We start from the raw sequence: 144,179 nt of genomic DNA, 5'->3' as shown, positions 1-144,179 counted from the left end.
TCATATCAGATTTGAGACCAGCACTCTCAAATTATGTAAGAACAATTGTTTTTGTAGATGCAACCAAAATTTTCTTCCCCAGTGCAATGTATTCTGCATACAATGTGATCATATTTTAGTGTATAAAAATAAAGCTATATTAGGCATTGGTAAAGATGCCCAGCTCTGAATGCCAAAAAAACTGACCTCTCTCTCTTGTTGCTATTGAGGTCCTCTTTATGCTGAAACCCTAAATCACACCTTATAGAAGGATCCTGAAAGCCAGTTTTTCTGCCAGCTTTCCTGCCCTGGGACAGCCTGCTAAGTTGCTGGAAGGAGCTCAGGAGCTCAAAATTTCTGTGTACTGTGAAGCCAGCGAACCAGTGGTAAGCCTGAGAGCACCTTCCAAAAATGACTTTTTATGGTCCAAAATTTTTCTTTCTTTAGCAATTTTTGGTACAACTTCAGGACATCCAAAATCTTTTTGGGCACCTAGAAATCAGGTACCCAAGTACCAAACTCTGTGGTAGCAAGCTTTGAGGCAAAGGTCTCAGGTGTTACTACCACCACATGATAGATGTAAAAAACAGGCTCTAATGCTGCATACCTGCCCCTCTATGGACTGCCTTGGGGCTTCAGCAACAGGACAATGTTATGTCCATGGGGTTTAAATTTAAATTTATTGTACTGTCCCTGCTATTGCTCATCCTGGGTGCTTCGATGTGGAAACTGCTAGTGCTCCTAAAGTGCCAGAGTTGAAACATTTTGCTTTTTGCCCTGCAGCAGGGCAGCCGCTCCCCCTGGGCATGCCACTCTTTTATCACAGGTTCCTCCACAGCAGCTCTACAACCAGGAGAGGACTAGACTGTTATTTAAAATAAGTGGTTATTTTACAAACTACAAGCCCTGGCAAAGGAGAGTACAGTCAAAACTCTTCCATTTTTTGCATTCACCTCTAAAGTGAAGACAGTCTTCCTAGCTGGTAGCAGCCAAACCAAATGCATTCTACAGACACTTGGATATGAGGGACCAATCACGCTCAGAGTTCTTTTCATGCAGCCCACCACACAGTAAAGGTGAGCTGACACAATGGCCCTCTATATCCCTCAGCATCAATACATAAAGTCCCACTGGACCATAATAAATACTCAAGACATGTAGTGCAGAGAAATAGAGGGCCTCAGTCTAGGCAAAGAAATGGAGACTGGAAGAGAGTGGGGTATTTTGTAAAAAATAGAGAAAGAAATTAGCCAATCAATTTCAAAAAAAAAAAAAAAAGAGGTGGGGACCCAATTCAGAGCCAGATGTCAAGAGCTGATCAACAGTTGCTGGTTGAAACAGTCACAGGAAAAAAAAAAGAGGCCTGAAAAAACTTCTCTTTGCAATTCTTGGGTCTATTTGATTCCCCTTATTATCTTTCTGGTTTGGTGTGCACTATCAGTTACAGCTTAGGTTTAATAGTTGTACCATTCTTTTTCTGCTCATTAGCAGTGATTTTTTTGGAAATGAGGCAGAGGTTTTAATTTCACATCAAAAAAATTAATCCCCTATTTAAGCATGTGGATTTAGGAGGCTGGCTATGAATTCTTCCAAAATGGACTAAGTCTGTAAAAAAACTTTCTTCTATAATCATATTAGGAAATAATAAATTGTGATTTAGAGTAGGTAGATAACAGTAGCTGAACCAAAAAGTACCTTTAAGCTTTAACCTAATCTATCACTTTACCTCAATAGACTTTTCATATTCAAGAATAATAAAAAACCTTTTATAATTTATATACCTGACCTTCAACTGGTGGAAAATTCTGAGAAAAAATGAAATTACAAGTTAACTAGTATATAAAAAGAATTGACATGTATAATTTTTCTAGACAGTAGCCCATTACCTAAGGAGAGTTATTAATAAATACTTAAATTTCGAAGCTTGTGCCAATATTGTTGTTACTACTCAAGTTATTGTATAACCGTACTTAGAATAGCTTATCATCTAACTTATTTATATCTTATAAAAATAACAATTAAAGGGAGAAACAATATTTTTTTTAGTTTCTGTTGCATGAGGTTTTAGGACTTTTTTTTATATAACTCTGCATCGCCAATTTCAAATCTTAAATCAGTTTTTTAGTGCGTGTTCTAGTTTTTATAAAATTTTATTATTTTGATACAGTTAGTGGCATGCATTGGTTTCTAATTGGAGTTAAAAAACAGTGACTGTTGCATTAAACATAACCACACAGCAATTAATAATTTACAAACATCACTTTTACAAAATTTCAGATGTTTTTAAATGTCAAAAATTATTGTCATATAAATACACCCTTTTGTTCTAATTTAATATTGAATCATGGATTTTTTGTGTAGGTGTAAATGTAAGAATAGACCTGACACCTCTTATTATATATGGGGCTTTTACCCACTTCAAAGGTGCAATATTTTATTATTTGTGACATTGCATATATTGCCTATTTTGAGCAGTTCCAATTAGTTATTCAATTCATCTGAGAGAAGATTATAAAAACAAAAAAAATTTTCTCGATGTTATAAAGTATGGGGAGCATAAGTGAATTATTTTCTGGATCTCAAAATAGTAAATTGTTTTATAAGACCACAAAGAGGTTTCACGAAGTATCCTTGCTTTCTGTGTTTCTGAAACAGCTGAGCTCATGAGAAACACTAGACACAGAGAGAGTGGCAAAAACATGAAACTCTGAAAGTAGAAACTCAAAATATTGTGAATGTACTTGTAGTGAAAGGAGACAGAAAATTTTTTTCACACTTTACATTCAACTTGTCTTAATAAAGCAGTTTGTTCTGGATTTGAAAAAAAAGTGAATGCTTTTTACATATCTTTTTGCTTTTTTTACTTTTCTTTTGAGATGATAAGAGCAGGTGTATTTAAAAGATCTTAAAATCAAATTCTCATACATGATGAAAAATTTGCCAGAAAGATGAATGAGAAAAAGGAACAGTATGGCAAATTTTAGTAGTAGTTATAAAGAAATTTGTTGGCAACAAAGAAGAAGGAAACTACAAACTTATGTTTCAAAGATTGCTGTTGGATTTCCACGATATTATGTATAAAATGAGCATTAAGATTCACTTCCTGAACAGTCACCATGTTCAATTTCCCAAAAATTTTGGAGATGTTAGATATTAGCAGACTACTGCTGGAAAATCAAACAAAATTTTCCTCAACAAGGATACAAACACAAGATGAACAAATGCAAATCTTTTCCTGAATAAAATTGATATAATTTTAAGCGTTTTATGATTAAAATAAGTGTTTCAATATGTTTTTTTTTTCAAAATTATAGACAAATTCTGATTCAGTTATATTTTTAATGTATTAGTATATTACTGCCTTATATAAATTATTACCTGATAACATAAATGATGCCCAAAAAGACATTTTACTTTGTTATGTTAAACAGAATGTTGAAAATTTTACAATAAAATGAACATCTAAAATCCTGAAAAGCAAAAAACCAGTAGCTCCATGGAAGATAAATATCAGATTTGAGATCAGCACACTCAAACTAAGTAAGAACAAGTCTTTTTGTGAAGGCAACCAAAATTTTGTTCCCCAGTGCAATGTATTCTGCATATAATGTGATTGTAACTTAGTGTATAAAAATAAAGTTATACTAGCCATTGGTAGAGATACCTGGCTGTGAATCCCAAAATATTGGGCTCTCACACTTGTTTCTAGCTAAAACCTATTCTCCTTGAGGGAATCCTGAATCACTCCTTGGGTCTAGACCCTGACAGCTAGTCTTCCTTCCAACTGCCCAGCCCTTGCATAGCCTGCCATGTTGCTGGATGAAGCTCTGGTTGTGTATTCTCTATGGCAACAGCAGAGCCAGCGAACAAGAGGTAAGCCTAAGTTTGATGGCCAACAATGTCATTTCATGGTCCATATTTGTTCTTTCTTTCAGTAATTCTTTGTAGAACTTCAGGAAACCAAAACCTTTGTGGGACCCTATGAATTGGGATCCTGAGTAGCAGATGCAGTGGTATCAGGCTTCTGGGCAGTGATTTTCTGTGTTACTACCACCACATGATAAATGTCAAACACAGACTTTGATGCTGCAAACAATTCCTCCTTCAGGCTTCCTTGGGGCTTCAGCAGCAGAACAGTATTTTGCCCGTGAGTTTTAAATTTAAACTCACTGCTCCTTCCCTGCCTTTGCTCATCCTGTGTGCTGCCATGTTAAAACTGCTAGCACCCCCATGTGAACAGAAATGACTTATTTTCCTGTTTGCTGCTGCAGCACTGCCAGCCTGCCTTGGCTGGCCACGCTTCTTTCAGCACTGTTGCCACAGTCGCTCTGATACAAAAAGGGCTAGAGTGTGATTTAAAAGAAGTGGTAACTAAACAAACATACAAATGACTTGCCCTGCCTAAGGAGAGCACAGCTGAAAGTCTTCTTTTTTCACAGTCCCCTCTTAAGTAAAGGCAGTCTTTTTAACTGGCAGCAACCAACCCAGGGTTCTACAGTCACATGGATATGAGGAACCAATCACGCATAGAGTTTTCTTTATAAGATCTGCCTCACAGATGAGGTGTCCTGTCACAATGGCCCTCCATGACCCTAAGCATTACTTTATAAAGACATACTGGACCATAAAATGTACTTCAACAGACAGGAGAGAAAAAGAGGTCTTCAGTCTTGGCAGAGAATTGAGATTGGATAAAGAATGGGGTGTTTTGTAAAGAAGAGAGAAAGAAACTTGCCCATCAAGAGTGTAAAAGAATAAGGGGTGTTGAAGCAAGTCAGAGCCAGATGTCAAAAGATGATCAATAGTTGCTAGTTGATAAGGTCACAAGGAAGAAAGAGAGTCGCAAAAAACTTCTCTCTTACCTTCTTGGGTCTATTTGATTCCCCTTCTTTTTCTGTTAGGTGTGTGTGTGCTATCACTTACAGCCCAAGTTTAATAATTGCACCACCATACTTTATCTGCAGATTCGCAGTGATATCTTTGGAAATGAGGCAGAGGTTATAAATACACATAAAAGAAAATAAACCCTTTATGTTGGCTTGTGGACATAAGAGGCAGGCTATAGTTTCCCTCAAAATGAACTAATCTGTGAAAAAAATTTTATCTTATAATCATATTAGGAAATAATAAATTATGATTTAGAATAGGTAGAAAATAGTAGCTAAACACAAAAGCAATTTCAGCCTTTACCTAATCCATCACTTTACCTAAATGGCCATTTCATATTCTAGAAAAATTTAAAAAAAAATCTATTCCTTTTACATACATGACCTTCAGCTAGTGGAACACATTGAGAAAAATAAAGTTACAACTTAACTAGTATATCAAAAGAGATGACAACTATAATTTTTCTAGACAATAGCCAATTAGTGAAGGTATAGTTATTAATAAATACTTAAATTTAGAAGCTTGCGCCAATATTGTTGTTGCTACTCAAGTTATTGTATAACTGTACTTAAAATATTTTTTCACCTGACTCATACCTTATAGAAATGTACTGATCTTATTCTGGAATTTTTACATATCAAAGCAAAAACAACAATTAAAACTGAGAAACAATTTTTTTTTATTTTTTTGTTGCAAGATGATTTAGAGTGGTTTCTACATTACTCTGCATCACTGATTCCAAATCTGAATTCAATTTTTTTTTTTTGTATTTTTCTGAAGCTGGAAATGGGGAGAGACAGTCAGACAGACTCCCGCATGCGCCCAACCGGGATCCACCCGGCACGCCCATCAGGGGCGACGCTCTGCCCACCAGGGGGCAATGCTCTGCCCCTCCGGGGCGTTGCTCTGCCACGACCAGAGCCACTCTAGCGCCTGGGGCAGAGGCCAAGGAGCCATCCCCAGTGCCTGGGCCATCTTTTGCTCCAATGGAGCCTTGGCTGCAGGAGGGGAAGAGAGAGACAGAGAGGAAGGAGGGGGGGCGGGGGTGGAGAAGCAAATGGGCGCTTCTCCTATGTGCCCGGGCCAGGAATCAAACCCGGGTCCCCCGCACGCCAGTCCGATGCTCTACCGCTGAGCCAACCGGCCAGGGCCTGAATTCAATTTTTTAATGTTTGCTTTAGTTTTTATGCATGTATTAATTTATTTTTCATGTAGTTAATGGCATGCATTGGTTTATAAATTGAAGTTTCAAAACGACTGTTGGATTAAACATAAACACAAGGCAAATAATAATTTACAAACATCACTTTTACATAATTGCAGTTGTTTTTAAATGTAAAACAGTATTGTCATATAAAAACATTCTCTTCTTTTGATTTAAGATTGAATCATAGGATTCTTGTGTAGTTGTAAAAGTAAGAATACTTCTGACACCTTCTGTTATATATGGCTGTACACACCTCAACTTCAAAGGTGCAATATTTCATCATTTGTGACAAGTGCATATATTGCCTATTTTTAGTGGTTTCAACTTGTTATTTGACTTATCTGAGAGAAAATTATAAAGACATTAAAATTGTGCTCGATGTTCTAAATTATTAGGAGCATAATTAAATCATTATCTCAAAATAATGAATTCCTTTTTTAGGAGCACAAAGAGGTTTCACAAAGTATCCTTTCTTTCTGTGCTTGTGAGACACCCGAGTTTATGAGAAACACTGGACAAAGAAGGAGTTGGAAAATGTGAAGCTCTGAAAGTAGGGATGGAAAATAATGTAAATGTACCAGTAGTTAAATGAGACATGAACATTTTTTTCACACTTCTCATTCTATGTGTCTTATTGAAGCAGGTTGTTCAGGCTTTAAATAGAGAAAGTGAATGCTTTCAACACATTTTTTTTTTTTTTGCTTTTCTGCCTTGTGTTTTAAGGAGATAAAAGCAGGTGTATTCTATAGACTTTAAAATCTAATTCTCATACATGATGAAGAATTTCCCAGGAAGATGTATGAGGGAAAGAACTGCATGCATATTTTTGAGGCAGTTACAAAAAACTTCCTTGGCAACAAAGAAAAAGGAAACTATAATCTTATGGTTAAAAATGCTGTTGGTTTTCTGCAACATTAAAAGTAATAATAGCATTAAGATTCACTTTCTGAACTGTCACCATATTTAATTTATTTAAAATTTTGGATTTTAGATATTAGAGACCACAGCTGGAGTATCAAACAAAATAGTCCTGAGCAAGTACACAAATGGTAGAAGTTCAAACACAAAATTTTTTTCTGGATAAAATTTATATATGATTATATAATAATTTATATAAGTCAGTAATACAGTAATACACTAAAAGATGAATGAATGAATATGATTGAAACAGAATTTGTCTAAAATTACTATATTTAACATATTAAAACATTTTTTAAATCATAAAATTTGCTGTAAACTTATATAAATTTTATTCATGAAAAAATTTGCGTTTGTACCTGTTGCTTTTGTGTACTTCTTGAGGACAGTCTCATTTCATGCTCCAGCAGTAGTCTGATAATATATAAAATCTTCAAATTTTCTGCAAACTGAACAAGGTGACCATTCAGGAAGTGAATCTTAACGCTAATGTTACATTTAATGTCACGGAAAGCCACCAGTATTCTTTGAACCAAAAGTTTATTGTTTTCTTCCTCCTTGTTGCCAAAGATGTTCTTTGTAACTGCCACTAAAACCTGCCATGCTGTTTCAACTCTTATTGATCTTCCAGGCAATTTTTTTAATCATATATGAGATTTTGATTTAGATGTCCATTGAATACACCTACTTTTATCTTCTTGAAAGACAAGGCAGGAAATTAAAAAAATATGTTAAAAGCATTCACTTTCTTTATTTAAAGCCTGAACAAACAACTTCATTTAACAAAGCTGAACTTGAAGTTTGAAAAAAAAATTTCTGTCTCATTTAACCACAAGTACATTTACAATATTTTGCATCTCAACTTTCAAAACTTCACGTTTTTGCCACATTTTCTATGTCCAGTGTTTCTCACGAGCTTGTCAGTTTTACAAGCACAGAAAGCAAGAATAATTTGTGAAACCTCTTTGAAGTCCTAGAAAAACTTTACTGATTTGAGATCCAGAAAAATGATTTACTTATGCTCCTCATACTTTAGAGTTGAGACAAATTTTAATGTTTTTGTAATCTTTTATCAGATGAGTTGAATAACCAACTGGAACCACTGAATATAGGCAATATATGCACTTGTCACAAATGTTGAAATATTGCGTTTTTGAAATGAAAGTGTGTAATAGCCACATATATAACAGAAAGTTTCAGAAATATTCTTAAGTTTACCCCTACAAGAAGAACCCATGATTTAATCTTAAATTTAAAAAAGTGGGTGTTTTTATACAACAATAACGTTCACATTTAAAACAACTACAATTATGTAAAAGTAATATTTGTAAATCATTAATTTTCTTGTGGTTATGTTTAATCCACAGTCATTTTTAACTTCAATTTAAAAATAAAAGCTTGCCTATAAGTTTATCAAATTAAATTATATTTGCATAAACAATAAGGTATGCATTATAAAACTGATTTCAGAATTAAAATCAGTGATGCAGTGTTATGTAGAGACATATCCTCATGCAAAGAGAAAATAAAACAAATATTGTTCCTCAGTCTTAATTGTTGTTTTTGCTTCAATATGGGTAAATATTCCAGGAAAATATCAGTACATTTCTATAAGCTATAAATCAGGTAATAAGCCATTCTATTTATGGTTATACAGTAACTTGAGTAGCAAGAACAATATTTGTGCAAGCTTCTTAATGTCAGTATTTATTAATACCTCTATGTTACCAAATGGACAGTTTTTTAGAAAATTATATTTTTCTACTCTTTTTATATACTAGCTAAGTTGTAACTTTAATTTTCTCATAGAGTTCTACCAGCTGAAGGTCAGATATGTAAAGAAAACAAAAACTTTTTTAAAAATATCAAAAGGCTATTTAGGTAAAGTGATGATCTAGGTAAAGTCTCAAAGGTGTTTTTGTGTTTAGCTACTGTTTTCTACCAAATTAAATCACAATCTATTATTTCCTAATATGATTATTGGAGAAAATGTTTTCATGGACTTAGTCCATTTGAAAGGATCACATAGCCAGCTTTTTATGTTCACTGGCCTAAATAGGGGGTTTCTTTTCTTTTATGAGCATTTACACACTCTGAATCATTTGCAGAAAAGTTACTGTGAATCTGCAGAAAAAGCGTGATGAAACTATTAACCCTGGGGTGTAAGTGATAGCACCCACACATCCAGAAAAAGAAAATGGGAAATCAAATAGATCAAAGAAGTTAGGAGAGAAGTGTTTTTTATCCTCTCATTCTTTCCTGTGACTGTGTCAACCAGCAACTCTTGACTGACTATTGACATCTGGCTCTTATTTGGATCCTCACACTTATTATTTTTTGGTCCTGACAGGCCAGTTTTTTTCTCTTTTCAACCAAATACTCCATTATCTTCTCCCTCTCCATGTCTCAGCATAGACAAAGGCACTTTATTTCTTTGCTCAGCCTGTCTTGAGTATGTTTTATGGTCCAGTGGGACTTTATTAATTGATGCTGAAGACCATGGAGGACGATTGCGACAGCAGACCTTCACTGTGAGGTGGGCAACTTGGAGAGAACTCTTAGTGTGATTGGTCCCTGGTATCCAAGTGACCATAGAATTCGTTTTTGTTGTGTGATGCCAGCTAGGAAGACTTTCTTCAATTTTGAGGCAGTTGGGAAAAAAGGAGGAGCTTTGGCTGTGCTCTCATTGGCCACTGTGTGTAGTTTATAACATTGTCTAATTACCACTTTTTTTAAATCAAAGTCTACTCTTCTTTTGGTAGCAGAGTGACTGTTGCAGCAGCTTTGGGGGGAGATGTGGCTTTCCTTGGCTGGCCTGCTTCTTTGCTGCAGGGAAAAGAGGAAAAGCTGTCATCCCAGGCTATTTAGGGTTCTTAGCAGTTTCCACATTGCAGTAGCCTGGACGAGCTAAGGCAGGAAAATGGCAGTGAGTTTATATTTAAACCCATGGTCAAAACACTGTCCTGCTGCTGAAGGCCAAAAGCAGCCCAAAGGGAAGCTGGAATGAAGCATCAGAGCCTCTTTGACATCTCTCAGGAGCCTAGTAATAACATCAAAGTCTGCTGCCTCAAAGCCTGTTACCACAAAACCCGCTACATGTGAGCCCAATTTTTAGGGGCCCACAGATAATTTGGATGTCCTGAAGTTATACCAAAAATTGCTAAAGAAAGAACAATGCTAGACCATAAAAAGATATTATTGTCAGGAACTCTTGGGCTTATGTCTGGTTCTCTGGATTTGCGGTTCCCATAGAGTGTGCACTTTCTGAGCTCCTTTCAGCAAAGTAGTTGGCAGTCCCAGGGCTGGGCAGAGGCAGTAAGACTAGTCACACCCCAGGGTGTGATTCACAGTTTTCTCAGAAAAACAGGGCCTCAGCAAGAAACAAATTAGAGAGCCCAATTTTATAGCATTCACAGCCAGGCACCACTACCAATGGCTGTATAACTTTATTTTTATACACTAATTTACAAGCACATTGTATGAAGAATATACTGCACTGAGAAACAAAATTTTAGTGGCATCCACAAAAACACTTGTTCTTACAAAATTCGAGTGTGCTGATTCAAATCTGATATTAATTTTTTTCTGGAGCTACAGATTTTTTCCTACTCACGATTTCAGCTTTTAATTTTATTGTAAAATTAACATTTGGTTTAACATAACAAAGAACAATGTCTTTTGGGGCACCATTTTTGTGATCATACAACAATATCTATAAGGAAGTAATACACTAATACTCTAAAAGATATAACTGAATCAGAATTTGTTTACATTTTTGAAAAGAAAATATTAAAACACTTATTTTAGTCAAAATTGTGCAAAACTTATATAAATTTTATTCAGAAAAAGTTTGTATTTGTACCACTTGCATTTCTGTACTTGTTTTGGACAATCTCATTTGATACTCTAGCAGTAGTCTGGTAATATCTAACAGCTCCAAAATTTTCGAGAAACTGAACAAAATGACTGTTCAAGAAGTGAATCTTAATGCTGTTATATTTAAAGTCACAGGAATCAGGCCCTGGCTGGTTGGCTCAGCGGTAGAGCATCGGCCTGGCGTGTGGGGGACCCAGGTTCGATTCCCGGCCAGGGCACACAGGAGAAGCGCCCATTTGCTTCTCCACCCCCACCCCCTCCTTCCTCTCTGTCTCTCTCTTCCCCTCCCACAGCCAAGGCTCCATTGGAGCAAGGATGGCCCGGGCGCTGGGAATGGCTCCTTGGCCTCTGCCCCAGGCACTAGAGTAGCTCTGGTCGCCGCAGAGCCACACCCCGGAGGGGCAGAGCATCGCCCCCTGGTGGGCAGAGCATCACCCCTGGTGAGCGTGCCGGGTGGATCCTGGTCGGGCGCATGCGGGAGTCTGTCTGACTGTCTCTCCCCGTTTCCAGCTTCAGAAAAAAAAAAAAATTTAAAGTCACAGGAATCAAACAGCATCCTTTGAAGCAAAAGTTCATAGTTGCTTCTTCTTTGGGCCAGTGAAGTTCCTTGTAACTGCCACTAAAATCTGCCATGCTCTTTTTTCTCCTCATTCAACTTTCTGGCAATATCTTTGTCATGTATGAGAATTTGATTTTAAGGTCTATCAAATAAACTTGCTTTTATCTTCTCAAAAAACAAGGCAGAAAATGCAAAAATAATATGTTAAAAGCTTTCACTTTCTTTATTTAAAGCCTAAACAAACTGCTTAATTAATCCAAGTTGAACATGAAGTTTGAAAAAAAAATTTTGTCTCATTTAACTACAGGTATCTTCACAATATTTTGTGTTCCTACTTTCAGAGCTTCATGTTTTTGGCCTTTTTCTGTGTGCAGTGTTTTTCATGAGCTCAGCTGAACCACAAGAAGAGAAAGCAAAAATACTTTGTGAAAACTTTTTGAGGTCCTAAAAAAATTTATTATTTTGAAATATAAGAAATGAGTTTCTTATGCTCCTCATAACTAGAACATTGAGGACAAATTTAATGTCTTTATAATCTTCTATCCGATGAGTTGAATAACCAATTGGAACTGCTGAAAATAGGTAATATATGTACTTGTCACAAATAATAAAATATTACGCCTTTGAAGTTGAAGTTTGTAACAGCCTCATATATAACAGAAGGTGTCAGGACTATTTTTACATTTACACCTTCATAAAGAACCCTTGATTCAGTCTTAAATCAAAACAAAAGATGTTTTTATATGACAATAAATTTTCACATTTAAAATATTAATTATGTAAAAGTTATGTTTGTAAATCATTAATTGCCTGGTGGTTATGTTTAATTTAACAGTAGTTGTTTTTTTAAATTTAATTTAAAACTAATGCCTGCCATTAAATATATCAAAAAGAAATTAAATTTGCATAATAACTAGAGCATGCATTATAAAACTGATTTCTGATTTGGAATCAGCAATGCAGAATTATGTAAAAAAAAGTTCTATAACCTGGCCCTGGCCGAATGGCTCAGCGGTAGAGCGTTGGCCTGGCGTGCGGGGGACTAGGGTTTGATTCCTGGCCAGGGCACAAAGGAGAGGCGCCCATTTGCCTCTCCACCCCCCCTCCTTCCTCTCTGTCTCTCTCTTCCCCTCCCACAGCCAAGGCTCCGTTGGAGCAAAGATGGCCCGGGTGCTGGGGATGGCTCCTTGGCCTCTGCCCCAGGCACTAGAGTGGCTCTGGTCGTGGCAGAGCGATGCCCCAGAGGGGTAGAGCATCGCCCCCTGGTGGGCAGAGCATTGCCCCTGGTGGGCGTGCCGGGTGGATCCCAGTCAGGTGCATGCGGGAGTCTGACTGACTGTCTCTCCCCGTTTCCAGCTTAAAAAACTTAAAAAAAAAAAAGTTCTAAAACCTAAAGCAAAGGAAAAAAAAATTTTAGTCTTAATTATTGTTTTTGCTTCAATAAGAGTAAAAGTTCCAGGAAAAAATTAGAACATTTCTATAAGATATGAATCAGTACATAAACCGTTCTAAGTAGGGTTATACAATAACTTGATTAGCAACATCAGTATTGGTGCAAGCTTGTAGATGTAAGTATTTATTAATAACTCTAAATTACCTGAAGGGCTGTTGTCTAAAAATATAATAGTTGTCTACTCTTTTCATATACTAGTGAAGTTGTAACTTTATTTTTTTAGAGTGTTACACCAGCTGTAGGTCAGATATATAAAAGAACAAAAATCTCCAAAATTTTGGGGAAACTAAATAAGATGACTCTTCAGGAAGTAAATCTTAAAGCTAATGTTACATTTAATGTCAAAGAAATCAAACAGTATTCTTTGAACCAAAAGTTCATAGTTTTCTTCTTTTCTTTTGACAAGAAAGTTCTTTAAAATGCCTTGCTGTTCATTTTTACTATTGATGTTCCTGGCAAATTCTTCATCTTGTATGAGAATTTGATTTAAAGGTCCATGAAATACACCAGATATTTTTCTTCCCAAAATACAAGGCAGAAAAAGCTAAAAAAAATGTTTTGAAAGCATTTACTTTTTTATTTAATGCCTGAACAACCTGCTTTATTAAGCAAAATTGAATGTAAAATTTGGAATAAATTTTCCTGTTTCATTTTACTACATGTACATTCACAAAATTTTGTGCCCCTACTTTCAGAGGTTCATGTTTCTGACACTCTTTCTATGTCCTTTTTGATGAGCTCAGCTGTTTTACAAGCACAGAAAGCAAGGATACTTCGTGAAATCTTTTTGTGGTCCTAAAAAATTTACCATTTTAAGATTCAAAAAATGATTTACTTATGCTCCTTATACTTTAAAATGTAGAGGACAATTTTACTATTTATAATCTTTTTTCAGATGTGTTAAATAACCAATTGAAACTGCTGAAAATAAAAAAAATATGTACACCTGTAACAAATAATGAAATATTGCACCTTTGAAGTTGAAGTTTGTAACATCCACATATATAACAGAAGGTATCACGACTATTCTTATGTTTACACCTACATAAAGAACACATGATTCAATCTTAAATCAAAACAACAGCCCTGGCTGGTTGGCTCAGTGGTAGAGCATCAGCCTGGCATGCAGGAGTCCTGGGTTAGATTCCTGGCCAGGGCACACAGGAGAAGCACTCATCTGCTTCTCCACCCTTCCCCCTCTCCTTCCTCTCTATCTCACTCTTCCCCTCCCGCAGCCAAGGCTCCATTGGAGCAAAGTTGGCCCGGGTGCTAAGGATGGCTCTATGGCCTCTGCCTCAGGTGCTAGAATGACTTTGGTTGCAATAGAGCGACAACCCAGATAGGCAGAGCATCGCCCCCTGGTGGGCATGCTGGGTGGATCCTGGTCAGGCGCATGCAGGAGTCTGTTTGACTGCCTCCCCATTTCCAGCTTCAGAAAAATACAAAAACAAAACAAAACAAAAAAAACAACAACAGGGTGTTTATATACGACAATAATTTTAGACATTTAAAAACAACTAAAATTATGTAAAAGTGATGTTTGTTAATCATTAGTTGCCTTCTGGATAAGTTTAATCCAAGAGTCATTGTTTTTTAACTCAAACTTAAAAAGCAGTGCATGTTATTAACTGTGTCAAAAAAATTTAATTTGCATAAAAACTAGAGCATGCATTAAAGAACTGATTTCAGATTTAGAATCAGCGATGCAGAGTTATGTAGAAACAATTCTAAATCCTCATGCAGCAAAAAATGAAAAAAAAATATTGTTCCTCAGTCGTAATTTTTTTTTACTTCAATATGGTTTAAAATTCCAGAAAAAGATTAGTACATTTCTGTGAGTTATAAATCCGGTAGTAAGTCATTCTAAGTACTGTTATACAATAATTTTAGTAGAAACAACAATATTGGTGCAAGCTTTTAATTGTCAGTATTTATTAATAACCTTACCTTACCTTAAAGGCTAATTTCTAAAAAATTATACTTGTCTACTCTTATTTTTTTTAACAGGGACAGGGATAGAAAGGGACAGAGAGATGAGAAGCATCAATCATTAGTTTTTCATTGTGCATTGCAACACCTTAGTTGTTCATTGATTGCTTTCTCATATGTGCCTTGACCATTGGGCCTTCAGCAGACTGAGTAACCCCTTGCTCAAGCCAGCGACTTTGTGTCCAAGCTGGTGAGCTTTTGCTCAAACAAGATGAGCCCAAGCTCAAGCTGGCAACCTCGGAGTCTCGAACCTGGGTTCTTGGTATCCCAGTCCAATGCTCTATCCACTGCACCACTGCCTGGTCAGGCTCTACTCTTTTTTTATACAAGTGAATTTGTAACTTTATTTTCCTTAGAGTGTTTCACCAGCTGAGGGTCATGTTTGTAAAAGAACAAAAGGTTTTCTATTTTTCTTGAATACAAAAAGACTGTTGAGGTAAAGTGGTGGATTAGGTACAGGCTAAAAGGTGTTTTGTGTTTAATTTCTGTTTTTTAACTATTCTAAATCACAGTCTATTATTTCCTAATATGATTATAGGAGAAAGTTTTTTCACAGAGTTAGTCCATTTTAGAAATATTATAGGTAGCCCACAGTCTCCATGGGCCTAAATAGTGGGTATATTTTTTATGTGAATTCACACAGTCTGCCTCAATTGCAGAGAAATCAGTGTGATTCAGCAGAAAAAGCAGGGAGCAACTATTAACTCTGGGCTGTAAGTGATAGCACACACACACATCCTTCAAAAAGAAGGGGAATCAAATAGACCCTAGAAGTTGGAGAGAAGTGTTTTTGCGTCTCTTCTTCTTTTTTATGACTTTGTCAACCAGACACAGTTGATTGGCTTTTGACATCTGACTTTGATTTCTGTCCACACACTTATTTTTTTGTATTGATTGGCCAGTTTTTTTCTCTCTTTTCTACTGAACACCTAGTTTACATTTCTCAGCCCAGTCGGAGGCCCTTTATTTCTCTACCCAGTTTGTCTTGGGTACTTTTTATGGTCCTGTGGGACTTTATAAATTTATGCTGATGGGCATTGAGGGCCATTGTGACAGCGCACCTTCACAGTGATGCGGGCCCCTGAACAGAATTATAAGCATGATTGGTCCCTCATATCCAAGTGACCATAGAATGCGTTTGGATTGGCTGTTGCCAGCTAGAAAGACTTCTTTCACTTTAGAAGTGGCTGCGGAAAATGGATAAACTCGGTGGTGTTTTCCTTAACTATGGAGTGTAGTTTGTAATTTTTTGTAGTTACCACTTCTTTTGAATCACATAGTAGCCCTCTTTTGGTTGAAGAGTGGCTGCAGCAGCAGCTTGAGAGAGGGTTGGCCAGTAGGCAGGCTGGTAACCCTGATGCAGGATAAACAGCAAAAGGTGTCATCCCCACCTCTTAGGGGAGCTAGAAGTTTCCCCTTTGAAGCACCTGGAACTTGAAAAGGCTTGGACAGGGTTGTGATTTTAAATTTAAACCCCATGGGCAAAACACTGTCCTGATTCAAAAGCCACAAGGTAGCCCAGAGGGAGGCCAGTGTGCAGCACCACAGCCTGAGTTTAATATCTATCATGTCGTTGTAGTAACACCTAGAACCACGGAATTAAATCTTGCTACCATGAAGTTCACCACTTGGGAAACCGATTCCTAAAAGTCCACAAAAATTTTCAATGTCTGAAGTTCTACCAAAATTTCTAAAAGGCAGAAAAATGCTGGACATTAAAAAGATATTATTGGCAGGTGCTCACAGACTTACCTCTGATTTGGAGACTTCTCAGTCCCCGTAAATTGTGAACCTTCTGAGCCCCTTTCAGAAATGTAGCAGGCTGTCCCAGGCTGGGCAGCAGACAGACAGACTGCTTTCTGGAGTCTAGATCGAGTGTGTGATTCAGGGTTCCCACAGGAAAAATGGCCTCAGTTAGAAACAAGTGAGAGAGCCCAATACTTTGGCATTCACAGCCAGGCATCAATACCAATGGCTAGTATAGCTTAGTTTTTATTCACTAAAATACAATCATGTTACATGCAGAATATATTGCACTGGGGAACAAAATTTTGGTTGCATCCAAAAAAACACTTGTTTTTACATAATTTGACAGTGCTGATCTTAAATCTGATATTAATTGTTCTCTGAAGCTACAGATTTTTTGCTTTTAATCATTTAAATGTTTAGTTTATTGTAAAATTTTCAACATTTTGTTTAACATAATGAAGTAGAATGTCTATTTGAACATCATTTATGTTATCATATAGTAATTTATATAATTCAGTAATAAACTAATGCACTAAAATATATAACTGATTCTGAATTGGTCTACAATTTCAAAATAGAACATATTAAAACACTTATTTTAATCATAAAACTTGCTCAAAACATACATAAATTTGCCCTGGCCAGTTGACTCAGTGATAGAGCATCGGCCTGGCATGCAGTAGTCCCGGGTTTGATTCCCGGCCAGGGCACATGGGAGAAGCGCTCATCTGCTTCTCCACCCCTCCCCCTCTCCTTCCTCTCTGTCTCTCTCTTCCCCTCGCGCAGCCAAGGCTCCAGTGGAGCAAAGTTGGCCCGGGTGCTGAGGATGGCTCCATGGCCTCTGCCTCAGGCGCTAGAATGGCCCAGGTTGCAACAAGCAATGCTCCAGATGGGCAGAGCATCGCCCCCTGGTGGGCATGCCGAGTGGATCCCAGTCAGGTGCATGTGGGAGTCTGTCTGACTGCCTCCCTGTTTCCAACTTCAGAAAAGTACAAAAAAAAAAAACACATAAATTTTATTCAGGTTAAAAATTTGCGTTCGAACTTCTTACATTTGTGTACTTGTTGAGGACATTCTTGTTTGATGCTTCAGAAGTAGTCTGCTAATATCTGAAAGCTACAAAATTTTTAGAAAACTGAACATTGTGACTGTGCAGGAAGTGAATCTTTTTTTTAATATAAATAAATTTTTATTTTAATGGGGTGACATCAATAAATCAGGGTACATATATTCAAAGAAAACATTTCCAGGTTATCTTGTCATTTAGTTCTGTTGCATACCCATCACCCAAAGAGAGATCGTCCTCTGTCACCCTCTATCCAGTTTTCTTTGTACCCCTCTCCCTCCCCTCTCCCTCCTCCCCTCCCCCCACCCCACTCCCCGTAACCACCCCACTCCTGTCCATGTCTCTTAGTCTCGTTTTTATGTCCCACCAATGTATGGAATACTGCAGTTCTTGTTTTTTTCTGATTCACTTATTTCACTCTGCATAATGTTATCAAGATTCCACCATTCTGCTGTAAGTGATCCGATGTCATCATTTCTTCTAGCTGAATAGTATACCATGGTGTATATGTGCCCCATCTTCTTTATCCAGTCTTCTATTTTTTTTACAGTGATTAAAAGCCTTTAAGCAAACTCTTGGCCAATATAGCAAGAATCCATAAAAGAATAGTGTCCTTAACATGTTCACCAAGTCCAAGTTGGCCCCATCATCATGCCAAATCCCTGAAAAATGCAACCCAACCACAGTTCAGTCTGTTAGGAGCTGTCACAGGGAGCAGGAGTCCAGGAAAAGACCACATCCAGGAAAAGTCCTCATGGCACTGGAATTGTTATCACCATTCTATACTTTGCAGCTCACACCAAAGTCCCAATGACCGCTGCTTCTAGCTGGTACTGATTCTGGTAGACTGAAAAAACCATTTGCAGCATGCGTGGATATGGAGCTTCTGTTCTCCTCTGCCTGGAGAGATGAGACCAAGTTGCTTTTCCCTGGAGCTCTGTGACTGTGGCATGGTAAAGAGAACCTTGGGATACACTAAACTGGGTGGCAAAGGTAGATTCATAATAGAAGTTGGCAAAAGAGGGAAAAAGAGCTCTAAATTAGGAGTAGGTCCCAGCCTGAATTATGAATGGGACATTGAGGTAGGAGGGATAAAGGAAACACTATATATTAAGCAAAGCAGCAGAAAATAGGACTATCAACACCCACAACAGAGATCTTTGAGGGAAGAATAAAAAACCTGACTACTCAGGCGAAACATAGTTACGTGGCCCTTGTGCAAATGAGATCAGTTTACCTGCTTCTTGGAAGAAATACCCTAGGCTCATCCACAGTGTCGTAGGTGGGGCCGATGGCCCTGGGCACCTTCAGCCTTCAGTGGCAAACCCCAGCATTCTGGGCAAGGTTAGGTCATAGGTGGCTAAAGCAGGGCTGAAGAGACTGAACCCTCCCTTAGAGGAGCAAGGGGGAAGCCTACCTTCCAGTGTCCCTGTTTCCTCACAGCAGAGGCATGTAAGCCTGGCAGGCTTTTGCTCAATGACCTTCCTTTCCACTATTGAAGCAGGACCCAGATGGCATCCTATGAGACCCCTTTGGGGCGTTGGAGCCTTTAAGGGTGTATCCTAAAAGCTGGCAGTTCCCCTGATCTGTATTGGGCTTTTTCTGCCTCTAGGTATCTTAAAAGCCATGCTCAGAAGATCTTGCTGAGGGGTTTGAAGATCCCCATCTGCCTATATAAATCTTATCCATATATCTGGAGCTATTTGGAAAAAAACAAAACAGTGTTATTAGCTGGATCTAATAAAGAAGGTAGTAGTTTGCAGGCGAAAAAGATTTGGTGTCTCCTGTTCATCAGCATTCAAAAGAAATGTACATTTTTTGTTTAAGTAAGAAGCATGATATGGTAGACCCGTAGGAGTTCCAGGATATGACTACACCCTTTTAATTTTTTTTTTAAATTGACCTGAAAATGTTTGCTGAGTACACTTTTATAATACCTTAGCTTTAAAGATTGTAAGCATGACAAAATACAGTAAATGCTCCATATGCAGGAGCATTTTCAGTTTAGCCAGTTTAGGAAATCCAATAATAGAACAATGCATACAGACAATGAGCTATAACATGCTTAGCAGCCTCTCCTATTCTGACAGAGGTTACTATAGATCCGGAATATATATCCACAGTAATGTGGACATACGACTGTTTGCCAAATGAAGGTATATGAGTAACATCCATCTGCCAAAGTTGTCCTGGTAGGGGTCCTTGAGGGTTAACTCCAAATGAAGGGGCAGTATAGGACCCCTTGGACAGGATTTCTCAATCTGCCGTGCTGCTTCCTGAGAAAGTTGAAACTGTTTACACCGGGCTGCAGGGTTCTGGTGATGAATAGTATGAGACTTACTTCCTCGGTCTGTCATGGTTGCTCCATATAATTTTCTTTGGGGTAGCCTGATCAACAAGGGCATTCCTAGGCCCTGGCCAGTTGGCTCAGTGGTAGAGCATTGGCCTGGTGTGCAGGATTCCTGGGTTCGACTCCCAGCCAGAGCACACAGAAGAAGCACCCATCTACTTCTCCACCCCTCCCCCTCTCCTTCCTCTCCGTCTCTTTCTTCCCCTTCTGCAGCCAAGGCTCCACCAGAGCAAAGCCACCCCGGGCACTAAGGATAGCCCCATGGCCTCTGCCTCAGGCACTAGAATGGCTCTGGTTGCAACAGAGCAACACCCCAGATGGGCAGAGCATTCCCCTCCCCCCCCCCCGGTAGGCATGCCAGGCGGATCCCGGCCAGGCGCATGCGAGAGTCTGTTTGACTGCCTCCACATTTCCATCTTCAGAAAAATACAAAAAATAAATAAATAAAAGAAAAAATACAACAACAACAAAAAAAAAAAAGAAAGAAAAGAGAGAGAGAAAAAGGGGCATTCCCTTGTGCTAAAGCTCCAGGGAGCATGGAGTGAGCTTGAGTATGTCCTATGAAACATGGAGCTCTATGTTGACATATAAGTTTTTGAAGAAGGAGAAACTGCTGAAATAGTTCATCAGCATTTGTTCCTAAGACAGCAATCTTTATAGTGAAAACACCATAAGTAAATATTTGCTGTCTGTCTATAGATTAAGGGGGGAATATGGCAAATGTTGAAAAGCCATGATCTTTGTGCCCCTCCTCTCCCCCAACCCCTTCGCTCTCCTCCCCCCACCCTGTAATCCCAACATTGTTGTCCATGTCTCTGAGTCTCATCTTTATGTCCCCCCTATGTATGGAATCATATAGTTCTTAGTTTTTTCTGATTTACTTCTTTCGCTCAGTATAATGTTATCAAGGCCCATCCATGTTGTTGTAAAAGATCCTATGTCATCATTTCTTATGGCTGAGTAGTATTCCATAGTATATATATACCCAAGCTTTTTAATCCACTCGTCCTCTGATGGACACTTGGGCTGTTTCCAGATCTTTGCTATTGTGAACAATGCTGCCATAAACATGGGGGTGCATTTCTTCTTTTCAAACAGTGCTATGGTGTTCTTGGGGTATATTCCTAACAGTGGGTCAAAAGGCAGTTCGATTTTTAATTTCTTGAGGAATCTCCATACTGTTTTCCACAGTGGCTGCACCAGTCTGCATTCCCATCAGCAGTGCAGGAGGGTTCCCTTTTCTCCACATCCTCGCCAGCACTTATTCTGTGTTGTTTTATTGATGAGTGCCATTCTGACTGGTGTGAGGTGATATCTCATTGTGGTTTTAATTTGCATTTCTCTAATCATTGGTGATGTTGAACATTTTTTCATATGCCTATTGGACATCTGTGTGTCCTCTTTGGAGAAGTGTCTATTCATATCTTTTGCCCATTTTTGGATTGGATTGTTTGTCTTCCTGGTATTAAGTTTTACAAGTTCTTTATAAATTTTGGTTATTAACCCCTTATCAGACGTATTGTCAAATATTTTCTCCCATTGTGTAGTTTGTCTTTTTATTCTGTTCTTATTGTCTTTAGCTGTGCAGAAGCTTTTTAGTTTGATAAAGTCCCATTTGTTTATCCTGTCTTTTATTTCACTTGCCTGTGGAGCCAAATCAGCAAATATATTGCTACGAGAGATGTCAGAGAGCTTACTGCCTATGTTTTCTTCTAAGATACTTATGGTTTCACGCCTTACATTTAAGTCTTTTATCCATTTTGAGTTTATTTTTGTGAGTGGTATAAGTTGTTGGTCTAGTTTCATTTTTTGCAGGTAGCTGTCCAATTTTCCCAACACCATTTGTTGAAGAGGCTTTCTTTACTCCAGTTTATTTTCTTACCTCCTTTGTCAAATATCAGTTGTCCATAGAGCTGTGCGTTGATTTCTGGGTTCTCTGTTCTGTTCCATTGATCTATGTGCCTGTTCTTATGCCAGTACCATGCTGTTTTGAGTACAATGGCCTTATAATATAACTTGATATCCGGAAGTGTGATACCTCCTGCTTTATTCTTCCTTTTCAAGATTGCTGAGGCTATTCGTGTTCTCTTTTGGTTCCATATAAATTTTTGGAATATGTGTTCTATATCTTTGAAGTAAGTCATTGATATTTTAATCGGTATTGCATTGAATTTATAGATTGCTTTGGGCAATATAGACATTTTAATGATGTTTATTCTTCCTAACCATGAGCACGGTATATGCCTCCACTTATTCGTATCTTCCCTGATTTCTTTTATCAATGTTTTATAATTTTCCGAGTACAAGTCTTTAATCTCCTTGGTTAGATTTATTCCTAGGTACTTTATTTTTTTGGTTGCACTGGCAAAGGGGATTGATTCCTTGATTTGTCTTTCTGACAGATCATTATTAATGTATAAAAATGCCTCTGATTTCTGAATATTGATTTTATATCCTGCCACCTTGCCGAATTCATTTATGAGATCTAGTAGTTTTCTGACTTAGACTTTAGGGTTTTCTATATACAATATCATATCATCTGCAAATAATGATAGTTTTACTTCTTCTTTTCCAATTCTAATGCCTTTTTTTTTTCTTGTCTGATTGCTGTGGCTAGGACTTCCAGAACTATGTTGAATAAGAGTGGTGAAAGGGCACACCCCTGCCTTGTTCCTGATCTTAAGGGGATTGCTTTTAATTTTTGCCCATTGAGTATGATGTTGGCTGTGGATTTGTCATAGATGGCCTTTATCATGTTGAGGTATGTTCCCTGTATTCCCACTTTGCTGAGAGTTTTGATCATGAATGGGTACTGGATTTTATCAAATGCTTCTTCTGCATCTATTGAAATTATCATGTGGTTTTTCTCCTTTCTGTTGTTTATGTGATGAATCACATTGATTGATTTGCGAATATTGTACCAGCCTTGCCTCCCAAAAATAAATCCCACTTGATCATGGTATATGATTTTTTTGTCATATATTGCTGGATCCAGTTTGCTAATATTTTGTTGAGGATTTTTGCATCTAAGTTCATCAGGGATATTGGCCTATAATTTTCTTTTTTTGTGTTGTCTTTGCCTGGTTTTGGAATTAGAATTATGCTCACCCCATAAAAGGAGTTTGGAAGTCTTCCTTCCTCTTGAATTTTTTGAAATAACTTGAGAAGGATAGGAGTTAGTTCTTTGTTGAATATTTGGTAGAATTCACTTGTGAAGCCATCAGGCCCAGGACTTTTCTTTTTTGGGAGTTTTTTGATAGCTGTTTCAATCTCATTTATTGTAATTGGTCTGTTTCAGTTTTCTGATTCTTCCAGATTGATTTTTGGAAGATTATATGATTCAAGGAATTTGTCCATTTCATCTAGGTTGTCTAGTTTTTTGGTGTACAGTTCTTCATAATATTTTCTTTCAATATTTTGTATTTCTGTTATGTCAGTTGTTATTTCTCCACTCTCGCTTCTAATTTTATTTATTTTAGTCCTCTCTCTTTTTTTCTTGGTGAGTGTCATTAAAGGTTCATTGATCTTGTTTACCTTTTCAAAGAACCAGCTCCTGGTTTCATTGATCCTCTGTATTGTTTCTTTAGCCTCTATGTCATTTATTTCTGCTCTGATCTTTATTATTTTCTTCCTTCTACTAGCTCTGGGCTTTACTTGCTGTTCTTTCTTTAGTTCTTTTAGATGCAGGGTTAAGTTGTTTATTTGAGCTTTTTCTAGCTTCTTGAGGTATTCCTGTAATGTTATAAACTTCCCTCTCAGGACTGCTTTTGCTGTGTCCCATAAATTTTGATTTGATGTATGCTCATTATCGTTTGTTTCTAGGAATTTTTTAATTTCTTCTTTGATCTCAATGTTAACCCATTTGTTATTTAATAATGTTCTATTTAGTTTCCAAGTGTTTCAATGTTTTTCAATTTTTCTATTGTGGTTGATTGTCGGGAGCCGATCAACAACTGCTGGCTGACAAGGTCACAGCAGAAGAAGATCAAAACTGCTGATTGACAAAGTCACAGCAGAGAAGACCAATGGCTGCGGGTTGACGAAGTCACCCAAAGGAGAGACACAACGATACTTCCCCCTTTGACTTTTTGAATTAATCTGGCCTTATATCCCCCCTTTTCTGGATGTGTGCTATTATTTATGGCACAGGGATAATAGTACCGTGCTTTCCCTGTAGATTCGTAGTAATTTCTTTGGAAATGAGACAGAGGATGTGAGTTCCACAGAAAATCCTGTAAGCCCCTTGAACTGGGCTCATAGACATAACAGTCTGGCTATGATATCCCTCGTAAAGGGTTAAGTTTGTAGGAGAATTTCTTCTTAATCATATTAGAAAGAATAGATTGTGACTTATGAATGGGAAGGAGGCAGTGGCTGTGCACAGAGCACCTTTCGGCCTTCACTTAATTCAACATTTTTCCTCCCTAGCCTTTTCATGTGCTGAATGTAGAGAAACATTCCTTTCTTCTTGCTTATTTGATCTGCAGATAGTGGTACACTCTGAGAAGAATAGAGTTAGAACTTAACTAGTGTTTAAATATAATAAATAAGTAATATTTGACTAGACAATAGTATCTTAGGTAAGGTATAGTAGAATGGCCCATTGTGTGGCCTAGGATGAGAGCGCAGTCGGCAAGAAAATAATGTTTTACTAAGAGAATTGTCTTTTGACTAAAGGCAGTTACTGGGCTTTCTCAGTGAGATGTTCGCATGAGTAAATACTTCCCAAGATTTTTTGATAATGAAAGGAATGTAGGGAAATCCATAGAAGTAATAACAGTTCATGTCTTCTGAAATTATGTTGCTACTAGGCTATCTTGCAAGTGCACTCTGTATATCTTTAGGTGAAAGCTACTCTTAATGTTATGTCAATTTCTTTATAGGCAAGCCTTTTAGAATCTTGTGAGAAAAAGTAGGACACTGCATAAACTCAAAGCCATTTACCTAAGCAAGCGGTGGTCCATCGTTAGTCCTTAATGATTTCGTCTGCTAATCTCTCTCTGCCCCTTAACTCACAACAGCAGTAAAGTTAGTTAACTATTAGTACTAGTACTTTAAAAGCTTTTACCGATGTTGTTATCGCTATTCAAGTTATTTTGTACTTTGAATGATTTGCTACCTGGTTTGTAATTTATAGATATAAATTAACTGTTATCTGGAAACATGTAAACATAGTGAAACAGAAGCAATGATTAACACCATGTAATTGTAACTCAGTATGTGTGTATAAAAAGGGAGCTATACTAGCATTTAGCAGAGATGCCTGGCAGTAAATGCTAACCAGAGAATAAAGAGAAAAAAAAGAATTCGGCTCTCTCACTTGATTTCGCTGACGCCGTCTCCTCCTGTGGGACCCCTGGATCCCCCCCAGGGCTTGACCCCGGCAGTTGATTTCTAGTTTAATGCCATTGTGATCAGAGAAAGTGCTCGATATGATTTCAATCTTCTTAAATTTGTTGAGACCACTTTTGTGCCCTAACATGTGGTCTATTCTAGAGAATGTACCATGAGCACTTGAAAAGAATGTATATTCTGCTGTTTTAGGGTGAAAGGTTCTGAAGATATCTATTAAATCAAGTTGATCTAATATGTCCTTTAAGTCTGCTGTTTCTTTGTTAATTTTCTTTCTTGAGGATCTACCTAATGATGTTAATGGGGTATTGAAATCCCCTACTATTATAGTATTGCTGTTGATCTCGCCCTTTAAGTCCATCAAAGTCTGCTTTATATATTTAGTTGCTCCTATATTAGGTGAGTAGATATTTATAATGGTTATATCTTCCTTTAGATTGCTCCCTTTATCATTATGTAGTGACCTTCTTTATCTCTAATTATGGTCTTTGTTTTAAAGTCCATTTTGTCTGATATAAGTATTGCTACCCCAGCTTTTTTTTCATTTTCATTTGCATGAAATATTTTTTTCCATCCTTTTATCTTCAGTCTGTGTGCATCTTTTGATTTAAGGTGTGTCTCTTGTAGACAGCATATGTATGGGTCCTGTTTCTTTATCCACACAGCTACCCTATGTCTCTTGATTGGATCATTTAATCCATTAACATTTAAGGTTATTACTGATATGTAATTGTTTATTGCCATTTTTTTCTTTAAAACTGTATTCCTCTTTTGCTATATTCTTTTTTTTCTTTGATCTGTTTACAACAGGTCCCTTAGCATTTCTTGCAGCCTTGGTTTGGTTGCAGTGAATTCCTTGAGTTTCTTTTTGTCTGTAAAGCTTTTTATTTCTCCTTCAATTTTAAATGATAGCCTTGCTGGATAAAGTAGTCTTGGTTGTAGGTTCTTGTTCTGCATTACTTTGAATATTTCTTGCCATTCCCTTCTGGCCTCAAGTGTTTCTGTTGAGAAGTCAGAAGTCATCCTTATGGGAGCTCCTTTGTAGGTGATAGTCTTTTTTTCTCTAGCAGCTTTTAATATTTTCTCTTTATCATTTAGCTTTGGTATTTTAATTATGATGTGTCTTGGTGTTGGTTTCTTTGTGTTTCTCCTTAATGGAGTTCTCTGTGCTTCCTCAACATGTAAAATGTTTTCCTGCCTTAATTGGGGGAAGTTTTCCTCTATGATATATTTGAACAAAGTCTCTATCCCTTGTTCTTTCTCTTCTTCTTCAGGAACCCCTATGATGCGGATGTTTTTTCTCTTCATGTTGTCACAGAACTCTCTTAGAGTTTCCTCAGACTTTTTGAGTCTCTTTTCTTTTTTCTTCTCTGCTTCTGTGCCTTTATTTATTGTGTTCTCTAACTCACTGATTCAAGTCTCTGCTTCATCCATCCTGCTTTTAATTTTTTCCATTGTATTCTTCATTTCAAATATTGTATTTGTCATTTCTGACTGATTCTTTTTTATTATTTCAATGTCCTTTTTTATATTTGTTATCTCTTTATTTAGGTTTTCGTAATGGCCATCTATGGTTGTTCTAATATCTTTGAGCATCCTAACAATCATTATTTTAAACTCTGCATCTGGTAATTTGGTTATATCTGATTCACTTAGGTCCTTTTCTGGGGATTTCTCTTGGTTTATTTGTGTTGTATTTCTCTGCCTCCGCATTTTCTCTTCATGGGTGTGGCTGTGATCACGCGCTTGGGTGAACAAGCATTGGTGGCCTTGGCCTTTGCCCCGCCCCCATGTGTGACGTTATGCTCTGTCCTGAGGGCACTGGCGAGCAGCTTTGCTCAGCTGTGGGTCTCTGCCTGTTTCCGGGCTTTCACCCTGCCCTTGCAGGAGGATCCCACTTGACAAATGGTTGCTAGCCTTGGCTCTACCGCCGGGCAGGACTGCGTGCCCAAGCTCAGCTAAGTAGCAGACCTCTGCCTTTTCTGAGCTTTTGGCTGCACCCCCAGGAGAGGAGCCGGCTCCCAAGTCAGACTGCAAGCCTGGGTTGCACGGGCGGGGCAAGGCTTTGCTGCTGCGCCCTTGCCCAGGGGCTGGTCTCCACCCTTTTGGGGGTTCCCGCCCTTCTCCTGCAGGCTGGATTATATAGGCTGCTGGCAGTTGAGCTTGACCGCTTTTGCAGGCTCCCTTCTCCCCAGACGGGCAAGATTGAGCTCTCACATGAGCCCAGTGGTGGCCAGCTGGTTTCCGCCCCTGTCAGCAGAACCGTGCCCTTGTCTCCTGCTGCCGCCCGCCCTCCGGCGAGCCCTCAGCTGCGTGGGTGGGGGCGTTGCAGGTTGGACCCTAAGACTCACTACTGTAGACCCAAAAGCTCCCTCCTTCTATGCGACTCTGCTCTGAGTGCCACAGGGGAGCTTGTTTTGCTGCTCTCCTGCTTCCCCTTGCTGGTATTGCTGTTTCCGGGGGAAATATTCACTTCAGCTTTGGGGAGTGACTCGTCCCAGGGGTTAGGGTGGCTATCTCCCAAAATGTTTCTCCCTGTGCCTCCTAGATTATACTCTCTTCCTGTTACTGTGGTTCTCTCCACTCTCCCTCCGTCTCCAGGAGCCCTGGGTGAGTGTTTGTGAGAGAGATGTTCTGCGTGGTCCCTTTAAGAAGGATCCTGGGTCTGAGAAATCAGACTCTTTCTCACAAACAGTATCCTGACTTGTTTGTAGCTAAATACTGTCCTTGGCCCTGGCCGGTTGGCTCAGCGGTAGAGCGTCGGCCTAGCGTGCGGAGGACCCGGGTTCGATTCCCGGCCAGGGCACACAGGAGAAGCGCCCATTTGCTTCTCCACCCCTCCGCCGCGCTTTCCTCTCTTTCTCTCTGTTCCCCTCCTGCAGCCAAGGCTCCATTGGAGCAAAGATGGCCCGGGCGCTGGGGATGGCTCTGTGGCCTCTGCCTCAGGCGCTAGAGTGGCTCTGGTCGCAATATGGCGACGCCCAGGATGGGCAGAGCATTGCCCCCCCTGGTGGGCAGAGCGTCGCCCCTGGTGGGTGTGCCGGGTGGATCCCGGTCGGGCGCATGCGGGAGTCTGTCTGACTGTCTCTCCCTGTTTCCAGCTTCAGAAAAAAAAAATAATAAAAATAAATAAATAAATAAATAAAAATAAATACTGTCCTTGTGCCTCTTCTGGGCTCTGGGGCTGCAGGCTGGGTCTTTGTTCTTGGGTCTCAGGACCCTTCCCCCTCTGCTAAACTCACTTCCCGCCACGTGAGACTCTCCCTGTTGCCGTTCGCTCCAGGGAGCTGGGCAGCCATCTCCGCGTTTCTGCTTTTCCTACCAGTCTCGATGTGGCTTCTTCAGTGTTCCTTGGTTGAAGAGTCCTCTTAGTTTAGTCCAAAAAACTGCAGTTTATTTTATTTTATATGAATTCACACCCTCTGCCTCATTTTCATAGGAGTCACAATGAATCTGCATAAAAAGCAAGGTGCCACTATTAACCCTGGGATCTAAGTGATATCGCTCACATTCACCAAATGCCTCATTCTTTTCATTCTTTATTTCTTAACCCAGATTGAGGCTCTCTATTAATCTTCCCTGACTTACTTGGGTACTTTTATGGTTTAGTTGGACTATATGAATTGATGCTGAGGTGTATAAAGTGCTATTGTGACAATGCATCTTTATTGTAAAGAGAGTTGCCTTAAGAAAACTTTGAGCATGATTGTTCCCTCATATCCACATGATCATAGAACATGTTTGGGTTCACTGCTGCCAGCTTCGAAGACTTCTTTAATTCAGAGTAGCTGCACAAAATGGAGGAGATTCAGCTGTGCTCTCCTTGGCCAGATCATATAGTTTGTAAGTTTGTCTAGTTACCTTTTCTTTTAAATTACTGTCTAGCACTCTCCTGGTTGCAGAGCTGCTACAGCAGCAGCTGTAAAAAAGGTGTAACCTGCCCAGGTGGGTGGCAACCCTGATAAAGGGCAAACTGGAAAAGGTGTCATTGTATGGTTTTTAGGGTTTCTAGCTGTTTCCACATCCCAGCACATAGGCCTAGCAAAGGCAGGGACAAAGCAGTGAGTTTAAATTTAAACCCCATGGGCAAAACACTGTCCTGCTGCTGAAGCTCCAAGGCAGCTTAAAGTGGGGCCAGTATGCAGCATCAGAGCCTGAGTTTGACATTTATTAGGAGGTGGTAGTAACACTTCAGACCACTGTTTCAAAGCCTGCTACCATGGAGTCCACTACCAAGAAACCCATTTCCAAAAATCCCACAGAGTTATTCAATGTTTTGATGTTCTACCAAGAATTGCTAAAGAACAAAACAACCCTAAACCTTATAAAGATACTGTTGGCAGGTGCTCTCTGACTTATTTCTGGTATCTGGCTTTGTGTTTCTTCTAGAGTGCGCATGTCCTGAGGTTTTTCAATTACTTTTCAGTTTGTTCCAGGGCTGGGCAGTTGGCTGGAAGACTGGCTGTTATGGTCCAGCCCATAGTGTGATTCAGAATTACTGCAGGAAGAAAAGGCCCCAGCTATAAATAATTGAGAGAGCACAATTTCTGGCATTCACAACCAGGCATCTCTACCAATAGCTAGTATAGCTTTATTTTTATACACTATGTTACATTGCACTGGAGAACAATATTTTTGTTGCATCCACAAAAATACTTGTTCCTACATAATTTGAGTGTACTGTTCTCAAATCTGATATTAATTTTTCTTTTGAGCCACAGATTTTTTGCTTTTCACGATTTTAGGTTTTTAGTATAATTTAAAATTCTCAACATTTTCTTTAACATAATGAAGTAGAATGTCTTTTTGGACATCATATATGTTCTCATATAATAATTAATATAAGGCAGTAATACACTAATAAATATAACTGAATTAGAATTTGTCTAAAATTTTGAAATAGAACATATTATAACACTTATTTTAATCATAAAACTTTCTCAAAACTTATATAAATTTGATTCAGGAAAAAATTTGCACTGTACCTCTTACATTTGTGTGCTTGTTGAGAAAAATCTCATTTGATGCTCCAGCTCTAGTCTGCTAATATCAAACAGCTTCATGGTTTTCGGGAAACTGAACAATGTGACTGTTTAGGAAGTGAATCTTAATGCTAATGTTAAATTTATTGTCACAGAAAGCCAACAACATCTTTTCAATTAGAAGTTCATAGTTTCTTTCTTCATTGCCAGCAAAGTTCTTTGTAACTGACACTAAAATCCACCATGCTGTTTTTTCTCCTTATTTATCTTTCTAAAAAATTCTTCATCTATAAGAATTTGAATTTAAGGTTCATCTAATACACCTGCATTTTTCTTCCTGAAAGGCAAGGCAGAAAAAGCAAAAAAAAATATGTAGAAATCATTCCCTTTCTCTACTCAAAGCCAGAACAAACTGCTCCATTAAAACAAGTTGAATGTAAAGTTTGAAAAAAAATTTCTGTCTATTTAACTACAGGTACATTCACAATATTTTGTATCCCTCCTTTCAGAGATTAATGTTTTTACCACTCCTTCTGTGTCCAATGTTTCTTATGAGCACTGCTCTCCCACAAGCACAGAAAGAAAGTATACTTCGAGAAAAGTCTTTGTGCTCCTAAAAAACATTTACCATTTTGAGATCCAAAATATGATTCACTTATGCTCCTTATACTTTAGAACATCGAGGAATTTTTTTAATGTCTTTATGACCTCTCTCAGATGAGTTGAATAACCATTTGGATCTGCTGAAAATAGGCAATATATGCACTTGTTACAAATAAAATATCGCGCCTTTGAATTTGAAGTGCGGAACAGGCACATACATTACAAAAGGTGTCAGTAGTATTTTTAGTTTACACCTAAAAGAAGGACACATGATTTAATCTTAAATCAAAGCAAGAGATTTTTTTTATACAATAATTTTTCACATTTAAAGAAATTACAATTATATAAAAGTGATATTTGTAAATCAATAATTGCTTTTTGGTTATCTTTAATTCAGCAGTGGTTTTATTTTAATTCCAATTAAAAAATTCAATGCATACCATTTACTATATTAAAAGGAATTAGATTTGTATAACCTGGAGCACACATTAAGAAAACTGATTTCAGATTTGGAATCACCAATACAGAGTTATGTACAAACAGTTCTAAATCCTCATGCAACAGAAAATAAAAGAAACATTGATTCTCAGTCTTAACTGTTGTTTTTGCTTAACTATGAATAAAAATTCTGAGAAAAGATCAGTACATTTTATTAGCTATAAATCAGGTGGCAAACCTATCTAAGTACTTTCATACAATAACTTGAGTAGCAAGAACAATATCAACACAAGCTTCTAAATGTCAGTATTTCTTAATAAATCTACATTACCTAATGGGCTATTATCTTTAAAAATTATAGTTTGCTACACTTTTCATATACTAGTTAAGTTATAACTTTATTTTCCCAAGAGTGTTTCACCAGCTGAAGGTTAGGTATGTAAAAGGAACAAAATTTTTTTTATTATTTTTGTAGAATATAAAAGGGCTATTGAGGTAAAGTAATGGATTAGGTAAAGGCTGAAAAGATGCTTTGTTTTTAGCTACTCTTTTCTACCTGTTCTAAGACAAAATGTATTATAATCTAATATAATTATAGAAAAAAGGTTTTTTTACAGACTTTGTCTGTTTTGAATGATCTCATAGCTAGCCTCCTATTTCCATGGGTGTACATAGGGGGGTTTATTTTCTTTTATGTGAATTCACACTCTCTACCCAATTTCCAGAAAAATCACTGCAAATATGCAGTGAACGCATGGTAAAATATACCCTAGGCTGAAAGTGATAGCACACACACACCTAGAGAAGAAAGAGATATTAAATAAACCCAAAAAGTTAGGAGAGAAGTGTTTTTGCATCTCTCCTTTTTTCTTTTGACTGTGTCAACCATCAATTGTTGATCTGCTTCTGACATTTGGATTTGACTTACATCCCACCCCTTATTCTTCTTAGGTCTTGACTGACCATTTTTTTTCTCTTTTCTAAGAAACACCCCATTCTGTCCTCAGTCTTCATTTCTCAGCCAAGACTGAGGATGTCAATTTCTCTCACCTGCCTCTCACAGGTAATTTTATGGTCCAGTGGGAATTTATAAATTAATGCTGGAGTTCATAGAGGGCCATTATGATAGCACACCTTCACTGTGAGGTTGGTCAGATGAAGAGAACTCTGAGCTTGATTAGTTCTTTTTATCCAAGTGACCATGGAACGTGTTTAGGTTGGCTGCTGCCAGCTAGGAAAACTGCCTTTCCTTTAGAGGCAGGTGATGAAAATGGAAAAGCTTTGGCTGTGCTCTTCTTAGCCAAGACATGTAGTTTATAAGTTTGTCTAGTTACAACATTTTTAAACAACAGTCTAGCCCTCTCCTGGTAGCAGAGTGTCTGTCCAGCAGCTTTGAGAGAGGTTTGGCTTTCCAAGATGGGCTGGTGTACATGCTGCATGGCAAACAGCAAAAGTGTGATCCCTGGCTACTTAGGGTCACTAGCAATTGCCACATTGCAGCAACAAGGATGAGCAAAATCAGGGACAGGGCAGTGAGTTTAAATTTAAACCTCATGGACAGAAGACTGTTCTGCTGCTGAAGCCCCAAGTCAGCCTGAAAAGGGGCCGATATGCAGCATTATAGCCTGAGTTTGATATATATCAGCTGTTGATAGTAACACCTAAACCTGCTGATTCAAAACTTGCCACCAAACAGTCCTATAACCTGGAGCTAGATTCCTAGGAGCCCACAGAGATTTTTAATATCCTGAAATTTTACCAAGAATTGCTATAAAACAGAACAATGCTTGAGTATAAAAAGACACTGTTGGCAGGCATTCTCGTGCTTACCTCTGATTCACTGGCTTCTCAATCCATGTAGATTGTGCACCTCCTAAGCTTCTTCCAGAGATATAGCAGGCTGTTCCAGGGCTGGGAAGCTGGCAGGGAGACTGGCTGCCCTGGTTTAACCCAAGGCTGTGATTCAGAGTTTCCACAATAAGAGACAGTCTTATTTAGAAACAAGTGAGAGAGCCTAATACTTTGGCATTCACAACCAGGCATCCCTACCAATAGCTAGTATATCTTTATCTTTATACTCTAAATTAAAATCACATTGTATGCAGAATATATTGCACTGAGGAACAAAATTTTGATTGCATCCACAAAAATACTTATTCTTACATAATTCGAGTTTGCTGATCTCAAATTTGATATTAATTTTTTTCTGAAGCTACAGATTTTTGGCTTTGCAAGATTTTAGATTTTTATTTTGTTGTAAAATTTTCAACATTTTGTTTAACATAATGAAGTAGAATGTCGTTATGGGTATCATCTATGTGATCACAAAATGTTTTATATAAGGCAATAATACATCAATACATTAAAAGATCTAACCGAATCAGCATTTGTCTAGAGTTTCAAAATAGAACATATTAACACACTTATTTTAATCATAGAACTGGCTGATAACATGTAAATTTTATTCAGGAAAAAATTTGTGGTTATACATGTTGTGCTTGTGTACTTATGAGGACAATCTCATTTGATGCTCCAGTAGTAGTCTGCTAATATCTAGAGCTCCAAAATTAAAAAAAAAAATGACTCTTCATAAAGTGAATCTTAAGGCTACTGTCACATTTAATGTCACAGTAAGACAACAGCATTCTTCGAAACAGAAGGTAGTAGTTTTCATCTTCTTTGTTGACAAGAAAGTTTTTGAAACTGCCTTACAATATGCCATGCTGTTTCTTCTCCTCATTCATCTTCCTGGAAAATTCATTGACATGTATGAGAATTTGTTTTTAAGGTCCATTGAATACACCTACTTTTATCTTCTTGAAAGAGAATTCAGGAAAAGCCAAAAAATTTGTTGAAAGCATTATCTTTCTCTACTCAAAGCCTGAACAAATTCCTTCATTAAGCCTAGTTGAATGTGAAGTGTGAAAATTTTTTGTCTCATTTAATTACAAGTACATTCACAATATATTGCATTCCTATGTTCAGAGCTTCATGTTTTTTTTTACTCTTTCTGTGTCCAGTTTTTCTCATGAGCTCAGCTGTACCACAAGCACAGAAAGCAAGGATACTTCCTAAATTCTCTTTGTGGTCTTAAAAAAATTTATAATTTTAATATCCAAAAATATGATTCACTTATGCTCCTCATAATTTTGAATGTCATGGTCAACTATTATGTTTTTATAATCTTCTACAAGATGAGTTGAATAACCAATTAAAACCACAAAAAAATAGGCAATATATGCACTTTGTCACAAATGATGAAATATTGCACCTTTGAAGTTAAAGAGTATAACAGCCAAATGTATAACAGAAGGTGTCAGGACTATTCTTACTTTTACACCTACACGAAGAACCCATGACTCAATCTTATATCAAAACAAGAGGGTGTTTTTATATGACAATAATATTTCACATTTAAAAACAACTACATTTATGTAAGAGTGATGTTGGTAAATTGTAAATTGCCTTGTGATTATGTGTAATCCAAAAGTAGTTTTTTAACTCTAATTAAAAAACTAAAGCATGTTATTAACTGTATCAAAAAGAAATTAAATTTGTGTAAAAGCTAAAGCATGCATTAAAGAACTGATTTCAGATTTGGAATGCACGAATGCAGAGTTATGTAGAAACAATTCTAAAACCTCATGCAAAAAAAAAAAAAAGAAAAAAAATATTGTTTTTCAGTCTTAATTGTTTTTGCTTCAATATGGGTAAAAAGTCCAGGAAGAGATCAATATATTTCTATAAGCCATAAATCAGGTGTTAAGCCATTCTAAGTACAAATATAGAATAACTTGAGTAGCATCAACAATATTGGTGCAAGCTTCTAAATGTCAGTATTTATTAATAACTCTACCTTACCTAATGAGCTATTGTCTAGAAAAACTTTAGTTGTCTAATCTTTCAATATACTAGTTAATTTGTAACTTTATTTTTCTCACAGTGTTCCACCAATTTAGGTAAGGTATGTAAAAAAATGGAAAGATTTTCTGTATTTCTAAAATATTAAAAGGCTATTTAGGTAAAGTGATCAATTAAGTAAAGCCTGAAATGTGATTTTGTGTTTAGATTGTTTTCTACCTATTCTAAATTACAATCTATTATATTCTAATATGACTATAGGAGAAAGTTTTTTTACAGACTTAGTCCTTTTTGGGGAATTTCATAGCCAGCCTCCTATGACCACAGGCTAGAATATTGGGTTTATTTTTTATGTGAATTCACCGTCTCCTCATTTCCAGAGTAAACACTAGTAATTTTCAAAAAAAGCACAGTACTACTATTAACCCTGGGCTGTAAGTGATAGCAGAAACACACACATAGAAAAAAAAAAGAAGGAAAGTCAAATAGACCCAAAAGTTGAAAAAAAAGTTTTTTGCGCCTCTCTTTTTTTCTGTAACTGTGTCAATCAGCAACTGTTGATTGGCTTTTGACATCTTGCTGTGACTTGTTTCTGACCTCTTTACTCTTTATCTGTCCTGACTGGCCAGTTTCTTTCTCTCATTTTTACCAAACACCTCATACTCTTTTTAGTCTCCATTTCTCAGCCCAAAATGAGGCCCCTATTTTTTTCCCAGACTGGTTTGTATACTTTTTATGAATTGATGCTGAGGGTCATGGAGGGCCATTCGGACACTGCACCGTCAATGTGAGGCAGTCAGCTTGGAGAGAAATCTGAGCGTTATTGGTACCTCATATCCAAGTGACCATAGAATGAGTTTGGGTTGACTGCCGCCAGCTAGAAAGACTTTCTTCACTTTAGAGGAGGCCGCGGAAAATGAAGAAGCTTTGGCTGTATTTTTTTTTTTGACCAGGGCATGTAGTTTGTAAGTTTTTCTAGTTACCACTTCTTTTATCACAGTCTAGCCCTCTCTTGGTAACAGAGCATTTGCTGCATTGGCTCTGAGATAGGTGTGGCCTACCTAGGCAAGTTTTCAGCCTTGCTTCAGGGCAAATAACTAAAGGTGTCATCCCTGGTATTGTAGTGGCAATAGCAGCTCCCACATCAGTGATGTAGAGTTACGTAGAAACAGTTCTAAAACCTCATGCAACAGAATATGAAAAAAATATTGTTCCTAAGTCTTATTGTTTTCTTAAATATGGGTAAAAATTCCAGGAAAAGATTAGTACATTCCTATAAGCTATAAATCAAGTGGTAGGCCGTTATAAGTATGGTTATACAATAACTTGAGTGTTAAGCCTAATCCAGAGGGACCCGAAAAATTGAAGACGAACAAAGTCCGTCGATTACACATCAAAGCTTTATTGTCTAGCTTGGCCAAGTGGCGGTAACTCCGACAGAGGTCTGAGGGATAGTGCGCCGGCCCTTTGTTCTATTTAGCTTTTATAGTTTTGTAAGTGGGAAGTACAAAAGCAAAAATTGTAATTAGGAGCCCCTTACCCCTATTGGTTATAGTCATATGTCCTTTAACATGATAGAACCATGTTCAATTTGCAAGCCATACATTATTTTGGAGAAAACAAAATTTACAAGTCAACACAAAGGTAGAAAGATGTCTTTTTACATATTAAAAGGCATTCCTATATTATCTAGTGTTTATCTGCCATCTCTCTGTCCAGAGTCACACGTGTTAATTATACACATTTACATAGGAGAGGTAGTTTCTGTGGGGACAAATGCCTGCAAATGGTTCACTGCTATAAGAAAAGGTTTATTTTGGCTTTTCTCTCCCTGTACCTGGCTAGCCATTCACTTCATTCCCCACAGACTTGGTGGAATGTCTGGGAATCCGTTTTCCTCCCCTTTGCATTTACAATACAATGCCAAGGGCCATCCTGGTCATGCCAATTACACAGTACAGGGACTATTTCTCACAATTTCTCTGCACACCTTAACCCAAATTAATAAAATGTTCTTCAAGCCTCCCAAAACATTAATATTAATTCTGTAGCTTTTGGTACTTTACAACACCTGTGGGTGAGGTGGCACAATGGCTCCTCATTGAGTAACAACAACAATATTGGTGCAAGCTTCCAAAAGTCAGTATTTATTAATAAATTTACCTTACCAAATGGGCTATTGTCTAGAAAAATTATAGTTGTCTACTCTTTTCATATACTAACTTTATTTTTTTCAGTGTTCCACCAGCTGAAGCTTAGATATGTAAAAAACAAAACAAAACAAAACCCAGAAATATTTCTGTTTTTCTACAGTATGAAAAGCTATTGAGGTAAAGTGATTAATTAGGTAAAGGCTGAAAGGTGCTTTTCTGTTTAGCTACTGTTTTCTACCTATTCTAAATCACATTATTATTTCTTAATATGATTATAGAGAAAAGTTTTTTCACAGACTTAGTTGTTTTGGGTGAGCTTATAGCCAGTCTCCTATATCTACGAACCTAGATAGAGATTTTATTTTCTTCTATGTGAATTCACACACCCTGCCTCATTTTCATAGAAATTACTGCAAATCTGTAAAAAAAAAAGGCACAGTTCAAGTATTAACCCTGGTTTGTAACTGATAGCACACACATACCCTTAAAAAGAAGAAAAATCAAATAAATGCAAAATGTTGGCAGAGAAGTGATTTTGTGCCTTTTTTCTTTCTTGTAATTGTTTCACCCAGCAACTGTTGATCAGCTTTTGACATCTGGCTCTGACTTTCATCCTCACCCCTTATTCTTTTTTGCTCAGGGACTGGCCAGTTTTTTTTCTCTTTTCTACCAAACGCCCCATTCTTTATCTAATCTCCATTTCTCAGCCAGATTGAGGCCCTCTATTTCTTTGCCTTGTCTGTCTCAGGTACTTTTTATGGTCCAGTATGACTTTATGAAGTAATGCTGAGGGGCATGGTGGGCCATTGTGACAGCCCATTTTAACTGTGGGGCAATTCCATGGAGAGAATGTTTAAAGTGATTGGTTCCTCATATCCAAGTGACTTTAAAACTTGTTTGGGTTAGTTGCTGCCAGCTAGAAATACTGCTTTTAATTTTGAGAGGGCTGCAGAAAATGGAAGATCTTTGTCTCTGCTCTTTTTGGCCAGGGCATGTAGTTTGTAATTTTGTCTTGTTACCACTTCGTTTAAAACACAGTTTAGCCCTTTTCTGGTAGCAGTATGGCTGCAGCAGCAGCAGCATTGAAAGAAATGTGGCCAGCCAAGGCATGCTGGCGGCTCTGCTGAAAAGATGTCATCCCTGGCCATATAGGGCACTTGAAGTTTCCACATGGCAGCACAGAGGAGGAGCAAAGGCAAGGAAAAGGCAGTGAGTTTAAATTTAAAACTCATGGGCAAAACAATGTTTTGCAGCTAAAGACCCAAGGCTGCCCGAAGAGGGGCATGTATGCAGCATCAGAGCCTGTGTTTGACATCTATCATGTGTTGGTAGTAACTCAGAACACCACTGCCTATAAGCCTGTTGCCATGGAGTCTGCTACCCAGGAGCCCAATTCCTAGGGACCCACAGAGTTTTTGATGTCCTGAAGTCCTACCAAGAATTGCTAAAAGAAATAACAATGTTGGACCATAAAAAGAAATTGTTGTCCAGCACACATTTGCTTAACTCTTATTTGCTGGCTTTGTAGCCACATAGATTGTGCACCAGCATAACTTCTTCTAGCAACATAGCAGGCTGTACCAGGGTGGGCATTTGAGAGAATGACAGAGTGCTGGGGTTCAGCCCCAAGGTTTTATTTAGGGTTCCCTCAAAGAAAATAGGTCTCAGCTAGAAACAAATTTGAGAGTACAATTTTTTGGAATTCACAGACAGGCATCTCGAACAATTGCTAGCATAGCTCTATTTTTATACACTAAGTTACAATCACATTGTATGCAGTATACATTGCACTGGGGAACAAAATTTTGGTTGAATTCACAAAAATGCTTTTTCTTACATAATTCAAGTGTGCTGATCTCTAATCTGATATTAATTTTTCTTTGGAACTACAGATTTTTTGCTTCTCACAAATTTAGATTTTAATTTTATTGTGAAATTTTCAACATTCTGGGTTTTTTTTGTTTTTTTTTTTGTTTTTTATTGTTTTCTTTTTGTATTTTTCTGAAGCTGGAAACGGGGAGAGACAGTCAGACAGACTCCTGCATGCGCCCGACCGGGATCCACCCGGCACGCCCACCAGGGGCAACGCTCTGCCCACCAGGGGGCAATGCTCTGCCCCTCCGGGGTGTCGCTCTGCCGCGACCAGAGCCACTCTAGCGCCTGGGGCAGAGGCCAAGGAGACATCCCCAGCGCCCGGGCCATCCTTGCTCCAATGGAGCCTTGGCTGCGGGAGGGGAAGAGAGAGACAGAGAAGAAGGAGTGGGGGGTGAAGAAGCAAATGGGCGCTTCTCCTGTGTGCCCTGGCCGGGAATTGAACCCAGGTCCCCTGCACGCCAGGCCAACGCTCTACTGTTGAGCCAACCGGCCAGGGCTCAACATTCTGTTTAACAAAACAAGGTAGAATGTTTTATTGGACATCATCTATGTGATCATAAAATAATTTATGTAAAACTGTAATACACTAATACACTAAAAGATATAACTGAATTTGAATTGGTTTACAATTTCAAAATAAAACATATTAAAACACTTATTTCAATCAGGAAACTTGCTCTAAACTTATATAAATTTTATTCAGGAAAAAATTTGCATTTGTACATCTTATGTTTGCATCTTTATTGAGGATAATTTTTTTGATTGTCTAGCAGTATTCTGCTAATATCTAACATCTCCAAAGTTTTGGGGAAATTGAATGAGGAGAGTGTTCAGGTTGTGAATCTTAATGTTACATTTAATGTCCAGAAAGCCAACAGCATCCTTTGAACCAGAACTGCATAGTTTCCTTCTCCTTTGTTGCCAAGAAATTTTTATGTAACTGCCACTACAATCTGCCATACTACTTTTTCTTTTCATTCATCTTCATGGCAAATTCTTTGTAATGTAAGAGAATTTGATTTTAAGGTCCATCGAATACATCTGCATTTATCATCTCAAAAGACAAGACAGGAGAAGCAAAAAGATATGTTAAAAGTATTCACTTTTTTAATTCAAATCTTGAATTAAGTCAAGTTAAATGTGAAATATTGAAAAAAAATTTCTATCTCATTTAACTACAAGTACATTCACAATATTTTGCATCCCTACTTTCAGAGCTTCATGTTTTTGCCACACTTTCTTTGTCCACTGTTTTTCATGAGCCTGGCTGTCCCACAAACATAGAAAGTAGAAATATTCGTGAAACCTCTTTGTAGTATTAGAAAAAATTTAACATTTTGAGATCCAAAAAATAATTCGCTTATGTTTCTCATACTTTAAAATGTTGAAAAAAAATTTAATTTTTTATAATCTCTCAGATGAGTTGAATAACCAATTAGAACTGCTGATAATAAGTAATATATGCACTTGACACAAATGATGAAATATTGAGTCTTTGACTTGAGTAGAAGCCCCGTATATAACTGAAGGCCTATTCATACATTTACACAAAACAAAGAATCCATGACTCAATCTTAAATCAAAACAGGAGGGTGTATTTATATGACAATAATTTTGACATTTAAAAACAACTGGAATTTTGTAAAAGTGATGTTTGTAAATCGTTAAATGCCTTGTGGTTATGTTTAATGCTACAGTCATTTTTTAACTTCAATTTAAAAACAATTCATGTAATTAACTGTATCAAAAAAATTAAATTTTCATAAAAACTTGATCACACATTAAAAAACTGATTTATGATTTGAAATAAGTGATGCAGAGTTATGTAGAAAAACTCCTAAAATTTCATGCAACAGAAAATGAAAAAAAATTGTTCCTTTGTCTTTATTGTTGTTTTCCTTCAATATGGGTAAAAATTCCATGAAAAGTTCAGTATATTTTTATAAGCTGTAAATTAGGTGGTAAGCAATTCTAAGTACATTTATACAATAACTTGAGCAGCAAGAACAATATTGGTGCAAGTTTTTAAATTTCAGTATCTATTAATAACTCTTATTAGGTAATGGGCTATTGTCTAGAAGAATTATTACAAGTCAACTCTTTTCATATACTAGTTAAGTTCTAATTTTATTTTTCCCAGAGTGTTCCACCAGTTGAAGGTCAGGTATATAAAAAACAGATTTTTTTAATTAATCTAAAATATGAAAAATCTGTTGAGGTAAAGTGATGGATTAGGTTAAAGCTGAAAGGTACTTTTTTGTTCACCTACTCTTTTCTACCTATTCTAAATTACAATCTATTATTTTCTAATATAATTGTAGGAGAAAGTTTTTTCACAGACTTAGTCTGTTTTGGAGATCTCATCTTCAGCCTCCTATGTCCACATGCCTAAATATGGGATTTATTTTCTTTTATGTAAATTTACATTCTCTGCTCTGTTTCCAAAAAATCCCTGCTAATATTCAGAAAAAACCTATTAACACTGGGCTGTAAGTGATAGCACACAGACACCCCAAAAAATATAAGGGGAATAAAATAGACCCAAGAATTTGCGCCTCTCCTTCTTTCCTGTGACTGTGTCAACCAGCAAATTTTGGTCAGCTCTTGACCTCTGGCTCTGACTTGGTTTCCCACTCCTTATTTTTTAAAAAACTAAATGGCCAGTTTCTTTCTCTATTTTCTGTGAAATGCCCCATTCTCTCCCAGTCTCCAATTCTCAGCCCAGACTGAGGCCCTTTATTTCTCTGCCCTGCTGTCTTGGATACTTATTACAGTCCAGTGGGTTTTTATAAATTAATGCTGAGAGGAATGGAGGGCCATTCTGACAGCTCACCTTCACTCTGAGGCAAGCTGCATAGTAAGAACTCTTAGCGTGATTGGTCCCTCATATCCAAGTGACTGTAGTACGTGTTTGGGTTGGCAGCTGCCAAATAGAAAGACTGTCTTAAATTTAGAGGCACCTGTAAAAAATGGAGGAGCTTTGGCTGTGCTCTCCATGGCCATGGAGTGTAGTTTGTAAGTTTGTCTAGTTACCACTACTTTTAAATCACAGTCTAGCTCTCTCCTATTAGTAGAGTGGTTGCCACAGCAACTCTGAAAAAGTTGTGGCCTGCACATGTAGGACAGTGAACCTGATGAAGTGCAAACAGTAAAAGGTGTCATCCTTGGCCACATAGGGGCACAAGCAGTTTCTACATTAGAGCACACAAGACGAGAAAAACAGAAACAGGAAAGTGAGTTTAAATTTAAACCTTATGGGCAAAATACCATCCTGCAGTTGAAGCCCCGAGGCAGCCAGAAGGGAGGCTGGTATGCAGCATCAGAGCCTAAGTTTGATATCTATCATGTTGTAGTAGTTACGCCTAAAACATCTACCTTTAATCTTGCTCCCACAGAGTCTGCTACACAGGATACCAATTCCTAGAAGCCTGCAATAACTTTTGAAGTCCTTAAGTTCTACCAAGAACTGATAAAAAACAGAACAACATGGACAACAAAAAGACATTGTTGTCAGGCACTAGAGCTTACCTTTGTTTCACTGGCTTCATGGAACCTGTACTGTGAGCACCTCCTGAGGTTTTTCAAGAGATGTAGCTTTCACAGGGCTTGGCAGCTGGCAAGAAGACTGGCTTCTAAAACCAAATCTTGGGGTGTGGTTCAGGGATCCCTCAGAAATAGATGACCTCAGCTAGAAACAAGTGACAGAACCTAATTCTTTGGAATTCACAGACAGGCACTTCTACCAATGGCTAGTATAGATTTATTTTTATACTCTAAGTTACAATCACATGGTATGCAGAATATATTGCACTGGGGAACTAATTTTTGGGTGCACCCACAAAAACACTTGTTCTTACATAATTTGAATGTGATTATCTCAAATTTGATATTAATTTTTACTCTGGAGCTATAAATTTTATACTATTAATGACTTTAGATTTTTATTATATTGTAAAATTTTTAACATTTTGTTTAACATAACAAGTAGAATATATTCTTGGGCATCATCTATGTGATCATATAATAATTTATATAAGGCAAAAATACACTAATACACTAAAAACATAATTGAATCAAAATTAGTCTACAATTTTGAAATAGAACATATTAAGAAACTTATTTTAATCATAAAAGTTGCTCAAAATGTTTATAAATTTTATTCAAAAAATTTGCATTTGTACCTCTTGCTTTTGTGTACTTGAGGATAATTTTGTTCAGTACTCCAGCACTGCTAATACCTAACAGCTCCAAAGTTTTCGAGAATCTGAACAATTTGACTTTTCAGGAAGTGGATATTAATGCTAATGTTATATTTAATGTCTCAGAAAGCCAACAGCATCTTTTAAAAAAATTCAGTTTCCTTCTTCTTTGTTGCCAAAGGAGTTTTTTGTAACTGTCACTACAATCTGCCATGCTATTACTTCTCCTCATTCATCTTTCTTGCAAAAATTTCGTTATTTATGAGTATTTGAATTTAAAGTCCATTGAATACACTTTTTTAATATCCTCAAAATACATGGCAGAAAAATAAAAAATATATATTTTGAAAGCATTTACTTTCTATATTCAAAGCCTGAACAAACTGCTTTATTTAGCCAAGTTGAAAGTAAGTGTGAAAAAAAATTTTCTGTCTCTTTTTACTACAGGTATATTTACAATATATTTGTTCCTCTTTTTAGAGCTTTTGATTTTTGCCACTCCTTCTGTGTCCATTGCTTCTTACGAGCTCGGCTATCTCGCAAGCACAGAAAGGAAGGATACTTTTTGAAACCTCTCTGTGCTCCTAAAATTTTTTTCATTTTGAGGTAAAAAAAAATGATTCACTTATGCTCCTCATATTTTAGAACATTGAGGACAATTTTAATGTTTTTATAATCTTCTTTTAGATAAGTAGAATAACCAGTTAAAACCACTGAAAATAGGCAATATATGCCCTTGTCACAAATAATAAAATATTGCACCTTTGAAGTTGAGGTGTGTAACAGCCACGTGTATCATATAACAGAAGGTGTCAAGAGTATTTTTACTTTTACACCTACATAAAGATACCATGATTCAATCTTAAATTAAAAGAAGAGTACATATTTATACAACAATAATTTTTCACATTTAAAAACAACTACCATTATGTAAAAGTGATGTATTTAAATTGTTAATTGCCTTGTTGTTATGTTTAATCCAACTGTCTTTGTGTTTTAATTTTAATTTAAAAACCAATGCATGCCATTAACAGTATCGAAAATAATTTAAATTTGCATAAAAACTAAAGCACACATTAAAAACATTTCCTATTTGTAGTCAGTAATGCAGAGTTATGTAGAAACAGTTCTAAAACCTCATGCAACAGAAAATAAAAAAAAATTGTTTCTCAGTCTTAATTGTTGTTATGCTTCAATATTGTCTTAATTGTTGTTATGCTTCAATATTGTAAAATTCCAGAAAAAGATCACTATATTTATATAACCTATAAATCAGGTGGTAAGCCATTCTAAGTAAAGTTATAAAATAACAAGGAGCAACAACAATATTGGCACAAGCTTTTAAATGTCAGTATTTATTAATAACTTTATCTTACCTAATGAGCTATTTTCAAAAACATTATAGTTGTCTACTCTTCTTATATACTAGTTAAGTTGTAACTCTATTTTTTCTCAGAGTGTTCCACCAGCTGAAGGTTAGGTATGTAAAATAACAGAAGATTTCTATTTTTCTTGAATAGGAATTGGCTATTGAAGTAAATTGATTGATTAGGGAAAAGTTGAAAAGTTTTTTTTGTGTTTAGCTATTTTTTTTTCTATTGTAAATCACAATTTATTATTTTTTAATATGATTATAGGAGAAAGTTTTTTCACAAGTTAGTCTGCTTTGAGGGACCTTATAGACAGATTTCTATGTCCATGGGCCTCAATAAGGGGTTTATTTTTTTATGTGTATTCACACCTTCTGTCTCATTTTCAGAGATAACACTGCAAATTGGATGAAAAAGCATGGTGCAACTATTAACCCTGGGCTGTAAGTGATAGTATACCCACACCCAGAAAAAGAAGTAGGAGAATCAAATAGACCTAAGAAGTTAGGAGCAAAGTGTTTTTGCACCTCTCTTTCTTTTCTGTGACTTTGTCAACCAGCAACTGTTGATCAGCTTTTGGAATCTGGCTCTGACTTGCTCCTCACCCTTTATTTTATTTTTTGGTCTTAACTGGCCAGTTTCTTTGTCTCTTTTCTTCCAAACACCCCATTCTCTCTCCAGTCTCCATTTCTCAGCCCAGACTGAGACCCTCTTTTCTCTGCCCAGGACAAGCAGAGAGAGGGATAGAGCAATAATTTTAAATTTAAACCCCATGAGCAAAACATTTTCCTGTTGCGGAGGCCCTAAGGCAGTGTGAAGAGGAGCCAGTATACAGCATCAGAGCCTGTGTTTGACATCTGTAATGTGGAGGTAGTAAAAGTAACACCATTACATCAAAGCCTTCTCCCATGGTGTTCGATACCACAGGGCCTGAATCCTAGGTGCCAATAGAGATTTTTTATTTCCTGAAGTTCTACCAAAAATTGCTAAAGGACTGAACAACACTAGACCATAAAAAGATATTCATGGGAGGCACTCTCGGGCTATCCTCTGGTTCACTGGCTTTGCAATACCCACAAAGTGCATACCTCCTAAGCTCCATCCAGTAGCATAGAAGGCTGTCCCAGGGCAGGGCATCTGGCAGGAATGCTGGCTTCCAGGGTTCTGCCTCAGGGTGTGATTTGTAATTTCAGCAGAAAAGAGGGCCTAGAAAAAAGACAAAGAGACCAATTCTTCTGCACTATCAGCCAGCCATCTCTACCAATGGCTAGTATAGCTTTATTTTTGTACACTAAGTTACAAACACATTGTATGCAGAATACATTGCACTGGGAAACAAAATTTTGGTTTCATCCACAAAAACACTTGATCTTACATAATTCTAGTGTGCTGATCTCAAATCTGATATTAATTTTTCTATGGAGCTAAAGATTTTTTGTTTTTCATGATTATAAATTTTCATTATATTGTAAAATATTTAACATTTTATTTAACATAACAAAATATAATGTCATTTTGGGCATCATCTATGTCATCATATAATAATTAATATGTATCAGTACTGCTCTAAAATATATTACTAAATTAGAATTTGTCTACAATTTTTAAATGTAACATATTAAAATACTTTTTAATCATAAAATTTGATAAAAATATTTATAAATTTTATTAAGAAAAAATACCTCTTGCATTTGTGTAATTGTTGAGGATAATGTTGTTTGATATTTCATAAGTAGTCTGCTAATATATAACAGCTTCAAAATTTTCTAGAAACAGACAAGGTGACTATTCAGCATTTGCATATTAATACTAATTTTACACTTAAAGTCACAGAAAGCCAACAGCATCCTTTGAACCAAAAGTTTATACTTTCCCTCTTCTTTGTTGCCAAGGAATTTCTTTGTAACTGTCATTAAAATCTGCATTGCTGTTTGTTCTCCTCATTCATCTTCCTGGAATATTTTTTAACATGTATAAAAATTTGATTTTAAGGTCCATTGAGTACACCTGCTTTTATCTTCTTAAAAGACAAGGCCTAAAAAAATGTAAAAAATATGTTTAAATCATTCTTTTTTTTATTCAAAGCCTGAACAAACTGCTTCATTAAGATAAGTTGAGTGTGAAGTGTAGAAAAAATTTTTCTGTCTCGTTTAACTTTAGGTACATTAACAATACTTTGTGTCTTTATTTTAGAACCTTATGTTTTTGCCACTATTTTGTGTACAGTGTTTCTCACGACTTTGGCTTTCCCACAAGTGCAGAATGCAAGGATACTTTGTGAAACCTCTTTTTGGTCTTATAAGAATTCACAATTTTGAGCTAAAAGTATAATTCAGTTATTATCTTCATACTTTAGAAAGTTGAAGATTTTTTAATGTCTTTAAAATCTTCTCTAAGATGAGTTGGATAACCCATTAGAACTGTTGAAAATAGGCAATGTTTGCACTTGTCACAAATGATGAAATATTGTGGTGCTGAAGTTAAAGTGTGTAATAGTCACATATATAACAGATGGTGTCAGTTTTATTACTTTTACACTTACACAAAAAAATCCATGATTTACTCTTAAAAAAAAAGGGGGTGTTTTTATAGGACAATATTTTTTGATATTTAAAAACAACTATAATTATGTAAAATTGATGTTTTAAATTATTAATTGCAGTGTGGTTATGTGTAATTCAACACTCATTGTTCTTTAACTCCAATTTAAAAACCAAGGCATGTTATAAACAGTATCAAAAATAAATTAAATTTGCATAAAAACTGGACCATGCATTAAAAAACTGATTTCAGATTTGGAATTACTGATGCGGTGTTATGTAGAAAGATTTCTAAAATCTAATGCAACAAAAAATAAAAAAATTAGCTATAAATCTAGTAAGCCATTCTAGGTATGGCTATACAATAACTTGAGTTGCTACAACAATATTGGCACAAGCTTCTAAATGTCAGTATTAATTCATAACTCTACCTTACCTAATATGCTATCGTCTTGAAAAATTATAGTTTTTTACCCTTTTTACATACTACTTAAGTTGTAACTTTATTTTTCTCAGAGTGTTCTACCAGTTGAAGGTCAGGTATGTTAAAACAAATTGGAAAGTTTTTCTATTTTTCTATAATATAAAAGGGTATTGAGGTAAAGTGATTGATTAGGTAAAGGCTGAAAGGTGCTTTTGTCTTTAGCTACTGTTTTTTACCTATTCTAAATCACAATTAATTATTTCTCAGTATGATTATAGAAAAAAATTTTGTCACAGACTAATTCCATTTTCCAGAATTTCATAGCCAGCCACCTATGTCCATAAAACTATATAGGGGGTTTATTTTTCTCTATGTGAATTCACACCCTCTGCCTTATTTCTAGAGAAATCACTGTGAATCTGCAGAAAAAGGACAGTGCAAGTATTAATTCTAGGTTGTCCGTGAAAGAGCAACATGCCCAAAATAAGAAGAAGGAGAATCAAATACTCTCAAGAAGTTAGGAGAGAAGTTTATTTGTGCCTCTTTTTTTTTTGTGACTATGTCAACCAGCAACTGTTAATCAGCTTTTGACATCTGGCTATGACTTGCGTTTCCACCACTTATTCTTTTTCAGTCTTGCCTGGACAGTTTCTTCTCTCTTTTCTACCAAATGACCCATTCTCTTTCCAGTTTCCATTTCTCAGCCCAGACTGAGGCCTTTATTTCTCAACCTGCTGTCTCAGGTACTTTTTATGAACCAATGAGACTTTATAAATTGATGCTGAGGGGTATGAAATGCCATTGTGACAGAGCACCTTCACTGTGAGACAGTCCTCATTTAAAGAACACTAAGAGTGATTGGTACCTCGTATCCAAGTGATCTTAGAATGCATTTGGGTTGGTTGCTGCCAGCTAGAAAGACTGCATTTACATTAGAGATGGATGCACAAAATGGAGGAGCTTTGGCAGTGGTCTTTTTGGCCAGGGTGTGTAGTTTGTAAGTTTGTCTAGTTACCACTTTTATAAATCACAGTATAAACCTCTCCTATTAGCAGAGTGGCTGTGGCAGTTATTGTGGGAGAGCTGTGGCCTACCCAGGTAGTTCGACTGCCCTACTGCATGACAAACAGCAAAAGATGTCATCCCCAGATCCTTAAAAGCACTAGCAATTTTTACCTCGCAGCACACAGAAGGGGCAAAGACAGGGACAGGACAGTGAATTTAAATTTAAGCCCCATGGGCAAAACACTATTCTGCAGCTAAAGCTCCCAGGCTGCCCATAGGGGTGCTGGTATGCAGTGTCAGAGGCTGAGTTTCACATCTATCAAGTTGTGGTAGTAACACATAAGACCACTGCCTCAAAGACTGCTACCACATAGTTTGCTCCCAGAAATTCTAATTTCTAGGGGCCCACAGGGATTATCAATCAGTATATTTCTATATGCTATAAATCAGATGGTAAGCCAATCTAAGTACGGTTATACAATAACTTGAGTAGCAACAATATTGATACAAGCTTCTAAATGTCTGTATTTTTTAATAACTCTACCTTTCCTAGTGATCTATTGTCTAGAAAAAATATAGTTGTCTACTCTTTTCATATTAACTTTATTTTTCTCAGACAGTTCCACCAGCTGAAGGTCAGGTATGTAAATAGAATGGAAAGTTTTTATATTTTTCTAGAATATGAAAAGGCTATTGAGGTAAAGTGATGGATTAGGTAACAGCTGAAAGGTGCTTTTGTGTTTAGCTACTGTTCTTTATCTATTATAAATCACAATCTATTATTTCCTAATATGATTATAAGAGAAAGTGTTTTTTTTTTTTTACAGAATTAGTCCTTTTTTTGGGATCTCATAGCCAGCTTCCTAGTCTACAGACTTAGATAGGGGGTTTATTTTCTTTTATATGAATTCAAATCCTTTACCTCATTTTTAGAAAAATCACTGCAAATTTGCAGAAAAAGCGGGTTGAACTATTAACCCTGGGCTTTAAGTGATAGCACAAACAAACTCAGAAAAATAAGAAGGGGAATCAAATAGACCCAAAAAGTTACAAGAGAAGGGTTTTTGCTCATCTTTTTTTTTCCTGTGACTGTTGCAACCAGCAAGTGTTGATAGGCTTTTGCAATCTGGCTCTGACTTGCATCCTCACCCTTTACTTATTTTTATTTTTTGGTCTTGACTGGACAGTTTTTTTCTCTCTTTTCTACCAAATGCTCAATTCTTTCCCCAGGCTTCATATCTCAACCTAGACTGATGCCCTCTATTTCTCTGCTCTGCTATCTTGGTTACTTTTAAGTACCAGTGAGACTTTATAAATTTATGTTGAGGGGCAAAAAAGGCCATTGTGAAAGTGCACCTTCACTTTGAGGCAGGCAGCATTAAAAGAATTCTGAGCATGTTTGATCCCTTGTATTCAAGTGACTGTAGAATCATTCTGTTTGGCTGCTGCCAGCTAGAAAGACTGTCTTTACTTTAGAGGCAACTGCGAAAAATGGAGGAGCTTTGGCTGTGCTCTCCTTGGACAAGGCATGTAGTTTCGAAGTTTGTCTAGTTACCACTTTTTTAAATCACAGTCTAGACTTTTTCTGTTAGCAGAGCAGCTGAGGCATGTGCTGTGGGAGAGGTGTGGCCTACCCAAGCTGTCTGGCAACCCTGCTGCAGGGAAAAAAGCAAAAGGTGTCATCCTTTGCTTCATACAGGCACTAGCAGTTTATACAATGCAGCACTTAGGATGAGCAAAGGCAGAAACAGGGAAGTGAGTTAAATTTATACCCCATAAAAAATACTGTCCTGAGTTTAAGCACCAAGCAGCCCGAAGAAAGGCCAGTATGCAGCATCAGAGCCTGAGTTTGACATCTATCAGGTGTGGTAGTAACACCTAAAACTGCTGCATCAAAGCCTGCTACAGCAAAGTCCGCTACCCAAGAGCCCAAATCCTAGGGGCCCACAGAGATTTTCAATGCGAAATGACAGAAGAACACTGGACTATAAAACAACATCGTTCGCAGGTTCTCTCAGGCTTACTTCTGGTTTGGTGGCATTTTAATCTCGGTAGAGTGCACACCTCCTGAACTCATTCCAGTGACATAGCAGGCTGTTCAAGGCTGGGAAGTTTGCAGGAAGATTTGCTGCCAGCATCAAGCTAATGGGTTTGATTCTGGGTTTTCACAGAAACAGAAAAACTCAGCTATAAACATGTGAGAGAGCAAAATTCTTTGGCATCCACAGCCATGCATTTCTAACAATGACTAGTATAGCTTTATTTTTATACATTAATTTATGATCACATTATATGCAAAATATATTGAACTGGGAAACAAAAATTTGTTTGCAGCCACAAAAACACTTGTTGTTAAATAATTTGAGTGTGCTGATTACAAATCTTATATTAATTTTTTTCTGAAGCTACAGATTTTTTGCTTTTCATGATTTTAGATTTTTACTTTATAGTAAAATCTAAAATTTTTTTAACATAATGAAGAAAACATCTTCTTAGGCATCATATATGTGATCATATAATAATTTATATAAGGAAGTAATAACTAAAAGATATAATTGAATAAGAATTTCTCTACAATTTTAAAATAAAACAAATTAAAACACATATTTTAATCATAAAACTTGCTCTAAACTTATATAATTTTATTTCAAAAAAAATGTTTTATACCTCTTGTGTTTGTGTACTTCTTTTTTTTTTTTTTTTTTTTTTTTTTTTGCATTTTTCTGAAGCTGGAAACAGGGAGAAACAGTCAGACAGACTCCTGGGCATCGCCATGTTGCGACCAGAGCCACTCTAGCGCCTGAGGCAGAGGCCACAGAGCCATCCCCAGCGCCTGGGCCATCTTTGCTCCAATGGAGCCTTGGCTGCGGGAGGGGAAGAGAGAGACAGAGAGGAAGGTGTGGTGGAGGGGTGGAGAAGCAAATGGGCACTTCTCCTGTGTGCCCTGGCCGGGAATCGAAACCGGGTCCTCTGCACGCTAGGCCGATGCTCTACCTCTGAGCCAACCGGCCAGGGCCTGTGTACTTCTTGAGAACAATTTTGTTTTATGCTCCAGCAGTAGTCTGCTTTTATCTGACAGCTCAATAGTTTTTGGAAAACTGAACAAGGTGACTGTTCAGGAAGTGAATCTTATCACTAATTTTACATTTAATGTTGGAGAGAGCTAATAGCATTCTTTGAACTAGAAGTTTATAGTTTTGTTCCTCTTTGTTGCCAAGGAAGTTCTTTGTAACTGCCATTATATTCTGACAAGCTCTTCATTCTCCTAATTCATCTTTAGCACAAATTTTTTGTTGTGTATTTGAATTTGATTTTAAGTGTCAACAAATACATCTGCTTTTATCTTCTCAAAAAACAAGGCAGGAAAAAATATGTTGAAAGCATTCACTTTCTCTATTCAAAACCTGAACATACTGCTTCATTAAGCCAAGTTGTATGTAAAGTGTGGAGAAAATTTTTCTGTCTCATTTAACTAAAGATACATTTACAGTACTTTGTGTCAATACTTTTATAACTTCAGGTTTATGCCACTTTTTTGTGTCCTGTGTTTCTCAAGAGCTCGGCTGTCCAACACGCACAGAAAGCAAAAATAATTCGTAAAACCTCTTTGTTCTCCTAGAAAAAATTTACCATTTTAGAATCCTAAAAATGATTCAGTTAGGCTCCTAATACTTTACAATATTGAGGAAAATTTTAATGTCTTTAAAACCTTCTCTAAAGAAGAAAGAGAATCAAAAATTTAAAAAAATGAGATAGCCCTACAAGAATAATCTGACTCCATCAGAAAGAATAACATAAGAATAATAGGTATATCAGAGGGAGAAGAGAGAGAAAATGGAATGGAGAACATACTCAAACAAATAAAAGATGAGAACTTCCCAAGCCTGTGGAAAGAACTAAAGCCTCAAGTTCAAGAAGCAAACAGAACTCCGAGTTTTCTTAACCCCAACAAACCTACTCCAAGGCATATCATAATGAAATTGACACAAACCAACAGCAAAGAAAAAATTCTCAAGGCAGCCAGGGAAAAGAAGAATACAACATATAAAGGAAGGCCCATTAGATTATCATCAGATTTCTCAGCAGAAACTCTACAAGCTAGAAGAGAGTGGACCCCAAAATTTAAAGTCCTGAAAGACAGGAACTTTCGGCCACGAATACTATACCCATCAAAGCTATCCTTCAAATATGAAGGAGAAATAAAAACATTCACAGATACAGAAAAGAAGAGGGAATTTATCATCAGAAAACCCCCACTCCAGGAATTACTAAAGGGGGTTCTCCAATCAGATACAAAGAACAAAAAAAAAACAGAGCCACAAGTAAAAGCTCCAAGAAGAACACAATAAAACCAAATTTAAACTGTGACAACAACAAAAAGAAAGGGGGGGAGAAGATGGAGATTAAGAGTAGCAAAGGACGATGGAGTGCAAAAGTACTCACAAAATAGTTCGCTACAATGAACAGGGTAGGGACCCTTTTCATTACTCAAAGGTAACCAGCATTGAAAAAACCACCACAGAAGCACATGAGATAAAAAAGATAGCAACAGAGGAAAGATGTATGGAACACAACCAAATAAAAACAAAAGATAGAAAAACAAAAGAGAAGGATCAAACAAGACACAAAACTAACAGAAAGCAAGATATAAAATGGCAATAGGGAACTCACAAGTATCAATAATTACACTAAATGTAAACGGATTAAACTCACCAATAAAAAGGCACAGAGTAGCAGAATGGATTAAAAAAGAAAATCCAACTGTATGCTGCCTACAGGAAACTCATCTAAGTAACAAGGATAAAAACAAATTCAGAGTGAAAGGCTTGAAAACAATACTCCAAGCAAATAACATCCAAAAAAAAGCAGGTGTAGCAATACTCATATTGGATAATGCTGACTACAAGACAGGAAAAGTACTCAGAGACAAAAATGGCCATTTCATAATGGCTAAGGGGACAATGAATCAAGAAGACATAACAATTCTTAATATATATGCACCAAACCAAGGAGCACCAAAATATATAAGACAGCTACTTATTGATCTTAAAACAAAAACTGACAAAAACACAATCATACTTGGAGACCTCAATACACCGCTGATGGCTCTAGATCGGTCATCCAAACAGAGAATCAACAAAGATATAGTGGCCTTAAACAAAACACTAGAGCACCTGGATATGATAGACATCTACAGGACATTACATCCCAAAGTGACTGAGTATACATTTTTCTCCAGTGTACATGGATCATTCTCAAGAACTGACCATATGTTGGGCCACAAAAACAACATCAGCAAATTCAGAAAAATTGAAGTTGTACCAAGCATATTTTCTGATCATAAAGCCTTGAAACTAGAATTCAACTGCAAAAAAGAAGAAAATAATCCCACAAAACTGTGGAAACTAAACAACATACTTTTAAAAAATGAATGGGTCAAAGAAGAAATAAGTGCAGAGATCAAAAGACATATACAGACTAATGAAAATGACAATACGACATATCAGAATCTATGGGATGCAGCAAAAGCAGTGATAAGAGCAAAGTTCATATCACTTCAGGCATATATGAACAAACAAGAGAGAGCCCAAGTGAACCACTTAACTTCCCACCTTAAGGAACTAGAAAAAGAAGAACAAAGACAACCCAAAACCAGCCAAAGAAAGGAGATAATAAAAATCAGAGCAGAAATAAATGAATTAGAGAACAGAAAAACTATAGAAAAAATTAATAGAACAAGGAGCTGGTTCTTTGAAAAGATGAACAAAATTGACAAACCCTTGGCAAGACTTACCAAGGAAAAAAGAGAAAGAACTCATATAAACAAAATGCACAATGAAAGAGGAGAAATCACCACGGACACCATAGATATACAAAGAATTATTGTAGAATACTAGGAAAACTTTATGCCACTAAATTCAACAACCTAGAAGAAATGGATAAATTCCTAGAACAATACAACCTTCCTAGACTGAGTCAAGAAGAAGCAGAAAGCCTAAACAGACCTATCAGTAGAGAAGAAATAGAAAATAACAATAAAAACCTCCCCAAAAATAAAAGTCCAGGCCCTGACGGCTATACCAGCGAATTTTACCAAACAGTCAAAGAAGACTTTGTTCCTATTCTACTCAGTCTTCCAAAAAATTGAAGAAGAAGCAATACTTCCAAACACATTTTACGAGGCCAACATAACCCTCATACCAAAACCAGGCAAGGATGGCACAAAAAAAGAAAACTACAGACCAATATCTCTAATGAATACAGATGCTAAAATACTAAACAAAATACTAGCAAATCGAATACAACAACATATTAAAAAAATAATACATCATGATCAAGAGGGATTCATCTCAGAATCTCAAGGATGGTTCAACATACGTAAAACGGTTAACGTAATACACCATATCAACAAAACAAAGAACAAAAACCACATGATCTTATCAATAGATGCAGAAAAGGCTTTTGATAAAATACAACACAATTTTATGTTTAAGACTCTCAACAAAATGGGTATAGAAGGAAAATATCTCAACATGATAAAGGCCATATATGATAAACCATCAGCTAACATCATATTAAATGGCACTAAACTGAAGGCTTTCCCCCTTACATCAGGAACAAGACAGGGTTGTCCACTCTCTCCACTCTTATTTAATGTGGTACTAGAGGTTCTAGCCAGAGCAATCAGACAAGACAAAGAAATAAAAGGCATCCATATCGGAAAAGAAGAAGTAAAGGTATCACTTTTTGCAGATGATATGTTCCTATACATCAAAAACCCCAAAGAATCCACAAAAACACTACTAGAAACAATAAGCCAATACAGTAAGGTCGCAGGATACAAAATTAACATACAGAAGTCAATAGCCTTTCTATATGCCAACAATGAAACATTTGAGAATGAACTCAAAAGAATAATCCCCTTCACGATTGCAACAAAAAAAATAAAATACTTAGGAATAAACATAACAAAGAATGTAAAGGACTTATATAATGAAAACTATAAACCATTGTTAAGGGAAATCGAAAAAGATATAATGAGATGGAAGAATATACCTTGTTCTTGGCTAGGAAGAATAAATATAATCAAGATGGCTATATTACCCAAAGCAATATACAAATTTAATGCAATTCCCATCAAACTTCCAATGACGTTTTTGAAAGAAATAGAGCAAAAAATCATCAGATTTATATGGAACTATAAAAAACCCCAAATAGCCAAAGCAATCCAAAAGAAAAAGAATGAAGCTGGGGGCATTACAATACCTGGCTTCAAACTATATTATAGGGCCACGACAATCAAAACAGCATGGTATTGGCAGAAAAATAGACACTCAGACCAATGGAACAGAATAGAAAGTCCAGACATAAAACCACATATATATAGTCAAATAATTTTTGATAAAGGGGCCAACAACACACAATGGAGAAAAGAAAGCCTCTTCAATAAATGGTGCTGGGAAAACTGGAAAGCCACATGCAAAAGAATGAAACTGGACTACAGTCTCTCCCCCTGTACAAAAATTAACTCAAAATGGATCAAAGATTTAAACATAAGACCTGAAACAACTAAGTACATAGAAGAAGACATAGGTACTCAACTCATGGACCTGGGTTTTAAAGAGCATTTTATGAATTTGACTCCACAGGCAAGAGAAGTGAAGGCAAAAATTAATGAATGGGACTACATCAGACTAAGAAGTTTTTGCTCAGCAAGAGAAACTGATAACAAAATAAACAGAAAGCCAACTAAATGGGAAATGATATTTTCAAACAACAGCTCAGATAAGGGCCTAATATCCAAAATATACAAAGAACTCATAAAACTCAACAACAAACAAACAAACAATCCAATAAAAAAATGGGAAGAGGATATGAACAGACACTTCTCCCAGGAAGAAATACAAATGGCCAACAGATATATGAAAAGATGCTCATCTTCTTTAGCTATTAGAGAAATGCCTACCAAAACGGCAATGAGATACCACCTCACACCTGTTCGATTAGCTGTTATTAGCAAGACAGGTAATAGCAAATGTTGGAGAGGCTGTGGAGAAAAAGGAACCCTCATACACTGTTGGTGGGAATGTAAAGTAGTACAACCATTATGGAAGAAAGTATGGTGGTTCCTCAAAAAACTGAAAATAGAACTACCTTATGACCCAGCAATCCCTCTACTGGGTATATATCCCAAAACTCAGAAACATTGATACGTAAAGACACATGCAGTCCCATGTTTATTGCAGCATTGTTCACAGTGGCCAGGACATGGAAACAACCAAAAAGCCCATCAATAGATGACTGGATAAAGAAGATGTGGCACATATACACTATGGAATACTACTCAGCCATAAGAAATGATGACATCAGAACATTTACAGCAAAATGGTGGGATCTTGATAACATTATACGAAGCGAAATAAGTAAATCAGAAAAAACCAGGAACTATATTATTCCATACATAGATGGGACATAATAGTGAAACTAAGAGACATTGATAAGAGTGTGGTGGTTACAGGGGGGAGGGGGGAATGTGAGAGGGAAAGGGGGTGGGGAGGGGCACAAAGAAAACAAGATAGAAGGTGACAGAGGACAATCAGACTTTGGGTGGTGGGTATGCAACATAATTGAACGACAAGATAACTGGACTTGTTATCTTTGAATATATGTATCCTGATTTATTGATGTCACCCCATTAAAAAAATAAAATTATAAAAAAAAAAACCTTCTCTCACATGAGTTAAATAACCATTTGAAACCACTGATAAGAGCACTAAATGAACTTGTCAAAAATGATGAAATATTGCACCTTTGAAGTTGAAGTGTGTAACAGCCACATATATAGCAGAAGGTGTCAGGAGTATTCTTATGTTTACCTAAACAAAGAAACCATGATTCAATATTAATTAAAAAAAAATATTTTTATATGACATTATTTTTTACATTTAAAAACAAATACTATTATGTAAAAGTAATGTTTATAAATCCTTTATTGCCTTGTGGTTATGTTTATTGCAACAGTCATTTTATTTTAACTCTAGATTAAAAACTAATGCATTCAATTAACAGTATCAAAAATAAATATATTTGCATAAAAACTAAAGCATGCATTAAAAAACAATTTTCAGATTTGGAAATAGTGATGCAGATTTATGTAGAAACAGTTCTAAAACCTTATGCAACAGAAAGTAAAAAAAATATTGTTCTTTAGTCTTAATTGTTGGTTTTGTTTTAATATGGGTAAATATTTTAGGAAATAGATCAGTACATTTCTATAAGATAAAAATCAGGTAGTAAATTATTTTACATATGGTTTTACAATAACTTAAATAGCAAAAACAATATTGGCGCAAGCTTCTAAATGTCAGTATTTATTAATAACTCTACCTTACCTAATGGGCTATTGTCTAGAAAAATAATAGTTGACTACCCTTTTTATATACTTATTAAGTTTTTTTATGATTTTAATTTTTGAATGGGGTGACATCAATAAATCAGGATAAATATATTCAAAGATAACATGTCCAGGTAATCTTGTCGTTCCCATCAGCCAAAGTCAGATTGTGCTCTGTCACCTTCTATCTAGTTTTCTTTGTGGCCCTCCCTCCCCCTTTCCCTCTTCCTCTCCCCCCTCCCTCCATAACCACCACACTATTATCAATGTCTCTTAGTCTCACTTTTATGCCCCACTTACGTATGGAATAATGCAGTTCCTGATTTTTTCTGATTTACTTATTTCACTTCGTATAATGTTATCAAGGTCCCACCATTTTGCTGTAAATGATCCGATGTCATCATTTCTTATGGCTGAGTAGTATTTCATAGTGTATATGTGCCACATCTTTATCCAGTCATCTATAGATGGGCTTTTTGGTTGTTTCCATGTCCTGGCCACTGTGAACAATGCTGCAATGAACATAGGGCTGCATGTGTCTTTACATATCAATGTTTCTGAGTTTTGGGAGTACATACCCAGTAGAGGGATTGCTGAGTCATAAGGTAGTTCTATTTTCAGATTTTGAGGAACAACCATACTTTCTTCCATAATGGTTGTACTACTTTACATTCCCACCAACAGTGTATGAGGGTTCCTTTTTCTCCACAGCCTCTCCAACATTTGTTATTACCTGTCTTGTAAATAATAGCTAATCTAACAGGTGTGAGGTGGTATTTCATTGCAGTTTTGATTTGCATTTCTCTAATAACTAAAGAAGATAAGCATCTTTTCATATATCTGTTGGCCATTTGTATTTTTTCGTGGGAGAAGTATCTGTTCATGTCCTCTTCCCATTTTTTTTATTGGATTGTTTGTTTGTTTGTTTGTTGTTGAGTTTTATGAGTTCTTTGTATATTTTGGATAGTAGGCCTTTATCTGAGCTGTTGTTTGAAAATATCATTTCCCATTTAGTTGGCTGTCTGTTCATTTTGTTATCAGTTTCTCTTGCTGAGCAAAAACTTCTTATTCTGATGTAGTTCCATTCATTAATTTTTGCCTTCACTTCTCTTGCCTGTGGAGTCAAATTCATAAAATGCTCCTTAAAACCCAGGTCCATGAGTTGAGTACCTATGTCTTCTTTTATGTACTTTATTGTTGCAGGTCTTATGTTTAGATCTTTGATCCATTTTGTGTTAATTTAGTACAAGGGAACGAACTGTAGTCCAGTTTCATTCTTTTGCATGTGGCTTTCCAGTTTTCCCAGCACCATTTATTGAAGAGGCTTTCTTTTCTCCATTGTGTGTTGTTGGCCCCTTTATCAAAAATTATTTGACTATATATGTGTGGTTTTATTTCTGGGTTTTCTATTCTGATCCATTGGTCTGAGTGTCTAATTTTCTGCCAATACCATGCTGTTTTGATTGTCATGGCACTATAACATAGTTTGAAATCAGGTATTGTAATGCCCCCAGCTTCCTTCTTTTTCTTTAGGATTGTTTTGGCTATTTGGGGTTTTTTTATAGTTCCATATAAATCTGATGATTTTTTGCTTTATTTCTTTAAAAAATGTCATTGGAATTTTGATGGGAATTGCATTAAATTTGTATATTACTTTTGGTAATATGGCCATCTTGATCATATTTACTCTTCCTAACCAAGAACAAGGAATATTCTTCCATCTCATTATATCTTTTTCGATTTCCCTTAACAATGGTTTATAGTTTTCATTATATAAGTCCTTTTCATTCTTTGTTATGTTTATTTCTAGGTATTTTATTTTTTTTTGTTGCAATCGTGAAGGGGATTATTCTTTTGAGTTCATTCTCAAATGTTTCATTGTTGGCATATAGAAAGGCTATTGACTTCTGTATGTTAATTTTGTATCCTGCGACCTTACTGTATTGGCTTATTGTTTCTAGTAGTGTTTTTGTGGATTCTTTGGGGTTTTCGATGTATAAGATCATATCATCTGCAAAAAGTGATACCTTTACTTCTTCTTTTCCGATATGGATGCCTTTTATTTCTTTGTCTTGTCTGATTGCTCTGGCTAGAACCTCTAGTACCACATTAAATAAGAGTGGAGAGAGTGGACAACCCTGTCTTGTTCCTGATGTAAGGGGGAAAGCCTTCAGTTTAGTGCCATTTAATATGATGTTAGCTGATGGTTTATCATATATGGCCTTTATCATGTTGAGATATTTTCCTTCTATACCCATTTTGTTGAGAGTCTTAAACATAAAATTGTGTTGTATTTTATCAAAAGCCTTTTCTGCATCTATTGATAAGATCATGTGGTTTTTGTTCTTTGTTTTGTTGATATGGTGTATTACGTTAACTGTTTTACGTATGTTGAACCATCCTTGAGCTTCTGGGATGAACCCCACTTGATCATGATGTATTATTTTTTTAATATGTTGTTCTATTTGATTTGCTAGTATTTTTTTTAGTATTTTAGCATCTGTATTCATTAGAGATATTGGTCTGTAGTTTTCTTTTTTTGTGCCATCCTTGCCTGGTTTTGGTATGAGGTTTATGTTGGCCTCATAATATGTGTTTGGAAGCATTGCTTCTTCTTCAATTTTTTGGAAGACTTTCAGTAGAATAAGAACCAAGTCTTCTTTGAATGTTTGATCAAATTCACTGGTATAGCGGTCTGGGCCTGGACTTTTATTTTTGGGGAGGTTTTTAATGTTTTTCTTTATTTCTTCTCTACTGATAGGTCTGTTTAGGCTTTCTGCTTCTTCTTTCCTCAGTCTGGGAAGGTTGTATTGTTCTAGGAATTTATCCATTTCTTCTTGGTTGTTGAATTTAGTGGCATAAAGTTTTTCATAGTATTCTACAATAATTCTTTGTATATCTATGATGTCCGTGGTGATTTCTCCTCTTTCATTGTGCATTTTGTTTATATGAGTTCTTTCTCTTTTTTCTTTGGTAAGTCTTGCCAAGGGTTTGTCAAATTTGTTGATCTTTTCAAAGAACCAGCTCCTTGTTCTATTAATTTTTTCTATAGTTTTTCTGTTCTCTAATTCATTTATTTCTGCTCTGATTTTTATTATCTCTTTTCTTCTGCTGGTTTTGGGTTGTCTTTGTTCTTTTTTTTCCAGTTCCTTAAGGTGTGAAGTTAAGTGGTTCACTTGGGTTTTCTCTTGTTTGTTCATATATGCCTGAAGTGATATGAACTTCCGTCTTATCACTGCTTTTGCTGCATCCCACAGAAACTGTTATGTCGTATTGTCATTTTCATTTGTCAGTATATATCTTTTGATCTCTGCTCTTATTTCTTCTTTGACCCATTCATTTTTTAAAAGTATGTTGTTTAGTTTCCACATTTTTGTGGGATTTTTTTCCTTTTTTTTGCAGTTGAATTCTAGTTTCAAGGCTTTATGATCAGAAAATATGCTTGGTACAAGTTTGATTTTTCTGAATTTGCTGATGTTGTTTTTGTGGCCAACATATGGTCAATTTTTGAGAATGTTCCATGTACACTGTAGAAAAATGTATACTCAGTCACTTTGGGATGAAATGTCCTGTAGATGTCTATCATATCCAGGTGCTCTAGTGTTTTGTTTAAGGCCACTATGTCTTTGTTGATTCTCTGTTTGGATGACCGTTCTAGAGCCATCAGTGGTGTATTGAGGTCTCCAAGTATGACTGTATTTTTGTCAGTTTTTGTTTTAAGGTCAATAAGTAGCTATCTTATATATTTTGGTGCTCCTTGGTTTGGTGCATATATATTAAGAATTGTATGTCTTCATGATTCAGTGTCCCCTTAGCCATTATGAAATGCCCATTTTTGTCTCTGAGTACTTTTGCTGTCTTGTAGTCAGCATTATCAGATATGAGTATTGCTATGCCTGCTTTTTTTTGGATGTTATTTGATTCGAGTATTGTTTTCAAGCCTTTCACTTTGAATTTCTTTTTATCCTTGTTGCTTAGATAAGTTTCTTGCAGGTAGCATACAGTTTAATTTTCTTTTTTAATCCATTCTACTACTCTGTGCCTTTTTATTGGTGAGTTTAATCCGTTTACATTTAGTGTAATTATTGACACTTTTGAGTTCCCTATTGCCATTTTATAGATTGCTTTCTGTTAGTTTTGTGTCTTGTTTGATCCTTCTCTTTCATTTTTCTATCTTTTGTTTTTATTTGGTTGTATTCCATACATCTTTTCTCTGTTGCTGTCTTTTTTAAATCATGTGCTTTTGTGGTGGTTTTTTCAATGGTGGTTACCATTAATTTATGTAAAGTGTTCTTACCCTGTTCATTGTAGTGCACTATCTTGTGAGTACTTTTGCACTCCAACATCCTTTTCTACTGTTAATCTCCGTCCTCTCTCCCCCCCTTTCTTTTTGTTTTTGTCACAGTTTAAATTTGTTTTTTTTGTGTGTGTGTTCTTCTTGGAGCTTTTACTTGAGGTTTTTTTTTGGTTGTTGTTCTTTGTATCTGGTTGGAGAACCCCCTTTAGTAATTCATGGAATGGGGGTTTTCTGATGATACATTTTCTCATCTCTTCTGTATCTGAATGTTTTTATTTCTCCTTCATATTTGAAGGATAGCTTTGATGGGTATAGTATTCATGGCTGAAAGTTTCTCTCTTTCAGGACTTTAAATATTCGGTCCACTCTCTTCTAGCTTGTAGAGTTTTTGTTGAGAAATCTGATGATAATCTAATGGGCCTTCCTTTATATGTTGTATTCTTTTCCCTGGCTGCCTTGAGAATTTATTCTTTGCTGTTGGTTTGTGTCAATTTCATTATGATATGCCTTGGAGTAGGTTTGTTGGGGTTAAGAAAATTCAGAGTTCTGTTTGCTTCTTGAACTTGAGGCTTTAGTTCTTTCCACAGGCTTGGGAAGTTCTCATCTATTATTTGTTTGAGTATGTTCTCCATTCCATTTTCTCTCTCTTCTCCCTCTGATATACCTATTATTCTTATGTTATTCTTTTTGATGGAATCAGATAATTCCTGTAGGGCTATCTCATTTTTTAAAATTTTTGAGTCTCTTTCTTCTCTCTTTTGTGACCCAAGTTTTTTGTCTTCTATTTCTCTAATCCTCTCTTTTATCTGGCCTGTTCTATTAGCTAAGCTTGTTACCTGGTTTTCAGCTCATGAATTGAGTTTTTCATCTCTGTTTGATTTGTTTTTATAGTTTCAATTTGTTTGGAAATATATTCTTTGTGTTCATTGAGTTGTTTTCTTAGCTTCCTAAATTGCCTTTCTAAGTTTTCTTGTATATCTCTGAGTATTTTAGGATTTTATTTTAAATTCTCTGTCATTTAACTCCAGGGTTTCCAATATATTAAATTTTTTCTCCATAGATTTTTGTCTCATCTTTTTGTTACCTCTCTTTCTTTTGTATCCATGACAATCAATTTTCTTTTTTTTAATAGCATCTGAGGGTGGTTTTGTTGATAGTATTAATGAGATTTGATAAAGAATAAAAAGTTAAAAAATAAAAATAGAAAAGAGCCTTTTTAAAAAAATTAAAAATTAAAAAATAAAATTAAATTAAAAAAAGAAAATTATTCCCCTCCTCCTCGTTTCCTCTCCTTTTTTCTCTCCTCTTTCTTGAGAAAATCTTGTGGTGAACTGTGAATTATATTGTACTAAATAGAACAAACAATGCCTGTAATGGAGGGCCTGAATTTGGGAGAAGTAATAAAGGGGCAAATATTGGGGTATGGACCCACAAAAAGCAAATAAGAAAAAAATTTGGATCAAGAATAAAATGATTTGCTTTTAGGTGTTGGTTGACCAAGAGATATAATGAGAGGAAAAAGAAGGAAACAGGAAAATGGGGGAGAAAATTAAAACGTTACTATTGTATTTAGTGGAACAAGAACTAGATAAAATGGAGAGCAGGAATGGGAGCACTGCTAGTGAGTTAAAAAAGTGAAGTAAAAACTCCCCAAAATGCCACAAACATAAGTTTGAGTCCCAGATAAGATAATTCGTTCATTATTGAGGATTGAATGAGAGGTGACATAAAGGAGAAAGGAAGAAACTAATATAGAGGGAGAAAAGAAAGAGAGAGAGCAAAAAAGAGGGAACCACTAAAGGAAGAAAAAAGAAAAAAGAGGAGAGAGAGAGAGAGTGTTAAGGGTTTTAGCGTGCAACCCTCATAGAGAGAAAGGAAGAGGAAAGAAAAGATAACGGGAGATGCAACTCTTATGGGTAGTGTAGTTCAAAGAGAGGAAAGAGTAAGACTGGCAGAGAATTAAATGACCAAATTGGAGGAGGAAAAAAAAATCAAGAATGAAGATAAGAGAAACAAATGAACTAATATAATAAAATGGGATAGGTTATAAAGTCTGTGGATTATTCTTGATATTGAGAGGTTATCTTCTTGCTTTTTCTTTTCTCTTCCTCTTCCTGGTTGGTGACTCTGTACCCCGGGTTCTGCCCTTGTGGCACACTCAGGTAGATGTCTGCAGTTGATAAATCTCTATGGCGATGTTATGTATTGTGCTTCAGTCTCGTTGGCAGTTGAGGCTCATTAGCATTTGTAGGCTCTGACATTGAGAGAGTCCATATTCCTGGAGCCTCTCTCCTTGTCTTTCTTTCCTCAATTAGTAGCCTGATAATCCAGCTATGGGATTGCTGCTGCCTCTGCCTGGACAGTAAGAGGCTCAAAGAGCTGGCAACTCTCCACTCTATTCCCACTCAGCACAGGGCTCTGGGTAAGGCTCAGTCAGTCAGAGCTGCTAGCATAATCAGGCGGGGCTTCCACCCACACACAAAACCCTTGCTCTGCCACTCTGTCCAGTAAGATGGGCGGGCAGGCGCCCACTCCCAGGGTGCACAGAGGAATCTCTCACTCACTATCTGTGCTCACAGACAAGGATATCAGGCTGTCAGTCTCACCCTCTGAGTGAAACCCCTGCCTGCAACGAAAAGCTCCCGTGTTGGAATTAGCTCTCGTTCCCTCCTTGTGTGCGGCTTTTTCAGGGCGCTGGGGCGGCCCGAGATTCCGCTTTTGGCCCACACAAAGGCCCCTGACTCTGCCTTTCTGGGGTAACATGGGTGTCCACTGCTGGGGTGGTCAGAGGGATCTCTTGCTCACTCTCCGTGTGTGTCGACCAGGATATCAGGTTGGCTGCTTCACACTTTGAGTGAAACACCTGCCCACATGAAAGAGTTCCAGTGTTTTAATTGTCTCTCACTCCCTCATTATACGTGGCTTTTTCAGGGCACTGGGGCAGCCCGAGATTCCGCTTTTAGCCCACACGAAGGCCCCTGACTCAGTCCCTCTGTGGGATAACATGGTCACCCATTCCTGAGGCACTCGGAAGAATCTCTTGCTCACTCTCCGTGTGCGCTGACCAGGATATCAGGCCGACTGCCTCACACTTTTAGTGAAACCCCCGCCACATGGAAAAGTTCCAGCATTGGAATTGGCTCTCGCTCCCTCCCCATGTGCAGCTTTTTCAGGTCACTGGGGCGGCCTGGAGATTCTGCTTTCAGTCCACACAAAGGCCTCTGACTTGCCTCTCTGTGGGATAACACGGGCTCCCTCTCCCTGGGCTTTCGGAGGAATCTCTTGCCCACTATCTGCGCGTGCCGACCAGGAGATTGAGGCAAATGGCTGCCCCAGTTGTCTTTCTTTATCTGGGTTTGGCGCAAATGTTAGCTTGTATTGCCTGGGTTGCCACAGTCAGTTTTTCCTCGGCTTGGATCTTCGTGCCAAAGCCTGGTTCAGCCGTTTTTGCTGCTGCCTGGATCTATTCACCCCCTTTGCCTGCCTCAGTTTCTATGCTCTCAGTTCCCAGTGAAAGCAGCCCTATTTGGGTTAGTGAGGAAGGCACAGCATTTCTTACTCCCTATTTCCTTCAGGGTTTGATTATATATTTAGCCAATTTTTCACTCGACCATACCTTCAGGTGTATTGTAGAACATCTGGAGGCTCCAAGGATAGATTTTTCTGTTTCTGGTTGAAGATCTTGTTGAGTTTTGGGGGAGATTTATCGGTATCGCTTCCTACTGCACCATTACTCTGACATCATCGATGGTTTGTCTAATTAAGTTTTATTTTTATTTTTCTTAGAGTGTTCTACAAGCTGAAGGTCATGTATATATAAAAAAGAAAAGTATTTTATTTTTCTAGAATATGAAAAGGCTATTGAGGTCATGTAATTGATCAGGTCAAGGCTGAAAGCTGCTTTTGTGTTTAGCTACTCTTTTTTATCTTTTCAAAATAACAATCTAGTATTTTATATTATAATTATATGAGAATGTGTTTTTCAGACTTAGTCAGTTTTGAAGTATCTCATAACTAGCCACCTATGTCTACAGGCCTAGATAAGGGGTTTATTTTCTTTTATGTGAATTCATACCCTCTGCCGCTTTTCCAGAAAAATCACTGTGAATCTGCAGAGAAAGAATGGTGTAAATATTAACCTTGGACTGTAAGTGCTAGCACAAACACATACCCAGAAATAAAGAAAAGGGAATGAAATAGAACAAGAAGTTAGGAGAGATTTGTTTTTGTTCATCTCCTTTTTTCATGTGACTGTGTCAACCAGCAACTGTTGATCGATTTTTGAAATCTGTCTCTGTCTTTCTCTTCCACCCCTTATTCTTTATCAGTCTTGACTTGCCAGATTCTTTCTCTTTTTTCTATCAAAGGCCCCATTCTCTTTCCAGTCTCCATTTTTCATCCCAGACTGAGGCCCTATAGTTCTCTGGCCTGCCTGTCTTGGGTACTTTTTATGGTCCAGTGAAACTTTATGAATTGATGCAGAAGTGCATGGAAGGCTATTTTTAAAGTGCACATTCACTGTGAGGCAGGCCACATCAAAAGAACTATGAGCGTAATTAGCCCCTTGTATCCAAGTGACCCAAATTGAACCATTTGGGTTATGTGCTGCCAGCTAGAAAGACTGCTTTCACTTTAGAGGCCACTGCATAAATTTGAGATTTGGCTGTGCTCTTTTTAGTCAGGGCATGTAATTTCTAAGTTTTTCTATTTGCCACCTCTTTAAAATCACATTCTATCACTTTTCTGGTAGCAGAGATGCTGTGGCATCAGTTGTGGGAGAGGTGTGGCCTGCCCAGGCGAAACTGTGGCCCTGCTTCAGTGCAAATGCTAAAGGTGTCATCCTTGGTTACTTAGGGGTGCTAGAAGTTTCCACATATTAGCACTCTTTTTTTTAAAGATTTTATTTATTCATTAAAGAGAGAGAGAGAGAGAGAGAGAGAAGGGGGAGAAGCAGAAAGCATCAACTCCCATATGTGCCTTGACCAGGCAAGCCCAGGGTTTTTAACCGGCAACCTCAGTATTTCCAGGTTGACGCTTTATCTACTGCGCAACCACAGGTCAGGCCAATATCAGCACTCTTGATGAGCAAATGTAGGGGGGAAAGGAAAGTGAGTTTAAATTTAAGCCCCATGGGAAAAACATTGTGCTGAGCTGAAGCCCCTAGGCAGCCCATAGGGGGGACAGTATGCAGCATCAGAACCAGTGTTTGACATCTATCAGGTGGTGGTAAAAACCCCTAAAACCACTATATCAAAGCCTGCTACTACAAAGTTCACTAATTGGGAACCCAATTTTTAGGAACCCACAGAGTTTATCTATGTACTAAAGTTCTACCAAGAATTGCTAAAAGACAGAACAATGCTGGACTATAAAAACACATTGTTGTTAGACACTCTCAGGCTTTCTTTTGGCTGTCTGGCTTTGCAATCTCGGTAGAGTGTGCACCTCCTGAACTCCTTCCAGCGACTTAGCCAGCTGTTTCAGACAGGGCAGTTAGCAGGAAGACTGGCTGCCTGGGTTCAGCCCAGGGTGTGACTCAGCTAAAAAAAATGATAGAGCACAATTCTTTGGCATCCACAACCAGGAACGTCTACCAATGGCTAGTATAGCTTTATTTTTATACACTAAGTTATGATCACATTGTTTGCAGAATACAATGAACTGGGGAAAAAATTTTGGTTGTAGCCACAAAAACAATTGTTCTTAAATAATTCAAGTTTCTGATCTCAAATCAGATATTAATGTTTTTTGGAGCTACAGAATTTTTGCTTTTCACAATTTTAGATTTTTATTTTATTTTAAAATTTTCAACATTTTATTTAACATAACAAAGAAGGATGTCTTCTTGGGTATCATCTATGTTATCATATAATAATTTATATAATACAGTAATACACTAAAAGATATAATTGAATCAGAACTTGTCTACAATTTAAATAGAACATATTAATCACATTTTTAATCATAAAACTTGTTTTAAACTTATATAATTTTATTTCAAAAAAATTTGCGTTTGTACCTCTTGCATTTGTGTACATGTTGAGAACAATCTTGTTTGATACTCTAGCAGTAGTCTGTTAATATTTAACAGCTTCAAAATTTTTAGGAAACAGAACAAAGAGACTCTTCAGGAAGTTAATCTTCTCACTAATGTTACATATAAATTTGCAGAAAGCCAGCAGCATTTTTTGAACCTGAAGTTCATAGTTTTTTTCTTCTTTGCTGCCAAGAAAGTTTGTTGTAATAAAATCTTCCATGCTGTTACTTTTTTTCATTCATCTTTCTAGCAATTCTTCATCATGTATGTGAATTTGATTTTAAGGTCCATCAAATACACATGCTTTTATATCTCAAAAGAGAAGGCTGGAAAATAAAAAAAAAAGATTATTTGAAAGCATTTACTTTCTCTAATCAAAGGCTTAACAAACTGCTTTATTAAGCCAAGTGGATATAAAGTGTGAAATAAAATTTCCTGTTTCATTTAACTACAGGTATATTCAGAACATTTTGTTTCCCTACTTTTAGAGCTTCACGTTTTGCCATCCTTTGTTTCCAGTGTTTCTCATGACCTCTGCTGTCCCACAAGCTTAGAAAGGAAAGATACTTCATGAAACATCTTTGTGCTCCTAGAAAAGAATTACCATTTTTAGGTCCAAAGAATGATTCATTTATGCTCTTCATACTTTACAATGTTGACATTTTTAATGTCTTTATAATCTTTTCTTAGATAAGTTGAATAACATATTGGAACTACTGAAATAGGCAATATATTCACATGTCACAAATTATGAAATATTGCACCTTTAAAGATGATATATGTAACAGCCACATATATAAAAAAGGTGTTAAATCTATTTTTACATTTACACCTTCACGAAAAAACCCATAATTTAATTCAATATTAAATCAAAACAAGAGGGTATATTTATAGAAGAATATTTTTTTACATTTAAAACATCTACCTTTATGTAAAAGTGAAGTTTGTAAATAATTAATTGCTTTGTGGTTATGTTTAATTTAACAATCATATTTTAACTCCAATTTAAAATCAAATGCATGTCATTATCTGTATCAAAAAATAATAAATTTGCATAAAACTAGAGCATGCTTTAAAAAACTGATTTCAGATTTGGAATGAGTGATGCAGAGTTATGTAGAAACATTTCTAAAACCTCATGCAACAGAAAAGAAAAAAAATTGTTCCTCAGTCTTAATTGTTTTTTTGCTTTAATATGGGTAATAATTTCAGGAAGAGATCAGTAAATTTGTATAAGCTGTAAATCAGGTGGTAAGCCATTCTAAGTACAGTTATACAATAACTTGAGTAGCAACAATATTTGTGCAAGCTTCTAAATGTCAGAATTTATTTATAACTTTACGTAACTAATGGGTTATTGTGTAGAAAAATTATAGTTCTCTACATTTTTTATATACTAGTTAAGTAGTAACTTTATTTTTCTCAGGAGTTCCACAAAGCTGAAGGTCAGGTATGTAAAAGGAACAAAAACTTTTTATTTTTCTAGAATAAGAAAAGGTTATTAAGGTAAAGTGATGTATTAGGTAAAGGCTGAAAGGTGCTTTTGTGTTTAGCTACTGTTTTCTACCTATTCTAAATCACAATCTATTATTTTTAATATGATTATAGGAAAAAGTTTTTATACAAACTTAGTATGTTTTGGGGATCTCATAACTAGCCTCCTTGTCTACAAGCTTGATAGAGGATTTATTTTCTTTTATGTAAATTCATACCCTCTCTCTCATTTGCAGAGAAATCACTGAAAATCTGATAAGTAAACATGGTGCAACTATTAACCCTGGGCTGTAAGTGATAGCACACACACACCCAGAAAAAAATAAAGGGAATCAAATAAACCCAAAAATATAGTAGAGAAGTGTTTTTGCGCCTCTCCTTTTTTTTAGTGACTATGTCAACTCTCAACTCTTGATCAGCTATTGACATCTGGCTCTGATTTGTGTCCCCACCTGCATTATTTTTGGTCTTGATTGGCCAGTTTTTTTTTTCTTTTTCTACCAAATGCCCCATTATCTTCCCAGTCTCTATTTCTCAGCTGAGGGTGAGGCCCTTTATTTCTCTGCCCAACCTGTTTCTGGTATGCTTTACATTTCAGGGGACTTAATGAATTGATGCTGAAGGGCCTGGAGGGCCATTTTGACAGTGCACCTTCACTGTGAGGTGGTTTCTATGAAGATAACTCTGAGTGTGATTGGTCTCTCATATCCTAGTTACCTTAGAACACATTTGTGTTGGCTGCTGCCAGGTAGATAGACTTTCTCCACTTTAGAGGCACCTGCAGAAAGTGGAAAAAATTGGCTGTGCTCTCTTTGGCCAGGACATGTAGTTTGTAAGTTTATCTAGGTACCACTTCTTTAAAATCACAGTGTAGTTTTCTCCTAGTTGCAGAGCCACTGCTGCAGGAGCTGTGTTAGTAGTGTGGCATATCCAGGTAGGCCAGAGGCCTTGCTGCATGGCAAACTCCAAAGGTGTCATTCCTGTCTCTTAGAAGCACTAGGAGTTTACACATTGCAGCACTTGGGACTAGAAAAGGCAGAGACAGTGCAGTGAGTTTAAATTTATACCCCATGGGTAAAATACTGTTTTGTAGAGAAAACCACAAGGAACCTTGAAGGGGAGCCTGTATGCAGCATCAGAGCCTGAATTTGATATCTATCAGTTGGTGGTAGTAACACCTAAGACTTCTCCACCAAAGCCTGCTATGACAGAGTTTGATAATTGGGGTCTCAATTCCAAAGGGCCAACAGAGATTTTAAATGTCATAAAGTTTTACCAATAATTGCTAAAAGAAAGAACAACACTGGACCTCAAAAAGACATTGCTGGCAGGTGCTCTCGGGCTTACATCTGGTAAACTGCTTCATGGTCTCCGTAGAGTGTGCACCTCCAGAGTTCCTTTCAGCTACATTGCAGGTAGTCTCACGGCTGGGCAAATAGCAGAAAGACTGACTTCCCATGTCCAACCCCTGGGTGTGATTCAGGGTTCCCATAGGAAAGAGGGCCTCAGTTAGAAACAAGTGAGGGAGCCAAATTTTTTGGCATTAACAGCCAGGCATCTCTAATAATGGCTAGTATAGCTTTATTTTTATACACTAATTTACAATCAAATTCTATGCAGAATACACTGCACTGGGGAACAAAATTTTGGTTTTGTCCACAATAATACTTGTTTTTACATAATTCAAGTGTGCTGATCTCAAATCTGATGTTAATTTTACTCTGAAGATATAGATTTTTTGCTATCTACAATTTTAGGTTTTTATTTTATTGTAAAATTTTTAACATTTTGTTTAACATAATGAAGTAGAATGTTTGGGCATCATCTATGTGATCATAGAATAATATTTATACACTAAAAGATGTAACCAAATCAGCATTTGTCTACAGTTTCAAAATAAAACATATTAACACACTTATTTTAATCATAAAACTTGCTCTTAAAATATAAATTCTTTTCAGGTAAAAATTGGCATTTATTTCTCTTGCATTTGTGTACTTTTGAGGATAATCTCATTCGATGCTCCAGTAGTAGTCTGCTAATATCTAACAACTCCAAATTTTGGGGAAACAATACAAGATGACTGTTCAGGAAGTGAATCTTAAGTTTACTGTTACATTTAATGTTGCAGAAAAGCAACAGCACTTTTTGAAAAAGTAGTTAATAGTTTTCTTCTTCTTAGTTGCCTAGAAAGTTTTTTTTAACTTCCACTAAAATTGGCCATGTTGTTCCTTCTCCTCATTCATCTTACTGACAAATTCTTTGTCATGTATGAGAATTTGTTTTTATGGTTTATTGAATATACCTGCTTTTATCTTCTGGAAAGACAAGGCAGGAAAAGGTAAAAAAAAATTTAAGAGCATTCACTTTTTCCATTCAAAGTTTGAACAAACTGCTTGATTAAGTCAAGTTAAATGTGAAGTGTAGAAATATATTTCTGTCTTGTTTAACTACAGGTACATTTGCAATACTTTGTGTATTTACTTTGAGAACTTCACGTATGTGCTTCTTCTTCTGAGTCAAATGTTTCTCATGAGTTCGGCTGTCCCACAAGCACAGAAAGCAAGATACTTTGTGAACCTCCTTGTGGTCCAAAATAATTTTTTTTCCATTTTCAGATCCAAGAAATGATTCACTTATGCTTTTTATACTTTAGAATGTTGAGGATAATTTTAATTTTTTTATAATCTTCTCTCAGATGAGTTGAATATCCAGTTAAAATTGCTGAAAATAGGCAATATATTTACTTGTCACAAATGATGAAATATTGTGCCTATAAGTTTAAGTATGTTACAGCCACATATATAACAGAAGGTGTCTGAACTATTTTTAATTTTACAACATCACCAAGAACCCATTATTCAATCTTAAATCAAATCAAGAGGGTGTTTTTATATGACAATAATTTTGCTCTTTTAAAAACAATTGCAATTATGTAAAAGTGATGTTTATAATCATTAATTGCCTTGTGCTTATGTTTAATTTAACTACAATTTAAAAACAACTGCATGCCAATAACTATATGAAAAAGAAATTTATACATGCATAAAAACTGGAGCACACATAAAAAACTGAATTCAGATTTGGAATCGGTGATACAGTTATTTAGAAACAGTTCTAAGACCTCTTTAAAATAAATAAAAAAATTTTTTTCTCACTCTTAATTGTTGTTTTTGTTTCAATATGGTAAAAATTCCAGGAAAAGATTAGTACATTTCATTAAGGTATAAGTCAGGTGGTAAGCCATTCTATGTATGGTTATACAATAACTTGAGTAGGAACAACAATATTGGCGAAAATTTCTAAATGTCAGTATTGATTAATAACTGTACCTTACTTAATGAACTATTGTTTAGAAAAAATTATAGTTGTTTTATCTTTTCATATACTAGTTAAGTTGTAACATTATTTTTCTCATAGTGTTCCACTAGCTGAAGTTCAGGTATGTAAAATAAATCAAGTTTGTTTTTTTTTCTACAATATGAAAAGGTTATTGAAGTAAAGTGATGAATTAGGTGAAGACTGAAAGTGCTTTTGTGTTTAGCTACTGTTTTCTACCTATTTTAAATCTGAATTTATTATTTCTTAATATGATTATATGATAATTTTTTTCACAGATTAGTTTGTTTTGAGGGAAATTGTAGACTGCCTCCTATGTCCACAACCCTAAATAAGGGGTTTATTTTCTTTTATCTGTATTCACACACTCTGCCTCATTTTCAATAATATCACTGTGAGTCTGCAGAAAATGTTTGGTGCAACCATTAACCCTGGGCTGTAAATGATAGCCCCCCCACACACACAGAAAAAAATAAAAGGAGAATCAAGTTAGACCCAAGTTGTTAAGAGAGAAGTCTTTTCTGTGCCTCTCTTTCTTTTCTTTGACTGTGTCAACCAGCAACTGTTGATCAGCTTTTGACATCTGGCTGTGACTTTCATCCTCACCCCTTATTCTTTTTCAGTCTTGATTCGCGGAAAAGAGAATTTCTTCTCTCTTTTCAAAAAACACCCCTTTCTTTCCCCAGGTGCTTCCCCAGGTGTATTTCACCTAATACTGAGGCCCTCTATTTCTCTGCCTAGTCTCTCTGAGGTATGATTTACTGTCCAGTGGGACACAATGGATTGATGCTGAGGGCCATGGAGGGCCATTGTAACAGTGCACCTTTACTTGAGACGGGACCCATAGAGAGAACTCTGAGTGTTATTTATCCCTTGTATTTAAGTGACTGTAGAACGTGTTTCTACACGTTCAGCCTAGATGGCTGTTGCCAGCTAGAAAAACTGCCTTCAAATTAGAGGTGGTGGCCCTGGCCAGTTGGCTCAGCGGTTGAGCGTCAGCCTAGCATGCGGAGGACCCGGGTTCGATTCCCGGCCAGGGCACACAGGAGAAGTGCCCATTTGCTTCTCCACCCCTCCACCGCGCTTTCCTCTCTGTCTCTCTCTTCCCCTTCCGCAGCCAAGGCTCCATTGGAGCAAAAATGGCCCAGGCGCTGGGGATGGCTCTGTGGCCTCTGCCTCAGGCGCTAGAGTGGCTCTGGTTGCAACATGGCGACGCCCAGGATGGGCAGAGCATCGCCCCCTGGTGGGCAGAGCATCGCCCCTTGGTGGGCATGCCGGGTGGATCCCGGTCGGGCGCATGCGGGTGTCTGTCTGACTGTCTCTCCCTGTTTCCAGCTTCAGAAAAGTGAAAAAAAAAAAAAAATTAGAGGTGGCTCTGGAAAATGGAGGAGTTTGGCTGTGATCTCCTTGGCCAGGGCATAAAGTTTGTTAAGTTTACACCTTTTTTTAATCAGAGTCTAGCTCTCTCCTGATAGCATAGCTTCTGCAGCAGTTGCTGTGGAAGAGGTGTGGCCTGCTCAAGCGTGCAGGCAGTTTTGCTGCAAGGGAAACAGACAAAGTTGTTCTCTCTGGCTCCTTAAGTGCTTTATCAATTTCCAAATCACAGCACCTTGGACAAGCAAAGGCAAAAACAGGGCAGTGAGTTTAAATTTAAACCCCATGGGCAAAATACTGTCCCGGTTATAATGCCTCAAGGCTGCCTGAAAAGGTGTGGGTATGCAGCATCAGAGCCTGAGTTTGACATTTATCAGGTGGTGGTAGTGACACCAAATATTGATGACTTAATGCCTGCTACCACTGAGTCTGCAATCCAGGAGCCCTATTCCTAGGGGCATACAGATATTTTCGATATTCTGAAGTTAATCCAAGAGTTACTAAAACACAGAAAAACACTGGATCATAAAAAGACATGTTGGCAGGTGCTTTCTGGCTTATCTCTGTTTTGCTGGCTTTATGGTCCTTGTAAAGTTCACACCTTCTGTGCTCCTTTCAGGAAGGTAGGAGGAGTCACAGGGCTGTGCAACTGGCAGGAAGACTGAATATCGAGGTCCAGCATCAAAGTGTAATTTTGGGTTTCTGCAGAAGAGACAGCCTCAGCTAGAAACAAGTGGGTGAGCCTAATACTTTGTCTTTCACAGCCAGGCATCTCTACCAATGGCTAGTATAGCTTTATTTATATACAGTAAGTTACAATCACATTGTATGCAGAATGCATTGCATTACTGAACAAAATGTTTGTTGCACTCACAAAAACACTTGAACTTACATAACTCTAGGGTTCTGATCTCAAATCTTATATTAATTTTTCTCTGGAGCTACAGCTTTTTTGCTTTTTATGATTTTAGCTTTTAATTTTATTGTAATATTTTCAACATTTTTTAACATAACACAGCACAATGTCTTTTTGGGCATCAGCTATGTGACCATATAATAATTTATATAATGCAGTATTACACTAATACACTAAAAGAGGTAACAGATTTAGAATTTGTCTAGAGTTTCTAAAACGAACATAATAAAAACACTTATTATAATCATAAAACTTGCTCAAAACGTATATAAATTTTATTCAAAAAAATTTCTGTCAATACCTTTTGTGTTTGTGTAATTGTTAAGGAAAATATAGTTTGATGCCCCAGCAGTAGTTTGCTAATATCTAATAGCTCCAAAATTTTTGAAAAAATAAACAAGGTGACTGTTCATGAATTGAATCTTAAGACTAATGTTACATTTAATATTGGAGAAAGCCAACAGCATCCTTTAAAGTAAAAGTTCATAGTTTCCTTCTTCTCTGTTGCCAAGGATGTTTCTTTTAACTTGCCACTAAAATCTACCATGCTGTTCCTTCTTTTTATTCATCACCCTGGCAATTACTTTATCATGCATAAGATTTTGATTTTAAGGTCTCTCAAATACACCTGCTTTTATATTCTCAAAAGACAAGGCAGGAAAAGCAATAAAAAGATGTTGAAAGCATTCACTTTCTCTATTTAAAGCCTAAACAAATTTCTTCATTAAACTAATTTGAATGTGAAGTGTGTATTAAATTTTCTGTCTTGTTTAACTACTGGTACATTTACATTATTTTCCATCCCTACTTTCAGAGCTTCACATTTTCCAACTCCTTCTTTGTCCAGTGTTTCTCATAAACTCGGGTGTCTCACAAGCACAGAAAGCAAAAATAATTTGTGAAACCTCTTTGTTGTCCTAAAAAAATTTATCATTTTGCGATCCAAAAAATGATTCACCTATGCTCTTCATATTTGGAAACATCAAAAACAATTTTACTGTTTGTATAATCTTCTCTCAGATGAGTTGAATAACCAATTGGGACCACTGAAAATACTCAATATATGCACTTGTCACTAATGATTAAATATTGTGCCTTTGATGTTGAAGTGTGTAACAGCCACATATATAACAGAAGGTGTCAGGATTCTTCTTATGTTTACACCTACACAAAGAATCCATGATTCAATCTTAAAGCAAAACCAAAGCATGTTTTTATATGATATTAATTTTCACATTTAAAAACAAGTAGCGTTATGTAAAAGTGATGTTTATAAATCGTTAATAGCTTTTTGGTTATGAGTAATCCAACAGTTGTTGCTTTTTACTTCCAATATAAAAACCAATGCATGCTATTTACTGTATGAAAATAAATTAAATTTGCATAAAAATTAAAACACACATTAAAAAACTAATTTTAGCTTTGGAATCAGTGATACAGAGTTATGTAGAAACAGTTCTAAAACCTCATGCAACAGAAAATGAAGTAAATATTATTCTTCAGTCTTCATTGTTTTTCATTCAATATGGGTAAAAATTACAGGAAAAGATCAGTACATTTTAATTAGCTATAAATCATGTTGTAAGCCATTCTAAATATGATTATACAATAACTTGAGTATCAACAGCAATATTGGCTCAAGTTTCTAAACGTCAGTATTTATTAACTCTACCTTACCTAATGGGCTATTATCTAAAAATATATATATTTGTTTTCTCTTTTCATATACTAGTTAAGTTGTTACTTTATTTTTCTCAGAGTGTTCTACCTGGTGAAAGTGAAGTATGTAAAATAACAGAAAGATTTCTATTTTTCTAGAACATAAAATGGCTATTGAGGTAAATTAATTAGGTAATAGCTGAAATGTTCTTTTGTGTTTAGCTACTTTTTTCTTTCTATTCTAAATCACAATTTATTATTTTTTATAATATTATAGAAGAAAGTTTATTTACAGACTTAGTTGTTTTGGGGGATCTAATAGATAGCCTCCTAGGTCCATGGGCATAGATAAAGAGTTTATTTTCTTTTATGTGTATTTACACCTGCTGCTTCATTTTTAGAGAAATCACTATGAATCTGCAGAAAAGCACAGTGCAACTATTAACCCTGTGCTGTATGTGATAGCACACACACACCTCAATAAAGATGAAGGGGAATCAAATAGACTCAAAAAGTTAGAGAAAAGATTTTTGCACCTCTCCATTTTTTATGTGATTCTGTCAACCAACAACTGTTGATCAACTTTTGAAATCTGGCTTTTACTAGAGCCCCCACATTTTTTTTCAGTCATGATTTACCAGTTTTTTCTCTCTTTTTTACCAAACACCACATTTTCTCCCCAATTTTTATTTTGCAGCCCATACTATGGCCCTCTATTTCTCTGCACAGCCTGTCTCGGGTACTTTTTAGGGTCCAGTGGGACTTTATGAATTGATACTGAGAGGCAAGGAGGACCATTGTGACAGCACACCTTCACTGTAAGGTGGGCCCCGTAGACAGAACTTGGAGCGTTATTTGTCCCTCATATACATAGAATGCGTTTTGGTTAGCTGCTGCCAGCTAGGAAGACTGCCTTCACTTTAGAGGCAGCTATGGAATACGGAGAAACTTCAACTGTAATCTTTCTGGCCATTGCTTGTAGTTTGTAAGTTTGTCTAGTTACCACTTCTTTAAATCACAATTTAAACCCCTTTTGGTAACAGTGGCTTTGGCAGAGGCTGTGGGAGAGGTGTGGCCTGCATGAGCAGGCCTGTACCCCTGCTGCATAGCAAACAGTAAAACGTGTCATTTCAGCCTCTTATGGACACTAGCAGTTATCATATCACAGCACCCACAACTAAAAAATGCAGATAAATGGCAGTGAGTTTAAATTTAAACCCCATGGTCAAAACATGTCCTGCTGCTGAAGCTCCTAGGCATCCCAAAAGGGGGCCGGTATGGAGCATCAGAGACTGAGTTTGACATCTATCAGGTGGTTGTAATAAGAGCAAAGACCACTGCATTAAAGCCTACTACCACAGAATCTATTACAGTGGAGACTGGTTCTTAGGGACCCACAGAGTTTTTTGATGTACTAAAGTTCTACCAAGTATTGTTAAAAGAAAGAAATACACTGGACAATAAAAAAGACATTATTGGCAGGTGCTCTCAGCTTAACTCTTTTTCAAAGGTTTTCTGGTCCCTGTAGAATGTGCACCTTTTGAGTCCTTCCAGCAATGTAGCAGGCTGTACCAATGCTGGGCAGTTGACAGGAAGACTAGCTTCTGGGTTTTAGAAACGGGTTGTGATTTGGGGTTCCTGCGGAAAAATCAGCCTTAGCTAAAAACAAGTCAGACAGCCCAATTCTTTGACATTCACAGCCAGACATTTCTAGCAATGGCTAGTATAGCTTTATTTTTATTCACTAAATTACAATTCCATTGTAAGCAGACATAATTGCATTGGGGAACAAAATTTTGGTTGATTCCACAAAAAAACTTCTTACATAATTTGAGTGTGCTGATCTCAAATCTAATATTAATTTTTCTCTGGAGCTTCAAATTTTTTAATTTTTAGGATTATATATTTTTATTTTATTGTAAAATTGTCAACATATTGTTTAACATAACAAAGTAGAATGTCTTTTTGGTCATCATCCATGTGATCATATATAATATATATAAGGCAGTAATACACTAATACAGTAAAAGTTATAACTGAATCAGATTTTGTCTACAGATTCAAAAATGAACATATCAAAACACTTATTTTATTCATAAAACTTGCTCAAAACATATAAATTTTATTAATGAAATAATTTGCATTTGTACCTCTTGCTTTTGTGTACTTTATGAGGACAATCTGATTTTATGCTTCAGCAGTAGTCGGTTAATATCTAACAGCTCTATAATTTTCAGAAAACTGAACAAGGTGACTGTTCAGGACGTGAATCTTAAGGCTAAAGTTATATTTAATGTCGCAAAAAGTCAACAAAATTTTTTGAGTCAGAAGTTCATCGTTGTTTTCTTCTTTATTGCCAAGAAAGTTCTTTGTAACTGCCACTACAATTTTCCATGCTGTTTCTTCTCCTCATTCGTCTTTCTGGCAAATTCTTCAACATGTATAAGAATTTGTTTTTAAGGTTCATTAAACAAAACTGTTTTTATCTTCTCAAAAGACAAGGCAAAAAAGAAAAAAGATATGCTATAAGCATTCACTTTCTGTATTCAAAGCCAAAAGAAACTGCTTCATTAAGCCAAGTTGAATGAGAACTGTGAAAAAATTTTCTGTCTTGTTTAACTGCAGGTACATTTAATATATTTTGTGTCCCTACTTTAAGAGCTTCACATTTTTGCCACTCCTTCTGTGTCCAGTGTTGTTACACTTGAGCTCGGCTATCCAACAGAAAGAGAAACAAGGATTCTTCATGAAACCATTTTTGGTCAGAGAAAAAAATTACCATTTTGAAATTCAAAAAAATGATTTACTTATGCTCCTTATACTTTAGAACATTGAGAACAATTTTAATATCTTTAAATTCTTCTCTCAGATGAGTTAAATAACCAAATGCATCTGATGACAATAGGCAATATATACACTTGTCACAAATAATGAAATATTGTACCTTTGAAATTAAAGTGTGTAACAGCCATATAGATAACAGAAGGTGTCAGGACTATTCTTCTGTTTACACCTACACAAAGAACTCATGATTCAATTGCAAATCCAAACAAGAGGTTGTTTTTATACAACAATAATTTTTCAGATTTAAAAACAAATACATTTATGAAAAGTGATGATTGTAAATTGTTAATGGCTTTGTGGTTATGTTTAACGTAAAAGTCATTTTTTAAAATCCAGTTTAAAAACAAATGCATGCCATGAACTGTATCAAAAAGGAATTTAATTTATATAAAAACTGGTTTTAGATTTGAAATGAGCCATGCTGACTTATGCACAAACAGTTCTAAAACCTCATGCAACAGAAATTTAAAAAAATATTTTTTCTCAGTCTTAATTGTTGTTTTTTTTTCAATATGGGTAAAAATTCCAGAAAAATATCTGTACATTTTTATAAGTTATAAATCAGGTGGTAAGCCATTCTAAAAAAAGTTATACAATAACTTGAGTAGCAAAAACAATATTGGCGCAAGCTTCTAAACATCAGTATTTATTAATAACTCTACCTTACCTAATGTGCTATTGTCTAGAAAAATTATAGTTTTCTATTTTTTTCATATAATAATTAATTTATAACTTTTTTTCTGAGAGTGTTCCACCAGCTGAAGGTCAGGTATGTAAATGTACTGAATGCTTTTTTATATTTCTAGAATCTGAAAAGGCTATTGAAATATAGTTTTGAATTAGGTACAGGCTGAAAGGTGCTTTTGTGTTTAGCTACTGTTTTCTACGTATTCTAAATCACAATTAATTATTTCCTAATATGATTATAGAAGAAAGTTTTTTCACACTTAGTTTGTTTTGGAAAATCTTATAACCAGCCTTTTATGTTAATGGGCATAGATGGAGGGTATATTTTTTTATGTAAATTCACACCCTCTGCCACATTTCCAGAAAAATTACTGCAACTCTGCAGAAAAAAGCATGGTGCAAATATTTATCCTATGGCAGGGGTCCCCAAACTACGGCCCGCGGGCCACATGTGGCCCGCTGAGGCCATTTATCCAGCCCCCACCGCACTTCTGAAAGGGGCACCTCTTTCATTGGTGGTCAGTGAGAGGAGCACATTGACCATCATTAGCCAAAAGCAGGCCCATAGTTCCCATTGAAATACTGGTCAGTTAGTTGATTTAAATTTACTTGTTCTTTATTTTAAATATTGTATTTGTTCCCATTTTTTTTTTTTTTTTACTTTAAAATAAGATATGTGCAGTGTGCATAGGGATTTGTTCATAGTTTTTGTTATAGTCTGGCCCTCCAACGGTCTGAGGGACAGTAAAATGGCCCCCTGTGTAAAAAGTTTGGGAACCCCTGTCCTATGGTGGAATTGATAGCACACACACACACAGAAAATAAAGAAGAGAAATCAAATACACTTAAGAAGATAGAGAATTAGCCTTGGCAGGTTGGCTCAGTGGTAGAGCGTCGGCCTGGCGTGCGGGGGTCCCAGGTTCGATTCCCGGCCAGGGCACACAGGAGGGGCGCCCATCTGCTTCTCCACCCCTCCCCCTCTCCTTCCTCTCTGTCTCTCTCTTCCCCTCCTGCAGCTGAGGCTCCATTGGAGCGGAGATGGCCCAGGCGCTGGGGATGGCTTCTTGGCCTCTGCCCCAGGCGCTAGAGTGGCTCTGGTCGCAACAGAGCGACACCCCAGAGGGACAGAGCATCGCCCCCTGGTGGGCAGAGCGTCCCCCCCTGGTGGGCGTGCCGGGTGGATCCTGGTCGGGCGCATGCGGGAGTCTGTCTGACTGTCTCTCCCCGTTTCTAGCTTCAGAAAAAAAAAAAAAAGAAGATAGAGAATTGTTTTTGTGCCTCTCTTTCTGTCCTGTGACTGTGTCAACCAGCAACTGTTGATCAGCTTTTGACATCTGGCTCTGACTTTTGTTTGCAATTCTTAATCTTTTTCAGTCTTGACTGGACAGTTTTATTCTCTCTCTCTTTTTTTTTTTTTTTATCAAATGCCCCATTTTATCCCCAGTCTTCATTTTTCTGCTTAGACTGAGGACTTTTATTTCTATACTCTACCTGTCTTGGGTACTTCTTATGGTCCTGTGGGACTTTATGTATTGATGCTGAGGGACATGGAGGGCCAATGTGACAGTACACATTCACTGTGAGGTGGGTTGCCTAAAGAGAATTCTAAGCATGATTGGTCCCTAATATCAAAGTGATCATAGATTGCATTTGAGTTGACGGCTGCCACCTGTTAAAAGGGCTTTAGCTTTAGAAGTGGCTGTGGAGAATGGAGGAGCTTTGGCTGTGCTCTCCTTGGCCAGGGCATGTAGTTTGTAAGTTTTTCTATTTACACCTTTTTTTAAATCACAGTCTAGCCATCTATTGGTAGCAAAATGTCTGCGGCAGCAGAAATGGGAGAGGTGTGGCCAACCAGGTTGGATTGAAATCCTTGCTGAAGGGCAAATAGCAAAAAATATAATCTCTGTCTTTTTATGGGTGCTAGCATTTTCCATATTAAAGCATCAGCAAGAGCAAAGGCAAAATCAGGGCAGAGAGTTTAAATTTCAACCCCATTGTCAAAACACTGTTTTGATGCTGAAGCTTCAAGTCAGCCCAAAAGGGAGCCAGTATGTAGTATCAGAGCCTGAGTTTGACATTTATCAGGTGGTGGTACTTAATACCTAAGACCAATGCCTCAAAGCCTTCTACCACAAAGTCCACTACACAGGAGCTCAATTCTTAGGAACCCACAGAGACTTTCAATATGCTGAAGTTCTACCAAGAATTACTAAAAGACACAACAGTGCTAGACCATAAAAAGACATTGTAGGCAGGCACTTTTGGGCTTACCTGGTTTTGGTTCACTGGTTTCATAATCCCCATAGAGTTTGCACCTCCTGAGATCCTTCTAGCAAAGTAGCAGATATTTCAGGGCTGGGCACCTGGAAGGAAGACTGGCTGATGGAGTACAACCAGGGGTGTGATTTTGAGATCCTGCAGAAAAAGATGACCTCAACTAGAAACAAGTGAGAGAGCCCAATACTTTGGCATTTGCAGCCAGGCATCTCTACCAATGACTAGCATACCTTTATTTTATACATTAAGTTACAATTATATTGTATGCAGAAACATTGCACTGGGGAACAAAATTTTGGTTGCATTCTCAAAAGCACTTGTTCTTACATAATTTGTGTGTGTTGATCTCATATCTGATATTAATTTATCTCTGGAGCTACTAAATACTTGCTTTCCACAGTTTTAAATTTTCATTTTATTGTAAAATTTCTAACAATTTTTTAACATAACAAAGTACAATGTCTTCATGGGCATCATCTATGTGATCATATAATTATATAAGACAGTAATACACTAAAAGATATAACTGAATTAGAATTTTTCTACAATTTCCAAATAGAACATATTAAAACATGTATTTTAATCATAAATCTTGCTCATAACATGTGAATCTTATTCCAGAAAAATTTTGAACTTGTTCCTCTTGCGTTTGTGTACTTTTTGAGGATGATCTCGTATAATGCTTCAGCAGTAGTCTGCTAATATCTAACAGCTTCAAAATATTATGGAAACTGAATCAGGTGACTGTTCAAGAAGTGAATTTTAATGCTAATTAAAACTTAATGTTGCAGAAAGCCAACAGCATCTTTTGAACCAGAAGTTCATAGTTTCCTTCATCTTTGTTGCCAGGAAAGTTTTTTTGTAACTGCTATTAAAGTCTTCCATGCTGTTCTTTCTCCACATTTATTATTCTGACAAATTCTTTGTCATGTATGAAAATTTGATTTTAAAGTCCATCGAATATACCCATGTTAATTTTCTCAAAAGACAAGGCAGAAAAAGTAAATTAAAATATATTAAAGCTTTCATTTTCTCTATTTATAGCCTAAAGAACAAACTGATTCGTTAAGAGAAGTTGAATGTAATGTGTAGAAAAAAAATTTTTGTCTTGTTTAACTACAGGTACATTCACAATATTTTGTGGCCCTTTTTTTAGAGCTTCACGTTACTGCCACTCCTTATGTGCCCAGTGTTTCTCATGAGCTCAGCTGTTCCACAAACACAAAAAGCAAAAATATTTTTCAAAACCTATTTGTACTCCTAAAAAATTTAGCATTTTGAGATCAGATAAATGATTAACTTATGCTCCTCATACTTTAGAATGTCAAGGACTATTTTAATGTCTTTATAATCTTCTCCCAGATGAGTTAAATAACAAATTAGAACCGCTAATATTAGGCAATATATGCACTTTTCACATGTGATTAAATATTGCACGTTTGAAGTTAAAGTGTTTAACAGCCACATATATAACGGATGGTGTCAGGAATATTCTTATGTTTACACCTACACAAAAAACATATGTTTTAATCTTAAATCAAAACAAGAGGGTATGTTTATATGATGATAATTTTTCACATTTAAAATCAACTTCAATTATGTAAAAGTAATGTTTGTAACTCAACAATTGCCTCATGGTTATGTTTATCCAACATTAATTGTTTTAAAATTTTATTTTAAAAATAAATACATGCCATTAACTATATCAAAAAGACATTTTAATTTGCATAAAAACTGGAGATGGCATAAAATACTAAGTTCAGATTTGGAATCAGTGATGCAGAGTTATGTAGAAACAGTTCTAAATTTTCATGCAACTGAAAATAAAAAAAAATATTGTTTCTCAGTTGTTGTTTTTGCTTCAATATGGGTAAAAATTCCAGGAATGATCAGTACATTTCTAAAAGATACAAATCAGTGGTAAGCTATTTTATGTATAGTTATACAATAACTTGAGTAGCAACAACAAAATTGTTGCAAGATTCTAGATATCAGTGTTTATTAACAATTCTACCTTACATAATGGGCTACTGTCTAGAAAAGTTATAGTTGTCTACTTTTTTTAATATACTAGTCAAGTTGTAACTTTATTTTTCTAAGAGTGTTACACCAGCTGCAGATCAAATATGTAAAAGAAACAAAAATTTATTTTATTTTTCTAAAATATGAAAAGGCTATTGAGGTAAAGTGATAGATTAGGTAAAGGCTGAATGGTTCTTTTGTGTCTAGCTACTTTTTTCTACCTATTCTAAATTACAATCTATTATTTCCTAATATGATTATAGGATTAAGTTTTTCCACAGAATTAGATAGTTTTGGGGGATCTCCTAGCCAGCCTCTTATGTCCATGAGCCTTTATTTTTTATGTGAATTCTCACTCTCTGTCTTATTTCCAGATGAATCAGTGTGAATCTGCAAGAAAAGCACAGTTTAACTATTAACCCTGGGCTGTAAGAGATAGCACACACTCACCTCCCCAAAAAAGAAGAAGGAAAATCAAATTGACTCAAGAAGTAAGGAGAGAAATGTTTTTGCACCTCTCCTTTTTTGTGACTGTGTCGACCAGCAACTGTTGATCGTCTTTTGTCTTCGAGCTCTGACTTTTGTCCCCACCCAATTTTTTTTTTTTTTTGGTCTTTTCTGACCAGGTTCTTTCTCTATTTTCTACCAAACACCCCATTATTTTCTCAGTCTATAATTCTCAACCCAGACTGAGTTTCTCTATTTTTCTGACCTCCCTGTCTTTGTACTTTTTACAGTCCAGTGGGACTTTATGAATTGATGCTGATAGGCATGGAGTTCCATTGTGACAGTGCATCTTTATTGTGAAGTGGGCCATATTAAAGAACTCTGAGCATGATTGGTCCTTCATATTCAAGTGACCATAGAATGCTTTTGGGTTGGCTGCTGCCAGCTAGAAATACTGCCTTCACTTTAGAATCAGCTGTGGTAAATAGAGGAGCTGCATCTGTGTTCTCCTTTGCCAGGGTGTGTAGTTTGTAAGTTTGTGTAGTTTCACTTCATTTAAATCACATTTCAGCCCTCTCTTGATACCAGAGCTGCTGCAGCAGCTTTGGAAGAGGTGTGGCTGCCCTGGTGGATTGGAGGTTCTGCTGCAGGTCAAACAGCAAAAGGTTTCATTCCCTGATTCTTAGGGGCATTAGCAGTTTCCATATTGCAGCTCCCAGGACTAGTAAAGGCAGAGACAGGGCAGTGAGTTGACATTTAAACCCCATAAGGAAAACACTGTCCTGCTGCTGAACTCTCAAGACAGACTTAATGGGGTCAGTATGCAGCATCAGAGTATGTGTTTAACATCTATCAGTTGGTGGTAGTAGCACCTAAATACTTCCTCAAAGACTAATACCACTGAAACTGCTTCCCAGAAGCCCATTTCCTAAGGGTACACAGAGATATTTGATGTTCTGAAGTTCTATCAATAATTGCTAAAAGATATAACAATGCTGGACCATGAAAAGACATTTTTGGCAGGTGCTTTCGGGGTTCCTCTAGTTTGTTGGCTTTACATTCCCCATAGAGTGCATACCTCCTGAGCTCCTTCCAGAAAGTAGCAAGCTGTCCCAGGGATGAAAAGATGGCTGAAATACTGGCTGATGGGGTCCAGACTCGAAGTGTGATTTAGGGTTACTGAAGAAAGAGACAGCCTCAGCTAGGAACAAGTGAGATATCAATTTCATTGGCATTTACAACCAGGCATCTCTAAAAATGTCCAGTGTAGCTTTATTTTTATCCACTATGTTAAAATCACATAGTATGTAGAATTTATTGCACTGGGGAATAATATTTAAGTTGCATCCAAAAAAACACTGTTTTTACATAATTTGAGTGTGCTGATCTCAAGTCTTATATTAATTGTTTTCTGGATCTACAGATTTTTTGCTTTTCACAATATTAGATTGTCATTTTATTTTAAAATTTAAACATTTTGTTTATCATAACAAATTAGAAGGTCTTTTTTGGCATCAACTATGTGATCATATAATAGATTAGATAAGGCAGTAATATACTAATACAATAAAAATATAATTGATCCAAATTTGTATATAATTTTGAAATAGAACATATTAAAACAAGTATTTTAATTAAAAAGCTCTCTCAAAGCATATATAAATTTTATTCAGAAAAAAATTTTTGTGTTTGTACCTCTTGCATTTGTGTACTTATTGAGGAAAATCTTGATTGATGCATCAGCAGTAATCTGCTAATATATAACAACTGCAAAATTTGGGGGGAACTGAAAAACATCACTGTTCAGGAAGTGAATCTTGACACTAATGTTACATTTAATGTCGCAGAGAGCCAACAGCATATTTTGAAACATAAGTTTATAGTTTCCTTTCTCTTTGTTACTAAGGAAGTTCTTTTAACTGTTACTTAAATCTGCCATGCTGTTCCTTCTCCTCATTCATCTTCCAACAAATTCTTTGTCATGTATGAGAATTTGATTTTAAGGTCCATTGAATACAACTGCTTTTATCTTCTCAAAAAAATAAAGGCAGGAATAGAAAAAAACATTAAAGCATTCACTTTTTAATTTAAAGCCTGAACAAATTTGTTGATTAAGCCAAGTTAAATGTAAAGTGTGAAAAAATATTTATATCATTTAACTACAGGTACATTTAAGATATTTTACATCCTGTCCTTCAGAGCTTCACGTTATTGCCACTCCTTCTGTGTCCAGTGATTCTTATGAGTTTGGCTGTCCCATAAGCACAAAAAGCAAGAATATTTTGTGAAACCTTTTTGTGGTCCTAAAAATTTTTCTACCATTTTGAGTTCCAAAAAATGATTCACTTATGCTCTTCATACCTTAGAACATCAAGGACAATTTTAATTTCTTTATAATTTTTCCCAGATGAGTTGAATAACCAATTGAAACCAATGAGAAAGGCAATATATGCATTTGTCACAAATAATAAAATATTGCGCCTCTGAAATTAAAGTGTGTACAGCCCAATATATATAATAGAAGGTGTTATGACTATTCTTACATTTACACTCCAACAAAGATCCAATAATTCAATCTTAAATCAAAACAAGAGGGTGTTTTTATATATGAGAATAATTTTTGACATTTAGAAACAACTACAATTATGTAAAAGTGATGCTTGTAAATATTTTTTGCCTTGTGGGTATTTTTAATCCTACAGTCATTGTTTTTTAACTCCAATTAAAAAAATGCATGCCATTTACTGTATCAAAAAGAAATTAAATTTGCATAAAAACTAGAGCACGCATTAAAAACTGATTTTAGATTTGGTATCAGTGATGCAGAGTTATGAAAAACAACAGTTCTGAAATCCCATGCAAAAGAAAATAAAAAAATTTGTTCCTCAGTCTTAATTGTTGTTTTTGCTTCAATATTGGTAAAAATTTCAGAGAAATTCAGTACATTTCTATAAGCTATAAATCAGGTGGTAAGCCATTCTAAATACGGTTACAGAATAACTTGAGTAGCAACAACAACATTGGTGCAAGTTTCTAAATGTCAGTGTTTATTAAGAACTCTGCCTTACCTAAGGGACTATTGCCTAGAAAAATTATAGTTGTCAACTCTTTTCATATACTAATTAAGTTGTAACTTAATTTTTTTCAGAGTGTTTCACCAGGTAAAAGTCAGGTATGTAAAAGAACAAATTTTTTTCTATATTTTTTAAAATAGAAAAAGGCTACTGAGGTAAAATGATAGATTAGGTAAATGGTGAAAGGTGTTTTTGCATTTAGTACTGTTTTCTGCCTATTCTAAATCACAATCTATTATTTCTTAATATGAATATAGGAGACAGTTTTTTCACAGACTTAGTCCATTTTAAAGGATCGCATAGGCAGCCTCCTATGTCCACAAACCTTGATAAGGGGGTTTGTAGGCTTTTCTGTGAAATTAAATAGTCTGCCTCATTTTCAGAGAAATCACTGCGAATTTGCAGGAAAAGCACGGTGCTACTATTAACGCTGGGCCTTATGTGATAGCACACTCACATCTAGAAGTAGAAGAAAGGGAATCAAATAAACCCAAGAAGTTAGAAGTGAATTGCTTTACATTTCACTTTCTTTTTTGTGACTATGTCAACCAGAAACTAATGGTTGGCTTTTTACATCTGGCTCTGACTTGCGTCCCCACCACTTATATTCTTTTTCAGGCTTGACTGTCCAGGTTCTTTCTATCTTTTCTACCAAGTGTGTCATTCTCTTCCCAATCTCCATCTCTCAGCCCAAACTGTGTCCCTTTATTTCTCTGCTGCTCCTGTCTTGGATACTTATTACAATACTGTGGGGCTTTATGAATTGATGCTAAGGGATATGGAGGGCCATAGTGACAGTGCACCATCACTGTGTGGCAAGCTGAGTAAAGAGAACTCTGAGGGTGATTGGTTTCTCATATTCAAGTAATCTTAGAATGTGTTTGGGTGGGCTGCTGCAGACTAAAAAGATTGCCTTCACTTCAACCAGCCTTCTATGTCACCAGCCTAGATAGGAGGTTTATTTTATTTTATGTGAATTCACACCCTGGGCCTCATTTCCAGAAAAGTCACTGCAAATCTGCAGGAAAAGCATGATTCAACTCTTAACTCTGGGCTGTAAGTGATAGCACACACACACCCAGAAAAAAAAGAAAGGAAATCAAATAGACCCAAAAGTTAGAAGAGAAGTGTTTTTTGCCTCTCCTTTCCTGTGACTGTGTCAATGAGCAACTCTTGATTGGATTTTGACATCTGGCTCTGATATGTGTTCCCACCCCTTATTCTTTTTCAGTCTTGCTTGGCAAGTTTCTTTCTTTTTTAAAAATAAATGCACCATTCTCTCTCCAGTGTCCATCTCTCAGTCCATACACAGGCCTTCTATTTCTCTGCCCTGCCTTTCTCAGGTACTTTTTATGGTCCAGTGGGACATTATAAATTGATGCTGAGATGCACAGAGGGGCATTATGACAGCACACCTTCACTATTAAATGGGACGGATAGAGAGAACTCTGAGCATGATTTGTTCTTGGTATCCAAGTCACTGTGGAAATTGTTTGGGTTGACTGCTGCCAGCTAGGAAAACTGCCTTCACATTAGATTTGGCAGATAAAAATGGAGAAGCTTTGGCTGTGCTTTCCTTGGCCAGAGAATGTAGTTTATAAGTTTGTCTAGTTACCACATTTTTAAATAACAGTCTAGCCCTCTTTTGGTAGCAGAGTGTCTGAAGCAGCAGCTTTGGAAGAGGTGTGACCTTTAAGGCAGGCCTAAGTACCTGGTTCAGGGTAAACAGCAAAAGGTGTCATCCCGAGAATTTTATGCTCACTAGCAATTTCCACATTGCAGCAACCAGGACAAGCAAAAGCAGGGAAAGGGCAGTGAGTTTAAATTTAAACACTATGGGCAAAACACTGTGCTTCGCTGAATCTCCAAGACAGCCCAAAGGGGGGCTCATATGCATTATATCCTGAGTTTGATATCTATGAGGTGGTGTAGTAACACATAAACCTGACTCTTCAAAGCCTGCTACCTCAGAGTCCAGTAACATGGAGCTAGATTCCTAGGAACCCACAGAGATTTTCAATATCTTGAAGTTTTACCAAAAACTGCTATAAGACAGAGCAACGCTGGAGCATAAAATGGCATAGTTGGTAGGTGTACTCCTACCTACTTCTGGTTCGCTGGCTTCACAGTTTTTGTAGATTGCGTACATCCTGAGCTTCTTTCAGCAAAATAGCAGTCTGTCCCAGGGCTGGACAGCTGACAGGAAGACTGGCTGCTGGAGTCTAGCCCCGGGCTGTGAGTAAGGGTCCCCACAGAAAGAGACAACCTTAGCTAGAAACAAGTGAGAGAGCCCAATAATTTGGGATTCACAGCCAGGCATCTCTAACAATGGCTAGTATATCTTTACATTTATACTATAAATTACAATCACATTGTATGCAAAATACATTGCACTGGAAAACAAAACATAATTCGAGTGTGCTGATATCAAATCTGATAATTTTTTTTCTGAATCTAAGATTTTTTGCTTTTCATAATTTTAGGTTTCCATTTTATTGTAAAATTTTCAAGATTTTGTTTATGTAACAAAGTAGAATGTCTTTCTGGGCATCATCTATGTTATCATATAATAATTTATATTAGGCAGTAATACAGTAATACACCAAAGGTATAACTGAATCAGAATTTGTATTGTTCCAAAATAGAACATATTAAAACACTTATTTTAATCATAAAACTTACTCAAAACATATAAATTTTATTTAGGAAAGAATTTTCATTTCCACTTTTTCTGCTTATGTACTTATTGAGGAAAATCTCATTTGATGCTTCAGCAGTAGTTTTCTAATATTTGAAAGCTCCAAAATTTGTGAAAATCAAACATGGTGACTGTTCAGGAAGTAATTCTAAATGCTAATGTTATATTTAATGTCGCAGATAGGCAACAGCATCCTTTGAACCAGAAGATTATACCTTCTACTTTGTTGCCAAGAAAGTTCTTTGTAATTGCCACTAAAATCAGCCATGCTGTTGCTTCTTTTCAGTTTTTTTTTCTGGCAAATATTTTTTCATATGTGAGAACTTGATTTTAAGATCCAATGAATACACCTACATTTATATTCTTAAAAATTAAGGTAAGAAAAGCAAAGAAAAAATTTTTGAACGCATTTACTTTCTCTATTCCAAGCCTGAAAAACTGCATCATTAAGCCAGGTTGAATGTAAAGTAAAAAAAATTTTTCTTCCTCGTTTAAATACAGGAACAATCACAGATTTTTTTGCATCCTTACTTTCAGAGATTCACATTTTTGCCAGTATTTCTGTGTCCAGTATTTATCAAGAGCTCGGCTGTACCACAAGTGTAGAAAGCAAAAATATTTTGTGAAACCTTTTTGTGGTCCTAAAAAAAATGTACCATTTTGAAATCCAAATCATAATTTAGATATGCTCCTTATACTTTAGAATATTGAGGAAATTTTTAATGTCTTTATACTCTTCTATCAGATGTGTTAAATAACCAATTAGAACAGCTTATACTAGGCAATATATATAAACACTTGTCACAAATGATGAAATACTACGTGTTTGAAATTGAAGTGTGTAGGAGTGACGTCACAGAAATGGCGCCGTGAGCAGCGCGTCCGACAGATCTCCCCAAAATCTCAACAAATTTGTCAACTAGAAGCAGAAAAATTTATCCTCGGAGCATCCACACTGAAAGCAGAGGGACTGTTGCCCAGGAGGGAATACGCCTGGGGTGAGTTAACCCACACGTGCAGCTGCCCCCGCCGGTCCCGGGGAGTGCCGGCAACCACCGGCGTGCTCTGAAAAGCCCGGCCCGGCGCGCGCGCTCGCGCCCCAAGCCGCGTCCCAGCGCCCCGAGCCGCGTCCCAGCGCCCCGAGCCACGTCCCAGGGAGTGCCGGCAACCACCGGTGTGCTCTGTGCTCTGAGGAGCCGTAGGCGCGCCCCATCCACGTCCCAGGGAGTGCCGGCAACCACCGGCGTGCTCTGTGCTCTGAGAAGCCGCGCGCGCGCCCCGACCCACGTCCCAGGGAGTGCCGGCAACCACCAGAGTGCTCTGAGAGGCCGCGCGCCCGCGCCCCGAGCCGCGTCCCGGGGAGTGCCAGCAACCAACGGCGTGCTCTGAGAAGCCGCGCGCCCGCGCGCCCCGGGGAGTGCCAGCAACCACCGGCGTGCTCGGAGAAGCCGCGTGCTAGCGCCCCGAGCCGCATCCGGGGGAGTGCCGGCCACCACCAGCGTGCTCTGGGAAGCCGCGCGCTCGCGCGCCCTGAGCCGCGTCCCGGGGAGTGCCGACAACCACCGGCTTGCTCTGAGAAGCCGCGTGCGCGAGCCCCGCTTCCCCAGGAGTGCCGGCCACCACTGGCGTGTTCTGAGAAGCCGTGTGCGCGCGCGCCCCGTGACGCAGTCCAGGAGGGGCGCCAAACCTGTCTTTCCTAGTCAGGAGATTCTCTCCGTGGACGGGGCACCTCACCCAGCCATTCGAGCTAACAATCAAGCGTTGGGGGAGGGGTGCGCAGGCAGCCTGAAATACTCTCTGGAGCACAGCTGCGGATCCAATCACTGAAATTAGCTAAACCCACAAAATCTACGCACCCACGGGGCTCTAATTGATAAGATCTCTCCCAGTTCAGCGATCCAAGACAAGAGGCATAATATTTTTCAGTGCCTTTCGCTAAAGGGGCGGGGGCAACTTCTGATTGACAGAGCCTCCATATTCAGGGATATACCTAACAAGAGGGACTTGGCAGATATTAAGATCTATATAGCAAGCAGCGAATAGTGCATCTTCTTTCCAGCCAAAACAGGCTACCAAGTGTGGAAAGCCTGGGTTGAGTGGTCCAACTGAATGAAGGCGCTGAACAGTCACCTTGACAACAATTGACTCCCAGCCCCGCCTGATTACGCTGGAGGCTCTGACTGCCAGAGCCTTACCCAGAGCCTTGCGCTGAGTGAGGATAGAGTGGGGATTTCCCAGCTCTTTGAGCCTCTTACTCCCCAGACAGAAGCAGTGGCAGCCTCATAGCTGGATCACCAGGCTGCTAATTCAGGAAGGGGAGACTAGGGGAGAGACTCCAGGAAAGCAAACTCTCTCTCATTGTTGGACTCTACAAACGCCAACAAGCCTTGACTACCAGTGAGACTAAAGCCAATTATATGACATTGCCATAGAATCCCATCAACTGCAAATCTCTACCTAAGCGTGACACAGGGGCAGAACCTGGGGTACAGAGTCACCGACCAGGAAGAGGGAGAGAAAAGAAAAAGGAAGAAGTTAACCTCTCAAAATCAAGAAAAATCCACAGACTTTATAACTTGTTTCACTAATTCTTTGTTGTTGTTGTTTCTCTCTTCTTTCTTATTGTCTTTATTTGTATTTCCTCCACCTCGGTCCTTTTATTCTCTGCCCATCTTATGCTACCCTTTTCTTGAACTACACTACCCATAAGTGTTACATTTTATTTCTTTTCTTCATCCTTACTCTCCCTTAGGGTTACACTCCAAAACCCTTAACTCTCACTCTCTCCCCTTTTGTTTTCTTTTTGTTTTTTTTCCCTTTCCTTTTTTTCTTCCTTTGTTTCTCTCTTTTTCTTATTTTTTCCTTTCTATTCGTTCCTTCTTTTCTCCTTTTACTTTTCCTCTCATTTAATCCTCAATTACGAACAAATTATTTAATTTGGGACTAAAGTTTTTTTTGTTTTTGTTGTTTGTTCTTTTTTTTTTTTTTTTTTTTTCTTTTCTGCTTTTGTTCTTGGTTTTCCTTTATTTGTTTGTTTTTGTGGCATTTTGGGTACTTTTTACATTGCTTTTTAACTCACAAGCATTCCTCCCAACCCAAAGTCTCCATTGTATTTAGTCTTCACTCCACTTAATACAACAGATTTTTACTTATTTTTATTTTTTTCTTCTTTAAATATTATTTTTTCTCTCCTTTTTTCTGTTTCCCTCTTATCCCTCTCATTATATCTTTTAGTCGACCATCACTTACAAGCAAATCATTTGATGCTTGTCTAAGATATCCTCCTTTTTTTTTTTTTTTTTTTTTGCATTTAGTAGGTCCCTACTCCCTTTTTAGCACCTTGAACTCTTCACCCCAAATCAGGCCCTCCGTTATAGGCAATTTTTGTTCCATTTAGCATAATATAATTCACAGGTCATCACGATATTTACCTAAAGAGGTGAGAGGAGGGAAGGAGAAGAAAGAAAAAAGGGGGAAATAATAAATCATTACTTTTTTTGTGTGTGGAGTGTTTTTTTTTTTTTTCTTTTTTTTTCCCTTTTTATTCTTTATTAATTTTAATTAAGAATATCAACAAGACCACCTTCAGATGCCAATAAGAAAAAGGAAATCGAATATTATGGATACAAAAGATAGAGAGGTAACACAAATAGATGTGGAAAAATCTATGGAGAAAATATTTAGCATACTGGAAGCCTTGGAGCCAAATGACAGAGAATTTAAAATAGAAATCTTAAAAATACTCAGAGATATACAAGAAAACACAGAAAGGCAATTTAGGGAAATCAGAAAACAACTCAACGATCACAAAGAATATATTACCAAGGAAATTGAAACTATAAAAACAAATCAAACAGAAATGAAAAACTCAATTCACGAACTGAAAAACGAGATAACAAGCTTAGCTAATAGAACAGCCCAGATAGAAGATAGGATTAGTGAAATAGAAGACAAGCAACTTGAGGCACAACAGAGAGAAGAAGAAAGAGACTCAAAAATAATAAAAAACGAGAAAACCCTACAGGAATTGTCTGACTCCATCAGAAAGAATAACATAAGAATAATAGGTATATCAGAGGGAGAAGAGAGAGAAAATGGAATGGAGAATATACTTAAACAAATAATAGATGAGAACTTCCCAAGCCTGTGGAAAGAATTAAAGCCTCAAATTCAAGAAGCAAACAGAACACCGAGTTTTCTTAACCCCAACAAACCCACTCCAAGGCACATCATAATGAAGATGACACAAACCAATGACAAAGAAAAAATTCTCAAGGCAGCCAGGGAAAAGAAGAATACAACATATAAAGGAAGACCTATTAGATTATCATCAGACTTCTCAGCAGAAACTCTACAAGCTAGAAGAGAGTGGACCCCAATATTCAAAGCCCTGAAAGAGAGGAACTTTCAGCCAAGAATACTATACCCATCAAAGCTATCCTTCAAGTACGAAGGAGATATAAAAACATTCACAAATACAGAAAAGATGAGAGAATTTATCAGCAGAAAGCCCCCACTCCAGGAAATACTAAAGGGGGTTTTCCAACCAGATTCAAAGAACAAAAGAAAACAGAACCCCAAGTAACAGCTCCACCAAGAAAACAATAAAACCAAACTTAAACTGTGACAACAAAAGAAAAAAAAAGGGGAGAAAGGATGAAGATTAACAGTAGCAAAGGACGATGAAGCGCAGAAATACTCATAAGAAAGGGTACTACAATGAATATGGTAGGTACCCTTTTCATTACTTAATGGTAACCACCCTTGAAAAAACCACCACAAAAACACTTGACTTAAAAAAGGTAGCAACAGAGGAAAGAAGTATGGAATACAAACAAACAAAAACAAATGATAGAAAAACAAAAGAGAAGAATCAAACAAGATACAAAACTAACAGAAAGCAATTTATAAAATGGCAATAGGGAACCCACAAGTGTCAATAATTACACTAAATGTAAATGGATTAAACTTACCAATAAAAAGACACAGAGTAGCAGAATGGATTAAAAAAGAAAATCCAACTGTATGCTGCCTACAAGAAACTCATCTAAGCAACAAGGATAAAAACAAATTCAAAGTGAAAGGCTGGAAAACAATACTCCAAGCAAACAACACCCAAAAAAAAGCAGGTGTAGCAATACTCATATCTGATAATGCTGACTACAAGACAGAAAAAGTACTCAGAGACAAAAATGGTCATTTCATAATGATTAAGGGGACACTGAATCAAGAAGACATAACAATCCTTAATATATATGCACCAAACCAAGGAGCACCAAAATATATAAGACAGCTACTTATTGACCTTAAAACAAAAACTGACAAAAATACAATCATACTTGGAGACCTCAATACACCGCTGACGGCTCTAGATCGGTCATCCAAACAGAGAATCAATAAAGATATAGTGGCCTTAAACGAAATATTACAACACCTGGATATGATAGACATCTACAGGACACTTCATCCCAAAGCAACAGAGTATACATTTTTCTCTAGTGTACATGGAACATTCTCAAGAATTGACCATATGTTGGGCCACAAAGACAATATCAGCAAATTTAGAAAAATTGAAATTGTACCAAGCATATTCTCTGATCATAAAGCCTTGAAACTAGAATTCAACTGTAAAAAAGAGGGGGAAAAACCCACAAAATTATGGAAACTAAACAACATACTTCTAAAAAATGAATGGGTCAAAGAAGAAATAAGCGCAGAGATCAAAAGATACATACAGACAAATGAAAATGAAAATACGACATATCAGAATCTCTGGGATGCAGCAAAAGCAGTAATAAGAGGAAAGTTCATATCACTTCAGGCCTATATGAACAAACAAGAGAGAGCCGAAGTAAGCCACTTAACTTCACACCTTAAGGAGCTAGAAAAAGAAGAACAAAGACAACCCAAAACCAGCCGAAGAAAGGAGATAATAAAAATCAGAGCAGAAATAAATGAAATAGAGAACAGAAAAACTATAGAAAAAATCAATAAAACAAGGAGCTGGTTCTTTGAAAAGATCAACAAAATTGACAAACCCTTGGCAAGACTCACTAAGGAAAAAAGACACAGGACTCAAATAAATAAAATCCAAAATGAAAGAGGAGAAATCACCACAGACATCATAGATATACAAAGAATTATTGTAGAATACTATGAAAAACTATATGCCACCAAATACAACAATCTAGAAGAAATGGATAAATTCCTAGAACAATACAACCTTCCTAAACTGAGTCATGAAGAAGCAGAAAACCTAAACAGACCAATCAGCAGGGAGGAAATAGAAAAAACTATTAAAAACCTCCCCAAAAATAAAAGTCCAGGCCCAGACGGTTATACTAGTGAATTCTATCAAACATTCAAAGAAGACTTGGTTCCTATTCTACTCAAAGTCTTCCAAAAAATTGAAGAAGAAGCAATACTTCCAAACACATTTTATGAGGCCAACATAACCCTTATACCAAAACCAGGCAAGGATGGCACAAAGAAAGAAAACTACAGACCAATATCTCTAATGAATACAGATGCTAAAATACTAAACAAAATACTGGCAAATCGAATACAACAACATATTAAAAAAATAATACATCATGATCAAGTGGGATTCATCCCAGAATCTCAAGGATGGTTCAACATACGTAAAACGGTTAACGTAATACACCATATCAACAAAACAAAGAACAAAAACCACATGATCTTATCAATAGACGCAGAAAAGGCTTTCGATAAAATACAACACAATTTTATGTTTAAGACTCTCAACAAAATGGGTATAGAAGGAAAATATCTCAACATGATAAAGGCCATATATGATAAACCATCAGCCAACATCATATTAAATGGCGTAAAACTGAGGACTTTCCACCTTAAATCAGGAACAAGACAGGGTTGTCCACTCTCTCCACTCTTATTTAACGTGGTGCTAGAAGTTCTGGCCAGAGCAATCAGACAAGACAAAGAAATAAAAGGCATCCACATCGGAAAAGAAGAAGTAAAGGTATCACTTTTTGCTGATGATATGATCCTATACATCGAAAACCCAAAGGACTCCACAAAAAGATTACTCGAAACAATAAACCAATACAGTAAGGTCGCAGGATACAAAATCAACATACAAAAGTCCATAGCCTTTCTATATGCCAACAATGAAATATTAGAAAACGAACTCAAAAAAATAATCCCCTTCACGATTGCAACAAAAAAAATAAAATACCTAGGAATAAACATAACAAAGAATGTAAAGGACCTATATAATGAAAACTACAAGGCATTGCTAAGAGAAATAGAAAAAGACACAATGAGATGGAAAAATATTCCTTGTTCTTGGATAGGAAGAATAAATATAATTAAAATGGCCATATTACCCAAAGTAATATATAAATTTAATGCAATTCCCATCAAAATTCCTATGACATTTTTTAAAGAAATGGAACAAAAAATCATCAGATTTATATGGAACTATAAAAAACCCCGAATAGCTAAAGCAATCCTAAGGAAAAAGAATGAAGCTGGGGGCATTACAATACCTGACTTTAAACTATATTATAGAGCCACAATAATCAAAACTGTATGGTATTGGCAGAAAAATAGACACTCAGACCAATGGAACAGAATAGAAAGCCCAGAAATAAAACCACATATGTATGGTCAAATAATCTTTGATAAGGGGGCCAACAACACAAAATGGAGAAAAGAAAGCCTCTTCAACAAATGGTGTTGGGAAAACTGGAAAGCCACATGCAAAAGAATGAAACTCGACTACAGCCTGTCCCCGTGTACTAAAATTAATTCAAAATGGATCAAAGACCTAAATATAAGATCTGAAACAATAAAGTACATAGAAGAAGACATAGGTACTCAACTCATGGACCTGGGTTTTAAAGAACATTTTATGAACTTGACTCCAATGGCAAGAGAAGTGAAGGCAAAGATAAATGAATGGGACTACATCAGAATAAAAAGTTTTTGCTCAGCAAGAGAAACTGATATCAAAATAAACAGACAGCCAACTAAATGGGAACTGATATTTTCAAACAATAGCTCAGATAAGGGCCTAATATCCAAAATTTACAAAGAACTCATAAAACTCAACAACAAACAAACAAACAATCCAATAAAAAAATGGGAAGAAGACATGAACAGACACTTCTCCCAGGAAGAAATACAAATGGCCAACAGATATATGAAAAGATGCTCAGCTTCATTAGTTATTAGAGAAATGCAAATCAAAACTACAATGAGATACCACCTCACCCCTGTTAGATTAGCTATTATCAACAAGACGGGCAATAGCAAATGTTGGAGAGGCTGTGGAGAAAAAGGAACCCTCATACATTGTTGGTGGGACTGTAAAGTAGTACAACCATTATGGAGGAAAGTATGGTGGTTCCTCAAAAAACTGCAAATAGAACTACCTTATGACCCAGCAATCCCTCTACTGGGTATATACCCCAAAAACTCAGAATCATTGATACGTAAAGACACATGTAGCCCCATGTTCATTGCAGCACTGTTCACAGTGGCCAAGACATGGAAACAACCAAAAAGCCCTTCAATAGAAGACTGGATAAAGAAGATGTGGCACATATACACTATGGAATACTACTCAGCCATAAGAAATGATGACATCAGATCATTTACAGCAAAATGGTGGGATCTTGATAACATTATACGGAGTGAAATAAGGAAATCAGAAAAAAACAAGAACTACATGATTCCATACATTGGTGGAACATAAAAACGAGACTAAGAGACATGGACAAGAGAGTGGTGGTTACCAGGGGTGGGGGGAGGGAGGACGCAGGAGGGAGGGAGGGAGAGTTAGGGGGAGGGGGAGGGGGAGGGGCACAGAGAAAACTAGACAGAGGATGACGGAGGACAATCTGACTCTGGGTGAGGGGTATGCAACATAATTTAATGACAAAATAACCTAGACATGTTTTCTTTGAATATATGTACCCTGAATTATTAATGTCATCCCATTAACATCAATAAAAATTTATTTAAAAAAAAAAAAAAAAAAAAAAAAAAAAAAAAAAAAAAGAAATTGAAGTGTGTAACAGCCACATATATAACAAAAGATGTCAGGACTAATTTTTTTGTTTACACCTGCACAAAAAACCCATGATTCAGTCAAAACAAAAAGGTGTTTTTATATGACATTAATTTTTCACATTTAAAAACAAATACAATTATGTAAAAGTGATGCTCATAATTTGTTAATTGCCTAGTGGTTATGTTTAATTTCAAATTCATTGCTTTTAAACTTTATATTAAAAACAGATGCATGCCATTAACTATATCAAAAAGAAATTAAATTTGCATAACAACTAGGTCATGCATTAAAAAAAAATTTTAGATTTGGTATCAGCGAAGCAGAGTTATGTAAAAACAGTTCTAAAATCTTATGCAACAGAAAACAAAAAATAATATTTTTCCTCAGTTGTAATTGTTGTTTTTACTTTAATATGGGTAAAAATTCCAGAAAAATTTAATACATTTTTATAAGGTATAAATCAGGTTGTAAGCCATTCTAAGTACATTTATACAATAACTTGAATAGCAACAACAATATTGGCGCAAGCTTCTAAATGTTAGTATTTATTAATAACTTTACCTTAACTAATGAGCTATTGTCTAAAAAAATTTTATTTCTCTACTCTTTACATATACTAGTTAAGTTGTAACTTTATTTTTCTCAGAGTGTTCTACCAGCTGAAGGTCAGATATATAAAAGGAACAAAAATTTTTTCTATTTTTCTAGAACATGAAAAGGCTATTGAGGTAAAATTATGGATTATATAAAGGGTAAAAGGTGTTTTTGTGTTTACTACTGTTTTCTGCCTATTCTAAATTACAATCTATTATTTCTTAATATAAATACAGGGAAAAGTTTTTCACAGACTTAATTTGTTTTAGGGGATTTTATAATCAGATTCCTATGTCCATAAACCTAAATAAGGGGTTTTGTAGTCTTTTCTGTGAAATTAAACAGTCTGCCTCATTTCCAGAGAAACCATTGCGAATCTGCAGAAAAAGCACGGTGCAACTATTTACCCTGGGATATAAGTGATAGCACACACACACCAAGAAAAAGAAGAAGGGAAATCAAATAAACCCATGAATTAATGAGTGAAGTGTTTTTGTGCCTCTCCTCTTTCCTGAGACTGTGTCAACCAGCAACACTCAATAGGCTTTTGACATCTGGCTCTGACTTGTGTTCCCACCCCTTATTCTTTTTTGTTCTTGACTGGCCAGGTTCTTTCTTTATTTTCTACCAAATGCCTCATTCTCTCCCCAGTGTTCATTTCTCATCCCAAACTGAAGCCCTCTATTTCTCTTCCCCGTCTGTCTTGGGTACTTATTATGATCCAGTGAGACTTTATGAATTGATGCTGATGGGCATGGAGGGCCATTGTGAAGAGTGCATCATCACTCTGTGGCAGGCTGCATGGAATAAACTCTGAGTGTGATTGTTTTCTCATATCCAAGTGACCTTGAAATGTGTTTGGGTTGGCTGCTGCAGACTAGAAAGACTGCCTTCATTTTAGAGATGGCTACAAAAAATGGAGTTCTGGCATGTTCTTTTCCTGGCCAGGGCATAGAGTTTGTAAGTTATTCCAGTTAAAACTTCTTGCCTGGCCTGTGGTGGTGCAGTGGATAAAAGCATCGACCTAGAATGCTGAGGTCGCCAGTTCGAAACCCTGGGCTTGCCTGGTCAAGGCACATATGGGAGTTGATGCTTCATGCTCCTCCCCACTTCTCTCTCTGTCTCTTTCTCTCCTTTCTTCAAAATGAATAAAAAAATCTAAAAAAATTAAAAAAAGACTTATTTTAAATCATAGTCTTGCCCTTTCCTGTTAGTAGTATAGCTGAGGTAGCAGCTGTGAAAAAGGTGTGTCCTGCCCAGGAAGTCCAGAGGCCCTACTGCAGGGCAAACAACAAAAATGACATCCCCTGATCCTTAGAAGCACTAGCAGTTTCCACATCACAGCAACCAGGATGAGCAAAGGTAGGGACAGAGCAGTGAGCTTAAATTTAAACTTGATTGGAAAACACTGTCCTGCTGCTAAAGCCCAAAGTCAGTTTGAAGTGAGGCCATAATGAAAGATGAGAGCCTAAATTTGACATTTATCAGATGGTAGTATTAATACCTAAGTCCACTGCCACAAATCTATCTACCACTGAGTTCGCTACCCAGGAGCCTGATTCCTAGGGGCTCAGAGATTTTTGATGTCTTTAAGTTTTGCAAAGAATTGCTAAAAATCAGAACAACACTGGAACATAAAAAAATATTATTGGCAGGTGCACTCGTGCATACCTCTTATTCACTGGCCTCCTCAGTCCTTATAGAGCGAACAACTCCTGAGCTTTTTTTAAATGACTTAGCAGGCTATCCCAGGGCTGGGAAGCTGGCAGGCAAATTGTCTTCTGGGGGTTAGCGCGAGGTGAGTTTCTGGAAGAGACAGCCTTCGCTAAAAACAAGTGATAGAGCCCAATTCTTTAGCATTCAAAGCCAGGCATCTCTACAATGGCTACTATAGTTTTGTTTTTATACACTAAGTTAAAATCATATTGTATGCAGAATACACTGCACTGGGAACAATATTTTGGTTGCATCCACAAAAACACTTGTTTTAAAATTATTTGAGTGTGATGACCTCAAATCTTATATTAATTTTTCTCTGGAGCTACAGATATTTTGCTTTCCAATATTTTAGATTAATATATTACTGCAAAATTTTCAACATTTTGTTTAAAATAACCAAAGAATGACTCTTTGGGCATCATCTATGTGATCATATAAAAATTTATATAAAACAGTAATACACTAATACAGAAAAAGATATAATTAAATTATAATTTGTCTATAATTTTGAAATAGAACATATTGAAACACTTATTTTAATCATAAATCTAACTCATCATTTAAATAAATTTTATTGAGAAAAAAAGTTTGCATTTTTACCCCTTGCATTTGTGTATTTGTTGTAAACAATCTCGTTTGATGCTCTAGCAGTAGTCTGCTAATATCTAAGATCTCCAAAATTTTGGGAAACTAAACAAGTTGACTGCTCAGCAAGTGAATCTTAATGCTAATGTTACATTTAATGTCACAGATAGCCATCAGCATCCTTTGAACCAGAAGTTCAAAGTTTTCTTCATTTGTTGCCAAAGAAGGTCTTTGTAACTTCCACCTAATTCTGCCATGCAGGTTATTCTTCTCATTCATCTTATTGGCAATTTCTTTGTTATGTATGAGAATTTAATTTTAAGGTACATTGAATACAACTGCTTTAATCTTCTCAAAAGACAAGGCAAAAAAATCAAAAAACAATGTGTTGAAAGCATTTACTTTCTCTATTCAAATTCTGAACAAACTGCTTCATTAAACCAAGTTAAATGTAAAGCATAAAAAATGTTTTTCTGTTTTGTTTAACTACAGGTACATTTACAATATTTTGCTTACCTACTTTCATAGCTTTATGTTTTTGCCACTCCTTCTGTGTCCAGCGTTTCTCATGAACTCAGCTGTCCCTCAAGCACAGAAAGCAAGAATACTTCATGAAACCTCTTTCTGCTCTTAGAGGTAATTTACCACATTGAGACTTAATAAAAGATTCACTTATGATTCTCCTTTTTTAGAACATTGAGGACAATTTTAATGTCTTTATAATATTTTCTCAGATGAGTCTAATAACCAATTGGAACCACTGAAAATAGGCAATATATACACTTGTCAAAAATGATGAAATATTGTGCCTATGAAATTAAAGTGTGTAACAGCCATATATATAACAGAAGGTTTCAGGACTATTCTTATGTTTACACCTAAAGAAGAACCCATGATTCAATGTTAAATCAAATAAGAGGGTGTTTTTATACAACAATAAATTTTCACTTTTTAAAACAACTACAATTATGTATAAGTGATGTTTGTAATCGTTAATTGCTTTGTGGTTATGTTTAATCAGTCATTTTTTTTACTCCAATAAAAAACCAATGCATGCCATTAACTGTATCAAAAATTATATCTGCATTAAACTAAAGTACTCATTAAAAAACTAATTTTAGAATTGAAATCAGCAATGCAGAAGTATATGAAAAGAGTTTTAAAACCTTATGCAAAAAAAAATAGTTTCTCAATCTTAATTGTTCTTTTTGCTACAATATGGGTAAAAATTACAGAAAAAGATCAGTACATTTCTATAAGCTATAAATCAGGTGGTAAGCCATTTTAAGTACTGTTATACAATAACTTGAGTAGTAACAACAATATCGGCTCAAGTTTCTAAATGTCAGTATTTATTAATAATTCTACCATAACTAATGGGCTATTGTCTAAAAATTTTTAGTTGTCTACTTTTTTAATATACTGGTTAAGTTGTAACATAATTTACTCGAGTGTTCCACCAGATGAAGATCAGGAATGTAAAAAGAATGGAATGTTTTTCTATTTTTCTAAAATATAAAAAGGCTATTGAGGTTAAGTTTTGGATTAGGTAAAAGCTGAAAGGTGCTTTTATGTTCAGCTACTGTTTTTAACCTATTCTAAATTACAACATATTATTTTCTAATATGATTATAAGGGAAATATTTTTTACATACTTAGTTTGTTTTGGGGGACTTAAAGCCAGCCTTCTATGTCCAGAGGCCTTGATAGAAGGTTTATTTTTTATGTTAATTTACAACTTCTGTTTTATTTCTAGAGAAATCACTTCTTATCTGCAAAAAGAAAAGTGCAAATATTAACCCGGGGCTGTAAGTGATAGCACACACACACCAAAAAAAATAAAGAAGGGGAATCAAATAGACTGAAGAAGTTAGGAAGAAGTGTTTTTGTGCCCCTCCTTCCTTCCTGTGACTGTGTCAACCAGCAACTGTTTATTGGCTTTTGACAACTTGCCCTGACTTGCATCCCCATTTTTTATTTTATTTCAGTCTTGACTAGCCAGTTTCATTCTCTTTTTTCTACCATTCTCTCCCCAGTTACCATATCTCAGCCTAGGCTTAGGAACTCTATTACTCTTCCTTGTATATCTCGGGTAAATTTTACTGTTCAGTGGGACATTATGAATTGATTTGAAGAGACATGGAGGGCCACTGTGACAGTGAACATTCACTGTGAGGTGGGACATGTGGAGAGTACTTTTAGTGTGATTGGTACCTCATATCCAAGTGGCCATAAAAAGCATTTGGATTGGCTGCTGCCAACTAGGAAGACTGCCTTAACTTTTAAGGTGGTTGCAAAAAATTGAAAAGCATCTGCTGTGCTTTCATTGGCCTGGGCCTGTAGTGTGTAACCCTGCCTAGTTACCACTTTTTAAAATCAAGTCTAGCCTTCTCCTGGTAGCAGAGTTGTGCATTAGCAGCTGTAGAAGAGCTGTGGAGTGCCCACATGGGCCAGCAGCCCTTCTGCATGGCAAACAGCAAAAGTTATAAACCCCAACTCCTTAGAAATGCTTGCAGTTTCCACATTGCAGCACCCAGGATGAGCAAAGGCAGGGACAGGGCAGTGATTTTAAATTAAAATCTCATTGGCAAAACTCTGTCCTGCTGCTAAAGTTTCAAGGTAGCCAGAATAGTGGCTGGTATTTAGCATCAGAGTTTGTGTTTGACATCTATCAGGTGGTGGTAGTAACACTGAAGACTGCTTCCTCAAATCTGGCTACAATGGAGTTTGCTACCCGGGAAACCAATTTTTAAAAACCACAGAGATTTTGATGTCCTGAAATTCTACCAAAAATTGCTAAAAGAATGAATAATGCTGGACCATTAAAAGTCATTGTTGGCAAGAACTCTCTAAATTACCACTGGTTCACTGGCTTCATGGTCCCCGTTGAGTGCCCATCTCTTGAGCTCTTTCCTGAATGTAGCAGGATGTTTCAGAACTGGACAGTTGGCAGAAAGAATGGCTGCAATTGTACAGCCCCAAAATGTAATTTCAGGTTACTGAAGGAAAAGATGACCTCAGCTAGAAACAAGTGAGAAGGCAGAATTCTCTGCAATATTAAGCCGGGCATTTTTACCAATGGCTGGTATAACTTTATTTTTATACACTAAGTTACAATCACATTGTATGCAGAATACACTGCACCGGAGAACAAAATTTTGGTTGCTTCCACAGAAATGCAAGTTCTTACATAATTCAATTGTGCTGATTTCAAATCTAATATTAATTTTTCCCTGAAGCTAGATATTTTTTTTCTTTTCACAATTTTAGATTTTCATATTCTTGTAAAATTGTCAACATTTTGTTTAACATAATGAAGTAGAATGCCATCTTGGGCACCATTTATCTAATCATATCTAATTATATAAAGCAGTAATACACCAAAATTTAAAATTAGATCAGAATTTGTCTACAGTTTTGAAATAGAACATATTAAAACACTTATTTTAATCATAAAACTTGCTCAAAATTATATAAATTTTATTCAGAAAAAAATTGCGTTTTTACCTTTTGCATTTGTGTAATTTTTGTGGACAATCTTGTTTGATGCTTCAGCATTACTCTGCTAATATCTAACAGCTCCAATATTTTCTGGAAACTGAACAAGGTGAAAGTTCAGGAAGTGAATATTAATGCTAATGTTACATTTAATGTCAGAGAAAGCAAACAGCATTTTTTGAATCAGAAGTTAATACTTTTCTCCCTCATTGCTGCCAGAATGTACTTTGTATTAGACACTGAAATCTACCATGCTCTTCCATCCTTATATTTATCTTCCTGATAATACTTTGTCATGTATGAGAATTTGATTTTAACATCCATCAAATATAACTGCTTTTAACATTTCAAAAGACAGGGAAAAAAAAGCAAATAAAATGTGTTGAACGCTTTTAATTTCTCTATTCAAAACCTGAACAAATACTTCACTAAGCCATTTGAATATAAGTGTGGAAAAATTTTTCTGTCTCATTTAACTACAGGTACATTCACAATATTTGTATTCCTACTATTAGAACTTCAAATTTTTGCCATTCTTTCTGTGTCCAGTGTTTCTCCCGAGTTCAGGTATTTCTCAAGCACACAAGAAAAGATCCTTCATTAAACCTCTTGGTGAACATAAAAAAAAATTATTTTAAGATCCATAAAATGATTCACTTATGCTCCTCATACTTTAGAATGTCTAGGACAAAGTAATGTCTTTATAATCTTCTCTCAGATGAGTTGAATAACCGATTGAAACCACTTTAAATAGGCAATATATGCACTTGTGACACATAAAGAAATATTGCATTTTTGAATTGAAGTGTGTAACAGCCATATATATAAGAGAAGGTGTCAAAAGTATTCTTATATTTATACATACACAAAAAATCCATAATTAAATTTTAAATAAAAGCAAATAAGTGTTTTTATACAATAATAATATTTCACATTTATGTACAACTACAGTTTTGTCAAAGTGATATTTTAAATAGCTAATTGCCTTGTGGTTATGTTTAATCCAACAGTTGTTGTTTTTTAACTCCAATTTAAAAACCAATGCATGCCATTAACCAATTCAAAAAGAAATTAAATTTGCATAAAAATTAGGCACACATTAGAAAACTGATTTCAGATTTGGAATCAGCAATGCAGAGTTATGTAGAAACAGTTCTAAAACTTCATGCAACAAAAATGAAAATATATAGTTCCTCTGCTTTAATTGTTGTTTTTCCTTTAATATAGTAAAAATTTCAGGAAAAGATTAGTACATTTCTATAACCTATAAATCAGGTGGTAAGCCATTCTAAGCACTAATATACAATAACTTGAGTAGCAACAACCATATCGGTGCAAGTTTCTAAATGTCAGTATTTATTAATAACTGTACCTTATCTAATGGGCTATTGTCTAGAAAAATTACAGTTGTCTAATCTTTTCATATACTAGTTAAATTGTAGCATTATTTTTGTCAGAGTGTTTCACCAGTGAAGGTCAGGAATGTGAAAGTAATGAAAGTTTTTCTGTATTTCTACAATATGAAAAGGCTATTGAGGTTAAATGATGAACTAGATAAAGGTTGAAAGGTGCTTTAGTGTTTAGCTACTGTTTTCTACTTATACTAAATCACAATCAATTATTTTTTATATGATGATAAAAAAAAGTTTTTTTACACTCTTAGATTGTTTTGAAAAAACTCATAGCTAGCCACCTATGTCCACATGCCTAGATAAGGTTTTCTTTGTTTTTTTTTTTTTTAAATGTGAACTTACAACAGCTGCCTCATTTTCAGGGAAATCACAGCAAATCTGTGTTTCCACTTTTTTTTTTTTTTTTTTTTTGGTCTTGACTGGCCAGTTTCAACATTTTCTTTTACATAATGATGTACAATGAATTTTTGGGCAGTATTTATGTAATCATATAATAATATATATAAGGCAATAATACATTAACTGTATCAAAAATATTAAATTGGCATATAAACTATAGTATGCATTAAAATCTTATTTCAGATTTGGAATCAGTAAAGCATCGTTATGGAGAAACAGTTCTAAAACCTCATACAACAGAAAAAAAAATGTTCCTCAGTCTTTATGTTTTTGCTTCAAGATGGGTAAAAATTCCAGAAAAAGTTTTGTACAACCCTATAAGCTATAAATCAGGTGGTAAGCCATTTTAAGTACTTTCATACATTAACTTGAGTAGAAAGAACAATATTGGTGCAAGCTATAATTACCAGTATTTATTAGTAACTTTACCTTCCCTGATTGGCTACAGTCTAGAAAAATTATAGTTGTCTACTCTGTTAATATACTAGTTAAGTTGTAACTTTATTTTACTCAGTGTTCCATTAGCTGAAGATCAGATATGTAAAAGGAACAATTATTTTTTATTGTGTAGGATATGAAAAGTCTATTTAGGTAAAGTGATGGATTAGGTAAAGGTTGAAAGGTGCTTTTCATTTACCTATTCTTTTCTACCTATTCTAAATAAAAATGTGTTATATCCTAATATGATTATAGGAGAAAATATTTTCAAAGACTTAGTCTGTTTTGGCGATCTTATAGCCAGTCTCCTATGTCCATGGGCCTACATAGGGGATTAATTTTTTACATGAATTCACACCCTCTACCTCATTTCCAAAAAATTCACTGCAAATCTGCAGAGAAAGCACAGTAAAACTATTAACCCTGGGCTGTAAGTGATAGCACAAACACATCCAGAAAGAGAAGAAGAGGAATTAAATAGACCCAAGAAGTTTTGAGAGAAGGGTTTTTGCTTTTTTTTTTTTTTTCTTCTCTCTCGAACATCAACTCTTGATCTGCTTCTGACATCTGGCTCTGACTTGCGTCTTCACTCCTTATTCTTTTTCAGTCTTGACTGGCCAGTTTCTTTCTCTCTTTTCTATAATATGCCCCATTCTCTCCCCAGATTTTATTTCTCCACCCAGACTGAGGCCCTCTATTTCTCTACCCTGCCTCTCTCTGGTACTACTTATGGTCCATTGGGACCTCCTAAATTGATACTAAGGGGCATGGAGAACCATTGTGACAGCACTCCTTCACTGTGAGGCATGCTGAATGGAAAGAAATCTGAGCATGAATAGTTCTTAGTATCTAAGTGACCATAAAATGCATTTGGATTGGCTACTTCCAGCTAGTAAGACTGCCTTCAATTTAGAGATGGCTGATGAAAATGGAGAAGCTTTGGCTGAGCTCTCCTTGGTTAGAGAGTGTAGTTTATAAGTTTGTCTAGTTACTACATTTTTAAATAACAGTCTAGCACTGTCCTGGTTGCAGAGTGTCAATGGCAGCAGCTTTGAGAAAGGTGTGGCCTTCCAAAGCAGGCCAGTGTACTTGCTGCATGGTAAATGGCAAAAGGTTTCATCCTGGCTTCTTAGGCTCACTAGCAGTTTTCACAATGCAGCAACCAAAACAGCCAAAATAAGGAACAGGGCAATGAGTTTAAATTTAAACCCCAAGGGCAAAACACTGGCCTGCTACTGAAGCCCTAATGAAGATGGAAGGGGGTCCAAAATGCAACATCATATCCTGTGTTTGATATCTATCAGGTGGTGATAGTAACAACTAAGCCTGCTGCTTCAAAGCATGCTACCACAAAGTTCGGTAACCTGAAACTAAATTTTTAGGAGCCCACAGAGATTTTTGATATCCTAAAGTTTTACCAAGGATTGCTCTAAGACAGAAAAATGCAGGAGCATAAAAAGACATTGTTGGCAGGCATTCTCATGCTTACCAGTGGTTTGCCAGCTTCATGATTCATGTAGATTGCACACCTCCTAAGCTTTTTCCATTGACATAGAAAGCTGTCCCAAGGCTGAGCAGCTGGCATAAAGACTGGCTTCCAGGGTCTATCACCGGGCTGTGATTCAGGGTTCCCATGGGAAAAGAGGGCCTTAACTAGAAAAAGGTGTGAGAGCTTAATACTTTCACATTCACAGCTAGGCATCTCTACCAATGGCTAGTATAACTTTACTTTTATACTCTAAATTATAATCACATTGTATGCAGAATACATTGCACTGGGGAACAAAATTTTGGTTCCCTCCAAAGAAACACTTGTTCTTATGTAATTTGACTGTGCTGATCTCTAATCTGATATTAAATTTTTTCTGAAGCTACAGACTTTTTTTGTATTTTGCTGAAGTTGGAAACAAGGAGGCAGTCAGACAGACTCCTGAATGCTCCCGACCGGGATCCACCCAGCATGCCCACCAGGGGGCAGTGCTCTTCCCATTGGGGGCATTGCTCTGTTGCAACCAGAGCCATTCTAGCACCTGAGGCAGAGGCCACAGAACCATCCTCAGTGCCCAGGTCAACTTTACTCCAATGGAACCTTGGCTGTGGGAGGGGAAGAGAAAGACAGAGAGGAAGGATAGGGGGAGGGGTAGAGAAGCAGATGGGTACTTCTCCTGTGTGCCTTGGCTGGGAATCAAACCCAGGACTCCTGCACGCCAGGTCAATGCTCTACCACTGAGTCAACCGGCCAGGGCTGAAGCTACAGATTTTTTACTTTTCATGATTTTAGGTTTTTTTTTTACTGTATAACTTTCAACATTTTGTTTAACAAAATAAGTAGAATGTCTATTTGGGCATCATCTATGTGATTATATAATAAAATATAAGGCAGTAATACACTAATACACTAAAGGATATAACCAAATCAGCATTTGCTTACAGTTTCAAAATAGAACATATTAGCATAGCACACTTATTTTAATCATTGAACTTGTTCTTAACATAAATTTTGTTCAAGAAAGTATTTGCATTTGTACCTTCTGAATTTGTGAACTTGTGAGGACAATCTTATTTGATGCTCCAGTAGTAGTCTGTTACTATCTAACAGCTTCAAAATTTTTAGGAAACAAAAAAGATGATTGTTCAGAGAGTGAATCTTAAGGCTACTCTAACATTTAATGTTGCAGAAAGGCAACAGCATCTTTTGAACCAGAAGTTTATAGTTTTCTTCTTTTTTGTTGCCAAGAAAGTTTTTTGTAACTGCCTTTTCAATCTGCCAAGCTGTACCTTCTTTTCAATTATTTTTCTGGAAAATTTATCAACATGTATGAGAATTTGTTTTTAAGGTCCTTTGAATACACCTGCTTTTATCTTCTCAAAAGACAATGCAGGAAAATCCAAAAAAATATGTTCAAAGAATTCATTTTCTATATTTAAAGCCTGAACTAACTGCTTCATTAAGCCAAGTTGAATTTTTTTAAAAGACTATACTTATTCCATTTTTAGAGAGGAGGGAGGGAGAGAGAGAGAGAGAGAGAGAGAGAGAGAGAGAGAGAGAGAGAGGGAGAGGAGGAGGAGGAGAAAGCATCAACTCCCATATGTGCCTTGACAAGGCAAGCCCAGGGTTCCAAAATGGTAACCTCAGCATTCCAGGCTGATACTTTATATCATTATGCCTCCACAATTCAGGCACCAAGTTGAATTTAAAGGGTGGAAATTTTTTTTCAGTCTCATTTTATTACAGGTACATTTACAACATATTGCATTCCTACTTTCAGAGCTTCATGTTTACCATTTTTTTTGTGTGTGTCCAGTGTTTCTCACAAGCTCAGCTGTCACAAAAGCACAGAAAGCAAGGATACTTTCTAAAATCTCTTTGTGGTTTTAGAAAAAATATATAATTTTGAGATCCAAAAAAATGATTCACTTATGCTTCACATACTGTAGAACGTTGAGGTAATTTAAAATGTCTTTATAATCTTTTATCAGATGAGTTAAATAACCTGTTGGAACTGCAGAAAGTAGGCAATATATGCACTTGTAAAAAATGCTGAAATATTGTGCCTTTGAAGTTGAAGTGTATAACAGTCAAATATATAACAGAAGGTTTCAGGATTATTCTTATATTTACACCTACACAAAGAAACCATAATCAATCTTATGTCAAAACAAGAGGGTATTTTTATATGACAATAATTTTTTTAAATTTAAACACAACTACATTTATGTAAAAATTATGTTTGTAATGTTTAATTGCCTTGTAGTAATGTTAAATACAACAGTCATTTTTAATTCCAATTAAAAAACCAAAGCATGCAATTAATTGTATCAAAAAGAAATTAAATTTGCATAAAAGCTAGAACACACATGAAAGAACTGTTTTCAGATTGAAAATGAGCAATGCAGATTTATGTAAAAACATTTCTAAAACCTTATGCAAAAAAAATAAAATAAAATATTTCCTCAGTCTTAATTGTTTTTGCTTCAATATAAGTAAAAATTCCAGTAAAAAATTACTACATATCTATAACCTATGAATCAGGTGGTAAGCCATTCTAAGCATGAATATACAATAACTTGAGTAGCAACAACAATATTGGCACAAGCAACTAAATATCAGTATTTATTAATAACTCTACCTTATCTAATGGATTATTGTCTAGAAAAATTATAGTTGTCTAATCTTTTCATATACTAGTTAAATTGTAGCATTATTTTTCTCAGTTTTCCACTAGTGAAGATTAGGTATGTAAAAGAAAGGGAAAGATTTTTTGTATTTCTAGAATATGAAAAGGCTATTGAAGTAAAGTAATGGATGAGGTAAAGGCTGAAAGGTGCTTTAGTGTTTAGCTACTATTTTCTACCTATTTTAAATCACAATGTTTTATTTCTTATATGATTATAGGAGTTTTTTCACACACTTTGTTTTGAAGGATCTCATAGCTAGTCACCAATGTTCACATGCCTAGATAGGGATATTTTTTTATAAATAAATTTTTATTAATTTTAATGAGGTGACATCAATAAATCAGGGTACATATATTCAAAGAAAATATGTCCAGGTTATCTTGTCATTCAATTATGTTGGATACCCATCACCCAAATTCAGATTGTCCTCCATCACCTTCTATCTAGTTTTCTTTGTGCCCCTTCCCCTCCCCCTCTCCCTCCTTCCCTCCCACCCATAACCATCACACTCTTGTCCATGTCTCATAGTCTCATTTTTATGTCCCACCAATGTATGGAATCATGCAGTTCTTGTTTTTTCTGATTTATTTATTTCACTCTGTATAATGTTATCAAGATCCCTTCTTTTATGTGAATTCACATCCTCTGCCTCATTTCAAAAGTAATCACAGCAAATCTGCTTCCCACTTCTTACTCATTTTTGTTCTTGACTGGCCAGTTTCAACATTTTCTTAAACATAACAAAGAAGATATTCTACTTAAACATAACAAAGAAGATGTTATGTTTGCATCATCTATGTGATCATATAATAACTAATATAAGGCAATAATACACTAACTGTATCAAAAAGAAATAATATTTGCATATAAACTATAGCATACATTAAAATCTTATTTCTGATTTGGAATCAGTAAAGCAGAGTTATGGAGAAAGAGTTCTAAATTGTCATGCAACAGAAAATTTAAAAAATATATTTTTCTTTAGTCTTAATTTTTGTTTTTGCTTCAAAATGAGTAAAAATTCCAGAAAAATATCAGCACATTTCTATAAGTTATAAATCACGCGGTAAGCCATTCTAAGTATTGTTATACAATAACTTGAGTAGCAAAAACAATATTGGCACAAGTTAAAAATTCCAGTATTTATTAATAACTCTACCTTACCTAATGGGCTACTGTTTGAAAAATTATAGTTTTCTACATTTTTCACATATGAGTTAATTTGTAATTTTATTTTACTCAGAGTTTTTCATCAGCTGAAGATCATTTATGTAAAAACAAAGAAATGGTTTTTTAAATTTTTCTAGAACATGAAAAGGCTTGAGATAAAGTAATAAATTAGGTAAAGGCTAAAAGGTGCTTTTGTGTTTAGCTACTGTTTTTTACCTATTCTAAATCACAATCTATTACATTCTAATATGACTATAAAAGAAAGATTTTTCACACACTTAGTTGTTTTGGGGAATCTTATAGACAGCCTCCTTTGTCCATGGGTCAAGATACAGAGTTTTTTTTTTATGTAAATTCAACCCTCTTCCTTATTTCCAGAGAAATCACTGATAATCTTCAAATAAGAGTGCAATTGTTAACCATGGTCTGTAAGTGATAGCACATACACATCCAGAAAAAGAAGGAAAATCAAATACACCCCAAAATTTGGAAAAATGTGTTTTTGTGCCTCTCATTTTCCTGTTACTGTTTCAACCAGCAACTGCTGATCAGCGTCTGAAAACTGGCTCTGACTTGTGACCACACCCCCTTACACTTAGTCAGTCTTGACTGGCCAGTTTTTTTTTCTCTTTTCTACCAACACCTTATAATCTTCTTAGGCTCCATTTCTCAGCCCAGACTGAGGCCCCCTATATTTTCCCAGCCTGTTTTGGGTACATTTTGTTGTCCAGTGGGACTTTATGAATTGATGCTGAGGGGCATGGAGGGCCATTGTGACACCATACCTTCACTGTGCGGCAGTCTGCTTGGAGCAAAATCTGTTCATGATTGGTCTCTCCTATCCAAGTGAACATAGAACATGTTTGGGTTGGAAGCTGCCAGCTAGGAAGAATTTCTTTACTTTAGAGAAGGTTGCAGAAAATGGAGGAGCTTCGGCTCTGCTCTTCTTGGCCAGGGCATGTAGTTTCTAATTTGTTTATTTACCACTTCTTTTATCACAGTCTAGCCCTTTGCTGGTAACAGAGCATTTGCTGCATTGGCTTTGAGATAGGTGTGGCCTACCCAGGCGAGTTTTCAGCCTTGTATCAGGGCAAATAAATAAAGCTGTCATCCACGGTTTTATAGTAGTGCTAGCAGTTTCCAAATCTCATCACCCAGGACAAGCAAAATAAGGAACAGTGCTGTAAGTTTATATTTATTTATTTATTTATTTATTTACTTATTTATTTATTTATTGGAATAATAAAAGGCTTTATTTAGTACAGAGCATTTCCCACCCAATGAGGTTCCCTAGCCTCGGGGACAGAGGGTAGGGGAGTTGCAAGGGGTGACCAACGTGAGAGATATTTAAAGGGTCCCTAGGGTGTTTGAGCTAATATGACGTGGTGAAATCTCACTGGCTGATGGAAGTGTCGCTCTTTTTCTTTTTTCTTTATCTTATTTTTTATGAATTTTAATGCAGTGACATTGAAAATCAGGGTACATATGTTCCGAGAAAACATCTCCAGATTATTTTGACCTTTGATTATGCTGCATACCCCCTCACTCAAAGTCAAGTCATCCTCCCTCACCTTCTATCTGGTTTTCTTTGTGCGCATACCCTCCCCCTACTCCCTCCCTCTCCTTCCTAGCCTCTTACCCACCCCTCCACCCCACTCCCTGTTACCATCACATTCTTGTCCATGTCTCTGAGTATCATTTTTATGTCCCATCTATGCATTGGTTCATATAGTTCTTAGTTTTTTTCTGATTTACTTATTTCACTCCGTATAATGTTATCAAGGTTGATCCATGTAATTGTAAATGATCCGATGTCATCATTTCTTATGGCTGAGTAGTATTCCATAGTATATATGTACCAAAGCTTTTTAATCCACTTGTCCTCTGACAGACACTTGGGCTGTTTCCAGATCTTCGCTATTGTGAACAATGCTGCTATAATCATGGGGGTGCATTTCTCCTTCTGGAACCATTCTATGGTGTCCTTGGTGTATATTCCTAAAAGTGGGATGGCTGGGTCAAAAGGCAGTTCGATTTTCAATTTTTTGAGGAATCTCCATACTGTTTTCCACAGAGGCTGCACCAGTCTGCATTCCCACCAGCAATGCAGGAGGGTTCCCTTTTCTCCACATCCTCACCAGCACTTATTCTGTGTTGTTTTGTTGATGAGCACCATTCTAACCAGTGTCAGGTGATATCTCATTGTGGTTTTAATTTGCATTTCTCTAATGATTAATGATGTTGAGCATTTTTTCATATGCTTATTGGCCATCTGTATATCCTTTTTGGAAAAGTGTCCATTCATTTCTTTTGCCCATTTTTTGATTGGATTGTTTATCTTTCTGGTGTTGAGATTTACAAGTTCTTTACAAATTTTGGTTATTAACCCCTTATCAGACATACTGTCAAATATGTTCTCCCATTGTGTAGTTTGTCTTTTTATTCTGTTCTTATTGGCTTTGGCCATGCAAAAGCTTTTTAGTTTGATATAGGTCCATTTGTTTATCCTGTCTTTTATTTCCCTTGCCCATGGAAATAAATCAGCAAATATATCGCTGCGAGAGATGTCGGAGAGCTTACTGCCTATGTTTTCTTCTAAGATGCTTATGGTTTCACACCTTACATTTAACTCTTTTATCCATTTTGAGTTTATTTTTGTGAATGGTGTAAGTTGGTGGTCTAGTTTCAGTTTTTTGCAGGTTGCTGTCCAATTTTTCCAACACCATTTGTTGAAGAGGCCGTCTTTATTCCATTGTATTTCCTTACCTCCTTTGTCAAATATCAGCTGACCATAGAGCTGTGGGTTTATTTCTGGGTTCTCTGTTCTGTTCCATTGATCTATGTGCCTGTTCTTATGCCAGTACCAGGCTGTTTTGAGTACAATGGCCTTGTAGTATAGCTTGATATCAGGAAGTGTGATACCTCCCCCTTTATTCTTCTTTTTTAAGATTGAGGAGGCTATTCATGTTCTCTTTCAGTTCCATATAAAATTTTGGGATATGTGATCTATATCTTTAAAGTATGTCACTGGTATTTTAATTGGTATTGCATTGAATTTATAAATTACTTTGGATAATATAGACATTTTAATGTTTATTCTTCCTAACCATGAGCATGGTATATGCTTCCACTTGTTTGTATCTTCCTTGATTTCCTTTATCAATGTTTTATAATTTTCTGAGTACAAGTCTTTAGTCTCCTTGGTTAAATGTACTGTAGGTACTTTATTTTTTTGGTTGTAATAGTGAAGGGGATTGTTTCTTTAATTTCTCTTTCTAATTGTTCATTGTTGGTATATAAAAATGCCTCTGATTTCTGAGTATTAATTTTATATCCTGCCACCTTGCTGAATTCATTTATCAGGTTCAATAGTTTTTTGACTGAGACGTTAGGATTTTCTATATACAATATCATATCATCTGCAAATAATGATAGCTTTACTTCTTCTTTTCCAACTTAAATGCATTTATTTTTTCTTCTTGTCTGATTGCTGTGGCTAGGACTTCCAGGACTATGTTGAATAAGAGTGGTGAAAGGGGGCACCCCTGCTTTGTTCCTGATCTTAAGGGGATTGCTTTTAATTTTTGCCCATTGAGTATGATGTTGGTTGTGGGATTGTCATAGATGGCTATTATCATGTTGAGGTATGTTCCCTGTATTCCCACTCTGCTGAGAGTTTTGATCATAAATGGGTGCTGGATTTAATCAAATGCTTTTTCTGCATCTATTGAAATTATCATGTGGTTTTTCTCCTCCCTTTCATTTATGTGATGAATAACATTGATAGATTTGTGAATATTGTACCAGCCTTGCCTCCCCAGAATAAATCCCACTTGATCATGGTGGATGATTTTTTCCATATATTGCTGGATCTAGTTTGCTAATATTTTGTTGAGGATTTTAGCATCTATATTCATCAGGGATACTGGCCTATAATTTTCTTTCTTTGTGTTGTCTTTGCCTGGTTTTGGAATCAGAATTATGCTCACCTCATAAAAGGAACTTGAAAGTCCTCCTTCCTCTTTAATTTTTTGAAATAGCTTGAGAAGGATAGGAGTTAGTTCTTCTTTGAATAGTTGGTAGAATTCACTTGTGAAGCCATCTGGCCTAGGACTTTTCTTTGTTGTGAGTTTTTTGATAACTGTTTTGATCTCATTTGGTGTAATCAGTCTGTATAGGTTTTCTGATTCTTCCACACTGATTTTTGGAAGATTGTATGTTTCAAGGAATTTGTCCATTTCATCTAGGTTGTCTAGTTTTTTGGCATACAGTTCTTCATAGTATTTTCTGACAATTCTTTTTATTTCTGTTGTGTCAGTTGTTATTTCTCCCCTTTCATTTCTAATTTTATTTATTTGAGTCCTTTCTCTCTTTTTCTTGGTAAGTCTAGTTAAAGGTTCCTCAATCTTGTTTACCTTTTCAAAAAACCAGCTCCTAGTTTCATTGATCCTCTGTATTGTTTCTTTAGCCTCTATGTCATTTATTTCTACTCTGATCTTTATTATTTCCTTCCTTCTACTACATTTAGGCTTTACTTTATGCTCTTTTTTTAGTTCTTTTGATGCAGGGTTAAGTTGTTTATTTGAGCTTTTTCTAGCTTCTTAAATTGTACCTGTAGTGCTATGAACTTCCCTCTCAGTACTGCTTTTGCTGTGTCCTATAAATTTTGAGTTGTATGCTCGTTATCATTTGTTTCTAGGAATTTTTTTATTTCTTCTTTGATCTCATTCTTAATCCATTCGTTATTTAACAACCTGCTATTTAGTTTCTATTTGTTTGAGAATTTTTGAGCTTTTCTGTTGTGGTTGATTTCTAGTTTCATGCCATTGTGATCAGAGAAAGTGTTTGATATGATTTCAATCTTCTTAAATTTGTTGAGACCACTTTTGTGCCCTAACATGTGGTCTATCCTAGAGAATGTACCATGAGCACTTGAAAAGAATGTATATTCTGCTCCTTTAGGGTGAAAGGTTCTGTAGATATCTATTAAATCGAGTTGATCTAGTGTGCCCTTTAAGTCTGCTGTTTCTTTGATAATTTTCTTTCTTGAGGATCTGTGCAGTGATGTTGGTGGGGTATTGAAATCCCCTACTATTATAGTGTTGCTGTTGATCTCACTCTTTATATTCATCAAAGTCTGCTTTATATATTTAGGTGCTCCTATGTTAGGTACGTAGGTATTTATAATAGTTATATCTTCCTGTTGGATTACTCCCTTTATCATTATGTAGTGGCCTTCTTTATCTCTTACTATATTCTTTGTTTTGAAGTCCATTTTTTTCTGATATAAGTATTGCTACCCCAGCTTTTTTTTTCATTTCCATTTGCATGAAATGTTTTTTTCCATCCTTTTACCTTCAACCTATGTGCATCTTTTGTTTTTCGGTGTGTCTCTTGTAGACAGCATATGTATGGGTCCTATTTTCTTATCCATGAAGCTAACCATTGTCTTTTAATTAGATCATTTAATTCATTTACATTTAAGGTTATTATTGACATGTAGTTGTTTATTGCTGTTTTATTCTTTAAAGCTGTATTTGTTTTTTGCTATATTCTTTTCCCACTTTGATCTGTTTACACCATGCCCCTTCACATTTCCTGCAGCATTGGTTTGGTTGTAATGAATTCCTTGAGTTTTTTTTTTGGTCTGGGAAACTTTTTATTTCTCCTTCAATTTTAACTACTTTTTTTTTTTCATTTTTCCAAAGCTGGAAATGGGGAGGCAGTCAGAAAGACTCCCGCATGCACCCGACTGGGATCCACCCGGCATGCCCACCAGGGGGCAATGCTTTTCCCCTCTGGGGCATTGCTCTGTTGCATCCAGAGCCATTCTAGCACCTGAGGCAGAGGCCACAGAGCCATCTCCAGCGCCTGGCCATCTTTTCTCCAATGGAGCCTCGGCTGCAGGAGGGGAAGAGAGAGACAGAGAGGAAGGAGAGGGGGAGGGGTGGAGAAGCAGATAGGCGCTTCTCCTGTGTGCCCTGGCCAGGAATAGAACCCGGGACTCCTGCACGCCAGGCCAACGCTCTACTGCTGAGCCAGCCGGCCAGGGCTCTCCTTTAATTTTAAATGATAGCCTTGCTGGATAAAGTAGTCTTGGTTGTAGGTTCTTGTTCTACAATACTTTGAATATTTCTTGCTATTCCCTTCTGGCTTCTAGTGTTTCTGTTGAGAAGTCTGATGTCATCCTTATGGGGGCTCCTTTGTAGGTGATGGCCTTTTTTTCTCTCACAGCTTTTAATATTTTCTCTTTATCACTTTGTTTTGGTATTTTAATTATGATGTGTCTTGGTGTAGGTTTCTTTGGGTTTCTTTTTAGTGGAGTGCTCTGTGCTTCTTGAATTTGTGAGAGTTTCTCCTGCATTAATTTAGGGAAGTTTTCAGCTATGATATGATTGAACAAAGCCTCTATCCCTTGTTCTTTCTCTTCTTCTTCAAGAACCCCTATGATGCAGATGTTATTTCTCTTTATGTTGTCACAGAGCTCTCTAAGAGTTTCCTCAGACTTTTTGAGTCTCTTTTCTCTTTTCTTCTCTGCTTTCATGCCTTCATTCCAGTTGTCCTCCAACTCGCTGTTTCGATCATCAGCTGTATCCATCCTGTTTTTAATTTCTTCCATTGTGGTCTTCATTTCTAATACTGTATTTGTCATCTCCGACTGATTCTTTTTTAATATTTCAATATCCTTTCTTATACTTGCTAATTCTTTATTTAGGTGTTCGTGATGACCATCCATTGTTGTTCTAAGATCCCTAAGCATCCTTACAATCATTATTTTAAACTCCGCATCGGAAGTTTGATTATTTCCATATCACTCAGTTCATCTCCTGAAGGTCTTTCTTGTGGTTTCATTTGGATTGCACTTCTTTGTCTTCTCATTGTGCCTACCCAGGGTGTTTTCTTTGTAGAGCTGGTTGAGTCTAGGCTTGGTGTTGTCTGCCTCTAGTTTTTACTTGAGTTGTTTCTAAGTCTTCTTGGGTTGGTATCAGCTATTATTTGTAATCTACTTTAGGATTTGGGCCGCTTTGAAGTCTTGATTTGTTTGTTTTCTTAACAGGTGATTGTCTTGCTTGCTGATCTCAGCAGAAGGCTTATTTGAAACTGTATCCAGGAATGCGGTGGATGTGACCTGAGACTCTGAAGTCCTCTTCTGCCAGTTAATATCTCTGGAGGGGGGTTGCCTTCTCAGCTTCAGTAGGGGGAGATGTATCTCAGATCTCCAAGGAGACCTGAGTTACTGCCCCTCCTCCCCACTTCTTGTTTTCAGCTGTGTCTTTTTGCGCTGATTGGAGCTGGAGATATGTCTGTATCTCTGTGACCTGGAAGTACTTTTGTATTTTGCTTTGTGGAAGGATCAGCCCCTCCCCCAGTTATGGCCACCTCCAGCACTGAATGAATGATTCAGCTTTTTATGTCATCACCTATATTCTTCTCCCCTCACCATCCGTCTTTCTCTTTCTCCTCTTTTTGGAAGACAAGCGGGCCCTTTCAACACACCTCGTTCCCTGGTCACCAGGAAAGTGGCTGTGAGCAATATTTACTGCTCTTTTCCTTGGAGTGAGAGCCCAGCCTTACCCCCACCTGTTCCTGTAAGCTGGGGAGATTCAGGTGCTTCCTACCAGGTTTGTTGTGGCTTCTTCTTTGCTCCTTGATTTTTGAAAGATGTTCTTATAGTCCAGATTTAGTTTTTCACAGATTGTTCATAAATTAGTTTATAATCCAGTTTGGTGGTGTGAGCTGGGAGTCTGTGCATCTGCCTACTCTGCTGCCATCTTCAGGTCTCTGTAAGTTTATATTTAAACCTCATGGTAAAAACACTCTCCTGCTGCTGGAACCCCAAAGAATCCCAATGAGGGGATGGTATGCAGTATTAAAGCCTGAGTTTAACATCTATCAGGTGGTCATAGTAACACCTAAAATGAAAGCCTCAAAGCCTGCTACCACAAATTCTGCTATTTTAGATCCTGATTCCAAGGGGCCTACAGAGATTTTTGATGTTCTGGAGTTTTACTAAGAATTGCTAAAAGACAAAACAATGTTAGAGTATAAAAAAACATTGTTGGCAGGCTCTCTTAAGCTTACCTCTGGTTCAGTGGCTTCGCAGTCCTCATAGACTGAACACTTTTAAAGCATCTTCCAGCAAACTAACAGGCTACCTAAGGCTGGGCAACTGGCAGAAAAACTGGCTGCCATGCTCCAGCCCCATGGTGTGATTCAGGGTTTTCACAGGAAAAAAAGGACAGAGCTAGAAACAAGTGACGGAGCACAAATTGTTGGCATTCACAGCCAGGCATCTCTACCATTGGCTAGTATATTTTTGTTTTTATACACTATGTTACAATCACATTGTATGCAGAATATATTGTGCTGGGGAACAAAATTTTGGTTGCATCCACAAAAACACTTGTTTTTACATAATTTGTGTGTGCTGTTCTCAAATCAAATTGTAATTTTTCTCTGGTGCTACCAATTTATTGCTTTTCACAATTTTAGATTTTCCTTTTACAGTAAAATTTTCATCCATTTTTTAACATAACTAAGTAGAATGCCTTCTTGGTCATCATCTATGATATATAAAAATTTATATAAGGCAATAATACACTAATAAACTAAATGAAATTATTGAATCCAAATTTGTCTACAGTTTCAAATTAGAACATTTTAAAACACTTGATTTAATCATAAAATTTACTCATAACATATAAATTTTATCCAGAAAAAAATTTGTGTACAGACATCTTGCATTTATGTGCTTGTTTAGAATAATCTCATTTGATTCTCAAGCAGTAGTCTGCTAATATTACTGTATTTCAGCAACTCGGGTGTTCCACAAGCACAGAAAAAAGGATAATTCTTAAAATCTCTTAGTAGTCCTAAAAAAATTTACCATTTTGAGATCCAAAAATTGATTCACTTATGCTCCTTATATGTTAGAAATCAAGGACACTTTTAGTTACTTATAATCTTCTCTCACATGAGTAGAAAAACCAATTGGAACCTCTGAAACTTGGCAATATATACACCTGGCACAAATGATGAAAATTTGTGTCTTTGAATTTTAAGTGTGTAACAGCCACATATATAACAGAAGGTCTCAGGACTATTCTTACGTTTACAGCTACAAGAAGAACACATGATTCAATCTAAATCAAATCAAGAGGGTGTTTTTATACAACAGTAATTTTTGATATTTAAAAACAACTACAATTATGTATCAGTGGTGTTTATAAATCATTAATTACCTTGTGATTATGTTTATTTTAACAGTAGTTCTTTTTTAACTCCAACTTAAATACCAATGCATGCTATTAACTGTATCAAAAAGAAATTTAATTTGCATAAAAACTAGAGCACACATTAAAAAAACTAATTTCAGTTTAGAATCAGAGATGCAGTTGTGTAAAAACAATTCTAAATACTCATGCAGCAGAAAATGAAAAAATTTTGTTTCTTAGTCTAAATTACTATTTTTGTTTCAATATGGTTAAATATTTTAATAAAAGATCAGTAAATTTTGTAAGCTATAAATCAGGTGGTAAGCCATTCTACAAACTGTTATACAATAACCAGTAGAAAAAACAATATTGGCACAATATTCTAAATTTCAGTATTTATTAATAACCCTACCTTACCTAATGGGCTATTTTTTTAAAAAAAATTATAGTTTTCTACTAATTTCATATACTAGTAAAGCTTTAACTTTATTTTACTCTGAGTGTTTCACCAGCTAAGGGTAAGGTATATAAAAGAAATGGAAGTTTTTTTTATTTTTTTAGAATATGAAGTGGCTATTGAGGTAAAGTGATGGATTAGATAAAGGACTAATCCATAAAAGGTGCTTTTCTGTTTAGCTACTTTTTTCTACCTATACTAAATCACAATCTATTATTTACTAATATGATTACAAGAGAAGTTTTTTCACAGACTTAGTTTGTATTGGGAAATCTTATAGCTAGCCTCCTATGTCCACGGGCCTAGATAGTGGGTTTATTTTCTTTTATGTGAATTTACACCTTCTGCATTATTTGTAAAGAAATCACTGCAAATCTTCAGAAAATGCACGGTGCAACTATTAACCCAGGGCTATAAGTGATAGCACACACACAGTCTGAAAAACAAGAATGGGAATTAAATAAACCCAAGACGTTAACAGAAAAATGTTTTTGCGCCTCTCATTCTTTCCTGTGAATTTGTCAGTCAGGAAGAGTTGATCAGATTTTGACATATGGCTTTGATTAGCATCCCCACCTTTTATTTATTTATTTTTTGGTCTTGATTGGCCACTTTTTTTTTTCTACCAAATGCCCCACTATTTCTCCAGTTTAAATTTCTCAGCCCAGACTGATGTCTTATATTTCTTTACCCAGCATATCTTGGGGACTTTTTTCAGTTCAGTGAGACTTTTTAAATTAATGCTGAGGGGAATGGAGGGCCATTGTGACAGCGCACCTTCACTGTGAGGCTGGTCCCATGGACAGATCTCTGAGCATGTTTAGTCCTTTGTATTCAAGTGTCCTTAAACACGTTTGGGTTGGCTGCTTCCAGAAGAAAGACTTCCCTCACTTTAGAGGCAGCTGAAAAAATTGGAGGAACTTCTGTTGTGCTCTTCTTGGCCAGGGCATGTAGTTTGTAAGTTTATCTAGTTATGACTTTTTTTTTAAATTACACTCAGCCCTCTCCTGGTAGCAGAGTGGCTGAGGAAGTAGCTTTGGGAGAGGTGCGGCCTTCTTTGGTGGGCCAGTGACCCTGATGCATGGCAAAAAGCAAAAGGTATCATCCCCGCATCTTACTGGCGCAGTTACCACATCGCAGCATGCAGTACTAGAGAAGGCAGGGACAGGGCAGTGATTTAAATTTAAACCCCATGGGCAAGACACTGTTTTGCTGCTGAAGCGCCAAGGCAGCCTAAAGGGGGGGGGAGTATACAGCATCAGGCCTGACTTTGACATCAATAAGGTGGTTTCAGTAACACCAAAGACCACTGCATTAAAATCTGCTATCACTGAATCTGCTACAGAAGAGACCAATTACTAAAATCCCACAAAGTTTTTTGATGTTCTGAAGTTCAACCAAGAATTGCTAAAAGACAGAACAACACTGGACCTTAAAAAGACATTATTGGCATGCAATCTTAGGCTTAATTCTGGTTCAAAGGCTTTTGGTCCCCATAGAGTGCACACATACTCAGCTCCTATCAGTGATGTAGCAGGCTGTTTCAAGGATGGAAAGCTGTAAGTAACTAGCTTCTTTGCTCCAGAACCAAGGTGTGATTCAAGGTTCTCACAGGAAAAATGGACTCAGTTAGAAACAAGTGAGAAAGCCCAATTCTTTGGTATTCACAGCCAGGCATCTCTACCAATGGCTATTACAGCTTTATTTTTATTCACTAAGTTAAAATCACATTCTTTGCAGAATATATTGCATTTGGGAATAAAATATTGGTTGCATCCACAAAGACACTTGTTCTTAGATAATTTGAGAGTGCTGATTACAAATCTGATATTAGTTTTTCCCTGAAGCTACTGATATTTTGCTTCTCATGATTTAAATTATTATTGTATTTTAAATTTTTTAACATTTTCTTTAACATAAAGAAGTAGAATGTCTTTTGGGACCTCATTTTTTTATCATTTAAGAATTTATGGGGAGAGGATGGAGATTAACAATAGCAAAGGATGATGGAGTGCAAAACTACTCACAAAATAGTTTGCTACAATGAACAGGGTAGGAACCCTTTTACCTAAAGTGTAACCACCATTGAAAAAACCACCACAGAAGCACATGAGATAAAAAAGATAGCAACAGAGGAAAGATGTATGGAATACAACCAAATAAAAACAAAAAATAGAAAAACAAAAGAGAAGGATCAAACAAGACACAAAACTAACAGAAAGCAATCTATAAAATGGCAATAGGGAACTCACAAATGTCAATAATTACAATAAATGTAAACAGATTAAACTCACCAATAAAAAGGCACAGAGTGGCAAAATGGATTAAAAAAGAAAATCCAACTGTATGCTGCCTAGAGGACACTCACCTAACAAAGATAAAAACAAATTCAAAGTGAAAGACTGGAAAACAATACTCCAAGCAAATAACATCCGAAAAAAAGCAGGCATAGCAATACTCATATCTGATAATGCTGACTACAAGACAACAAAACTACTCAGAGACACAAATGGCCATTTCATAATGGCTAAGGGGACACTGAATCAAGAAGAAATAACAATTCTTAATATATATGCACAAAACCAAGGAGCACCAAAATATATAAAAAAGCTACTTATTGACCTTAAAACAAAAATTGACAAAAATACAATCATACTTGGAGACCTCAATACACTGCTGACGGCTCTAGATTGGTCATCCAAACAGAGAATCAACAAAGATATACTGGCCTTAAACAAAAAACTACAGCACCTGGATATGATAGACATCTACAGGACATTTCATCCCAAAGTGACTGAGTATACATTTTTCTCCAGTGTACATGGATCATTCTCAAGAATTGACCATATGTTGGGCCACAAAAACAACATCAGCAAATTCAGAAAAATCGAAGTTGTACCAAGCATATTTTCTGATCATAAAGCCTTGAAACTAGAATTCAACTGCAAGAAAGAGGAAAAAAATCCCACAAAAATGTGAAAACTAAACAACATACTTTTAAAAAAGAATGGGTCAAAAAAGAAATAAGTGCAGAGATCAAAAGATATATAAAGACTAGTGAAAATGACAATACGACATATCATAATCTATGGGATGCAGCAAAAGCAGTGATAAGAGGGAAGTTCGTATCACTTCAGGCATATATGAACAAACAAGAGAGAGCCCAAGTGAACCACTTAACTTCACACCTTAAGGTTCTAGAAAATGAAGAACAAAGACAACCCAAAACCAGCCGAAGAAAGGAGATAATAAAATTCAGAGCAGAAATAAATGAAATAGAGAACAGAAAAACTATAGAAAAAATTAATAGAAAAAGGAGCTGGTTCTTTGAAAAGATCAAAAAAATTGACAAACCCTTGGCAAGACTTACCAAGGAAAAAAGAGAAAGAACTCATATAAACAAAATCCAAAATGAAAGACGAGAAATCACCATAGACACCGTAGATATAAAAAGAATTATTGTAGAATACTATGAAAAACTTTACCCACTAAATTCAACAACCTAGAAGAAATGGATAAATTCCTAGAACAATATAACCTTCCTATACTGAGTCAAGAAGAAGCAGAAAGCCTAAACAGACATATTAGTAGAGAAGAAATAGAAAAAACCATCAAAAACCTCCCCAAAAATAAAAGTCCAGGCCCTGACGGCTATACCAGTGAATGTTATCAAACATTCAAAGAAGACCTGGTTGCTATTCTACTGAAAGTCTTCCAAAAAATTGAAGAACAAGCTATACTTCCAAACACATTTTATGAGGTCAACATAACCATCATACCCAAACCAGGCAAGGATGGCACAAAAAAGAAAACTACAGACCAATATCTCTAATGAATACAGATGCTAAAATACTAAACAAAATACTAGCAAATCGAATTAAACAACATATTAAAAAAATAATACATCATGATCAAGTGGGATTCATCCCAGAAGCTCAAGGATGGTTCAACATACATAAAACAGTTAACGTAATACACCATATCAACAAAACAAAGAACAAAAACCACATGATCTTATCAATAGACACAGAAAAGCCTTTTGATAAAATACAACACAATTTTATGTTTAAGACTCTCAACAAAATGGGTATAGAAGGAAAATATCTCAGCATGATAAAGGCCATATATGATAAACCATCAGCTAACATCATATTAAATGGCACTAAACTGAAGGCTTTCTCCCTTAAATCAGAAACAAGACAGGGTTGTCTCTTCTCTCCTCACTCTTATTTAATGTGGTACTAGAGGTTCTAGCCAGAGTAATCAGACAAGACAAAGAAATAAAAGGCATCCATATCGGAAAAGAAGAAGTAAAGGTATCACTTTTTGCAGATGATATAATCATATACATCGAAAATCCCAAAATATCCACAAAAAGACTACTAGAAACAATAAGCCAATATAATAAGGTCGCAGGATACAAAATTAACATACAGAAGTCCATAGCCTTTCTATATGCCAACAATAAAACATTTGAGAATGAACTCAAAAGAATAATCCCCTTCACGATTGCAACAAAAAAAATAAAATACCTAGGAATAAACATAACAAAGAATGTAAAGGACTTATATAATGAAAACTATAAACCATTGTTAAGGGAAATCGAAAAGATATAATGCGATGGAAGAATATTCCTTGTTCTTGGTTAGGGAGATTAAATATAATCAAGATGGCCATATTACCCAAAGCAATATACAAATTTAATGCAATTCCCATCAAAATTCCAATGACATTTTTTAAAGAAATAGAGCAAAAAATCATCAGATTTATATGGAAGTATAAAAAACCCCGAATAGCCAAAGCAATCCTGAAGAAAAAGAATGAAGCTGGGGGCATTACAATACCTGACTTCAAACTATATTATAGGGCCACAGCTATCAAAACAGCATGGTATTGGCAGAAAAATAGACACTCAGACCAATGGAACAGAATAGAAAACCCAGAAATAAAACCACATATATATAGTCAAATAATTTTTGATAAAGGAGCCAAGAACACAGAATGGAGAAAAGAAAGCCTCTTCAATAAATGGTGCTGGGAAAACTGGAAAGCCACATGCAAAAGAATGAAACTGGACTACCGTCTGTCCCCCTGTACTAAAATTAACTGAAAATGGATCAAAGATCTAAACATAAGACCTGAAACAATTAAGTACATAGAAGAAGACATAGGTACTCAACTCATGGACCTGGGTTTTAAAGAGCACTTTATGAATTTGACTCCAATTGCAAGAGAAGTGAAGGCAAAAATTAATGAATGGGACTACATCAGACTAAGAAGTTTTTGCTCAGCAAGAGAAACTGATAACAAAATAAACAGACAGCCAACTAAATGGGAAATGATATTTTCAAACAACAGCTCAGATAAGGGCCTAATATCCAAAATATACAAAGAACTCATAAAACTCAACAACAAACAAACAAACAATCCAATAAAAAACTGGGAAGAGGACATGAACAGACACTTCTCTCAGGATGAAATACAAATAGCCAACAGGTATATGAAAAGATGCTCATCTTCTTTAGTTATTAGAGAAATGCAAATCAAAACTGCAATGAGATACCACCTCCCACCTGTTAGATTAGCTATTATTAACAAGACAGGTAATAGCAAATGTTGGAGAGGCTGTGGAGAAAAAGGAACCCTCATACACTGTTGGTGGGAATGTAAAGTAGTACAACCATTATGGAAAAACTGAAAATAGAACTACCTTATGACTCAGCAATCCCTCTACTGGGTATATACCCCCAAAACTCAGAAACATTGATACATAAAGACACATGCAGCCCCATGTTCATTGCAGCATTTTTCACAGTGCCCAGGAGATGGAAACAACCAAAAAGCCCATCAATAGATGACTGGATAAAGAAGATGTGGCACATATACACTATGGTATACTACTCAGCCATAAGAAATGATGACATCAGATCATTTACAGCAAAATGGTGGGATTTTGATAACATTATACGAAGTGAAATAAGTAAATCAGAAAGAACCAGGAACTGCATTATTCCATACATAGGTGGGACATAAAAATGAAACTAAGAGACATTGATAAGAGTGTGGTGGTTACGGGGGGAGGGGGGAGAGGGATAGGAAAGTGGGGAGGGCTAGGGGCACAAAGAAAACTAGATAGAAGGTGACAGAGGACAATCTGACTTTGGGTGATGGGTATGCAACATATGTGAATGACAAGATAACCTGGAATTGTTATCTTTGAATATATGTATCCTGATTTATTAATGTCGCCCCATTAAAAATAAAATTATTTAAAAAAAGAATTTATTAAAAAACAGTAATACACCAATTCACTAAAAGATATAACTGAATTAAAATTTCTCAACAATTTCAAAATAGAACATATTAAACACTTATTCTAATCATAAAACTTGCCAAAAACGTATATTAATTTTATTCAGAAAAAAAATTTGAATTTGAACTTCTTGCATTTTTGTACTTGTTGAAAACAATGTTGTTTGATGCTCCAGCAGTAGTTGATAATATCTGAAAGCTCCAAAATGTACAGAAAATTGAACATGGTGACAGTTCAGGAAGTGAATCTTAACGCTCATGTTTCATATAATGTCACAGAAAGCCAACAGCATCCTTTGAACCAGAAGTTCATAGTTTCCTTCTTTTTTGTTGTCAAGTAAGTTCTTTATAATTGTCATTACAATCTGCCATAATGTTTCTTCTCCTCATTCATCTTTCTGGCAAATTCTTAGGCATATATGAGAATTTGATTTTAATGTCCATCGAATACACCTGCATTTATCTTGTTGAAAAACAAGGCAGAAAAAAAAGATATGTTGAAATTATTCATTTTCTGTATTCAAAGCCTGAACAAATTGCTTCATTAAGCTAAGTTAAAAGTGAAGTGTGGAAATAATTGTTTGAATCCTTTAACTACTGGTATATTCACATTATTTTGTGTTCCTACTTTCAGAGCTTTATGTTTTGCCACTCCTTCTGTGTCCAGCATTTCTCACAAACTTGGGTATCCCAAAAGCAAAGAAAAAACATACTTTGTACAATCTCTTTCTGGTCATAGAAAATATATACCATTTTTGATCCAAACATAATTTACTTATGCTTCTTATACTATAGAATGTTAAGGACAGTTTATTTACTTATAATCTTCTCTTAGATGTCTTCAATAACCAATAGGAACCACTTAAAATAGGCAATATATGCACCTGTTACTAATGATGAAGTATTGTGCCCTTAAAGTTAAAGTGTGTAAAGCCACAAATATAACAGAAGATGTCAGGACTATTCTTCAGTTTGTACCTACGCAAAGAACACATGATTCAATCTTAAATCAAAACAAGTGTGTGTTTTTATACATCAAACATTTTTAACATTTAAAATCAATAACAATTTTGTAAAAGTGATATTTGTAAATTGTTATTTGTCTTGTGGTTTTGTTTAATTGAAAAGTTGTTGTTTTTTAAATCCAACATAAAAACCAATAAATGCCATTAACTGTATCAAAAAAATTTTAATTTACATAAAAACAAGAACACCCATTAAAAACTAATTTCAGATTTAGAATTAGCAATGTAGAGTTAGGTAGAAACATTTCTAAATTCTCATTCAGCAGAAAAAAAAATTGGTCCTCAGTCTTAATTGTTTGTTTTTTTTTGCTGTAATGTGGTTAAAATTTTTTGAAAATATTACTACATTTCTATAAGCTATAAATCAGCTAGTAAGCAATTCTACATTTTGTTATACAATAACTTCAGTACAAACAACAATATTGGTGCAAGCTTCAAAATGTCAGTATTTATTAATGACCATACCGTACCTAATGGGCAATTTTCTAGAACACTGTACTTGTCTACTCCCTTTATATACTAGTTAAGCTGTAACTTTATTTATCCCACCACCTGAAGGTCAGGTTTGTAAAAGGAACAAAAGGTTTTTCTATTTTTGTAGAATATAAAAAGGCTATTGAGGTAAAGTAATGGATTAGGTAAAGGCTGAAAGGTGCTTTTGTGTTTAGCTACTGTTTTCTACTTATTTTAAATCATAATCTATTAGTTTCTAATATGATTATAGGAAAAAGTTTTTTTTCATTTTTTATTTTATTTTTATTTTTTAATGGGGCGACATCAATAAATCAGGATGCATATATTCAAAGATAACATGTCCAGGTTATCTTTTTTTTTTTTTTTTTTTTGTATTTTTTCTGAAGCTGGAAACGGGAAGAGACAGTCAGACAGACTCCCGCATGCACCTGACCTGGATCCACCTGGCACGCCCATGAAGGGCGACGCTCTGCCCACCAGGGGGCCATGCTCTGCCCCTCCGGGGTGTCGCTCTGCCATGAACAGAGCCACTCTAGCGCCTGGGGCAGAGGCCAAGGAGCCATCCACAGCGCCCAGGCCATCTTTGCTCCAATGGAGTCTCGGCTGCGGGAGGGGAAGAGAGAGACAGAGAGGAAGGAGGGGAAGGAGTAGAAGCAAATGGGCGCTTCTCCTGTGTGCCCTGGCCGGGAATCGAACCCGGGTCCCCCGCACGCCAGGCCAATGCTCTACCACTGAGCCAACCGGCCAGGGTGTCCAGGTTATCTTGTAGTTCAATTATGTTGCATATCCATCACCCAAAGTCAGATTGTCCTCTGTCACCTTCTATTTAGTTTTCTTTGTGCCCCTCCCCCTCCCCCTTTCCCTCTCCCTCTCCCCCTTATCCCCGTAACCACCACACTCTTATCAATGTCTCTTAGTCTCACTTTTATGTCCCACCTACGTATGGAATAATGCAGTTCCTGTTTTTTTCTGATTCATTTATTTCACATCGTATAATGTTATCAAGATCCCACCATTTTGCTGTAAATGATCCAATGTCATCATTTCTTATGGCTGAGTAGTATTCCATAGTGTATATGTGTCACATCTTCTTTATCTAGTCATCTATTTATGGGCTTTTTGGTTGTTTCCATCTCCTGGCCACTGTGAACAATGCTGCAATAAACATGTGGCTGCATGTGTCTTTATGTATCAATGTTTCTGAGTTTTGGGGGTATATACCCAGTAGAGGGATTGCTGGGTCATAACATAGTTCTATTTTCAGTTTTTCCATAATGGTTGTACTACTTTACATTCCCACCAAGAGTGTATGAGGGTTCCTTTTTCTCCACAGCCTCTCCAACATTTGCTATTACTTGCCTTGTTAATAATAGCTAATCTAACAGGTGTGAGGTGATATCTCATTGCAGTTTTGATTTGCATTTCTCTAATAACTAAAGAAGATGAGCATCTTTTCATATATGTTGGCCATTTGTATTTCTTCCTGGGAGAAGTGTTTGTTCATGTCCTCTTCCCATTTTTTTAATTGGATTGTTTGTTTGTTTGTTGTTGAGTTTTATGAGTTCTTTGTATATTTTGGATATTAGGCCCTTATCTGAGCTGTTGTTTGAAAATATCATTTCCCATTTAGTTGGCTGTCTGTTTATTTTGTTATCAGTTTCTCTTGCTGAGCAAAAACTTCTTAGTCTGATGTAGTCCCATTCATTAATTTTTGCCTTCACTTCTCTTGCCTTTGGAGTCAAATTCATAAAGTGTTTTGTTTAAGGCCACTATATCTTTGTTGATTCTCTGTCTGGATGACCAATCTAGAGCCGTCAGCGGTGTATTGAGGTCTCCAAGTATGATTGTATTTTTGTCAGTTTTTGTTTTAAGGTCAATAAGTAGCTGTCTTATATATTTTGGTGCTCCTTGGTTTGGTGCATATATATTAAGAATTGTTATGTCTTCTTGATTCAGTGTCCCCTTAGCCATTATAAAATGGCCATTTTTGTCTCTGAGTACTTTTGCTGTCTTGTAGTCAGCATTATCAGATATGAGTATTGCTACACCTGCATTTTTTTGGATGTTATTTGCTTGGAGTATTGTTTTCCAGCCTTTCACTTTGAATTTGTTTTTACCCTTGTTACTTAGATGAGATTCTTGTAGGCAGCATACAGTTGGATTTTTTTTTAATCCATTCTGCTACTCTGTGCATTTTTATTGGTGAGTTTAATCCATTTACATTTAGTGTAATTATTGACACTTGTGAGTTTCCTATTGCCATTTTATAGATTGCTTTCTGTTAGTTTTGTGTCTTGTTTGATCCTTCTCTTTCGTTTTTCTATCTTTTGTTTTTATTTGGTTGTATTCCATACATCTTTCCTCTGTTGCTATCTTTTTTAAATCAGGTGCTTCTGTGGTGATTTTTTCAATGGTGGTTACCTTTAAGTAATGAAAAGGGTTCCTACCGTGTTTATTGTAGTGCATTATCTTGTGAGTACTTTTGCACTCCATCGTCCTTTGCTACTGTTAAACTCCATCCTCTCCCCCCCCTTTCTTTTTGTTGTTGTCACAGTTTAAATTTGGTTTTATTGTGTTTTTCTTGGAGCTTTTACTTGTGGCTTTGTTTTTTTCTGTTCTTTGTATCTGATTGGAGAACCCCCTTTAGTAATTCCTGGAGTGGGGGTTTTCTGATGATAAATTCTCTCATCTTTTCTGTATCTGTGAATGTTTTTATTTCTCCTTCATATTTGAAGGATAGCTTTGAGAGGTATAGTATTCGTGGCTGAAAGTTCCTCTCTTTAAGGACTTTAAATATTGGGGTCCACTCTCTTCTAGCTTGCAGAGTTTCTGTTGAGAAATCGGATGATAATCTAATGGGCCTTCCTTTATATGTTGTATTCTTTTCCCTGGCTGCCTTGAGAATTTTTTCTTTGCTGTTGGTTTGTGCCAATTTCATTATGATGTGCCTTGGAGTAGGTTTGTTGGGGTTAAGAATACTCGGAGTTCTGTTTGCTTCTTGAACTTGAGGCTTTAGTGCTTTCCACAGGCTTGGGAAGTTCTCCTCTATTATTTGTTTGAGTATGTTCTCCATTCCATTTTCTCTCTTTTCTCCCTCTGATATACCTATTATTCTTATGTTATTCTTTTTGATGGAGTCAGATAATTCCTGTAGGGTTATCTCATTTTTTTAAATTTTTGAGTCTCTTTCTTCTTCTCTCTGTTGTGCCTCAAGTTGCTTGTCTTCTATTTCACTAATCCTACCTTCTATCTGGCCTGTTCTATTAGCTAAGTATGTTACCTCGTTTTTCAACTCATGAATTGAGTTTTTCATCTCTGTTTGATTTGTTTTTATAGTTTCAATTTCCTTGGAAATATATTCTTTTTGTTCATTGAGTTATTTTCTGAGCTCCCTAAATTGCCTTTCTGTGTTTTCTTGTATATCTCTGAGTATTTTTAGGATTTCTATTTTAAATTCTCTGTCGTTTAACTCCAAGCTTTCCAATATAATAAATTTTTTCTTCATAGATTTTTCCTCATTTATCTGTATTACCTCTCTTTCTTTTGTATCCATAATATTCGATTTTCTCTTCCTTAATTGCATCTGAGGGTGGTTTGGTTGATAGTATTAATGAGATTTAATAAAGAATAACAAGTTAAAAAATAAAAAATAAAAGAGTTGTTTATCTTTAAAAATTAATAATTAAATGAAGAAAAATAAAATAAAATAAAAATTTTTAAAAAAGGAAATTATTCCCTCCCTCCTTTTTTTCTCTCCTCTCCTCTCCCCTCTTTCTTGAGAAAATCTTGTGGTGAACTGTGAATTATATTGTACTGAATAAAACAAACAATGCCTGTAATGGAGGGCCTGAATTGGGGAGAAGTAATAAAGGGGAAAAAAACAAAAAACAAACAAAAAAACAACAAAAAAGGGGGGTATGGACCCACAAAAAGAAAATAAGGAAAAAAATTGGGTCAAGAGTAAAATGATTTGCTTTTAGGTGTTGGTTGACTAAGAGTTATGATGAGAGGAATAAGAAGGAAACAGGAAAATGGGGGAACAAATAAAAAAGTTACTATTGTATTTAGTGGAACAAGAACTAGATAAAATGGAGAGCCAGGGATGGGAGCACTGATAGTGAGTTAAAAAGGTGAAGTAAAAACCCTCCAAAATGCCACAAACATAAGTTTGAGTCCCAAGTAAGATATTGTTCATTATTGAGGTTTGAATGAGAGGAGACATAAAGAAGAAAGGAAGAAAATAATATAGAGGGAGAAAAGAAAGGGAGAGAGAGAAAAAAAAGAGGTAACCCCTAAAAGAACAAAAGAGAAAAACAAGGAGAGAGAGAGAGTTAAGGGTTTTCGAGTGCAACCCTCATAGAGAGAAAGGAAGAGGAAAGAAAAGATAATGAGGATGTAACACTTATGGGTAGTGTAGTTCAAGGAGAGGAGAGAGTAAGACTGGCAGCGAGTTAAACGACCAAATTGAAGGAGAAAAAAAAATCAAGAATGAAGATAAGAGAAACAAACGAACAAATATAATAAAATGGGATAGGCTATAAAGTCTGCATATTATTCTTGATTTTGAGAGGTTATCTTCTTGCTTTTTCTTTTCTCTCCTTCTTCCTGGTCGGTGACTCTGTACCCCGGGTTCTGCCTCTTTGGCACGCTCAGGTAGAGGTTTGCAGTTGATAAGTCTCTATGGCGATGTCATGTATTGTGCTTCAGTCTCGTTGGCAGTTGAGGCTCATTAGCATTTATAGGCTCCGCCAGTGAGAGAGTCCGTGTTCCTGGAGCCTTTCTCCTAGTCTTTCCTTCCTCAATTAGTAGCCTGATAATCCAGCTATGGGGTTGCTGCTGCCTCTGCCTGGATAGTAAGAGGCTCAAAGAGCTGGCAACTCCCCACTCTATTTCCACTCAGCACAGGGCTCTGGGTAAGGCTCAGTCAGTCAGAGCTGCTAGCATAATCAGGCGGCATTTCCGCCCACTCAAAGACCTCTGGCTCTGCCACTCTGTCCAGTAACACGGGCAGGCACTCGCTTCCGGGGTGCTTGGAGGAAACTCTCGCTCACTACCTGCGCGCAGACCAGGATATCAGGCCGGCAGTCTCACAGTCTGAGTGAATCCTTCTCCCGCACGGAAAAGTTCCAGCGTTGGAATTGGCTCTCGCTCCCTCCCTCCCCGTGTGCGGCTTTTTCAGGGCGCTGGGGCGACCCAAGGTTCTGCTTTTGGCCCACACAAAGGCCTCTGACTCTGCCCCTCTGTGGGATAACATGGGCACCCACTCCTGAGGTGCTGGGAGGAGTCTCTTGCCCGCTCTCCATGCGTGCCGACCAGGATATCAGGCTGGCTGCCTCACCCTCTGAGTGAAAACCCCACCCGCACAGAAAACTTCCAGCGTTGGAATTGGCTCTTGCTCCCTCCCCATGCATGGCTTTTTTACGGTGCTGGGGCAGCCTGGAGATTCTGCACTCAAAGACCCCTTCCTCTGCCTCTCTGTGGGGTAATATGAGCGCCCACTGCTGAGGCACTCGGAGGAATCTCTTGCCCACTATTTGCGCATGCCAACCCAGAGATTGGGAAAAATGGCTGCCCCGCTTGTCTTTCTTTGTCTGGGTTTGGCGCGAGTGTTAGCTTGTATTGTCTGGGTTGCCACAGGCACAGTTTTTCCTTGGCTTCGATCTCTGTGCCACAGCCTGGTTCGGCCGTTTGTGCCGCAGCATGGATCTATTCACCCTCTTTGCCCACCTTAGTTTCTACATTCTCAGTTCCCAGTGAAAGCAGCCCTGTTTAGGTTAGTGAGGAAGGCAGAACATTTCCTACTCCCTATTTCCTTCAGGGTTTGATTATATATTTAGCCAATTTTTCACTCGACCATACCTTCGGGTGTATTGCAAAACATCTGGAGGCTCCAAGGATAGGTTTTTCTGTTTCTGGTTGAAGATCTTGTTGAGTTTTGGGGGAGATTTATGGATTTCGCTTCCTACCTCGTCATTACTCCGACGTCATCTGGACAAAGCTCTTTAACAGACTTAGTCAGTTGTGTGGGATCTCATAGGTAGCCTTATATATCCATGGGCCTAGATAATGGTTAATTTTCTTCTATGTAAATTCACACCCTCTGTCTTATTTGCATAGAAATCACTGCAAATCTTCAGAAAAAAGCATGGTGCAACTATTAAACTGGGGCTGTAAGTGATAGAATACACACACCCAGACAAAAAAAGAAAAAAATCAAATACACCCATGAGGTTAAAAAAAATGTTTTTGTGCTTTTTTTTCTTTCTGTGACTTTGTCAACCAGCAGCAGTGGATAGGCTTTTGACATCTAGCTTTGATTTGCATCCCCACACTTATTTCTTGGGGGTCTTGATTGGCTACTTACTTTCTCTCTTTTTTTACAAAATGTTTTATTCTCTTCCCAGTTTTCATTTCTAATGCCCTTTATTTCTTTGCTTAGCCTGTCTAAGGTACTTTTTAAGGTTTAGTGGGACTTTATGCATTGATGCTGAGGAGCATGGAGGGCCATTGTGACAGTAAACCTTCATGGTGAGACGAGCCTCATGGACTGAACTTTGAGCTTAATTGGTCCCTCGAATTCAAGTGACTGTAGAATGCATTTGGGTTGGCTGCTGCCATCTAGGATGACTGCCTTCACTTCAGATGCCATTGCATAAAATGGAGAAACTTCTGCTGTGCTCTTCTTTGCCAGTGTGTGTTATTTGTAAGTTTGTCTAGTTACACCAGGGGTCTCAAACTCGCGGCCCGCCCACCAATTTTGTACGGCCCGCAGACTGGCCCACAGATTAATCCACAAAGTTTGATTAGTCTGCGGGCCGCACAAAATTGGTGGGTGGGCCGCACGGCCGCGAGTTTGAGACCACTGAGTTACACTTATTCAAATCACAGTCTAGCACTCTCCTTGTAGCAGAGTAACATCAGCAGCAGCTTATGAGTATTGTGCCCTGCCCAGGCTGGCCAGTGAACCTGCTGCATGGAAAACAGCAAAAGGTGTCATCCCAACCTCTAAGGGACGCTAGCAGTTACTACATCTCATAACCCAGAACTAGAAAAGGCAGTAACAGGGAAGTGAGTTTAAATTTAAACCCCATAGGCAAAACACTGTCCTACTAATTACCCCAAGATAGCCCAAAAAAGGACTTGTATGCAGCTTCAGAGCCTGATTTTGACATCTATCATGTGGTTGTAGTAACATCAAAGACCACTGCATTAAAGCCTGCTACCACAGAATCTGGTACACAGAAGACGAATTCCTAGGGGCCAACAGAGATTTTTGATATCCTGATGTTTTACAAGAATTCCTAAAAGACAGAATAATGCTGGACCTTAAAAAGATATTATTGGAAAATCTCTCAAGCATACCTCTGGTTCAAAGGATTTGTGGTTCCTGTAGAGTGTGCACCTTCTGAGCTGCCGCCAGTGACATAGCAGGCTGTTCCAGCACTGGGCAGCTGAAAGCAAAACTGACTTCTGAGGTTCAGAACCAAAGTGTAATTTAGGGTTCCCACAGAAAATATGACCCTAGTTAGAAACAAGTGAGTGAGCCAATTTTTTGGCATTCATAGCCAGGAATCTCTAAAAATATCTAGTACCATATTATTTTTTTTTTAATAATTTTATTTTTTTAATGGGGTGACATCAATAAATCAGGATACATATATTCAAAGATAACAAGTACAGGTTACCTTGTCGTTCAATTATGTTGCATACCCACCACCCAAAGTCAGATTGTCCTCTGTCACGTTCTATCTAGTTTTCTTTGTGACACTCCCCCTCTCCCTCCCCCTTTCCCTCTCCCTTTCCCCCCTCCACCCTGTAACCACAACACTCTTATCAATGTCTCTTAGTTTCATTTTTATGTCCCAACTACGTATGGAATAATGCAGTTCCTGTTTTTTTCTGATTTACTTATTTCGCTTCGTATCATATTATCAAGATCCCACCATTTTGCTATAAATGATCCGATGTCATCATTTCTTATGGCTGAGTAGTATTCCATAGTGTATATGTGCAACATCTTCTTTATCCAGTCATCTACTGACGGGCTTTTTGGTTGTTTCCATGTCCTGGCCACTGTGAACAATGCTGCAATAAACATGGGGCTGCATGTGTCTTTACGTATCAATGTTTCTGAGTCTTTGGGGTATATACCCAGTAGAGGGATTGCTGAGTCATAAGGTAGTTCTATTTTCAGTTTTTTGAGGAACCACCATATTTTCTTCCATAATGGTTGTACTACTTTACATTCCCATCAACAGTGTATGAGGGTTCCTTTTTCTCCACAGCCTCTCCAACATTTGCTATTGCCTGTCTTGCTAATAATAGCTAATCGAACAGGTGTGAGGTGATATCTCATTGCAGTTTTGATTTGCATTTCTCTAATAGCTAAAGAAGATGAGCATCTATTCATATATCTGTTGGCCATTTGTATTTCTTCCTGGGAGAAGTGTCTGTTCATATCCTCTTCCCATTTTATTATTGGATTGTTTGTTTGTTTGTTGTTGAGTTTTATGAGTTCTTTGTATATTTTAGATATTAGGCCCTTATCTGACTGCTGTTTGAAAATATCATTTCCCATTTAGTTGGCTGTCTGTTTATTTTGTTATCAGTTTCTCTTGCTGAGCAAAACCTTCTTAGTCTGATGTAGTCCCATTCATTAATTTTTGCCTTCACTTCTCTTGCCTGTGGAGTCAAATTCATAAAATGCTCTTTAAAACCCAGGTCCATGAGTTGAGAACCTATCTCTTCTTCTATGTACTTAATTGTTTCAGGTCTTATGTTTAGATCTTTGATGCATTTTGAGTTAATTTTTGTACAGGGGGAGAGACTATAGTCCAGTTTCATTCTTTTGCATGTGGCTTTCCAGTTTTCCCAACACCATTTATTGAAGGGGCTTTCTTTTCTCCATTGTGTGTTGTTGGCCCCTTTATCAAAAATTATTTGAATATATATATGTGGTTTTATTTCTGGACTTTCTATTCTGTTCCATTGGTCTGAGTGTCTATTTTTCTGCCAATAACATGCTCTTATGATTGTCGTGGCCCTATAATATAGTTTGAAGTCAGGTATTGTAATGCCCCCAGCTTCATTCTTTTTCTTTAGGATTGCTTTGGCTATTCGGGGGTTTTTATAGTTCCATATAAATCTGATGATTTTTTGCTCTATTTCTTTAAAAAACATCATTGGAAGTTTGATGGGAATTGCATTAAATTTGTATATTGCTTTGGGTAATATAGCCATCTTGATTATATTTATTCTTCCTAGCCAAGAACAAGGTATATTTTTCCATCTCATTATATCTTTTTCGATTTCCCTTAACAATGGTTTATAGTTTTCATTATATAAGTCCTTTACATTCTTTGTTATGTTTATTTCTAAGAATTATTTTTTTTTTGTTGTAATCATGAAGGGGATTATTCTTTTGAGTTCGTTCTCAATTGTTTCATTGTTGGCATATAGAAAGGCTATTGACTTCTGTATGTTAATTTTGTATCCTGCGACCTTACTGTATTGGCTAATTGTTTCTAGTAGTCTTTTTGTGGATTCTTTGGGGTTTTCGATGTATAGGAACATATCATCTGCAAAAAGTGATACCTGTACTTCTTCTTTTCCGATATGGATGCCTTTTATTTCTTTGTCTTGTCTGATTGCTCTGGCTAGAACCTCTAGTACCACATTAAATAAGAGTGGAGAGAGTGGATAAGCCTGTCTTGTTCCTGATGTAAGGGGGAAAGCCTTCAGTTTAGTGCCACTTAATATGATGTTAGCTGATGGTTTATCATATATGGCCTTTATCATGTTGAGATATTTTCCTTCTATACCCATTTTGTTGAGAGTCTTAAACATAAAATTGTGTTGTATTTTATCAAAAGCCTTTTCTGTGTCTATGATAAGATCATGTGGTTTTTGTTCTTTGTTTTGTTGATATGGTGTATTACGTTAACCGTTTTACGTATGTTGAACCATCCTTGAGATTCTGGGATGAATCCCACTTGATCATGATGTATTATTTTTTTAATATGTTGTTGTATTCGATTTGCTAGTATTTTGTTTAGTATTTTAGCATCTGTATTCATTAGAGATATTGGTCTGTAGTTTTCTTTTTTTGTGCCATCCTTGCCTGGTTTTGGTATGAGGGTTATGTTGGCCTCATAAAATGTATTTGGAAGTATTGCTTCTTCTTCAATTTTTTGGAAGACTTTGAGTAGAATAGGAACCAAGTCTTCTTTGACTGTTTGGTAAAATTCGCTGGTATAGCCGTCAGGGCCAGGACTTTTATTTTTGGGGAGGTTTTTAATGGTTTTTTCTATTTCTTCTCTACTGATAGGTCTGTTTAAGCTTTCTGCTTCTTCTTGACTCAGCCTAGGAAGGTTGTATTGTTCTAGGAATTTATCCATTTCTTCTAGGTTGTTGAATTTAGTGGCATAGAGTTTTTCATAGTATTCTACAATAATTCTTTGTATATCTACGGTGTCTGTGGTGATTTCTCCTCTTTCATTTTGGATTTTGTTTATATGAGTTCTTTCTCTTTTTTCCTTGGTAAGTCTTGCCAAGGGTTTGCCAATTTTGTTGATCTTTTCAAAGAACCAGCTCCTTGTTCTATTAATTTTTTCTATAGTTTTTCTGTTCTCTAATTCATTTATTTCTGCTCTGATTTTTATTATCTCCTTTCTTCGGCTGGTTTTGGGTTGTCTTTGTTCTTCTTTTTCTAGTTCCTTAAGGTGGGAAGTTAAGTGGTTCACTTGGGTTCTCTCTTGTTTGTTCATATATGCCTGAAGTGATATGAACTTCCCTCTTATCACTGCTTTTGCTGCATCCCATAGATTTTGATATGTCGTATTGTAATTTTCATTAGTCTGTATATATCTTTTGATCTCTGCACTTATTTCTTCTTTGACCCATTCATTTTTTAAAAGTATGTTGTTTAGTTTCCACATTTTTGTGGGACTTTTTTCCTCTTTTTTGCAGTTGAATTCTAGTTTCAAGGCTTTATGATCAGAAAATATGCTTGGTAAAACTTCAATTTTTCTGAATTTGCTGATGTTGTTTTTAAGGCCCAACACATGGTCAATTCTTGAGAATGATCCATGTACAAGGGAGAAAAATGTATACTCAGTCACTTTGAGATGAAATGTCCTGTAGATGTCTATCATATCCAGGTGCTCTAGTGTTTTGTTTAAGGCCACTATGTCTTTGTTGATTCTCTGTTTGGATGACCGATCTAGAGCCATCAGCGGTGTATTGAGGTCTCCAAGTATGATTGTGTTTTTGTCAGTTTTTGTTTTAAGATCAATAAGTAGCTGTCTTATATATTTTGGTGCTCCTTGGTTTGGTGCATATATATTAAGAATTTTTATGTCTTCTTGATTCAGTGTCCCCTTAGCCATTATGAAATGGCCATTTTTGTCTCTGAGTACTTTTGCTGTCTTGTAGTCAGAATTATCCGATATGAGTATTGCTACACCTGCTTTTTTTTTGGATGTTATTTGCTTGGAGTATTGTTTTCCAGCCTTTCACTTTGATTTTGTTTTTATCCTTGTTACTTAGATGAGTGTCCTGTAGGCAGCATACAGTTGGATTTTCTTTTTTAATCCATTCTGCTACTCTGTGCCTTTTTATTGGTGAGTTTAATCCGTTTACATTTAGTGTAATTATTGATACTTGTGAGTTCCCTATTGCCATTTTATATCTTGCTTTCTGTTAGTTTTGTGTCTTGTTTGATCCTTCTCTTTGTTTTTCTATCTTTTGTTTTTATTTGGTTGTATTCCATACATCTTTCCTCTGTTGCTATCTTTTTTATCTCATGTGCTTCTGTGGTGGTTTTTTCAATGGTGGTTACCTTTGAGTAATGAAAATGGTCCCTACCCTGTTCATTGTAGCGAACTATTTTGTGAGTACTTTTGCTCTCCATCGTCCTTTGCTACTGTTAATCTCCATCTTCCCCCCCCCCCTTTCTTTTTGTTGTTGTCACAGTTTAAATTTGGTTTTATTGTGTTCTTCTTGGAGCTTTTACTTGTGGCTCTGTTTTTTTTTTTTTTTTGTTCTTTGTATCTGATTGGAGAACCCCCTTTAGTAATTCCTGGAGTGGGGTTTTTCTGATGATAAATTCCCTCATCTTTTCTGTATCTGTGAATGTTTTTATTTCTCCTTCATATTTGAAGGATAGCTTTGATGGGTATAGTATTCATGGCTGAAAGTTCCTCTCTTTCAGAACTTTAAATATTGGGGTCCACTCTCTTCTAGCTTGTAG

Source organism: Saccopteryx leptura, chromosome 1 (genome assembly GCF_036850995.1).
Source record: "Saccopteryx leptura isolate mSacLep1 chromosome 1, mSacLep1_pri_phased_curated, whole genome shotgun sequence".
NCBI lineage: Eukaryota > Metazoa > Chordata > Mammalia > Chiroptera > Emballonuridae > Saccopteryx > Saccopteryx leptura.
Note: the sequence above shows the minus strand (reverse complement) of the source record.